Source organism: Hyla sarda, chromosome 2 (assembly GCF_029499605.1).
Source record: "Hyla sarda isolate aHylSar1 chromosome 2, aHylSar1.hap1, whole genome shotgun sequence".
Taxonomy (NCBI): domain Eukaryota; kingdom Metazoa; phylum Chordata; class Amphibia; order Anura; family Hylidae; genus Hyla; species Hyla sarda.
Genome location: NC_079190.1, coordinates 180,497,409 through 180,619,304, shown reverse-complemented (window position 1 = coordinate 180,619,304; position 121,896 = coordinate 180,497,409). Strand labels below are relative to the sequence as shown.

The following is a 121,896-nucleotide window of genomic DNA, read 5'->3' as shown; positions in this document are numbered from 1 at the left end:
AAAAAGACACCCTTCTATCCAAAGGGCAGACAGGATTACCAAGATCAAGAGTCCTCACAGGTCACCGTGTTACCGGTTTACAACTTATTAACAAATATGAGTGTTTACACAATGTAAATATGAATGCGCTCACATTATTGAAATGCAGGACTAACATAGCACAGCAAAATAAATGTGATCAACATTAATAAATATTGTTTTAACAATAAATTAAATGCTTATTAATTGATGGTTGTTGCAGTTATTTTATATTACACATATAAAGTGCTGTCCACAGCAAATGCACACGACAGACCAGCTGCTGGATTCTCTTTTACTATATAGTTTATTCAAAGTCCTCTTCATAGTCATACTCATCAATGTCTACTTCAGAAGCCATATCCAAGAAAGTTCTTTTATCCATGGCAAAGTTTTTGTCATTCACTATATCCGTCTCCAAAGCATTTAATTCTCCATCATACCTGACATAGAAAATAAAGATAAAATAAACCCAACACAAAATGTACCCGACTTAGAAAAATGGAATGCAGCTCTGGGGAGAAAGCACAACCCAGAGTACTTAATATTTTATACTTTCATTTTCTTAAAGGGTACTCCGCCCTTAGACATCTTACCCCTATTCAAAAGGAGAGGAAGCGGGGCCATGGAGTCACGATCCTCTCGCCCCTGAATAGATAGTCATCAGGCAGGGATCAAAGTTCGCTCTGTGCAACAGATGACAGGGGTGCTGAAGGTGAGATCGTGGGGGTTCACAGACTTCTTATCCCCTATACTTTGGATAGGGGATAAGATGTCTGGGGGCAGAGTACCCCCTTTAAGTTTTGTCCTAAAGGTTTATCAAATGGTTCCGCCCCCAGACATCTTATTACTACTTAAAAATGAATGCAAAAAAAAAAAAAAAAAAATATGCTTGTTATAGCAAAAGGAATTATGTACTTGGTTGATATTCCACCTATGTTACAGTAGCATTACTGAGGTTATTTGTGTATCATTAAGAAAATAGTTGTTATCCTAATAAAGAAATAGCTGACAGCATGATGGTACATTTGTCACCATCCATTAACATATTTCTTCCTACCCATCATTCCACTGTTCTGTGGCAGCCTCTTCAGCTACTAAGATGGCATATTCTTCAGCAGCATATTTTTCCCAGTCTGAAAGTTCTTGGCCTTCATTTTCCCCAAACTACAGGAGAATGAGAGTCATTGGTGTCTGTAAATACCATGAAAACCTAAAAATCTACTAGATGCGGATTGATCATCACTTACCCGCAATACAGAAAATGGATCCTTTTGTTCGTGGTCCAAATACTTGTCAAGATTTAGGAAAGTGTCAAAAAACAGATTAGCTTGTTTGCATTTCTTCAGGTCATGGAGTGTAATTTTACCTTTAAAGACGACAAGATGAGAAGTACAATTCAATGTTTTCACACACCCACATCAACATCTTACACAAACTAATGTACAAAATAAACAATGCATACAAGGTATAATAAGTGATGCAAATGTTCCAATGATTGTTTAAGAGAAATTGACACGTACCATCACACTGAGGTTTTACAAGATCCAACATTTGACATAAACAGTCTTCAAATGGCAAGGGCTCAATGGCCATACTCTCCATTTTCTGACATTGTTCCTCATAGAAGTACTCCAGTTCATACATTGACAACACGCCATCTCCATCAAGATCCATACAGCGAAACCAGTACTCAATGCTGAAAGATAATAAAGGCACATACAAAAAATAAATAATTACACTAAGATCACTCTTCTGTGCATGAAAAAACCCAACCCTTATTAGACTCACCTAGTCTGTGTTTTCTTGTCCTCTTCAGATAAGAGAAACCACACAAAGTCTGCATAACTAATTTTTCCCTCTTTTGGTGCTTTTCGACCACTAGGAGGCAAAAGAGAAAACAGTTCCCATTAACCAAGGAGGAAAATCAAACCATATAATAAGGATATTAATAAATCAAGCATTTCAGTAAAAAAAAAAAATAAAAAAAAAAAAATTATATTATATATATATATATATATATATATATATATATATATATATATATATATATATATATATATATATATATATATATATATAGGCATTTGTTAACAGGCACAGTGTCAGATGAAAAATACTGTGACTAGTGTATGTAAAAGAAAAAAAAAAGGAAAATATGGAGAATATATGGAGCAGTTGCCATTTTTCATAGACTTAAAATGCAAACTTATTGGTTGCTATTGGCAACTGCCCCACTTTTCCTCTGCACAGGTCTTGATAAATCTTCCCTAATCTATACAGGCACACCCATGCTTGTAGCTGGAAGGATTAAGCTAATAAAATTGACTTCTATGAACAAAGACTGAACATTACATTCCACCCAATTATATAAAACACAGACAAGGATACAATAACATCTCTAAATAGTTTACACTATAAACTTAGGGGGGATATATGAAGCTCATAAACCAGTGTTCTTGCATGTCATTTTTTGTGCAAGCCATATTTTGGAACTCCCCCCACCCCCCCACCTTTTTACAATGCCTCCTTTAAATTAAACTTTTTCTAGTGTAAATCTAGAAAAGAATCATATACTCACCGCGTTACAGCTCCAGAAAATATTCTTTCAATAATTCTACTTGATATAGCTGTGGGAAAATAAAAGAAATTGAGCAATTTTCCATGACTTCTTTTTTTTTTAAAGGGGTTGTCCAGTATTAGAAAAATACTTCTTTTCTTACAAAAACAGCACCACTCCTGTCTACCGGTTGTGTGAAGTACTACATACGAGACAAGAGCGCTTCTGTTTTTGTAAAAAAAATAAGAAGCAGCAGTTTTCTATAACTGGACACGCTCTTTAAAAAGTATTGCCCTATAGCATATTTTGTACAGCAGAATAAGGGAAGAAACCTTTTACCATGGTCATTGTGCTTAGATAGGTCCTGCTCATCAATGTACAAATCGTGATCAGTGTCAAGCTCCCAAAACTTGCAGTAAATGACATAAAAGTGTTCATATGAAAAATAATCTGTTGACTGGTTGATATCTTCCTCCTCCAGGAATCCCACATGCTGAAAAGGAAAAGAGTATGACTGACTGTGCTATTTGTTGGCTGGAAAATATGGGCTGGTAGATTTCAGATACCTACACCCACTAACGGTTATTACATTAGAAGCATAAGCTTAGGTCCCCATTATTAAGTTGCTGGCAGACCACAATGGGGGAGATTTAGCAAAACCTGTGGAGGGGAAAATTCGACCAGCTCCCCATAGCAACCAGAATGCCTTTTAGTTTTTCAAAGGTACTCTGAAAAATTAAAGAAGCAATCTGATTGGTTGCTTTGGGAAACTGGTCAAATTTTCCCCTCCACAGGTTTTTATAAATCTCCCCCAATAAATTTACCACTCAGCAACAGGTTTGTATTCCTTTAAAAACTCCCATAATTCCATTTAAATCCTGTAAATGTTCATAATTGAAAATAAAAAGATAAAACTGATGTTTAATTTATGGAAATTTAAGGCTTTAAAAGGGAACTAGCATTGCATGACTTGTGTGTGTGTTGTACAGTATATTCTATACACTATTTTCAGAGCTTCTCGTGTTCTCAGCCTGGGTCATAACTACTCTGCCTGTGATGTCTTTGAGGATTACATTTATGTATGTAAAAATGACACCTTTGTTAATCTCTCTAGAGGACTTTTATGATCAATGGTTTTATTATGTATAGCAGAGATCAGTGCGGTACCATAATGCACTGATCTATCTGTACTCCATTGGTAGAGCCTGCTGCAGACAGGCTCCACCAATAGAACCGAGGACAAGGCAAGCACTTCCGGCTGCAGGACAATGGATTGCACCCCATCCTACCCGCAACTGCGCTGCAGAAGGGCGATCTACATCATTTTACCACCAACGACAGCTGTAGCTGTCATTTAGATGTTGCTGTCAAATTTGTCAGCAGCAATCTAAATAGTTAATAGCCAGTAGAGGCAGCCCCAGCTACTGAAATCAGCTAAGGGCCACCAGGTATGGCTAAGGCTTGAGTCAGGAGCCCACACAATATGCCCCTAACAGCCCTGTAATGTGTTTGAGAGAAGCTATTGTAGCTCTCTGCTTGTTAGTACTGCAGGCCATTCTATTTTTGCTGCAAAGCTAAACTTGTGACAGAATCCTGGGTTATTTAAGCCGCACCCTCAGACTGGCCCCCACCACAATGGATTAACTACTTATCTGTAGTGCTCCCAGCTATTGAGCAGAGAGGAGGAGGTGGAGCCAGAGCCAGTTTATATGGAGCAAAGTTCGGATGGGATTGGTGGAAATGTTGGAAGGGGTGCGGTCTAGTTGCTAAGTGACCTGCATCTTTTTTCTTCCATTGTTGGTGTTAGTGCATTGTTCTTTCTGCTATTGGGCTCAATAAAGAAGGAATATGCATTTGATACGAGCCTCCTGTCTATAAAATCCTGGGTTATTTAAGCCGCACCTACAGACTGGCCCCACAGCTTTTTCACTGTCTATAGTTCTTATGTATTCCAGAACTACAGCTCCTAGCATGCACATGGTATGGGTTGTAGTTCTACAACAGCTAAAAGATGCAGTACTCAGGGAAAATAGTTTCATAGTATAAGTGATTTCCAGATAATACAGTGGTTGCTGATACCACATGGTATAAAATTAGGAGGGACCCCACAAGATTTTTTTGTCCTGGGGTCTCCAACTATAACCTGCCCCTGTCTACATGCATACGATTAACAAACTTTACACAATTGCTGTAAGGCAACAGTCCTAACCACAGAGCCACTAAGTAGGAGCATGTGCGAGAGTAGCCAGAGGCGAGGGTCACTAGAGATTTGTCTAGACATATGCTGGATTTTTTTGTTATAAATTCATTAAGGTCCTAGAAAATCCCTCTAAAGAGTGCCTGTCATTTTGCAAATATAAATGGTCATTGTAAAATACTGGATATTTGTTATTAGTACACAACATGCAATTCAGAAAAAAACTGAACAGATAGTTAACTAGGTAACTACACTGTTAGTCACATGGTGCACTCTCCAAAGCAGTGCTTCGAGAACCAGCATAAACAATAACGTATACTTAATATATCTGGAGTTACTCTCAGTCAAGATGTTCAAGTGTTCATGTGTGCACAGATGTCTACATAAATAGGTCATACACACCTGCAAAAAATTGCTTTTCCTGAGCTCAGCACATGTGATCCGACCAGACCATGATCTGTTAACTATGTAAAATATCCTCTGAACTACCTAAAAAAAGGTCACATTTAAAATCATTATGCAGCATAGAACCATTTCATAGCTATTTAACATTAGGCCACAAAAATAAAGGAATAGCAATAGCGGGTAGTGCCAAAACTATTGACAGCGTGTCACGAGGATGGCCAAAACATCTCTGCTGTGTTCCATGTCACTTGTGATTTTCTTTCCCTGACTAAACAATCAGTGACTCTGCAGGGTCAAAATATGTTACTGACAGACAATATTCTGTGGAAGAGAAAAAACATTGGTTGGCTTAGTTTTCTGTTCCCTACATCTCGTCTAGATCGAAGCAAAATGTGGAGAGATTTCGGTAGGATTAGACCTAAAAGGGGTGATCAACAATAAAACTTTACTTTTAATAACCATTCATTATGAAAAGTGAAAGAAAGCAAGTGCTTTACTGTTCCTGACTTTACAGAAGAGGAAGACTAGCAAGAGCCATCATTGTCAATTAAGAACTGTAAAGAACAGGGATTTGGAGCTCCTTGTTCTCTGCTATCGCAAAGGTCACAGATTGGACCTCTTGGAAAACCCTTTTAAACTTTGTTGGTTATGAAATTCTTACTTTTACTCAAAGCAATAGATAGGAAAATACAAAAACCTACCCTGTCATACATGGAAATAATCTTTTAAAAGGGGATTTCAAGGTTAAAAGCTTTTTTAATGTTATCTGCCTTTACAGTAGGAATATTGCAGCAGAGGATTGCAGGAGATGAGTACAGCCTTTTATTTTTACTACCCCAGAAGGCCGATAAAAATCTCTCTTCCTAGAAACCCCTCTTTAAAAGGATATCTGCAGCCTAAATACATTTATCCCATATCCACAGGATAGGGAATAAGTGTCTGATCGTGGGACCCCCCACGATCTCCTGCACGGGGCCACAGCTCTGCTGCGGCTCCCCTGTGCAGGTGGTGTGCCTCCTCCATGTATGGAGACATGCCTCCTTCATGTATCATGCATCCACGCCTCTCCCATAGAGCTGTATGAGGAGGGGGCATACAGTCGACCTCTGAGGTCGACGCTATGCGCATTAGCCGCAGCACAGCGAGGCAATGCCGGGGCCCCATTCGGGAGATCCCAGCTGTCGGACCCCCCGCGATCAAACACTTATCCCCTATCCTGTGGATAGGGGATAATGTATTTAGGCTGCAGAAGTCATTTAGGCCTCAGTGGGGCCTGCATTCAGTAGTAAACTGACAAAGTATAGCCTGATTTGTTTCTTTAACAATTTTTGTAGTTTTGATTACATTGTGCAAGTAAACCTCTAAATCTAAGTTGTTCCTTAAAGAGGTTACCCTTTACACAACAACAACATATATTAGCCATTTGGCACGGATGCCCAACTAGGGTGGTTCTGACTGCTGTGACCATACAATCACTAGCATGCAGTTGCAGAAAACTGGACTCAAATGGTTGGACCATGCAAACTCTAGAAAAACCCAAGCACATTTTCTATTGGCTGTCCACACAGCCTTTAAAAAAACTTAACCTGCCATCAATATCTATATAAATTAATACCTTTTTCCCTGCTGTAGTCCTAGTACCCCAGAAACAGTTACTTACTGTAGTAATGTATCGGGAATGAAATTCTGAGGCTTCTCGCAAAAACGTTAAGTGAGGGTGAGTGTTAACCACATCCTGTAGAAAAGAGAAAACAACATTAAAAAAGGAAGGTCTGCATATCACTTATACGTAGTGGCTTTAGCTAATTTCCCATAATTGGCCCATGTAAAGGGCTAGCGATCAGCAAAGAAACAAGCAAACTCATTTGTCAGCTGATCACGTTTTGTACAGCCAATGAAATCATTATCGGCTCCACATTATGTAAACAGGTGATGCTCAGCAGAAATTATGAATTTAAAGGGTCGGACAAATGATAGACCTTGTTTGTGCAGCCTGGTCGTACAATTACTTGTAAACAAATGCCAATCATAGAGATGGGCACTCAGCTCCACCATCCAGTTGGCTGGTCTGAAAGGGCCTATTCATGCTAAAAGAATCACAGTTGAAAATTGGTGTGAGGGACTTTGCAATACTCATTTTGCATTGCTGCAGATGCTAAAAAGACTGGACTGTGAACTTGCAACCTAGCTTGAAATGTGCAATTGTCACCTGAGAATTAGACACCAGAACTTAATGCATTGTGGAAGCTCAAGTTAGAATTAAATTGGGGTTTACATGATTTTCTCTGTTCTCCATTTCTGTGCAGGTAAAGCAAGTTTACTTACATTTTGCAGTGCAACTGCTGCTCAGAAGGTCAGACAAGACTGCTAATCACTTAAAGAAGCAGTGTGTGTGAGCCAACTACATGAACCTCCCACCCTCCCTCCCATTTTTTTTTAAATATATAATTATAGAAAATAAAATCTTAAAAACTGCCAACTAGGGGTGGTACAGCATCTAGGATGCCAGCCATAAAGCAAGCCAACATCCAATATAGGAGATCTGTCCTGTGCTGGCTCGCTCAGACAGACTGCTCTTCAGTGTGCGATGCGGGAGGCCGCACACACCTCCCTCATCTATATTTACTGCTCCCTAACCATGTGGCCTGTTCAGCTCTCCCAGCAGCTCATGGCAGCAGCTAAAGGAGCATGAAGGCTGAATATCAAAACATAATGGCCCAGATTGATCAAATGGTGTGAGAGAAAAAGTGGAGATTTTCCCACAACAGCCAACCACAGCTCAGCTAACGAACTGTGGTAAAGTGAAAGCTGAGCCGTAATTAGTTGCTTAGGGAAAATTTCTACAACCTTTTCTCTCACACACGGATAGATCTGGGCCAATGTGTGTGACTGCCTATAGCCTAGTATGTGTGTGATACTGCAAGCCCTCAGCTGTGTTTGTAAAACACTGTTAGAACAGCTGCTCTGCCATTCAGGAGTTTGAGAAAGCTGGATGACACACATGGTCAGATAGATGTAGAGTAGTTTTTTTTAATGCAAACATTTTCTATCACTAAACCTTTGCACTAATTCAAAAAGATCTATGTTAATTTTTTACATATTTTACCATGTTTGGTGCTGCCATTTTTTCTGGAATGGGATATGACCAAAAAACAACTTTAGACTTTGGTATTTTTTATGTTCACACCATTCAGAATAATTAATATACCAAATGTTAAATTTTTGTACTTTTTTGCAAAATAGAAAAGGGGTGATTTAATCTTTAGGGGCTTATTTATATTTTTAAATACTTAACTACAGTCATGGCCGTAAATGTTGGCACCCCTGAAATTTTTCATGAAAAGGAAAAGGATTGCGTAACACATGTTTTTGCTATACACATGTTTATTCCATTTGTGTGTGTTGGAACTAAACCAAAGAAGGGAGGGAAAAAAAGCAAATTGGACATAATGTGACCCCAAACTCCAAAAATGGTCTGGACAAAATTAATGGCACCTTCACTTAATATTTGGTTGCACACCTATGGAAAGAATTACTGAAAACTGAAATCCTATAACCATTAATAAGCTTCTTACACCTCTCAGATGGAATGTTGGACCACTCTTCCTTTGCAAACTGCTCCAGATCTCTCTTATTGGAAGGGCGTCTTTTTCCCAACAGCAATTTTAAGATCTCTCCACAGGTGTTCAATGGGATTTAGATCTGGACTCATTGCTGGCCACTTCAGAACTCTCCAGCACTTTGTTGCCATCTATTTCTGGGCGCTTTTTGACATATGTTTTGGGTCATTGTCCTGCTTGAAGACGGAAGATCGTGGACGCAAACCCAGCTTTCTGACACTGGGCTGTACAGCGCGACCCAAAAAACGTTGGTAATCCTCAGATTTCATGATGCCTTGCACACATTCAAGGCACCCAGTGCCAGAGGCAGCAAAACAAATCCAAATCATCATTGAACCTCCACCATATTTCACTGTAGGTACTGTGTTCTTTTCTTTATAGACTTCATTCCGTTTTCGGTAAACAGTAGAATGATGTGCTTTACCAAAAAGCTCTATCTTGGTCTAATCTGTCCACAAGACATTTTCCCAGAAGTATTTTGGCTTACTCAAGTAAATTTTTGCAAAATGTAGTCTTGCTTTTTTGTGTCTGTCAGCAGTAGAGTCCTCCTGGGTCTCCTGCAATAGCATTTCATTTAATTTAAATGTCGAAGGATAGTTCGTGCCGACACTGATGCTCCCTGAGCCTGCAGGACAGCTTGAATATCTTTGGAACTTGTTTGGGGGCTGATTATCCACCAACTGGACTATCCTGCATTGACACCTTTCATCAATTTTTCTCTTCTGTCCATACCCAGGGAGATTAACTACAGTGCCATGGGTTGCCAATGTTGCGCACTGTGGACAAAGGCAAATCTAGAGATTTATGGAGATGGACTTGTAACCTTGAGATGCTTGATATTTTTCCACAATTTTTGTTCTCAAGTCCTCAGACAGTTCTCTTCTCTTTCTGTGGTCCATGCTTAGTGTGGCACACAGACACACAATGCAAAGACTAAGTGAACTTCTCTCCTTTTTATCTGCTTTCAGGTGTGATTTTTCTATTGCCCACACCTGTTACTTGCCCCAGGTTAGTTTAAAGGAGCATCACATGCTTGAAACAATCTTATTTTTCCACAATTTTGAAAGGGTGCCAATAATTTTGTCCAGCGCATTTTTGGAGTTTGGTGTGACATTATGTCCAATTTGCTTGTTCCTGCCTTTTTTGGTTTAGTTCCAATACACACAAAGGGAATAAACATGCATATAGCAAAACATGTGTTACTGCAATCCTTTTCTGTGAGAAATACTTCATTTTCTTGAAAAATGTCAGGGGCGCCAACATTTACGGGCATGACTTTTTTCCACTGTTTTTTTTTTTTAGTACCCACGGGAATACCGTATTTATCGGCGTATAACATGCACTTTTAAAACTTAAATTTAAGGCAAAAGGCCTGCCTGCGTGTTATATGCCGATAAATCTTCTGGTCACTGATTTAAAGCGGCTGCTTGTTAAGTATTAGCAGGACGGCCGCGGCCACATTAAATCAGTGACCAGCGGCGGCTCCTTCCCGCTCTGGTAAACTGTCACTTGTTTTCTCCTGCACTATCCACAGGTACTGGTGGATAGTGCGGGAGACTCTGATTAAAATTAGCCCTACCTTGTCCGGATCTGCCCGGCCTTTTAATCAGCGTCTCCCGCACTATCCACCAGTACCTGTGGATAGTGCGGGAGAAAACAAGTGACCGTTTTACTTTTCATTTTCCCTACCTCCCCCCTCCCTCATCATTCCCCCTTTTCCCTGATTTTTATAGTTTTGTTTATTTTCCTTACCTGGCTGCGCTTTGGCAGGTAAGGTCAGGCGGGGGTCTTGTGGGGTGAAGCAGATGAGTGACGTCCTCTGCCGGCTTCTCTGCGCGGCATTTCATTTCATTTCCTGTAGTCGCTGCCGAAAAGTGACATCTCGGATGCCGCGCAAGGAGACGGGAGAGGACGTCACTGATATGCTTCACTGACTGCAGCCCGCAAGACAGCTGTGTGGGCTGTCCGGGCATGCTGGGAGTTGTAGTTTTGCATCATCTGGAGGTCCGCAGGTTGAAGACCACTCATAGGAGGAACATGATATGGGGGGGGGGGGAGGAGATGATGAGAAAGGGGGAAATGATGAAGGGGGGGAATGATGGGGGACATGATGAGACAGGGTGGGGGGGGGGATTATGAGGTGGGGGGAGGCACTAAATGCTTAATGTCTGTATGGTGGTGTCTGTAGTGGTGGTCTATGACAGGGAAATGATGAGACATGGAGGGTGGCGATGAGAGGGGTAAATGTGGCACAGGGAATGATAAAAGGGAAGGAACGATGTGGCACTGGAGGGGACAGGACCAAACTGAGGTGCAGAAGAAAACGAAGTTGGGGGGGGATGATGTGGCATTTAGTCCAAGTAATTTATTTTACATTTTATTATTTTTACTTAAATTTCCCTGTTAAAATGGGGGTGCGTGTTATACGCCGATAAATACGGTATTCATAGCAATATTCTTTTTGTCTATGCATAGCACTGAACAGTAAAAGCAAAGCATTGAGCAGTAATATTGGTGATCTACTTGTATAGTCTGCCAGAAGCAGACCATATAAGATATTCAGAGCTAGCTGTGGAGCACCGGTCGCCATCTGGACTCATCAGACCCCCGCAATTTTGCTGCGGGTGGTCCGATAAGTCTTAACATTTACTGCAACTGCAGAGGATCTTCTGGGGGACAAATTTGAGTGACCCCCTCTTTGGCCTCCTGTTCACACTCACTATAACCCAGTGTATTGGGATTAGTGTGGGTGAACAGGCTGATAGTTTTCCTTCAAACACTAGAGAAATGCATTTATAGTATGGAATGCCAAATCTGTAAATAAAAGACAATGTCAGTAATCAAAAAAATTAAAAATAAGACACCAAAAGTTTGAATCAATCAGTAGATTTAAAATATGCAACCCTCTCAATCATGTTTCTCCCATCTTGTTTTACTGCCAAACGCTTTTCTTTCCGCTTGTTCTAGTGATCTGGCGGGGTGAGAATACTCAGATGCCGATGATTACAGATGAGTAAGGCTGCATTCACATCTAGTTTTTGCAATACGGTTCCAGTGTCAGGTTTTTTGTTTGTAAAAAAAAAAAAAAAAAAAAAAATGTATGTCTCAAAACCGGACCAAATCGTATACAACCGTATATACCTCTACGGTTTTAAACAGTATACGGTAGTGCTGGGCGGTATGGCCTAAAATGAATATCATGGTATTTTTTTTATTATCGCGGTATCACAGTATTACCACCTGTACCCCCCCCCCCCAATGCATGCGCAGTACTAGGCAAATAGCGTAGTGCTAACTCTAGGCTCCTAGCGCTGCCTACATTAGCCCTACACTATTTGCATCTCTCTCTCTCTCATATAATTATAAAGGCGGGGGTTACATTATAAATGTGCTGGCGGGGGGGGTCACACATACATATACTGCGGGGGTATATATATTTTGGTGCTGGCGGGGGTTATATCTTTATAGATGCGCTGGGGGGCTGGATATATAGCGCTATATATCTTGCCCCCCACATCGCTTTTAATATACATTGTCCATTTTAAAAATCCCCGCAGGGAGCCCTGATTGGCTCCACAGTACCGGCCATTCAGAGCTCCCCGCAGGAAATTTAAAAATGAAAGTAAAATACATCGGTGATCGCAGGGTTGCGGACCATGCCGCCCGCTCCCCTGCTTAATAACTTCTGATCGGATCGGGTGTCAGAAGTGAATCAATCCCTCAGCCCCTGTACTACTACTACCGCCATCATGGAAAAGACTCTGATCCATGATGGGGATAGTAGTACAAACACTTATGTAGTCCCCCCAGCCACCGGCAAACTCAATGTTAAAATTATGATGTCAGTTTTTTTCACGGAAGAAAAAAAATACTGCATGTGCGTTTTTTTTCTTCCATGAAAAAAAACGGACATGAGTGCAAACGCGTGCACACGGATGTAAACGGATTGTAAAAAAAATCCCATTGACATGAATGGGATTTTTTTTAAACCGTCTTTAAGCAGTTTACAATCTGCAAAAACTGAACTGAAATAGGGATAAAAAATGGGGGCAAACAGCCGTGTGAACGGACCCTTAAAGTGATTCAATACGTCACAAACTTCTCGGCTCGGCAGTTTCTGACTTTATCCTGCATAAATGAGTTCAGCTTTCAGGTGCTCCGGTGGGCTGGAGACTCTTTCCTAGGACTGTATCCACCTTTTCCAGCCCACCGGAGCACCTGAAAGCTGAACTCATTTATGCAGGATAAGTCATCAACTGCCGAGCAGAGAAGTTTGTGACGAATCGAATCACTATAAAACTTCGCTCATCTCTACCGATGATCATAACTTCTGACATTTCCTATCCTGCCCTTTGGCCATAAAGTCTTGTTTTGATCTGTGTGCAGCATATAGTAGGGGAGTTGAAACCATCACTCCAGATGTCTCTAGCTTCTTAAGAATATGTCAAACACTTCACTTTAGGAGATATTTGTTTGGTGTACTTAATATTCAGGGTGGAAATAATGTCAGTTGAGAGACCGATAATATAGTTGTAGGCAATCTAAGACTTCCATCGTTCACTCAATGCATAGTAGCTAATTGTACTTCAGCTAAGCATGAAGCATATAACACTACCCAGCATTAAGCAACCAGCATAATAACCAGGAATATCTGTGCTCCAACTCATTTATCACCATACAGAAAACATCAACTGAGCAACTGATGTTTTATTTCAGTTGTGTAGCTGTGAAAGACTACAAGCCATTAGGGATAGGTAAATTGAGCCAAAGAGCAAATATCCATAAAGATGAAATTAACATGCTTACTTGTAAGAAAGGTATTAGATCCTCCTGTTCCAAATAAAGACATCCTGGCTTGGCTAATAGCTGCACAAACTTTGCAGCATCATCGTGGCAAGTCTGCAAAACCCTGAAAATACAATGAAAAGTCAGTGTAAAGGAGTGCCCTTAAGGGTAGAACACACGTTGCAGATACGTTGCAGATACGCTGCAGATTTTCTGCAGAAAAAAAAAAAGTGCCAAAAAGGCAGAAGTGGATTGAGCTGTAAAGGAAAATGATAGCACCACCTTTGATAATTTCCCTTCCGGTTGGAATATTTTCTGCTGCAGAAAATCTACAGCATATCTGCAACATGTGCTCCTACGATAAAAGTTTTTTTTGGAATAAGACATTATGTGTGTTATCTTAAAGGAGAACTGTAGTGCAATAGAACTTATCCTTTATCCGAAGAATAGGGGATAAGTTATAGCTTGCGGGGGGGGGGGGGGGGGGGGGGTGTTAGACTGCCGGGACATGTACTAGATGCAGCACTTTAAGGCGTTCTTATCGTAACCAAAAAATATAAATATAAATAAATTATGAATTAAAACCAAATAGTAAAAAATGTTTCTTCATTTGAATTTTCTGACTTTTTATTCTATTAATTTGTACATGGTTTCAATCATCAGCTGTCTTGTCTGAGCTGCTATTAACCACATTTTGGGAAGTTATTTACAGCCACCAAATGTACCAGGAAAAACCTGTTAATTGGAAGAGAATGAGATTTCATGGCATAGTTTACTTCCCATGCTTTGTGACTTGTACAGTTATTAGGCTTCGTAACAAAGATAGGAGCAGCACATCCAAAAATCTAAAGAGGTGGGTGCACGCATGCATAGGATTGTGGTGAGAAATCCAAACAAATATTCCAGATGAATGCAGTACACGAGACGAAAAATTAGATGAGTGGTGGTTTATTCCATAGTGTATGAAAATATGTTTCAGTAGCCTACGCACTTGAAAAAAGTTAGCATGAGGCTACTGAAAGGTTTTATTTTCATACACTATGGAATACACCATTCCTCTGATTTTCCGCCTGGTGTGCTCCATTTATCCTGAAAATATAGAATTTATTTTCTACTTTTAGGTTTTTTTGGGGGCAATTTTTTGTATTAGTTTTCCATATACGGTATTTAACCCTTCAGGTCACAGGGCATACCTGTATGCCCTGCGGTTTTCCAGTCACCGCTACTCGCCGGGCAGTGATCGGAACAGGATCCTGAGGACACCCAACCCCCCTCCCCGTGTCAGCCATCACTGCGATTCACTGGTCAATTTAGACCGTCAAATCGCAGCGTTTTTGTGTCTCAGGTGACCCGATGAACCGGAAAAGGAGGGTGATCGGTGTGTATGACACCACCCTCCGTACATAGCTGGGAGGTGGCAGTAATGCCACCCCCCAGGACAGCCATGATTAGCCAGTCGCAACGACCGGACCAATCAAGACAGTGAGTGGAAAGAGGGGAGGGTTCACTGCACATTGCCCCACTCTGCCCACCGCACTTAGTTCTGCTCACCAGCTCACTGAGCCCCGTGCTGCCATCTCCCCTCCTGGGATTCAGCGGCATCTGGTGCCATTCTATGCCATCAGGCACTTTAGATTACAGGGGCAGCTTTAGATAAGGCCGGGATAATGTATAGGTGGTAAAAAAAGCTTTTTTTTTCTTTTTTTTTTGCAGTGTGCCCCCCCCATTGTAAGTGTCCGAGGGTCTACAGTACCTTCCGCTGTGTGACCCGGGCGCTAAATGAGCGCTATTGGTCTGCCTCCAGCATTTTTTTTGTTTTTTTGTGAGCCATCTTTGTGGCCAGACCCTCTTCTTGATAAAAGAGCAGCCATCCACTGAGCGAATAGTCTCTCTCACACCACAGTGCTCTCTGCTAACATCTGTGTCAGGAACTGTCAAGAGTACAAGCAAATCCCCACAGTTCCTGATATGGACAGGGGTGTCAGAGAGCACTGTGGTCAGACTGAACTGAACTCCAGAAAGAAAAACAACTTCCTGTGGAGCATACAGAAGCTGATAAGTACCGGAAAGATTAAGATTTTTAAATCAAAATAATTTACAATTTTTTTTTTACTTTCTGGCACCAGTTGATCTGAAAAAAAAAAAAATTCCACCGGAGGACCCCTTTAAAAAGGTTAAAATGGACCTTAAGGTATTCAAAAGAAAAAGCAAAGAACCTTCCTGAATTTTCAAAAGGGAACCAGTCACATGGATTTATGTAATAAACTACTCAGATTGTTATCTGTAATAAAATCAGCATCCCTTCATTTATTCTCTGTTATGCTGCATTCACGCTACGTTTTTTACATACAGGTGCCGGATCCGGCTGGGGGACGGGCAAACCGGGCGCTCCCTTACCCCAGCCGGATGAACCCGTGACTCCATTTACTTTAAATGAGCCGTATCCGGTTTTGGACCGGACCTAAAACCGTAGTATACTATGGTTTTAGGTCCGGTCAGAAAACTGCATACGGGTCAAAACTGACCTGACAGGAGTCACCGTTTGACTCCAGTCGTCTCATTAAAGTAAATGGAGTCACGGGCTGATCCGGCTGGGGGTACGGTAGCGCCCGGTTTGCCCCTCCCTAGCCGGATCCGGCACCCGTATGTAAAAAACGTGGTGTGACTGCACCCTTAGGCTATGTTCACATATGAATTTGTAGCTAATACACTTCAAAAAGGGATTCCGCTGCCCCATTCACACAGGAGAATTTCTCCTGCAGGAATTCTATTGAAGTGAATTGGCTATAAATTATACAGAATTTTCATGCAGAATTCCTTACTCTTAGCCTTACTGTAAAAATTAGTAATACTGTATAACTTATTCACCCACACACCGTATGCTAATTGGCTTCAAGTAGGCATAAGGGAAGGGATATGACCACAACTATTTACAGAGCTTTAGCTGTTTTTATGCCTCTCCATACCAGGAGGCTTCTGCATCACTCCTGTGCCAAGGTTCTGCACATGCCCATAAGCATTTTTTTTTAAGAGGAGGCTGTCTTCCTCTGAAGGGACCCATTTCTCAATTAAAGGGATACAATGGTGGAAAACATTTTTTTCTTCATCAATTGGTGCCAGAGAGTTATACAGATTTGTAAATTAATTCTATTTAAAAATTTTAATTCTTCCATCAGCTGCTGTATACTACAAAGAAAGTTGTATAGTTTTTTTTTCAGTCTGACCACAGTGCTCTCTCCTGATACCTCTGTCCATGTCAGGAACTGTCCAGAGCAGGATAGGTTTGCTATGGGTATTTGTTCCTGCTCTGGATAGTTCCTGACATGGACAGAGGTGTCAGTAGAGAGCACTGTGGTCACACTGAAAAAAAAAAAAAAAACTTTCTCTGGAGCATACCAGCTGATAAGTACTGGAAGGATTAATATTTTTAAATAGAATTTACAAATCTGTATAAGTTTCTGGCAACAGTTGATTTGAAAAAAAATAAATACATTTGTTTTCCACCGGAGTACCCCTTTAAATTGAAGCGGTGGATCAGGCATGAGGGCCACAGATCCATACATTCACTCCCATAGAGTACATCTTAAGCAGTGGCGCACATATGTGATGCTCTATCTTAATGGAAGACACAGGCTCCTAGCATATGATTTTACAGGATGGAAAAAAACCTTAAAATAGGTCATTTTCTGATGAGCAGACAATTTGTGTGTATTACATGCAAACTGAAGTCCTACTTACTTTCTCCACATAGCGACAAACTTGTGAACAGAAACATATCCGGTCCTGTCCCCACCAGCCGCACAAAAGAGTGGTGCTTTCCAGTAAAGCGGACATTCACATGCCTTAAGATATAAAAGAAATAGCGATATACACGTTGTGAAAAGTTCTTTCCTTATGAGTATTTTAGTCAGAGCCATCTAATCCTTTTTTACAATTATTCCCTTAGGCAATGTAATTAAGCTGTAATACAATTCATTCATTTTCTTGTATATTCATAAAAAAGTTGGCAATAGACATGATCTGCATCTGAAGATCACACACAGATGCAGCTATATTAGCGAGATCTGCTAACAATCCGACGCCCGTAGTGGTTGTATACACAAGATACATACTATTAAAATCAAGCAGGCCCTCGCTCTTCAGATCCCCCAAGTACACATGCACGCACAGCTTGGCAGAGCGAGCGCATGTGGTAGCTTATATCCCAAAGAATAAAAGGAGCGGGCAGTAAAACGCGCCGAATACTGAATCTATTCATTTCATGGTTGGCCATTCACACTGAAATCAGCATGTGTGGTCAGCACATATCTGAGGTTTAAGACACATTTAAGCTGGACCCGTCAATGATCTGCAGATAAATCTCATGTTTAAGGCAAGGTTGAAGCTGGCTAAACACAAGGTAGCTGTCAGACACACTATATTGGCCAATAGCTAAATATTCTTATCTTCAGAGAAAAGAGGGGATAAAATGCTGCCGACACAGAATCCTGTGTACCTGAAAACAAAAGCAGAGGAAAGCTTAAATCCAACATGAAATTAGATGGTTGGCCTGGCCAGTGGAAATTGGCGTAATTGGAGTAAAGCGCATACATTTTACCTGCCACACTTCTTTGATTTGTTAGGTCACATTTAAATACTATTTTTGCTAGAAAACAAAAAGGAAGCTGAATCCTGTATATTTATGTCCATAGGAATAGTAAGTCAACTCACAATCTGAGGGGCAGCAAGTTCTCTGTAAACCTTGAGGCTGAAACAAACATTACCAGATGGCCATATATAGCCTTGTGGAAATGACAATGTGTAATACAAGGTAATGATAGAAGACAGGCCAGAGCGAGCTCTTACATTCTATTCATCACAGCAGAGTTTGTCTTCCACACTATCCCAGGAGTATGTCCCAGTAGGGAATTCTGGCACACAGCGCTGAAATGTTAAACAGTATGCAAGAAGATACAAACAAAAAAGATTCTCCATAACTAGAGACTACGCTGAAAACACTACCACGCTGCTTAAAGCAGAGGTAAAAAAAAACATGCGATACAAAAATACCACGGAAAATTTAGAAGGCCTAAAGATATTTACACTTTAAACAGCAGGCACTGCCACTAGACTGCCCAGAGTAACCCCCTTGCTGAAAACCATTGGATCTGCCAGCAAAGTACTGCAGCCAGTAGACTGTCTGCTACCTTCATTTACTACTCTGTATAAAGGGTACGCTTACAAGTTCACTTTAATGGGTCTTCAGTCCTCCTGCAAATCCGACACTCTCAGATTTTCAAATTATCAATGTGTGAACAAATCCTAATACATAATGTGTATGTGGACCCACTTTCACTTGACAGTTTCCAGATAAAAATCCTAATATATAATAATGTATGTGTTGACCCCCTTTGACCTGACCGCTTTCAGACAAGGATCGGGCAGTAGGATTTCAACATGTCCAATCCTTCTGTTTCCAAATGAAACCAGAACATGGCTCAGCCAATCATGCATGTATATGGGCAAGAGTCAGGAGATGCAGCTGTTGGCCAAACAAGTGTTTGGTGACCGCTATCTGGTGTGTGACAACTAGAGATGAGAGAAGTTACAGTAAATTCGATTTGTCACAAACTTCTCGGCTTGGCAGTTTATGACTTATCCTGCATAAATGAGTTCAGCTTTCAGGTGCTCCGGTGGCTGGAAAAGGTGGATACAGTCCTAGGAGAGAGTCTCCAGCCACCGGAGCACCTGAAAGCTGAACTAATTTATGCAGGATAAGTCATCAACTGCTAAGCCGAGAAGTTCGTGATGAATCAAATTTACTGTAAGTTCGCTTATCTCTAGTGACCAGCTTTAAACTGTGGAGGCCAAATCTTTTTCTGATCTGTATGCAACAACTAAAATATTCCAGTTTTTACACTGATCACTAAAGAAATCACAAAAGGCTGATGCACGGAGATAAGGTTTGGGATCTGTGCAATAAGACTGTACTCTTAATTCCTAAAAATAGTACTTCGCTATAAAATTTCTCTGCCTACTGACTACTATTCAACTGCAATAAAAAGTACAAACATACACTGCTATACTGCCTACAGCGAGAATACAAGAAGAACACGTATCTCTAGCATGAGCAATGCCAGTCTTTAAACATAAAACAGCTTCTACATTGGGAGGGGTATTCTAGGGAACTTCACATTCCAAATTCCATATGACGACCTTGGAAGAGTGGTAAGGTGGAGCCGGGGCTTTGTGAGAATGATGGCGGCAGAGGAAAGAGAAAGTATTAGTTTTTTTTTTGTGTTTTTTTAGCACCTAAGCATGAACTTTTAATATATGAAAAAGGTTTCCTGGAATAATTCTTAACCCCCTCAAGGACTCGGCATTTTTCAGTTTTTTGCATTTTAGTTTTTTCCTCATTACCTTTTAAAAATCATAACCCTTTCAATTTTCCACCTAAAAATCCATATGGCGGCTTATTTTTTGCGCCACCAAATCTACTTTGTAATGACATCAGTCATTTTACCCAAAAATCTATGGTGAATTCAAATAAAAAATAGAAAAAAAGTAATTTTGTATTTTTTGGGGTGCCATCCATTTCTACTAAGTACATTTTTGTTAAAAACAACATCTTTATTCTCTAGGTCCATACGATTAAAATGATACCCTACTTTTATAGGTTTGATTTTGTCTTACTTCTGGAAAAGAATAACTACGTGCACAAAAATTAAAGGGGGGTGGGGCGGGGGACTGGGTCATTATCGGCAAGCTAAATGCCGATACCGATAATGTAAAAAATCGTGAATATCGGCCGATAATATCGGCCAAACCGATAATCGGTCGATCCCTAAAACTAAACACATGACATGTTCCCTTATCCCCTAGTAAAGTTATTCTGTTTTAATGAGTAACTACATCCAGCGAATTTCCCAATAGACAACTAATAAAGAGGGGCATTTACTAAGGGATTTAGTCATTTTTTTCTGACTATTTTTGGCGCAAAATTGTCGCAATTGCGCCTACCCTATAAATTGTGCGACTTTCCCTAGCAAGAGCTAGAAAGTCAAAAAAAAAATTCCCGCTTAATTTACGCAAGTTTTCAGTTTTTACTTGCAGTGGTCAGGAATTTATTAACTGAGACAGTCGCAGTTGCGCAATAAACTGTCGCAACGGCCATAAAAATTGACTAAATTTACTCCAGCTCCAACATGGAGCAGGAAAAGCTACTGCCGCCCGGGCTCCGACATACTTTCTCCCCGCTACCCTCACTGCGCTACCGGGACACTGCAGTCACTACAGTGATTTACATCCCCCCCACCCCCCCCTCTCACCTGCCAGCGCTACACAACTCCCATCTGTCTGCTGTTGCAAGACTACATGTCCCAGCATGCCCTTACAGTGAGGACACGCTGGGAGTTGTATTCTTGTAGCAGCGGGAGCTGAGCGGCGCGGGCGGGAGACAAGGGGGGGGGGTAGCGGGGAGGCCGTATGAGGAGCCCGGGCGGGAGACAAGGGAGGGGGGGGGGGGGGCTGTCTAGGCATGCTGGGAGTTGTAGTCTTGCAACATCTGGAGGCACCCTGGTTGGGAAACACTGTTTTAGGCCAGTGTTTCCCAGCCAGGTTGCCTCCAGATGTTGCAAAACTACAACTCCCAGCATGCCTAGACAGCCTTTGACTGTCCAGGCATGCTGGGACTTGTAGTTTTGCAACATCTGGAGGCACCTTGGTTGGGAAACACTGTTTTAGGCCAGTGTTTCCCAGCCAGGTTGCCTCCAGATGTTGCAAAACTACAACTCCCAGCATGCCTAGACAGCCTTTGACTGTCCAGGCATGCTGGGGCTTGTAGTTTTGCAACATCTGGAGGCACCCTGGTTGGGAAACACTGGCCTAAAACAGTGTTTCCCAACCAGGGTGCCTCCAGATGTTGCAAAACTACAAGTCCCAGGTTGGGAAACACTGTGCCCGGCCTCCGCCCCACCTTACTGTAAGGGCATGCTGGGAGTTGTAGTCCTGCAGCTGGGGGCAGGGGACAAGCTTGTCACTTGCCCACACATCTCCTGCACCACACAACTACAACTCCCAGCATGTCCTTACTGTAAGGGCATGCTGGCAGTTGTAGTCGTGCGGGGCGGGAGATGTGTGAGCAGGTGATAATAAATGTACTAACCCTTTTTTTGTTTTCTTCTCATTTCAGATCCGTGTATCCTGTGGACTCCTTCGGATTCAGTGGACTACTTCGATGACCAGCGTTTTTCTTTGTTTGATTTTAATAAAATGGTTAACGAGGGCTTGTGGGGGAGTGTTTTTTGTAATAAAAATGTTTTAAAACCTGTTGTTTTTTTCTTACTTTACTAGACAGGCTTAGTAGTGGAAGCTGTCTTATAGACAGAGTCCATTACTAACCTGGGCTTAGCGCTAGCCACAAAAACAGCTAGCGCTGACCCCCTATTATTACCCCGGTACCCAACGCCACAGGGGTGCCGGGAAGAGCCGGTACCAACAGGCCTGGAGCGTCAAAAATGGCGCTCCTGGGCCTAAGCAGTAACAGGCTGGCGTTATTTAGGCTGGGGAGGGCCAGTAACAATGGTCCTCGCCCACCCTGGGAACGTCAGGCTGTTACTGTTTGGTTGGTATTTGGCTGAGAATGAAAATAGGGGGGACCCTATGCGTTTTTTTTTTTTTTAAACAAATAATTAAATATATAAAAAAAACGCATAGGGTCCCCCTATTTTTATTCTCAACCAAATACCAACCAAACAGTAACAGCCTGACGTTACCAGGGTGGGCGAGGACCATTGTTACTGGCCCTCCCCAACCTAAATAACGCCAGCCTGTTACCGCCTAGGCCCAGGAGCGCCATTTTTGACGCTCCGGGCCTGTTGGTACCGGCTCTTCCCAGCACCCCTGTGGTGTTGGGTACCGGGGTAATAATTGGGGGTTAGCGCTAGCTGTTTTTGTGGCTAACGCTAAGCCCGGCTTAGTAATGGACTCTGTCTATAAGACAGCTTCCACTACTAAGCCTGTCTAGTAAAGTAAGAAAAAATAAAAAACACAACAGGTTTAAAAAAAAATTTATTACAAAAAACACTCCCCCACAAGCCCTCGTTAACCATTTTATTAACATCAAGCAAAGAAAAACGCTGGTCATCGAAGTAGTCCACCGAATCCGAAGGAGTCCACAGGATACACAGATCTGTAGAAGAAGTAACCAAAAAAAAAAAAAAAGTGTAAGTACATTTAGGGAGAAAAAAACTGTTAAAAAAATGTAATAAACACACACACACACTAAACACCGTTTACCACTTCTGAGCCATGACTACAATTTACAGTGATCCCTCAACTTACAATGGCCTCAACATACAATAGTTTCAACATACAATGGTCTTTTCTGGACCATCGTAAGTTGAAACCAGACTCAACATACAATGCTACAGACAGTCCAGATCTGTGAAACGTGTCAATGGCTGGAGGAACCAACCAATCAAAATGGGCATTCACTGGTAAAACCCCTGTATTACTGAAGTGTATGCACTGACTGGTGTCTGGTATTACATGTTCTGTACACTTTACCTGTATCAGGGTTAGCTGCTCTTTTGGACACCAGGTGAGGGCGACTCCATTACTTGTTTGGGACATTGCCTGTACTGTACAGGACCCCTGAAGAAGCTCCTGTCCTCTACATAGACCAGTGTTTCCCAAGCAGGGTGGCCCCATCTTTTGCAAAACTACAACTCCCAGCATGCCCGGACAGCCTTTGGCTGTCCAGGCATGCTGGGAGTTATAGTTTTGCAACAGCTGGAGGCTCCCTGCTTGGGAAACACTGACATAGACAGTGATTTACAGCTCCCAGCAGATCTTTATTACTTTTATATGTAAGGATTTGCTTTATCTATGTCAGTTATCTACTTATTTTTCTTTGTCACTTTTTCCTATTTTGGATGACATTTTGGTGCCTTTAGAACCAATTACCAGGTTTCCATAGAGTTATGGTCTCAACATACAATGGTTTCAACTCACAATGGTTTTCCTGGAACCGATTAATATTGTAACTTGAGGGACCACTGTAGTTATTGAATTATTTAGATGTGGTGAAAAAGCTAAAAAAAAACTCAAAAACAAAAGATCCAGAAGGAAACCAGCAGCCAAACCTATTCAGACAGCAGGAAAAAGGAACAGACTATTTTTTCTACTACATGAAGTAAATTTCCCACCTTTGCCTATGTGTGCCAAATTTATTAACGCCGTGCAACAATTTAGTAAATTTGTCGCACAGTCAAAAATGAAGTAGAAAAAAACAGGGTAAAAACCAGACTACATAGTAAAAGATTAGTAAATGCCCCTCAAAGTGTTTATAAGCTTTGTGGAGTGACATGAGGAAAGATACTAAAGCATGTAGCCATCGACACCACAGGTTCCAAGTATCATTGCCATGCCAACTGTTGAGCGACAGTTGGCTGCCTATACCCCTCAAGTATAAAGAACTCACTTTTAAAAACAAGTATAATATGGCTTTATTTCTGCATCCATATTAGGCACACTGTCAGCCTTCTCATGGGTCTAATTACCCAAACTGAAAGCATCAAAGACATTAAACAATTAAAAGTAGTAATTGAGGTACCTTAGCTACTTTGCTCATGTCTTCAAGACAAGCCCGCTCATTTGGAAGAGTAGAAAAAGTCTTCTCAATCTTTGAAATTATATTATCCACGTTAACGTTGGCTTTTGGACAACCTTTAGGAAAGTAAAATTTTGGAATGTGCTGGCTTATGGTCGGAGTTCTTGGTTCTTCCTTTTTTGGCTGTGCCTAATACGAAAGAAAAAAAATCAGTGTCAAAAATAATACTAATTCATATGAAATATACGTTTCTTTCCAATTCCTCATCATTTTCTAAGATACTTGCAGTCAGTGAAGGCCCATTCCAGACTGGACACAGTTGTATCCACTATGCATCTGTAGGGCCCTAATCATGTGGCATAAATCTGTCACAGGTAAATGTGCGTGATTTTTTCTCTTAGGTGAGGAATCCATAGCAATAATTAACATGATGTGGAATTGAAAATTAGTATCACCATTATGCAAGTATATGAGTGGGATATAAAAAACACCCCATCCTCATGTATTGAATTCATGGAGAGCAAATAAAATATCTTTAAAATTATAAACAAAAGTAAGGCTGGGTTCACATCACGTTTTATTCAATAAGGGACCGCATACGGCTGTGGGGAGCTAAAACCGGGCGCTCCCGTATCCCTGCCGTATGCAGCCCGTATGTAATGTATTTCAATGAGCCGACTGGAGTGAAGCGCTGACTCCGGTCAGCTCATTTTTGTCCCGTATGCGGTGGGAAAACCGCTTACAGAACAAAAATGTGATTTAAAGTATATAAGAAAAATGCATACAATGATTATGCTTTACTAACCTACTGGATCAGATCAACTTGTAAATCATCATTAATCACACAATAGTTGGTTCAGGTGTAGGTGAAACGACTAACACTGTACATACAGGAAAATACTTAAAGTTCTCAGTACATGACCAATTTAAGAGGTTAACCAGGACGAGAAAAACATAGCCGCCAAAAACAGTGCCACACCGGTCCTCAGTTTGGCTGTGGTATTCCATTAACTTCAATGAAACTAAGCTGCAATACCACGCACAAACTGCAGACAAGAACGTTTCTGTTTCTAGAAAGTAGCTGCTATGTTTTTTGTAATCATGGATAACCCCTTTAGCCAGAACTGTACATCCAGAGTAGCAAAATGTTGATAAGTTTACTCCAGATTGCATTTTATGAATTTCTTCTCAAAAGGAGCTCACTGTCCTTATCTAAATTCTAATAAGAGCCCACAATATACCGTACTTACAACACTTCTTCAGGCCCCTTAAACGACAGAACAAAATTGCAAACCAACAAAAAGCTAAAAGTAGGGAAGGTCAGCTTTGCCTAGCAACTAGTTATTACTTACATATCAGTGTAGATCACAAACAAATATATATCATTTTATTGGTTGTCTCTTGCATTTACACTGGTCAATTATTCTTCACATTGTTTCCTAACCAGGGGTTTCCTCAAACAAAAGTAGCCTCATGACCTGTCACTTTTTTACATGGATGGCAAAACTGATGTCAGCCTACTTAAGACGCTTGGCAAAGCTGTCAACACATCTTGGCAAGAATACAGCACTGGGCAATGATCTCAAAATGCTTTAGCTGCCTCGTCACCAAGCTCGTTTGAATGGGAGTAGGGGGTTCCCAGGTAGTGGAATTATAATATCGTATATCATAAATAAAAAAAAAAAAAAAATTATATAATATATATATATAAAATATATATATTATATATATTATATATATATATATATATATATATATATATATATATATATATATATATATATATATAAAATATATATATATATATATAAAATATATATATTATATATATATATATATATATATATATATTTATATATATATATATATATATTATATTATATATATATATTATATTATATATATATATATATATATATATATATATATATATATATATATATATATATATATATATATATATATACACACACACATAATATATATATATATATACACACATTATATATATATATATATATATATATATATATATATATATATATATATATATACATATACATACATACAATTCCTTAACAGCACTATTGCATAGTTTAAGCTGATAAAGTATGAAATTAATATTCACATCTCCTGTGTACCCACATCCCCGCTACATAAATTCACAAGCAGGGGTTTGAGCAGACAGGACATATCAATCACACAGCAATGCGCATTAATCTAACATGGTGAATCCACCAATACCATACTACAGAATAATTTAATTGATTTGCGTATCTGCCAAGTAAATGCAGATTTATACCACTTGTGATGCTAATGATAAACCACTGCGGATAATATCCTTCTGAAAATCCAGTTCACTGTCCAAATTGACCAAGGTTCATGAATCAATACTACATACGAACTCCTGGTTTGTAGATAGAGACTATTGATATCAAGTCCACAGTTCACACTACAGCGCAACCGCACCTCCAAACAAGTACCGTAACTCTCTGCCGACTTAGTACAAATCAATTCTGCTAAAATAGATAGATCCGTAGTTATAGCAGTCCACTAAATCATGCACTTAGAGATGTTGAATTCTATTAACTGTTCAAATGTCCTCACAGAGATCGTTCATTTTTTGTATTATTTTCCAGGAATGGATGAAGTGTACTGGGGGGGGGATAGGGAATTACAATTGCTATTTTAATACTGATATGCCAATTTTCCCAGAATGATGGCCCAGAGTATAGCTAAAAATTAAAAATAATGCACGCCCCAAACCCTATGCTCTGAATCATCATTCTGGGAATGTGATGTGCGTGGTCGTCCCTATTCTGTTACATTAAATATGCACCGTGCTCAGGTGGGGAGAGAGCGCTGCGCATTTGAGGCAACTGGAAACCCCCAATGCTGTTGACTCTGTCCCATGACCAATTTAAAAAAAAAAAAATAATTATATATATATATATTTAAAAATATAACATAATCGGGGGTATTGGGTAAGAGGATTTCTTTTTGGAGGGGGGGGGGGGGTTGGTTTAAAATTTGGAAGACAATGTACTCTGGACTGGTACCTTGGAGTCGAACTCTGGGGAATTAAAATTAGGGAAAAGGATTAAAAATTTAGAACTCCATGGAATTGTAATACTCTCTGAAGCAATTCTCAATGTAGAGGCCCGAATGATCGGGGCGAGAGTCGCATTGAGTGGTTGTGTCTTTCTGTATCCCCCCCTTGCGCGACACACTGCATTTTTCTGGGATCGTCCCTTCTTTCCAATGTGGGGGGACATCACCAGGAAAGTGTGGGCCCGGGACAGTCCGGGGGCCCACAGTTCCAGAGGTGCTCTGACACAATCTTTGGTGGTCACCAAAGATTAGGGCTTTTAGAACTTCCTCTTGGAACTGCAGGTATGTCCCTGTGTTGCCAGCGTACTGGGACAGTACGAAAGAGTTATACATGGCAACCTGTACCACGTAGATCGGAAATTTTATACCATACCAGTGTTTTCCGTGTTGGCATTATATGGCTTGAGGACTTGATCAGAAAGATCAACTCCCCCCATGTACTGATTGTAGTCCAGAATACAAATCGGACTTTAGGACCAGTCCCGCGGTACCTTGCACAGGGACAGGGGTGCTGCAGTTCCCATTAAATGTGGTGAGCATAAGGACATCCCTCGTCCAAAACCTGACCAGCAACAGGTTTTCATGAGTAATCGGGGTACTACTCAAGTGTTCACCCGCAACCGCTGCCCTCCTCGTCCTCCTGTTTGTTGCGGGCCGCCAGCGTTGACACTCCATACTGCACGCAGTTTCCCTATGCCCGGGCTGTAAACAAAATAAACTTTAACTCACCTTCCCCGTCGGTCCGGACCAGCTTTCTAGGGAATGGAACGTCGGACAGCCGTCAGCCCATCACCGGCCGCAGCGATGTTCCACCTTGGCCGGTGATAGGTTGAGCGCGCTGTCATGTAAGAAGCCGGCTTCTTACATGACAGTGGGCTCAGCCTATCACCGGCCGAGGCGGAACATCGCCGCGGCTGGTGATAGGTTGACTGCTCTCCGACATTCACACCCCCAGGGAGAGCGTAATGCAGACGTAGGAACATGCGTTAAAGTTTATTTTGTTTACCTTTTGCAGCCCGGGCATAGGGATACAGCGTACAGTATAGAGTGTCAGCACCGTCGGCCCGCAACAAAAAGGAGGACAAGGAGGGCAGCGCTTGCAGGTGACAGTATTTACACCGATAGGGACAGCGCAGCGCTGGGCTAATCACTAGTATGAGCACCATGGGGACTCAAACACTAGCATGGGGCACAGGGTCAGGAGCAGAGGTGGTTTGCGGTCCCGCATGGCATGGAATATACCTCCTCCGCTGAAAATGCCCTGCGGGCCATTTCCCTACTCTAGTGGGGATGGGGGGGGGGGTGGGGGGGGTATGTCTGTGGGGAAAACTTTGTGTATGTGCTGCATGTGATGTGGTGCTTGACTACCTCCCTAACCCACCCTAACAGAGAAAATATAAACTAAGGTCTGTGCCCAAAAAAAAGAACGCTGGGGCAAACCGCAGCGACCCTGTAGGGCTGGGGTCACGCAGCTAAAGGTGCTACGGACCCGTGGACACCTACAGACTGTACGCTGTCACTATGACCGGCCAATCACAGCTGTGTGGGGGGTGGCACTGCCACCTCGCAGGACAGTACGGAGGATGATTTGTGGTATATATTACACCACTGATCATCCTCCTTACCAGGGTCACATGTGACCCTAATGACCAGGAACCGCCGCAGATTGCCGGTTTGTATTTACCTGAATGATTTCAGCAGGCATCCCGATGCGGTGGGGACTGAAACTCCCACGGGAGTCCTTAAGGACTCAGGATGCAGGGTGTACGTGCTGCATCCTGAAGAGGTTAAAGGGGTACTCCAGTGGAAAACTTTTTTTTCCCCCCAAATCAAATGGTGAAAATTTGTAACTTGCTTTATTTAAAAATCTTAATCTTCCAGTACTTATCAGCTGCTGTATACTACAGAGGAAGTTCTTTTCTTTTTGATTTTTTTTCTGTCTAACCACAGTGCTCTCTGTTGACACCTCTGTCCATGTCAGGAACTTTACAGAGTAGGAGCAAATCCTTACAGCAAACCTCTATTGCTCTAGACAATTCCTTACATGGGCAGAGGTGTCAGCAGACAGCACTGTGGTCAGATTGAAAAGAAAAATACAACTTCTTCTTGAGAATAACTCAACTTCCTCTGGAGCATACAGCAGCTTATAAGTACTGGAAGGATTAAGATTATATTTTTTTATATATAATTTACAAACCTTGTGTAACTTTCTGGCACCAGTTGATTTGAAAAAAAAAAATAAATAAATAATTTTCCACTGTAGTACCCCTTCATGTACTCCAAACAAAAACAAGCTTTTCAAGCACTGAAACTGTTAGGCTATGTTTACACGGCACAATTTCTGCATGTGAACATAGCTTAAGGGTACATTCACACGGGCGGATCCACAGCGTATTTTATGCTGCGGATCCGCAGCTGAAGGTCAGCTACATGCTGCCTTTAGATGTGCCTGCTCAGAGCAGCAATACGCTGCTACGAGCAGACACACTGCGATGTGCGGGTCGCAGCATGAATGTGCAGTGTACTCTCACATCGCGGCCGCTCTTGGCCTAGCTCAGGGATGTGGAAATCCTATCACCCAACGCCCGGGACATGCAGTTCCAGGCGCCGGGCAGGTAAATTTTTTATGCGTCAGAAAGGTGCAAAACAGATGCAGGTTGTGACCTAACACCGGACCTCTAATTTAAAGACCGCGGTGCTCAGGGTGTATAGAGCGGGTTCCTGACTCGAGCCTGCTCCATACCCAGAGCCCCCAGCTTATTGCTGTAGTCACAACTAGCTATTAACCCTTTAGATCGCCGCTGTTAGCTTTGACAGCAGCAATCTAAAGGGATCTTATCACAATCCCTGGTGGGATGGATAGCCCCCCGCCCCCCGCAATGCAATCGGGGGGGGGTGATCCACTATGGAGGTAGCCGGAGGGCTAACCTCTCATCCCATGGCTCCGTGGATCTGTATTTGATCACAGATCACAAAGATCAATGGAGTTCTATGGACATTCATTGATCTGTATAAGGGATCTAACGATTCCTTCTCAAAGTCCGCTAAGGGACAAATAAAATGTATATAAAAAAATAAAAATAAATAAAATTTGAAACAAAAAAGTTTAAAACCCATACATTAACCCTACACAAGACAGCAAACTTAGAATTTCGTTTTTTCATAACAGAAAAAAAAAGTAAAAAAGTGATCAAAAAGTTCCATCAATATCAAAATGGTACCAATACAAACAGCAGATTATGGCGCAAAAAAATGAGCCCTCATACAGCCCAGTATACAGAATAGTTAAACTGTTATAGGCATTAGAAAATGGCAATTAAAAAAAAAAAAAGGTTTTGCATTTTTTTTTAATTCGTAAAACATGATGGAAACCAAACAAATCTGATATTGCTGTAATCAGGCCAACCTAAAGTATCAAATAACATGCAAGTTTGACTACAAGGTAAATGGCATTTTGGCTATTTTGGCTATTATAGGGCGAGGAGGAGAAAACGAAAGTGCAAAGACCTTATTTACATACTATTCGGGTTAAAATTATTTTGTGTACCAGGACAAGTGGATCGTTATGAGGTACAAGTAGATTGTACTCCGTTTTAGTCGGTTGGCCAAGTAGTTTTATTTAAAATTTCCACACCCCGGCCTAGCTCATGAAGCAGGGAGAGCGACCGCAATGTGTGCGAGTACACCACGCAAGCGCGGAAACTCTCCCATCGCTTCAGTGTGCCTGCTCGTAGCGGCGTGTTGCCGCTCCCAGCAGGCACATCTAAAAAGGCAGCATGTAGGATTCTTCAGCGGCGGATCTGCCAGTGGGAATGTACCCTAAAAGTGATCATTAAAGCCACAGCATTAAAAATACAAAACCAGTACAGGGAGGCACAATATCTTGCATGTCTGTACTAGTAGTGTTTTTAATATATTGTGGCTTTAACCCCTTAACGACGCAGGACGTATATTTAACTAATTTACAACCTAATGTGGGGGGAACTGTGCTGCGTACTTAATGGGGTAGTCCACTAATAAGATATATAAGTGTGCATAGGAATTTGTTCATAGTTTTTTTTTTTTTTTTTTTTTTTTTTTAACTATAGTCTGGCCCTCCAATGGTCTGAGGGACAGTGAACTGGCCCCCTGTTTAAAAAGTTTGGGGACCCCTGCTGTAGACTATACTGCTCATTAAAGAGACTATCAAGTCAATTAGCTGCTTTCTTCCAAAACCAGTGCCCCACATGTCCGCAGGTTGTGTGTGTTATTACAACTCTGCTTCATTCACTTAAAGGACATCTGTCATCAGCATCACCTGCCCTACTCTATTTGTATAGCCTTGTAGTGATCCTCCTACCCTGTCAAATCTTTCACGTAAAAACAGATTTGTGCGGGAGAAAATATGTGACAGTTTTCCTTTAAGGTAAAAAAAGGGCTGCGTCCTTAAATCAACAGGTGCCAGAAAGTTAAACAGATTTGTAAATTAGAGAGGTATTGGAAGAAGGGTGGAGCCAGCACTAAATAAAAGTATCCTTTATTTATATCAAAGTTAAAATTCCATGGCAGGCAAAAAATGCAACACAAGGACAAAATTGCAAGACAGCATAGCTTGTAGTCATCAAACGCTGACGCTTTCAGGCCATAAGGCCCTTAGTAACATAGTAACACAGTTCATAAGGTTGAAAAAAGACCAGAGTCCATCTAGTTCAACCTATAACCCTAATAAGTCCCTACTGCGTTGATCTAGAGGAAGGCAAAAAAAACCTCATACTAGAGGTAAAAATTCCTTCCCGACTCCAAATATGGCAGTCAGAATAAATCCCTGGATCAACGTTCTGTCCCTATAAATCTAGCATACATAACCAGCTATTATTCTCCAAAAATGCATCCAGACCCTTTTTGAACTCTTTCACAGAGCTCACCATGACCACCTCCTCTGGGAGAGAATTCCACAGTCTCACTGCTCTTACAGTAAAGAACCCCGTCTGTGCTGGTGTAGAAACCTTCTTTCCTCTAAACGTAGAGGATGTCCCCTTGTAAGGCTGCATTCACACCACGTTTTTGCAATACAGTTCCCGTATCAGGTTTTTGAGGAAAAACGGATTCCTCAAAACCTGACTAAACTGTATCAAAACGTGTGTACAAATTAACCCGTATACAGTTAAAAAACATTTATGGTTTGAAAAAGGACATCGGGTTGCATCCGTTTTTTTAAGAAAAAACATTAGTTTTTAACTTTTCACTCCATTTTGAATAAAGTTTTACTTGTTTGATTGAAATTCCAAGAAAAAAAACTCTGCAAAGTCAAAAACAGTATGGAACTGTATGCACATACAGTTCTGTACGGTTCCCATTGACTCCAATGTTTAACCCCTTAACGACGCAGGACGTATATTTACGTCCTGCGCCGGCTCCCGCGATATGAAGCGGGATCGCGCCGCGATCCCGCATCATATCGCGTGGGTCCCGGCGCTAATCAACGGCCGGGACCCGCGGCTAATACCACACATCGCCGATCGCGGCGATGTGCGGTATTAACCCTTTAGAAGCGGCGGTCAAAGCTGACCGCCGCTTCTAAAGTGAAAGTGAAAGTGACCCGGCTGCTCAGTCGGGCTGTTCGGGACCGCCGCGGTGAAATCGCGGCGTCCCGAACAGCTGATCGGACACCGGGAGGGCTCTTACCTGCCTCCCCGGTGTCCGATCGACGAATGACTGCTCCGTGCCTGAGATCCAGGCAGGAGCAGTCAAGCGCCGATAATGCTGATCACAGGCGTGTTAATGCACGCCAGTGATCAGCATTAGAGATCAGTGTGTGCAGTGTTATAGGTCCCTATGGGACCTATAACACTGCAAAAAAAATGTTAAAAAAAAGTGTTAATAAAGGTCATTTAACCCCTTCCCTAATAAAAGTTTGAATCACCCCCCTTTTCCCATAAAAAAAATAAAACAGTGTAAAAAAAATAAAAAATAAACATATGTGGTATCGCCGCGTGCGTAAATGTCCGAACTATAAAAATATATCATTAATTAAGCCGTACGGTCAATGGCGTACGCGCAAAAAAATTCCAAAGTCCAAAAAAGCGTATTTTGGTCACTTTTTATATAATTAAAAAATGAATAAAAAGTGATCAAAAAGTCCGATCAAAACAAAAATCATACCGATAAAAACTTCAGATCACGGCGCAAAAAATGAGTCCTCATACCACCCCATACATGGAAAAATAAAAAAGTTATAGGGGTCAGAAGATGACATTTTTAAACGTATAAATTTTCCTGCATGTAGTTATGATTTTTTCCAGAAGTGCGACAAAATCAAACCTATATAAGTAGGGTATCATTTTAACCGTATGGACCTACAGAATAATGATAAGGTGTAATTTTTACCGAAATATGCACTGCGTAGAAACGAAAGCCCCCAAAAGTTACAAAATGGCGTTTTTTTTTCGATTTTGTCGCACAATGATTTTTTTTTCCGTTTCGCCGTGCATTTTTGGGTAAAATGACTAATGTCACTGCAAAGTAGAATTGGCGACGCAAAAAATAAGCCATAATATGGATTTTTAGGTGGAAAATTGAAAGGGTTATGATTTTTAAAAGGTAAGGAGGAAAAAACAAAAGTGCAAAAACGGAAAAACCCTGAGTCCTTAAGGGGTTAAAAAAAAAAAAAAACATATATGGTTTAATACAGTTTTTCAACCGGACCTAAAACCGTGGTAGACTACGGTTTTGGGTACAGGAAAAAAAACCTGACAAAACCGTACAGGATGCAAAACGAACACAACCTGATGGATCTTTTAGCATACGGTTTTCAATGGAGAGTCAATGCATATGTTTTCCAATACGGTTCCATAGGGTTTTCACATAGAAAATGTATACGGGAACTGTATTGCAAAAACGTGGTGTGAATGCACCCTTATAGATACAGTCCTGGGTATAAATAGATCATGGGATAGATCTTTGTACGGTCCCCTGATATATTTATACATAGTTATTAGGTCTACCCTAAGCCTTCTTTTTTCTAAACTAAATAACCCTAATTCTGATAATCTTTCTGGGTACTGTAGTCCTCCCATTCCCCATATTACCCTGGTTGCCCATCTTTGAACCCTCTCCAGCTCCACTATATCTTTTTTTGTACACTGGTGCCCAGTGCTGTACACAGTATTCTATGTGTGGTCTGACTAGTGATTTGTACAGCGGTAGAATTATTTCCTTGTCGTGGGCATTTATGCCCCTATTGATGCACCCCATGATTTTATTTGCCTTGGCCGCAGCTGCCCGACACTGGTCACTACAGCTAAATTTACTATTAACTAAGACCCCTAAGTCCTTTTCCATGTCAGTTGTCCCAAGTGTTCTCCCATTTAATATATAACCTCGTCCCGGATTTTTCCTCCCATGTGCATAGTCATGGCATACATGTGAACACTTCAGCACAATCTTTTATACTGACAGTCCAGGTATTCACCGCCCACAAGGGGAGGGAATACCGTAACTGATCAACTAGGACAAGCAACTTTACTGTCCAATGTGAATAAAAACAAACCTATATAAACAGTTGAGAAACATCTGCAAAATAAACAAGAAACAATATCAATACAAATGTTGCATTGCATGCACAAAGAGGTCAGCTGAATATACCTAAAAAGGGCGGGGGGGTTAATAAATAAAAATAGAAAATTTTCAATATGAGCATTTCCTTTTTTTTCCTTTTGTAATGGAATGCAGAAAAAGTTTTCTTGCATAATCCTCAGATTTTAATAGTGAAGAATCAAATTGGTTCTATAATTTAGACCATGGGGATAAATGATATTAAACAAATAGATCCACACGGCTTCTCTATTATGTAAATATCGAATGTTGTCACCCCCTCACTTACTAGGTATATTTTTCAAGAGCACAAAAATGAAAACTAGAAACATCACCATTATGAACCGAAATTTTTTTTTTTATACATTAAACATACCACCATTGAGGGGACCACTAGAATGACGAATATGCTCTTGAATGAGTTTTTTCAGAGGACGTTTAGTACTAGCGATATGAATTAAAGAGCACGTATTACACCTAATTTTGTATACAACCAATTTAGAATTACAATTAATGAAACTATTAATTCTATGTTTTTTATTATCCACTGTGACCTCAATGGTGGTACATCTAACAGCATATCTACAGACTACACATCTAGCCTCTGAACATTTGAAAAAACCTCTTGTTTTAAGCCAAGAATTATGAGTATCGTGATCTGCGATTGTACTAGGAGCCAATGAGTTAGCTAATGTAGGTGCTTTAAGTGTAGAAAGCCTAATGCCTTTTTTTTTATAATCTCACTTAAACCAGAATCCAAATGTAATATGGGAAGATGTTTTGAGATAATGTTCCTAATTTTATTAAATTGAGGACTATAAGTGGTTACAAATGTAATGGGATCACCAACCTGTTTATGATCTTTTACTTTAAAGGAGTACTCCGGTGCGCACTTTTTTCATTTTAATCCCGTCCGGGCTGCAAAATAAAAGAAAACACACTTTCTCTTAGCTGCCAACAAGCCCCCTGAGCTCCGGTACAGGTGTTCGGTCCCCGGGCTGTATTCTTCTTACTTCCCGTTAGCCCGGCACATCACACGGAGCTTAAGCCTATCACCGGCCGCAGCGATGTCCCGCCTCAGCCAGTGATAGGCTGAGGCTCCGTGTGACGCGCCGTGCTAACAGGAAGTAAGAAGAATACAGCCCGGGGACCGAACACCTGTACCGGAGTGTACCGGTGCTCCGGGGGCTCGTTGGCAGGTAAGAGAAAGTTTGTTTTCTTTTATTTTGCAGCCCCGACGGGATTAAATTAAAAAAGTGTGCGCCGGAGTACTCCTTTAACCTCTTCAGGACACAGGGCGTATGGATACGCCCTGCATTCCGAGTCCTTAAGGACACAGGGCATATCCATACGCCCATGGGAAATCCGGTCCCCACCGCTAGCCGGTTGGGGACCGGAGCCGGATGCCTGCTGAAATCATTCAGCAGGCACCCCGGCACATCACCCAGGGCGATCGGCACCCCCCCCATGTCGGCGATCGGAGAAAATCGCATGTCAATTCAGACATGCGAATGGCAGCGCAGGATAGGGGGTTGCGTTCTGCCCGCCCCTGGATGTCGAGGGGATCTGGGAAGAAGATTGAGGCCATACCTGCAGGAGATGCCTGGGGACCCGGGATATTCGCTGTAGCCTGCTGGATACTTGCACAGGTAGGGAATCGACGGGTGGGGGGGGGGGGGAATTGAAAGTGAAAGTAAAACGATCTTTACTGTGGCAACCACTAGGAAGGCCAAACTGCAACTCCCAACATTTTGCAACATCTGGAGGGTCCCAGTTTGGAGACCACTGTTACAGTGGTGCCCAAACGATAGCCCTCCAGATGTTGCCAAACTACAACTCTCAGCATGCCCCGACTTCCCAGGCATGCTGGGAGTTGTAGTTCTGTAACATCTGTCCCTTCAGATTTAGCAATTTTCATGAAATTTCTGAAAATTGCTGCTCTACTTTGAAGCCCTCTAATTTTTTCAAAAAGCAAAAATATGTCCATTTTATGATGCCAACATAAAGTGGACATATGGTATTTGTGAAGAAAAATTTATTGTGAATATCCATTTTTCTTACAAGTAGAGAACTTCAAAGTTAGAAAAATGCAAAATTTTCACGAAATTTTGGGATTTTTCACCAAAAAGGATGCAAGTAATGCCGAAAATTTACCACCAAAATAAAGTAGAATATGTCACGAAAAAAAACAATCTCCGAATCAGAATATTCGGGAAAAGCGTTTGAGTTATTAATTCATAAAAAGACGGTGGTCAGAATTGCGAAAAAGGGCTCAGTCCTTGAGGTGAAAAAGGTCTGCGTCCTTAAGGGGTTAAGGAGGTCCGGCCTTTGTAAGGGATCCATCTCCTACGGGCTTTGTCTAAAATCCAATGAGGATAGCCACGCTGTCTAAAGCGTGTACACATAGATTCAGCTTCCTCTTGGTACACGGACTCTTCAGAACTGTTCCGTTTGACCCTGATCAATTCACCAATAGGAACACCTTTGATTGTGCGCTTAGAATGGCAGGAATCAGATCTTAGTAAAGTATTGCCAAAAATGGCTTTATGGAATGGAAGAACTTCAATGCTGTTGCCATTAGCAATTAAAAGCACATCAAGAAAGGGTGTACAAGTTTTTGACCAGGTATGTGTGAATCGTAAATTACAATGATTGTCATTAAGATAAGACAAATTGTTCCGCCAAATTTTCATTATTATTCCACACTACAATGACATCATCGACGTATCTGCCAAACCATGCGATATTGTCTCGAAAGGGATTGTGATCAGAAAAAGAAAATTAAAATTCTCCCACCAAAACACAAATAAATTAGCGAGGGCAGGTGAGGATTTTGCACTCATTGATGCTCCAGTTTTTTGTAAATAAAAAAACACCATTAAACAAAAAATAATTGTGTTTCAAAATATAAGCAGTCACATCCAAAATAAATTGTTTTAATTCTAAATCAGAATTAGAAAAATTGTCTAAAATATATGTGAGTGCTATAATAGCTTTTTCTGATCACAATCCCTATCGAGACAATATTGCATGGTTTGGCAGATACGTCGATGACGTCATTGTAGTGTGGAATAATAATGAAAATTTGGCGGAACAATTTATGTCTTATCTTAATGACAATCATTGTAATTTGCGATTCACACATACCTGGTCAAAAACTTGTACACCCTTTCTTCATGTGCTTTTAATTGCTAATGGCAACAGCATTGAAGTTCGTCCATTCCGTAAAGCCATTTCTGGCAATAGTTTACTAAGAGCTGATTCCTGCCATTCTAAGCACACCATCAAAGGTGTTCCTATTGGTGAATTGATCTGTGTCAAACAGAACAGTTCTGAAGAGTCCGCGTACCAAGAGGAAGCTGAATTTATGTGCATACGCTTTAGACAGAATGTCTAAAATTCAATGTGGATAGCCAAAGCCCGTAGGAGGGTGGATCCTTTACAAAAACCAGACCTCCTTAAAGTAAAAGATCATAAACAGGTTGGTGATCCCATTACATTTGTAACCACTTATAGTCCTTAATTTAATAAAATTAGGAACATTATCTCAAAGCATCTTCCCATATTACATTTGGATTCTGGTTTAAGTGAGATTATTAAAAAAGGCATTAGGTTTCCACTTGTAAAGCACCTACATTAGCTAACTCATTGGCTCCTAGTACAATCGCAGATCGCGATAATCCTAATACTTGGCTTAAAACAAGAGTTTTTTTCAAATGTTCAGAGGCTAGATGTGTAGTCTGTAGATATGCTGTTAGATGTACCACCATTGAGAGCACAGTGGATAATAAAAAAAACAGAATTAATAGTTTCATTAATTGTAATTCTAAATTGGTTACATACAAAATAAGGTGTCATACGTGCTCTTTAATTCATATCGGTAGTATTAAACGTCCTCTGAAAAAACGCATTCAAGAGCATATTCGTCATTCTAGTGGTCCCCTCAATGATGGTGAGGCTAATGTATAAAAAAAAAAAAATTCGGTTCATAATGGTGATGTTTCTAGTTTACATTTTTGTGCTCTTGAAAAAAAATCATACTTAGTAAGAGAGGGGGTGACAACATTCAATATTTACATAATAGAGAAGCCATGTGGATCTATTTGTTTAATAGCATTTATCCCCATGGTCTTAATAGAACAGATTTGATTCTTCACTATTAAAATCTGAGGATTATGCAAGAAAAATAACTTTCTGCATTCCATTACAAAAGGAAAAAAAGAAGGAAAAACGCATATAAAAAAACTTTCTATTTTTATTTATTAACTTTTCCCCCCTTTTTTGGTAGATTCATCCTTATGGCCTGAAACGTTTCAGCGTTTGAGGACTACAAGCTATGCTGTCTTGCAATTTTGTCCTTATGTTGCATTTTTTGCCTGCCATGGAATTTTAACTTTGATATAAATAAAAGTGGGTCGTTCCCCCCCCCCCCCGTGGGCACTGGTGTCGCGGCGGAGGTGGTCGCCGCCCAGTGCTACACCATTTTATGCTAGGGACGTTAGGGACCGACTCTAAATAGGTGGCCTTGACATGGCGAGTGGGCTTTGTACTTTTTGATCAAAACGTATATACTAACAACGAAAAGAAAAATGCCAATTCTGCCGCATGGCGTTTTTTAGGGCAAAAACGCTGTGGCCAGATGTTAGCTGTAAATCAAAGAGAAATCGCAAAATTCTTATTCCACTTGGCGTATTTTCACTCTTTTTTCACGTTTTTCCACAATCGCAGTATGTTGAGCCACTGGCAATTTTTTTTTGTCAAAATCGTGGCGTATTTCTCCCATAGAAGTCTATGAGAGTGAAAAAACACCAAGAAAAACAATGTGGGTTTTAACTTAGGCGTTTTGTCAGGCGGTTTTTATCCTTTTGACTTTAGCGATCCAAAAAAGTGATGGAGATACGTTTTTTAATAAAATTTCGTAGGGTACCATTAACCCCTTAAGGATGCAGGACGTAAATGTATGTCCTGATGAGCTGCTACTTAACGCACCAGGATGTACATTTACGTCCTAAGCATAACCGCGAGCATCGGAGCGATGCCTAGTTCATGCGCGGCAGGTCCTGGCTGCTGATCGCAGCCAGGGACCCGCCGGGAATGGCGGACATCCGCGATCCCGCGGATGTCCGCCATTAACCCCTCAGATGCCGTGATCAATACAGATCATGGCATCTGCAGCATCGCGGTCACTTAAATAGATGATCGGATCGCCCACAGCGCTGCCGCGGCGATCCGATCATCCAGCACGGCAGATGGAGGTCCCCTCACCTGTCTCCGCTGCCTTCCCGGCATCTTCTGCTCTGATCTGCCTTCCCGCAGACCAGAGCAGAAGATGACCGATGGCACTGAACAGTATTAGCAATCGAATGATTGCTATAAATAGTCCCCTACCCATTCCCCAATAAAAAAGTAAATTGTCCCATTTTCCCTATTTCACCACCAAAAAATGTAAAAAAATATTTTATATACATATTTGGTATCGCCGCGTGCGTAAATATCTGAACTATTAAAATAAAATGTTAATGTTACCGTACGGCGAATGGCGTGAACGTAAAAAAAAATGGATTAAAAGTTTTATATAAGCAAATATGGTATTAAAAAGTACAGATCACGGCGCAAAAAATGAGCCCTCATACTGCTGCTTATATGGAAAAATTAAAAAGTTATAGGTCTTCAAAATGGGGGGGGGGGATTTTAAACTAATTTGGTTAAAAAGTTTGCGTTTTTTTTGTTTTGTGTTTTTTTAAGCGCAACAGTAATAGAAAAGTATGTTATCATGGGTATAATTTTAATCGTATTGACCCTAGGAATAACAAACATGTCATTTTTACCGTAAATTGTACGGCGTGAAAACGAAACCTTCCAAAACTAATTTCAAACACAAATATTTTTTGGTTGCGCCATACATTTTATAGTAAAGTGAGTGAGGGCATTACAACGGACAACTGGTCGCGCAAAAAACAAGCCCTCATACTAGTCTGTGGATGAAAATATAAAAAAGTTATGATTTTTTGAAGGCGAGGAGGAAAAAACGAAAACGTAAAAATAAAATTGAGTCCTGAGGGGTTAAAAAATAAGATACAGTAGTGAAGGCAAAAAATTGTATCTAACGAAATGTATCTTTATAACAAATTTTTATTAATTATTAAAACAGGGATCAATTTATGTGGGGGGGCAGGGACCTAAAAATGTAGCCGACAATAATAAAAATGTAGTGTGCATGTTTTTCACTTTTTTTTCTTACATTTTTAAAAAATTTTCTTAGGTGGTACTACTACTCCCAGCATTGAACACACTGTTCCATGATGGAAATAGTAGTACCTGTACTAAATGACAGAACGCCCGTTGCGATCCCCCTGTATAATGTAGAGATGCAGCCAGCCACTTTATGGTCCCGTCAACTGTTGTATATATACACCTATTCATATTTCCTGCAGAGAGCTGTGATTGGTCAGATGGTTCCAGCCAATCACAGCTCTCTGTGGGAAATATGAGTGTGTGTGTGTGTGTGTGTGTGTGTGTGTGTGTGTATAATATACATACACACACACACACACACACACACACAGTGGGTGTAAGGAGTGACTGATCTTTCCTTAACTGCACTTACTACTACTCCCAACATGGAGCACACTCTGCTTCAAGCTGGGAGCTGTAGTACCTACATTAATAGACAGATCGTAACAGGTGTCAGAAATTACACTCGTTGCGCTCTGTCTACTAATGCAGGTACTACAGCTCCCAGCATGGAGCAGAGTGTGCTCCATGTTGGGAGTAGTAGTACCTGCAGGTAAGAATAGATCACAGCGGGTATCACTACTGACATGCAATGTGATAGTCTTCTCTATTGCAGATGTGGATCGGCTTTCTCCTGCACTCCGCATCTCTGCACTGTACTCCGGCCAGTGATGTGAATAGAACATCACTCATTCATATTTCCCTCTGAAAGCTGTGAATGGCTGCAACCATCTGGCCAATCCCCACTCAGGGCAGAAAATATGTATGAGTGATGTTCTATTAACATCACTGGCCGGAGTACAGAGCAGAGATGTGAGCGCTGTATAGAGCCGCTCCATCTCTGCTATATTATGGACAATCGCATGGGGTGTCACGACTGACACCCGGGGCGATATGTCTTAGTACAGGTACTACTATTACAGTAGTACTACTTAAAAAATTGTAAAAAATAGAGAAAAAAGTGAAACACACTATTACAAATTAATTAAAATTGTTATAAAATATATACATTTTGTTAAACAACATTTTTTTCCATCACTACTGCATCTTTTTTTGGTACCCAATTTCCACACAAATGCAAAAACGGCAAAAAAAAAAAAATTTAAATTAGGAAATTAAACTGCCGTTTTTTCAGGCGTTTTTTCTTGCGTTTTGTTTCAAACCAAAAAACGCAGGACAAAAAAAAAAAACAAGTAGAACCTTAGCCTTAGTTTATTTTCCCTGCAAATTTCTGTCCACTGCTTGTGAAGAAAAATCTGTCTCTAATAGCAGAGAAACCAAGAAAGAACACAAAGTGGCCACTATGACTATGTACAAAAAAAAGCTTAGCCTGTTGCCTCCCCCAGATGATTCACACTGAGCTTGAAAAAGTAAATCAAAGGCTTCCCTTTTATTACTTAAAGGGGTACTCCGGTGGAATATTTTTTTTTTAAAATCAACTGGTGCCAGAAAGTTAAACAGATTTGTAAATTACTTCTAATAAAGAAATCTTAATTCTTCCAATACTTATTAGCTGCTGAATACTACAGAGGAAATTCTTTTGTTATTTGAACACAGTTCTCTCTGCTGACATCATGACCACAGTGCTCTCTGCACTGACATCTCTGTCCATTTTAGGAACTGTCCAGAGCAGCATATGTTTTCTATGGGGATTTTCTCCTACTCTGGACAGTTCTTAAAATGGACAAAGATGTCGGCAGAGAGCACTGTGGTCATGATGTCAGCAGAAAGCTCTGTTCCAAAAAGAAAATAATTTCCTCTGTAGTATTCAGCAGCTAATAAGTTCTGGAAGGATTACGATTTTTTTAGTAGAAGTAATTTACAAATCTGTTTAAGGTTCTGGCAGCAGTTGATAAAAAAAAATATAAAGTTTTCCACCGGAGTACCCCTTTAAACCCTTAAGGGCCCAGCCCATTTATACCTTAACCTGTTGGGGACGAAGGGCGTATGCATACGCCCTTGCGTCCTGGTACTTAAGGACGAAGGGCGTATCCATACGCCCGTGAGAATTTCGGCCCCCGCCGCTCGCCGGGCGGGGACCGGGCCGGGGTGACTGCTGATATCTACCAGCAGGCACCCCGTGCAAATGCCAGATAGCAGATCTGGGGCGGAGGGGTTTACTTTAGTTTTCCCCGTCCTGCCCTCCCACAATAGGCGGGGCAGAACGGGGAAAACGAAGAGGAGCGGCGCCGGAGTCCACTTACCCCTCCGGAGGCAGCGGAGCGACGGGGATCTGCGGCGGCGACGGAGATCTGCGGCGGCGTGCGGCAGAAGAGGACGGCTCCCGGATGCGACAGAAGCCGGTGAGTAGTTGCATAGCAACATCTAGAGGGCTACAGTCAGACCACTATAGTGGTCTCTAGACTGTAGCCCTCCAGATGTTGCAAAACTACAACTCCCAGCATGCCCAGACAGCTGTTTGCTGTGTGGGCATGCTGGAATTTGTAGTTTTGCAACAGCTGGAGGTCTGCAGTTTAGAGACCACTGCACAGTGATCTCTATACTGCCCTCTAGATCTTGCAAAACTACAACTCCTAGCATGCCCACACAGCTGTTTGCTGTCTGGGCATGCTGGGAGTTGTAGTTTTGCAACATCTGGAGGTCCACAGTTTGGAGATCACTGTTCAGTGGTCTCTAAATTGTAGCACTCCAGATGTTGCAAAACTACAAATTCCAGCATGCCCACACAGCAAACAGCTGTCTCGGCATGCTGGGAGTTGTAGTTGCGTACCTCCAGCTGTTGCATAATTACATCTCCCAGCATGCCCTTCTGTGATCAGTCATGCTGGGAATTGTAGTTTTGCAACAGCTGGAGGCACACTGGTTGGAAAATACTGAGTTAGGCTGGGTTCACACTACGTTTTCTCCCATACGGGAGCGCATACGGCAGGGGGGAGCTAAAAGCTCGCGCTCCCGTATGTCACCGTATGCGCTCCCGTATGCCATTCATTTCAATGAGCCGACCGGAGTGAAACGTTCGGTCCGGTGGGCTCATTTTTGCGCCGTATGCGCTTTTACAACCGGACCTAAAACTGTGGTCAACCACGGTTTTAGGTCCGGTTGTAAAAGCGCATACGGCGCAAAAATGAGCCGACTGGACCGAACGTTTCACTCCGGTCGGCTCATTGAAATGAATGGCATAAGGGAGCGCATACGGTGACATACGGGAGCGCGAGATTTTAGCTCCCCCCTGCCGTATGCGCTCCCGTATGGGACAAAACGTAGTGTGAACCCAGCCTTAGGTAACAGAACCCAACTCAGTATTTTCCAACCAGTGTGCCTCCAGCTGTTTCAAAACTACAACTCCCAGCAGGTACTGACAGACCGTGCATGCTGGGAGTTGTAGTTTTGCAACAGCTGGAGGCTCACTGGTTGGAAAATACTGAGTTAGGTAACAGAACCTAACTGAAGGTTTTCCAACCAGTGTGCCTCCAGCTGTTGCAAAACTAAAACTCCCAGCATGTACTGACAGACCGTGCATGCTGGGAGTTGTAGTTTTTAAACAGCTGGAGGTTTGCCCCCCCCCCCCCATGTGAACGTACAGGGTACATTCACATGGGCGTGTTTACAGCAAGTTTCCTGCTTCAAGCATGAGCTGCGGCAAATTTTTCGCGGCAGCGCAAATTCCTAGCGGGAAACTCACCGTAACCCGCCAGTGTGAATGTACCCTAAAAACACTACACTACACTACACTACACTAACACCTAATAAAGAGTAAAACACTACATATACACCCCCTTACACTGTCCCCCCCCAATAAAAATGAAGAACGTATTGTACAGCAGTGTTTCCAAAACGGAGCCTCCAGCTGTTGAAAAACAACAACTCCCAGCATTTCCGGACAGCCAGTGATTGTCCAGGCATGCTGGGAGTTTAGCAACAGCTGGAGGCACCCTGTTTGGGAATCACTGGCGTAGAATACCCTTATGTCCACCCCTATGCAATCCCTAATTTAGTCCTCAAATGTGCATGTGCTCTCTCACTTTGGAGCCCTGTTGTATTTCAAGGAAACAGTTTAGGGCCACATATGGGGTATTTCCGTACTCGGGAGAAATTGCACTACAAATTTTGGGGGGCTTTTTCTCCTTTTACCCCTTATGAAAAGGAAAAGTTGGGGTCTACACCAGCCTGTTAGTGTAAAAAAAAAAAAAAATTTTTACACTAACATGCTGGTGTTGCCCTTTACTTTTTATTTTCACAAGAGGTAAAAGGAAAAAAAGACCACCAAAATTTGTAACGCAATTTCTTCTGAGTACGGAAATACCCCATATGTGGGCGTAAAATGCTCTGCGGGCGCATAACAAGGCTCAGGAGTGAAAGCGCACTATGTACATTTGAGGCCGAAATTGGTGATTTGCACAGGGTTGGCTGATTTTACAGCGGTTCTGACATAAATGCAAAATAATAAATACCGACATGTGACCCCATTTTGGAAACTACACCCCTCATGTAATGTAATAATGGGTACAGTGAGCATTTACGCCCCACAGGGGTCTGACAGATTTTTGGAACAGTGGTCTGTGAAAATGAAAAATTTAATTTTTTTGTTTGCACAGCCCACTGTTCCAAAGATCTGTCAAACGCCAGTGGGGTGTAAATTCTCACTGCACCCCTTATTACATTCCGTGAGGGGTGTAGTTTCCAAAATGGGGTCACATGTGGGGGGGTCCACTGTTCTGGCACCACGGGGGGCTTTGTAAATGCACATGGCCCCCGACTTCCATTCCAAACAAATTATCTCTCTAAAAGCTCAATGGCGCTCCTTCTCATCTGAGCATTGTAGTGCACTTGACGTCCACACATGGGGTATTTCCATACTCAGAAGAAATGGGGTTACAAATTTTGGGGGGCATTTTCTCCTATTACCCTTTGTAAAAAAAGTAAAATTTGGGGAAAAAACTGCATTTTAGTGGAAAAAATGTTTTTTTCATTTACACATCCGATTTAAAAAAAAAATTGTCAAACACCTGTGGGGTGTTAAGGCTCACCGTACCCCTTGTTACGTTCCTTGAGGGGTGTCGTTTCCATAATAGTGTGCGATGTGGTTTTTTTTGCTGTCCTGGCACCATAGGGGCTTCCTAAATGGGACATGCCCCCCAAAAACCATTTCAGAAAAACTCACTCTCCTAAATCCCATTGTTGCTCCTTCGCTTCTGAGCCCTCTAGTGCACCCGCCGAACACTTGACATACACATATGAGGTATTTTCTTACTCGAGAGAAATTGGGTTACAAATTTTGAGAGGATTTTTTTCCTTTTACCCCTTGTAAAAATTCAAAAACTGGGTCTACAAGAACATGCCAGTGTAAAAAATGAAGATTTAGAATTTTCTCCTTCACTTTGCTGCTATTCCTGTGAAACACCTAAAGGGTTAACACACCTACTGAATGTCATTTTGAATACTTTGAGGGGTGCAGTTTTTATAATGGGGTCATTTATCGGGTATTTCTAACCAGAAGCCCCTTCAAATCCACTTCAAACCTAAACCGGTCCCTGAAAAATTCCGATTTTGAAAATTTTGCGAAAAATTGGAAAATTGCTGCTGAACTTTGAAGCCCTCTGATGTCTTCCAAAAGTAAAAACTCGTCAATTTTATGATGCAAACATAAAGTAGATATATTGTATATGTGAATCAATACATAATTTATTTGGAATATCCATATTCCTTATAAGTAGAGAGCTTCAAAGTTAGAAAAATGCTAAATTTTCAAATTTTTCATGAAATTTTAGCATTTTTTACCTAGAAATACCTAGAAGTATCGCCGAAAATTTACCACTATCATGAAGTAGAATATGTCACGAAAAAACAATCTCGGAATCAAATTTATAAGTAAAAGCATTCCAGAGTTATTAATGCTTAAAGTGACAGTGGTCAGATTTGCAAAAAATGCTCCCGTCCTTAGGGTCATAATGGGCTCCGTCCCCAAGGGGTTAAAGACCCGGCCATTTTTTTGAACATCTGACCACTGTCACTTTAACCCCTTAAGGACGCAGGTTTTTTCCGTTTTTTTGCATTTTCATTTTTTCCTCATCCCCTTCTAAAAATCATAACGCTTTAAATTTTGCACATAAAATTCCATATGAGGGCTTATTTTTTGCGCCACCAATTCTACTTTGCAGCGACTGTCATTTTACCCAAAAATCGATGGCAAAAACGGAAAAAAAAATTCATTGTGCGACAAACTTGAAGAAAAAAAAAAGTCATTTTGAAACTTTTGGGGGCTTCTGTTTCTACGCAGTGCATTTTTGGTAACAATAACACCTTATCTTTATTCTGTAGGTCCATACGGTTAAAATGATACCCTACTTATATAGGTTGAATATTGTCGTACTTCGGAAAAAAATCATAACTACATGCAGGAAAATTTGTTAAAAATTCTCATGTTCTAACCCCTATAACTTTTTTATTTTTCCGCGTACGGGCCTGTATGAGGACTCATTTTTTGTGCCGTGTTCTGAAGTTTTTATCGGTACCATTTTGTATTGATCGGACTTTTTGATCGCTTTTTATTCATTTTTTCACGATATAAAGAGTGACCAAAAATACGCTATTTTGGACTTTGGAATTTTTTTTTGCGCGCATGCCATTGACCGTGCGATTTAATTAACTATATATTTTTATAGTTCGGACATTTTCGCATGCAGCGATACCACATATGTTTATTTACACAGTTTTTTTTGTGGGAAAAGGGGGGTGATTCAAACTTTTATTGGGGAAGGGGTTACGTGACCTTTGTTAACTTTTTTTTTGCAGTGCTATAGCTCCCATAGGCGCACAACGATCGATGCCGCACGCTGTTAGCCTAGGGTCCCGGCTATGACCCGACACGGCATGACCCCGTTTTAAACACCGGGACCGGGCTTAGGGCGTACAGGTACGCCCTACATCCTTAATAACTCTGGGATGCTTTTACCTTTCATTCATGATTCAGAGATTGTTTTTTCGTGACATTCTACTTTATGTTAGTGGTAAGTTTTCACCGATACTTGAATGATTCCTTGGTGAAAAATTTCAAAATTTGATGAAAAAAATTGAAAATTTAGAATTTTTCTAACTTTGAAGCTCTCTGCTTGTAAGGAAAACAGACATTCAAAATAAATTATATTTTGATTTACATATACAATATGTCTACTTCATTTTCATCATGAAGTTGACAAGTTTTTACTTTTGGATGACATTAGAGTGCTTTAAAGTTCAGCAGCAATTTTCCAATTTTTCACAAAATTTTTAAAATCGGAATTTTTCAGGGACCAGTTCAGTTTTGAAATTGATTTGAAGGGCTTTCTTATAAAAAAAAATACCCCATTATAACTCCTTGGGGACAGAGCCCATTATAACCCTAGGGACGGGAGCATTTTTTGCAATTCTGACCACTGTCACTTTAAGCATTAATAACTCTGGGATGCTTTTATTTTTCATTCTGATTCCGAGAATGTTTTTTCGTGACATATTCTACTTTATGTAAGTGGTAAATTTCTGTCGATACGTGCATCGTTTCTTGGTGAAAATTCCCAAATTTCATGAAAAAATGTAAAATTTAGCATTTTTCTAACTTTGAAGATCTCTGCTTGTAAGGAAAACAGACATTCAAAATAAATGATATATTGATTCACAAATACAATATGTCTACTTTATGTTTGCATCATAAAGTTAACATGTTTTTACTTTTGAAAGACATCAGACGGCTTCAAAGTTCAGCAGCAATTTTTCACAAAATTTTCAAAATCAGAATTTTTAAGGGACCAGTTCAGTTTTTAAGTGGATTTGAAGGGCCTTCTTATTAGAAATACCCCATAAATGACCCTATTATAAAAACTGTACCCCTCAAAGTATTCAAAATGACATTTAGAAAGTTTGTTAACCCTTTAGGTGTTTCAGAGGAATAGCAGCAAAGTAAAGGAGAAAATTCGAAATCTTCATTTTTTTACACTCGCATGTTCTTGTAGACCCAGTTTTTGAACTTTAACAAGGGGTAATAGGAGAAAAAGCCCCCCAAAATTTGTAACCCAATTTCTCTCGAGTCATTTTTCTGAAATGGTTTTTGGGGGGCATGTCACATTTAGGAAACTCCTATGGTGCTAGAACAGCAAAAAAAAAAAAAAAAACACATGGCATACCATTTTGGAAACTACACCCCTCAAGGCACGTAACAAGGGGTCCAGTGAGCCTTAACACCCCACAGGTGTTTGACGACTTTCCATTAAAGTCTGATGTGTAAATGAAAAAAATAATTTTTTAAATAAAGTGCAGTTTCCCCCCCCCCCAAATTTACCATTTTTACAAAGGGTAATGTGAGAAAATGCCCCCCAAAATTTGTAGTGCAATTTCTCCCGAGTACGGAAATACCCCATATGTGGCCCTAAACTGTTGCCTTGAAACACGACAGGGCTCTGAAGTGAGAGCGCCATGAGCATTTGAGGCCTGAATAAGGAATTTGCAATAGGGGCGGACCCGGTTACCTACAGTAAAACCCTATAGCAGTGATTCCCAAACAGGGTGCCTCCAGTTGTTGCAAGACTCCCAGCCTGCCAGGACAGTCTATGGCTGTCCGGCAACACTGGGAGTTGTCGTTTTGCAACAGCTGGAGGCTCTGTTTAGGAAACACTGCCGTATGAGACGTTTTACATTTTTATGGGCGGGGGGGGGGGGGGGAGACGTTTAAGGGGGGTGTATATGTAGTGTTTTATTTTTATTATTTGTTAGTGTAGCGTTTTTAGGGTACATTAACACAGGCGGGGGTTCACAGTAAGTTTTTCGCTGGGAGTTTGAGCTGTGGCGGAAAATTTGCCGCAGCTCAAACTTTTAGAAGGAAACCCACTGTAAACTCCCGCCCGTGTGAATGTACCCTGTACCCCAAACCTTCAGCTGTGGCAAAATGACAACTCCCAGAATGCACTGACAGACCGTACATGCTGGGAGTTTTAGTTTTACAACAGCTGTAGGCCCACTGGTGGGGAACCACTGAGTTAGAAAACAGACTCTAGCTCAGTGATTCCAACCAATGTGCCTCCAGCTGTTGCAAAACTACAACTCCCAGCATGTTCAGTCTGTCAGTGCATTCTGGGAGTTGTAGTTTTGCAACAGCTTTAGGCACACTGGTTGGGAAACACTGAGCTAGAGTCTGTTTCCTAACTCAGTGTTTTCAACCCATGAGCCTCCAGCTGTTGCAAAACAAACTCCCAGAATGCACTGACAGACCGAACATGCTGGGAGTTTTAGTTTTGCAACAGCTGGAGGCTCATGGGTTGGAAACACTTAGTTAGGAAACAGACTCTAGCTCAGTGTTTCCCAACCAGTGTGCCTAAAGCTGTTGCAAAACTACAATTCCCAGCATGGCCACACAGTCAGGGAAGCTGGGCGTGTAGTTCTGCAATATCTGGCCCTTCATATGTTGCAGAACTACAACTCCCAGCATGCCTGGACAGTCTGGGCATGCTTGGAGTTGTAGTTATGCAACAACTGGGGAAGAACAGTTTGGAGACTGCTAAGTAGTGGTCTCCAAACTGTGGCCCTCCAGATGTTGCAAAACTACAACTCCAAGCATGCCCAGACTGTTCAGGCATGCTGGGAGTTGTAGTTCTGCAACATCTGGAGGGCTACAGTTTGGAGACCACCTTATAGTAGTCTCCAAACTGTGCCACTGCAAAACTACAACTCCCAGGATGCCCAGACAGTCAGTGCATGCTGAAAGTTGTAGTTTTGCAACATCTGAAGGACCACAGTTTAGAGACCACTATACAGTGGTCTCCAAACTGTGACCCTCCGGATGTTGCAAAACTACAACTCCCAGCATGCCCAGGCAGCCTTTGGCTGTGTGGGCATGCTGGGAGTTTTAGTTTTGCAGCTTTTAGAAGGCCACTGAGAAGATCACTTGCTGCGATTTTCACTGCAGCCTTCTGCACGCCGCACTTTCCGGCGGCTCCAACTGCCGCCGCCGCTGGTCCAGGATGCCTCCACCGGTCCGGGTAAGCCGGACCATGCTCCCCCCCTTGCCGCCCGTATTCCCCATGCTCTGCACTGACTTCCGATCGGTGGGCAGATCAGGGTAAATTAACCCCCCGCCCGCCCCCCTCCTGCCATTGGTGGTCAGCCTGACCGACCAATGGCATGGGATAGGAGGGGGTGGCAACACTGCCACCTCCCTCCAATCCTTTAGGATGGTCGGAGCTGTCTGACAGCTCCGATCATGCTTAATTTTCCGGGCGATCTGGTCACCAGTGACCCGATTAGCCCGGATAGCGGGCAAATCGCTGGTCTGAATTGACCAAAGATTGGCCACGATCGCTGACATGGGGGGGGGGGGGGGGGGGGGTCTCAGGACCCCCCTAGGCATTGCCACGGGATGCCTGCTGATAGATATCAGCAGTCATCCCGGTCCGATCACCGCCCGGTGAGCGGCGATGAGCGGAAATGTGGAGGGCGTATGGATACACCCTCCGTCCTTAAGTGACAGGACGCAAGGGCATATGCATACGCCATCCGTCCCCAAGGAGATAAAAACTGCACCCCTCAAAGTATTCAAAATGACATTCAGAAAGTTTGTTAACCCTTTAGGTGTTTCACAGGAATAGAGAGAATTATAAATCTTCATTTTTTACACTCATTTTCTTGTAGACCCAGTTTTTGAATTTTTACAAGGGATAATAGACGAAAAAGCCCTCCCCCCCCCCCCCCCCCAAAATGTGTGACCAAATTTATCTCGAGTAAGGAAATACCTCATGTGTGTATGTCAAGTGTTCGGCGGGCGCAGTAGAGGGCTCAGAAGAGAAGGAGCGACAATGGGATTTTGAAGAGTGAATTTTGCTGAAATGGTTTTTGGAATATCACATTTAGGAAGCCCCTATGGTGCCAGAACAGCAAAAAAAAACCCACATGGCATACCATTTTGGAAACTACACCCCTCAAGGCACGTAACAAGGGGTCCAGTGAGCCTTAACACCTCAAAGGTGTTTGATGACTTTTCGTTGTAATCTGATGTGTAAATGAAAAAAACAAACATTTTTTTCACTTAATTGCAGTTTTTTCCCCAAATGTATAATTTTTAAAAAGGGTAATGGGAGAAAATGCCCCCCAAAATTTGTAACCCGATCTCTTCTGATTATATAAATACCCCATGTTAGGAAGTAAAATGCTCTGCCGGCGAACTACAATGCTCAGAAGGGAAGGAGTCACATTTAGCTTTTGGAAAGCAAATCTTGCTGAAATGGTTTTTGGGGGATATGTCGCATTTAGGAAGCCCCTATGGCGCCAGAACAGCAAAAAATAAAAATAAAAACACATGGCATACTATTTTGGAAACTATACCCCTCAAGGAACGTAACAAGGGGTACAAGTGAGCCTTAACACCCAACAGGTGTTTGACGACTTTTTGTGAAAGTCGGATGTGTAAGTGAAAAAATTTTTTTTCACTAAAATGCAGTTTTTACCACAAATTTTAAATTTTTACAAGGGGTAATAGGAGAAAATGACCCCCAAAATTTGTAACCCCATGGAAATACCCCATGTGTGGAAGTCAAGTGCTACAATGCTCAGAAGAGGAGGAGCGCCATTGAGCTTTTTGAAAGAATTTGTTTGTAATGGAAGTCGGCGGGCCATGTGCGTTTACAAAGCCCCCCGTGGTGCCAGAACAGTGGACTCTCCCACATGTGACCCCATTTTTGAAACTACATCCCTCACATAATTTAATAAGGGGTGCAGTGAGTATTTACACCCCACTGGCATTTGACAGATCTTTGGAACAAAGGGCTGTGCAAATGAAAAATTTTATTTTTCATTTTCACAGATCACTGTTCCAAAAATCTGTCAGACACCTGTGGGGCGTAAATGCTCATTGTACCCCTTATTACATTCTGTGAGGGGTGTAGTTTCCAAAATGGGGTCACATGTGTCCATTGTTCTGGCACTATGGGGGCTTTGTAAACACACGTGGCCTTCAATTCCGGACCAATTTTCGCTTCAAAATCCCCTTCTCTTCTGAGCATTGTAGTTCGCCTGCAGAGCACTTTACATCCACATATGGGGTATTTTCTTTTTTTTTTTTTTTGGGGGGGGGGGGGGGGGAGGCTTTTTCCCCCCTATTTTCCCTTGTGAAAATGAAAAATTTAGGGTAACACCAGCATTTCAGTGACATTTTTTTTTCTCATTTTCCCATCCAAACTTAATGAAAATTTGTGAAACACCTGTGGGGTGTTAAGGCTCACTATACCCCTTGTTACGTTCTATGAGGGGTGTAGTTTCCAAAATGGGGTCACATGTGGGTATTTTTTTGCGTTTATGTCAGAACCGCTGTAAAATCAGCCACCCCTGTGCAAATCGCCAATTTAGGCCGCAAAATATACATAGTGCGCTCTCACTCCTGAGCCTTGTTGTGCGTCCACTGAGCATTTTATGCCCATATATGGGGTATCTCAGGAGAAATTGCGTTCCAAATTTTTTTTGCTTTTACTGCTTGTGAAAATAAAAAGTATGGGGGCAACACCAGCATGTTAGTGTAAAGAAAATTAAATTTTTTACACTAACAGGCTGGTGTAGCCCCCAACTTTTCCTTTTTATAAGGGGTAAAAGGAAAAAAGCCCCACAAAATTTGAAGTGCAATTTCTCCCCAGTACGGAAATACCCCATATGTGGCACTAAACTATTTCCTTGAAATACGATAGGGCTCCGAAGTGAGAGAGCGCCATGCGCATTTGAGGACTAAATTAGGGATTGCATAGGGGTTGACATAGGGGTATTCTACGCCAGTGATTCCCAAACAGGGTGCCTCCAGCTGTTGCTAAACACCCAGCATGCCTGGACAGTCAGTGGCTGTCCGGAAATGGTTGGAGTTGTTGTTTTGCAACAGCTGGAGGCTCTGTTTTGGAAACAACGCCGTACCATACGTTTTTCATTTTTATTGGGGGGGGGGGGGGGTGCACAGTGTAAGGGGGTGTATATGTAGTGTTTTACCCTTTATTATGTGTTAGTGTAGCGTAGTGTTTTTAGGGTACATTCACACTGGTGGGCGTTTACGGTGAGTTTTCTGCTAGGAGTTTGCGCTGCGGAGAACGCCCTTGTGCCCTGGTACTTAAGGACCAAGGGCATACCTGTCGAAAATTCTGTAGTGTGAAGCTTTATACAGTAACTTTCCCTCATGATGTGGTTCACATCCATTTTATTTTATTATTTGGCAACTTCTAAGTAGAATATATAAATAAAAATCTCATATGGACAGTCACTTTAGAGGTACTTTCTAGAATCTTCTTTGACTAAGGGCAACTAGGTTAAATGGAACTAGGCTTTAAATTGCCATTCAATCTACCAGCCTCAAGTCAAAGAGCAAGAGAAGCCGAGCAGATTGATATACTTTTGTGGAAAAGCATTCAATAGAACTTTTCCTTTTACTCCCCAAAACCTCTGCTTATTCCAGTGAGATAGCCAGCAGTCATTCATTAAGACACTTGACTTACTAGACCCCAAATATGCAGAGATTTTAACCTCTTCAGGACATAGGGCGTATGGATACGCCCTGAATCCCGAGTCCTTAAGGACCGAGGGCGTATCCATACGCCCGTGGGAATTCCGGCCCCCACCGCTAGCCGGTTGGGGACCGGAGCCGGATGCCTGCTGAAATCGTTCAGCAGGCATCCCGGCATATCGCCCAGGGGGGTCATTATGCCCCCCCATGTCGGCGATCGTCGCAGATCGCTGGACAATTCAGTCCAGCGATCTGCGGCGATTCCGGGTCAATCGGGTCTCCGGTGACCCGGAATTACTGGCTGTTCGGGGCCGTCTCTGACGGCCCCGAACAGCCAGAGCCTGCAGGGGTGAGGTGGCACTGGTGCCACCTCACGATCGCCCTGATTCGTCGGCCGGATTACCGGCCGACCAATCAGGGCGCCTGCTGCGGGTGTCACTCCCGCACCCGCTCCGCCCCTCTTCTGGAGGACGTGAGCGGGTGCGGGAAGACGACCCCCGGTGCTGGGGACCCCGATCCCCGGCTCCCCTGTTGGGATCGGGGCCCCAGGAGCAGCTGCGGCGGCGGGACTGACCTGCAGCGTCTGGATCGTTGGAGGTGAGTGACAGCCTCCTGCTGTTGCTTAGCAACAGCTCCCAGCATGCAAAAAGGGCATGCTGGGAGCTGTAGTTATGCAACAGCAGGAGGCAGACCACCACAACTCCCAGCATTCCCTTATGGGCATGCTGGGACTTATGGTTTTGCAACAGCTGGAGGCACATTCTTTCTATGGAAAAGTGTACCTTCAGCTGTTGTCTAACTACAACTCCCAGCTTGCACAAACAGCTAAAGTGCATGCTGGGAGTTGTAGTGGTGCATCTGCTGTTTGCATAACTACAACTCCCAGCATGCCCGTTGGCTGTCGGTGACTGCTGAGAGTTGTAGTTTTGCAACAGCTGAAGGCACACTGGTTGTGAAACTCAGTTTTTTTTTTTTACCTAACTCAGTGTTTCACGACCGGTGTGCCTCCAGCTGTTGCAAACTACAACTCTCAGCAGTCACCGTACACCATGCACCGTACATGCTGGGAGTTGTAGTTTTGCAACAGCTGGAGGCACACTGGTTGTGAAACACCGAGTTAGGTCACAAACTCAGTGATACATAACCAGTGTGCCTACAGTTGTTGCAAAACTGCAACTCTCAGCAGTCACCGACAGCCAACGGGCATGCTGGGAGTTGTAGTTATGCAACAGCTGGATGTCCCCCCCCCCCCCCAATGTGAACGTACAGGGTACACTCACATGGGCGGAGGATTACAGTAAGTATCTGGCTGCAAATTTGAGCTGCCGCAAACTTTCTGCTGCAGCTCAAATTGCCAGCGAGAAACTACTGTGAACCCCCCCCCGCCCGTGCGACTGTACCCTAAAAACACTACACTACACTACCACAAAAAATAAAATAAAAAGTAAAAAACACTACATATACACATACCCCTACACAGCCCCCCTCCCCAATAAAAATGAAAAACGTCTGGTACGCCACCGTTTCCAGAACGGAGCCTCCAGCTGTTGCAAAACAACTCCCAGTATTGTCGGACAGCCGTTGACTGTCCAGGCATGCTGGGAGTTTTGCAACAGCTGGAGGCACCCTGTTTGGGAATCACTGGCGTAGAATACCCCTATGTCCACCCCTATGCAATCCCTAATTTAGGCCTCAAATGCGCATGGCGCTCTCACTTTGGAGCCCCGTCGTATTTCAAGGCAACAGTTTAGGGTCACATATGGGGTATCGCCGTACTCGGGAGAAATTGTGTTACAAATTTTGGGGGGTATTTTCTGCTTTTACCCTTTTTAAAAATGTAAAATTTTTGGGAAAACAAGCATTTTAGGTAAAAAAATAAATAAATTTTTACATATGCAAAAGTCGTGAAACACCTGTGGGGTATAAAGGTTCACTTAACCCCTTGTTACATTCCCCGAGGGGTCTAGTTTCCAAAATGGTATGCCATGTGGGTTTTTTTTGCTATCCTGGCACCATAGGGGCTTCCTAAATGCGGCATGCCCCCAGAGCAAAATTTGCGTTCAAAAAGCCAAATGTGACTCCTTCTCTTCCGAGACCTGTAGTGCGCCAGCAGAGCACTTTTCACCCCCATATGGGGTGTTTTCTGAATCGGGAGAAATTGGGCTTCAAATTTTTAGGGGTATTTTCTGCTATTACCCTTTTTAAAAATAAAATTTTTTGGGGAAAACAAGCATTTTAGGTAAAATTTTTTATTTTTTTTTTACATTTGCAAAAGTCGTGAAACACCTGTGGGGTATTAAGGTTCACTTTATCCCATGTTACATTCCCCGAGGGGTCTAGTTTCCAAAATGGTATGCCATGTGGTTTTTTTTTGCTGTTCTGGCACCATAAGGGCTTCCTAAAGGCAACATGCCCCCCAAAAAACATTTCAGAAAAACGTACTCTCCAAAATCCCCTTGTCGCTCCTTCCCTTCTGAGCCCTCTACTGCGCCCGCCGAACACTTTACATAGACATATGAGGTATGTGCTTACTCGAGAGAAATTGGGCTACAAATACAAGTAAAAATTTTGTCCTTTTACCCCTTGTAAAAATTCAAAAATTGGGTCTACAAGAACATGTGAGTGTAAAAAATGAAGATTGTGAACTTTCTCCTTCACTTTGCTGCTATTTGTGTGAAACACCTAAAGGGTTAAAACGCTGACAATGTCATTTTGAATACTTTGGGGGGTGTAGTTTTTATAATGGGGTCATTTATGGGGTATTTCTAATATGAAGACCCTTCAAATCCACTTCAAACCTGAACTGGTCCCTGAAAAATACTGAGTTTGAAAATTTTGTGAAAAATCGGAAAATTGCTGCTGACCGTTGAAGCCCTCTGGTGTCTTCCAAAAGTAAAAACTCATCAATTTTATGATGCAAACATAAAGTAGACATATTGTATATGTGAACCAAAAAAAAAATGTATTCGTAATATCCATTTTCCTTACAAGCAGAAAGCTTCAAAGTTAGAAAAATGCTAAATTTTCTAATTTTTCATCAAATTTACGGATTTTTCACCAAGAAAGGATGCAAGTATCGACAAAAATTTACCACTATGTTAAAGTAGAATATGTCACGAAAAAACAATCTCGGAATCAGAATGATAACTAAAAGCATTCCAGAGTTATTAATGTTTAAAGTGACAGTGGTCAGATGTGCAAAAAAACGCTCCGGTCCTTAAGGCCAAAATGGGCTCCGTCCTGAAGGGGTTAAATACAATAAAAAGTTATACAGATTTTTTTCCACAATACCATCTGCTCAGTTGCTAATGCTCTATAACTTGCTGCCTATAATGTTCAGAACGCCGGATGCCTGCAATGGCCGGACCCCCGCAATCAGCCATCTTATCCCCTATCCTTTTGATAGGAGATAAGATGTCTAGGAGCAAAGTATTCCTTTTAACTTGCAGAGATTGTTGCCCCATGTAGATCGGCCAACAAATGAGCGAATGTGTCTCTTATGTAGCATCAAAAAATGTAAGTGAACCGCCACACAACCAATTCAATGATCATTTGTTCAGCCCTTCACCCACAATAAATGCACTGTGTAAAGACTTTTAACGTGAGCCGATTGACCCAATAAGTGCCTGTGTAAGAGGAGCCTTAAAAAAAGATAAAGAAACCCTGCTCTAATGTATAAACACAATGCTTATTGAACAATGTATAGCTGATAAACTGAAGGTAAGCAGATGAACAAACCTATAAATATATGTAATAATTTATACTAGTTGTCTGGCTAAGACTGATGGGTACTCAGACTAAGAATTATCGCAGAAATATAAGCCACTCACCATTACATGGCCCCAAAATCCTGCAATTACCTAGCATTTGAATTTCAGTGATGGCCCTGCCCCAGACCAGACTCCTTTGTGCAAGCACTATTTCTCCCGTCACTCTCTTCAGTCACAAAATAATGTCCGTTAATAATGGGCTATAACGGGTTAAAACGGCTAGTAGAGAATCCCATTATAGTCTAAGGGATTTTTCTAACAGCCGTATAGGATTTTGTAAATGCCGTTTTTAGCTGATTTTTCAGATGGAACTTCGTACGGATCTTTAAAACTGAGTAATTTTGTAGTGTGAAAGGGGCCTTACACGTAAAAGATCTGCTGCATATCTTGCTACCATTGACTTCAATGGGTAGCAAATCAGCAGCAGAAAATATGCAGCAGATCCTGTATGTGTGAATGTACCTTAAAGGATTTCTCAATTGATGTGACTGACAATAAGACAGCACTAGTCTTGAACATGCCAAAAAATTACACCAAAACAATTTTTACCTTATATATGTATAAGGGTTTACAGCTTTTTTTTTTACCCTTTTATCCAGTCTGTGTTCCCTTTTCCAGCTATACTTCACTCCTTAGGTGGTGTAGAACATGAAGTTTATTGATGCTTGTGCACCTCCAGCACATCCTATTAAAGATCATTGCAATTATGCTGCATGCACAATTTCTTCAATAAGACTCAAACCCCACCAGAAAAGAAGCGCAGAATATTGCAAAAAAATTTCACTTAAGTAACAAATCATCCTCAGAGTATAACCACGTGGCGCAACTTCCACAAACTTTCCATACTGAATCTCCACAGCATTTGCAATGTCAGCATTTCAAATATGGTATATAACAAATTAAGTCTCCTGTGTGGATTTGAAATCCGGAAGATCCCAAGTTATGTTACTAACTTGCTGTGGATTTACTGTGAATCTTCCCTATAGGGAAGTCAAAATTCATTAGTCCATTTTTCCAGGTTTTAAAACAATATGAGGGAAATAAAGTCTGTGCCGTAAATGTTGGCACCTCTGAAATTTTTCAAGAAAATGAAGTATTTCTCACAGAAAAGGATTGCAGTAACACATGTTTTGCTATACACATGTTTATTCCCTTTGTGTGTACTGGAATTAAACCAAAAAAGGAGGAAAAAAAGCAAATTGGACATAATGTCACACCAAACTCCAAAAATGGCCTGGACAAAATTATTGGCACCCTTTCAAAATTGTGGATAAATAAGATTGTTTCAAGCATGTGATGCTCCATCAAACTCACCTGGGGCAAGTAACAGGTGTGGGCAATATAAAAATTATACCTGAAAGCAGATAAAAAGGAGAGAAGTTCACTTAGTCTTTGCATTGTGTGTGTGTGTGTGCCACACTAAGCATGGACAACAGAAAGAGGAGAAGAAAGAGGAGAAGGAGAAGAAACTGAGGACGTGAACTAAAATTGTGGAAAAAAATATCAACAATCTCAAGGTTACAAGTCCATCTCCAGAGATCTAGATTTGCCTTTGTCCACAGTGCGCAACATTATCAAGCTGTTTGCAACCCATGGCACTGTAGCTAATCTCCCTGGGTGTGGACGGAAGAGAAAAATTGATGAAAGGTGTAGGATAGTCCGGATAGTTGATAAGCAGCCCCAAACAAATTCCCAAGATATTCAAGCTGTCCTGCAGGCTCAGGGAGCATGAGTGTCAGCGCAAACTATCCGTCGACATTTAAATGAAACGAAACTCTATGGCAGGAGACCCAGGAGTACCCCACTGCTGACACAGACAAAAAAGCAAGACTACATTTTGCCAAAATGAACTTTAGTAAGCCAAAATCATTCTGGGAAAACATCTTGTGGACAGATGAGACCAAGATAGAGCTTTTTGGTAAAGCACATCATTCTACTGTTTGCCCAAAAAAGCAATGAGGCCTACAAAGAAAAGAACACAGTACCTACAAATATGGTGAAGGTTCAATTATGTTTTGGGATTGTTTTGCTGCCTCTGGCACTGGGTGCCTTGAATGTGTGCAAGGCATCATGAAATCTGAGGATTACCAACGGATTTTGGGTTGCACTGAACAGCCCAGTGTCAGAAAGCTGGGTTTGCGTCCAAGATCTTAGGTCTTCCAGCAAGACAATGACCCCAAACATACGTCAAAAAGCGCCCAGAAATGGATGGCAACAAAGCACTGGAGAGTTCTGAAGTGGCCAGCAATGAGTCCAGATCTAAATCCCGTTGAACACCTGTGGAGAGATCGTAAAATTGCTGTTGGGAAAAGGCGCCCTTCCAATAAGAGACCTGGGAGCAGTTTGCAAAGGAAGAGTGGGCCAACATTCTGGCTGAGAGGTGTAAGAAGCAACTGATTTCAGTTTTTTCCCCCCAAAGGGTATGCAGCCAAATATTAAGTTAAAGGGGTATTCCAGGCGAAATTCTTTTTATATATCAACTGGCTCTGGAAAGTTAAACAGATTTGTAAATTACTTCTATTAAAAAATCTTAAAGGGTACCTCTCATCAAATAAACTTTTGATATATTTTAGATTAATGAATGTTGAATAACTTTCCATTAGCATGTTAATGAAAAATATGCTTCTTTCTATTGTATTTTTCCCGATCAGTCCTGTCAGCAAGCATTTCTGACTCATGCTGGAGTCCTAAACACTCAGAGCTGCCAGCCTGCTTTGTTCACAGCCAAACAGGCTGTGAACAAAGCAGGCTGGCAGCTCTGAGTGTTGTCCTTTGTGAACAAAGCAGAATGGCAGCTCGTAGCATTTAGGACTCCAGCATGAGTCTGAAATGCTTGCTGCCGGACTGGTAAGGAGACCCCTAGTGGTCATTTCTTCAAAGTGGAAAATTAAATAGAAAGAAGCATATTTTTTAATAACATGCAATTGTAAAGTTATTCTGCATACATTAATTTATAATATATCAAAAGTTTTTTTGATGAGAGGTACCCTTTAATCCTTCCAATAGTTATTAGCTTCTGAAGTTGAATTGCTGTTTTCTGTCTAACTGCTTTCTGATGACTCACGTCCCAGGAGCTGTGCAGCTCCTATGGGGATATTTTACCATCATGCACAGCTCTCGGGATGTGACATCATCATTGAGCAGTTAGACAGAAAACGTTGGAAGCTAATAACTATTGGAAGGATTAAGATTTTTTATAGAAGTAATTTACAAATCTGTTTAACTTTCCGGAGCCAGTTGATATATAAAAAAAAGTTTTTGCCTGGAATACCCCTTTAAGGGTGCCAATAATTTTGTCCAGCCCATTTTTGGAGTTTGGTGTGACATTATGTCCAATTTGCTTTTTTCCTCCTCCCTTATTTGGTTTAGTTCCAATACACACAAAGGGAACAAACATGTGTATAGCAAAACATGTGTTACTGCAATCCTTTTCTGTGAGAAATACTTCATTTACTTAAAAATTTTCAGGGGTGCCAACATTTACAGTCATGACTGTATATGACAAAATTTGCTTAGAAAATTTATAATTTTTTCTCTCCTTTTTCATTCTTCTAATTAGCCTATTCCACACCTAAACTGCAGTGGAAGCTTTGTAACCAATCTGCATTTTTTGGCATATATTTTCCTACTGGAAACATTGCAGATTTCTCACGGCAGAAATTCTGGCATTTCTGCTGTTTGTGCCCATACCCATACACCTTTATATGCATTAAAGGGGTACTCCGGTGAAAACCTTTTTTCTTTTAAATCAACTGGTGGCAGAAAGTTAAACATATTTGTAAATTACTTCTATTAAAAAATCTTGATCCTTCCAGTACTTATTAGAAATTCCTCTCTTTTTGGAACACTGATGACATCACGAGCTCAGTGCTCTCTGCTGACATCTCTGTCCACTTTAGCAACCATGCATAGCAGATGTACGCTAAGGGCAGCATGGTGGCTCAGTGGTTAGCACTGCTGCCTTGCAGTGCTGGGGACTTGGGTTCAAATGCCACTAAGGACAACAATAAATAAAGCGTTATAATAATGTCAGCAGCGAGCATTCCAAAAAGAAAAGAATTTCCTCTGTAGTATTCAGCAGCTAATAAGTACAGGAAGGATTAAGATTTTTTAATAGAAGTAATTTACAAATATGTTTAATTTTCTGCCACCAGTTGATTTAAAAGAAAAAAGGTTTTCACCGGAGTACCCCTTTAATGGTGGAAATGCACAGGCTGCAGACAAGGGTGCACATTGCATGTTGTATCACAAAATACCCCACTGGCAGCTGTTCTCTGAACATTGCAGTTATCATTCTTGTCTTCTGCCTTCAGTATAAAGATACCCGTATCCAATTATGGCAATGGAACTTCATCCAAAGTACACAACATACATTCTTGCTTATTAATAAAATCTCTTGGCTGTAAGGATTATTAGTGATGCAAGGACAAGAAGTTAGATTCTCACTCACTGTAAAACTAAAGGTTCAGTGTAACCCCAACTGCTAAGACTGTAAAGAGTACTGCACAATATAAAAGCCTTCGTATTACTGAAAAACACCACTTTTTGGTGTTTTTATGCTCTCCAATTAAATAAAAAAAAAAAAAAAAAAAACACAGCAAGATATTACTTATAGTGAATATTTAAACATTTTGGTTGGTGGCATTTCAGTCTGAGGAGTTTTTTCTCCTCCAAAAACGTGCATGCTTCAAGTAAGGCTTTTTTCTCATAAGCTTTTTAATATACATAATACTAAAAAGCATGCAACCAAAAAGTTGTTCATATAAAGCTACAACGCAACAATATGCACTAGTATAAGTAGGTTTTGCAGCAGTTCTTACTAGCTAAACATGCCATAAACATTCTAATCATGCTACACATTCTCCTGCCTCTTCGAGAGAAAAAAAGAAACACTGTAGAACATAAATAGTAAAGTGCAGTCAATGGTGTCACAGTGTGAGCAGCTGTCTGTGACCTAAAATCAAGTATTTTCTCATAACTCACACTTCAAAACCAACCTGAATCTGCTGAAAAGCCTTCAGCCTCTTCTTAAACCTTGATGGCAAAACAAAGTCACATCCACGAGCCAATAATGCCAGCTCCTTCCTAAGATCTGGGTCTTGTCTCAAAGAGATCTCCTTTATCCTCATGCTTCCAGATTTCATATAAAATACTTTATATCAGTAAAAACTTCCACAAAAAAAAAATATATAAAAAATAAATAAATACAATTCCCTTTTCTCCCCAAAAAGGCAACTTGAAGAATCGATGATCTACGTAGCAGCAGTAAGCACCGTCTAGGTCCATACATTGACAGAGACTAGCAGATAGCAAGGGAAAGACACTGCTTGTACAGACACCATGGGAAGGGGGCTGCCCTTTACAAAAGGCATTCCAGACACTTTGCTCTCCAACAGGTTCTTTTGATAGAGTAGAGGAGTACACAATCACAAACGGGGGCAGGGAATAGGAAGCGTCACACAGAAAGAGGTGCAATGTGTGCCTGGCTCTTCAGTTTGTCAGTCACCAGCAGCAGTACTCTGAATCAAGTGCCCTGGACTGTCCACAGGCATTCACCAGTGCTTTTACATTCCAGCTCCCTTCAATGTGGCCTCTATCACATCAGCAAATATGTAGCTACTGATAACAGTGCAGTCATTCAATCAGCAGGATCTAGCTCTGCACAGCACACTGCTTCCCATTGATTTCACTGGGACCTTGTTTAGGTAGGAAAACGTTACCCAGCCTAAAAGCAAGCAATCCCCGGGTCTGCATGGGAAAGCCAGACACCATTTTACACAAGCAGCTTCATTTCTTTTTGGCACAGCACAGTTATCACCTACTGTTTTACTATTAAAATCTTAAAATAATCATAACTGAAAAAAGTGAAATAACCAAGTTTATTCCAATGTATTTTGTCACGCTGCTGCTCTAAGACTGCTTTCTTGTTGAAAATCTTAACCATCTTCAGTAAATATAAAAAACATTCAACAACTAAAAAGGAACTTTTTCCGGGAGCCCATCCACCGTATACTTTTTTTCACTCTATAAAGTGAGCACCACAGAGCCTGTCATTCCACATACCTGGTCAGTAATAAACTCAATAAAAAATAACTTCACGGCTTTTGTCTCCTTAGGTCCAGAAAGAAACATTTTCCCAATCCAATATGTTGACCGTATATAGTGCAGCCAAAGTGCAAAGAAAACTTATTGAAATACTACACTAGTAAATTCCTCACCAAGCAGCAATTTCTGTTTAACCATAAACTATTCTGATAACTCTGCGCTTCATTTTTTACTGCAGGCGAGGACACAGGTTTTGATGGGGTTAGTGTCAGCTCCTACCTAACAAACTGAAAACACTGTCAAACATATCCCAACCATGAGGTGGAACCAGGAGGATGCATTGTTATAGGTCCCTATGGGAGCTATAACACTGCAAAAAAAAAAAAAAAAAGTGGAAAAAAAAGTTAATATCATTTAACCCCTCCCCTATTAAAAGTTTGAATCACCACCCTTTTGCCATAAAAAAAAATAAAAAAAAATAAAAACAAACAGTGTAAATAAAAATAAACATATATGTCTGAATTATAAAAATATATCGTTAATTAAACCGCCCGGTTAATGGCGTGCGCGCAAAAAAATTCAATCGATCAAGATCAATAAGTCCTATCAATGCAAAAATTGTATCGTTAAAAACTTAAGATCACGGCGCAAAAAATGAGCCCTCATACCGTCCCATACATTGAAAAATAAAAAAGTTATAGGGGGTCAGAAATGACAATTTTAAACGTATTAATTTTCCTGCATGAAGTTATGATTTTTTCCAGAAGTGCAACAAAATCAAACCTATATAAGTAGGGTATCATTTTAAACGTATGGACCTACAGAATAAATATCAGGTGTCATTTTTACCGAAAAAAAGTAAAACGTAGAAACGGAAGCCCCCAAAAGTTACAAAACTTAGGTTTTTTCTTCATTTTTGTCTCACAATGATTTTTCCGTTTCACGGTAGATTTTGGGGCAAAATGACTGACGTAGACGTAGAATTGGTGTCGCAAAAAATAAGCCATCATATGAATTTTTAGGTGCAAAATTGAAAGGGTTATGATTTTTTAAAGACAAGGAGCAAAAAATGAAAACTGAAAAACCCCCGGTCCTTAACCCCTTAAGGACCAAGGACGTACAGGTACGTCCTTGGTCCTGCTCCCGTGATATAACGCGAGGTTACACGGTAACCCCGCATCATATCACGGTGGGCCCGGCGTCATAGTGAAGCCGGGACCCGCCGCTAATAGCGCGCAGCGCCGCTCGCTATTAACCCTTTAGCCGTGCGCTCAGAGCTGAGCCGCGCGGCTAAAAGTGAAAGTAAAAGCTGTCGGTTAACTCAGTGGGCTGTTCGGGATAGCCGCGGCGAAATCGCGGCATCCCGAACAGCTTACAGGACAGCGGGAGGGCCCCTACCTGCCTCCTCGCTGTCCGATCGCCAAATGACTGCTCAGTGCCTGAGATCCAGGCATGAGCAGTCAAGCGGCAGAATCATCGATCACTGGTTTCCTATGAGAAACCATTGATCAATGTGAAAGATCAATATGTGCAGTGTTATAGGTCCGTATGGGAGCTATAACACTGCAAAAAAAAAGTGAGAAAAAAAAAAAGTGAAGATCATTTAACCCCTTCCCTATTAAAAGTTTGAATCACCCCCCTTTTCCCATAAAAAAAAAAAAAAGTGTAAATAAAAATAAACATATATGGTATCACCGCGTGCGGAAATGTCCGAATTATAAAAATATATCGTTAATTAAACCGCACGGTCAATGGCGTACGCGCAAAAAAATTCCAAAGTCCAAAATAGTGCATTTTTGGTCACTTTTTATATAATTTAAAAATTTATAAAAAGCGATCAATAAGTCCTATCAATGCAAAAATGGTACCGTTAAAAACTTCAGATCACGGCGCAAAAAAATGAGCCCTCATACTGCCCCATACACGGAAAAATAAAAAAAGTTATAGGGGTCAGACGATGACAATTTTAAACGTATTAATTTTCCTGCATGTAGTTATGATTTTTTCCAGAAGTACGACAAAATCAAACCTATATAAGTAGGGTATCATTTTAATCGTATGGACCTACAGAATAAAGATAAGGTGTCATTTTTACCGAAAAATGTACTGCGTAGAAACGGAAGCCCCCAAAAGTTACAAAACAGCGTTTTTTCTTCTTCAATTTTGTCGCACAATGATTTTTTTTTTCCGTTTCACCGTAGATTTTTGGGCAAAATGACTGACGTCATTACAGAGTAGAATTGATGACGCAAAAAATAAATCATATGGATTTGTAGGTGCAAAATTGAAAGTTTTGATTTTTTAAAGGCAAGGAACAAAAAACGAAAATGCAAAAACAGAAAAAACCCCGGTCCTTAAGGGCACTGTCATGAAGTAAAAAAATTTATATGTTGTAGTACTTAAGTACTACAACATATCTCTAATATACTTAAATTTAAAAAAAAAAGTGATTTTAAACAAGTTTAAAATCCCTTTTAAATTCGGCCACTAGGGGTCGCCCTCCTAGTGGCCGAATGCATTCAGCAGTGACGTCACCACTGAATTTAGACTCATTTCAGCCTGGCAATGAGTGGAAATTCAGGCACTGCTGTGCTCGCTCCCACCTGTCAATCAAACAGGCAAGAGCGAGCACGCTGATAGCTGGGGCTGCGCACACTGGCCGTGCGTGCGGGCCCGCCACCGTTACCCTGTCCGGAGGCAGCGCTCGCACTCATTGCTGCGATGATCCTCCGGATGGGTAAGTCTGATCTGAGGTCTTATATTTCTTTACAAACTATAATAATTATGGCAGCAACATGTTCTGGTTGGGATCCGGCAACTACAACTCCCAGCATGCCAACTACAACTCCCGGCTGTAATATCGTGCACGGCAGGCCGGCGATTCTCCTCTACTCCTCCTCCCTGGATAGCACATGCACAGGTAAACAGGGAGGAGGAGACCCCGAAGCTGCCTGCCGTGCTATTGGCAGATCATCTATGCGAGCTCCCGACAGGAGCGCTGCATAGACGATCTGAGGGCGGAAGCAAGGAGTCAGTGACGTCGTGCCTGTTGGGAAGCGCTGCTTCCTGCCCTGCTTTATAGAGCAGATTTAGAAGCACTAAATCTGCTCTATTAAAGCGATTTAAAAGTGTTTTAAAGCCAGGTAGGGGGTTAGGGCTAGATTACTAATAGGTAGGGACATATTAGATTATATATTACTTGGTGGGAGCTACACTTTAAGGGGTTAAAGAAAGAAACATTGTATTTCTTTTTGTAACTTTTTAAATTTGACTTATGGTTCAACTCATACGGCCTATCTGGCCAGCTATTGGGACAGAGGCTGCCTTAGTTATAGCCAGTGATTGTGTCTGCCATTAAGGGAAATTACCAGCATTGTGGCCCATGTTTGTATATAGATTGTGTTGTCTGTGTTTTTAGAGTATTTTTGATAAGCAGAGTGTTCACATTGACCATATTGTTGGAATATTAGAATTGTGTTTGGTTGTGTTTAGTCACATTGTGCTGTGCTGGAGGGAAGGTGATTTGAGCAAAGTGTTTGCACAAACCCATTGAAGTGGTGTATTCTCTTTGCTCAAAAAGTGTAATTTTCCCGCCATTTTTTAATTACTTTTTGTTTACATTTTTTTAACTGTTTTTCCCGCACTCTATTGTCTTCGTTTAACCCCTTAAGGACCCAGCCATTTTACACCTCAGGACCCGGCCATTTTTTGCACATCTGACCACTGTCACTTTAAACATTAATAACTGGAATGCTTTTAGTTATCATTCTGATTCCGAGATTGTTTTTTCGTGACATATTCTACTTTAACATAGTGGTAAAATTTTGTGGTATCTTGCATCCTTTCTTGGTGAAAAATCCCAAAATTTTATGAAAAATTTGAAAATTTAGCATTTTTCTAACTTTGAAGCTCTCTGCTTGTAAGGAAAATGGATATTCCAAATAATTTTTTTTTATTCACATATACAATAGGTCTATTTTATGTTTGCATCATAAAATTGATGAGTTTTTACTTTTGGAAGACACCAGAGGGCTTCAAAGTTCAGCAGCAATTTTCCAATTTTTCACAAAATTTCCAAACTCACAATTTTTCATGGACCAGTTCAGGTTTGAAGTGGATTTGAAGGGTCTTCATATTAGAAATACCCCACAAATGACCCCATTATAAAAACTGCACCCCCCAAAGTATTCAAAATGACCGCGTTTTAACCCTTTAGGTGTTTCACAGGAATAACAGAAAAGTGAAGGAGAAAATTCACAATCTCCATTTTTTACACTTGCATGTTCTTGTAGACCCAATTTTTGAATTTTTACAAGGGGAAAAAAGGAGAAAATGTATACTTGTATTTGTAGCCCAATTTCTCTCGAGTAAGCACATACCTCATGTCTATGTAAAGTGTTCGGCGGGCGCAGTAGAGGGCTCAGAAGCGAAGGAGCGACAAGGGGATTTTGGAGAGTACGTTTTTTTTAAATGGTTTTTGGGGGGCATGTTGCATTTAGGAAGCCCCTATGGTGCCAGAACAGCAAAAATCCCCCACATGGCATACCATTTTGGAAACTAGACCCCTTGAGGTACGTAACAAGGAATAAAGTGAGCCTTAATACCCCACAGGAGTTTCACAACTTTTGCATATGTAAAAAAATAAAAATAAAATTTCACTAAAATGTGTGTTTCCCCCCAAATTTCACATTTTTGCAAGGGTTAATAGCAGAAAATACCCCCCAAACATTGTAACCCCATCTCTTCTGAGTATGAAGGTACCCCATAAGTTGACCTGAGGTGTACTATGGGTGAACTACAATGCTCAGAAGAGAAGGAGTCATATTTGGCTTTTTGAGAGCAAATTTTGCTCGGGGGCATGTCGCATTTAGGAAGCCCCTATGGTGCCAGGATAGCAAAAAAAAAAAAAAAAAAACACATGGCATACCATTTTGGAAACTAGACCCCTTGTGGAACGTAACAAGAAATAAAGTGAGCCTTAATACCCCACAGGGGTTTCACGACTTTTGCATACGTAAAAAAAATTAAATTAAATAAAAAAAAATCACTAAAAGGTGTGTTTCCCCCCCCAAATTTCACATTTTTGCAGGGGTTAATAGCAAAAAATACCCCCCAGAATTTGTAACCCCATCTCTTCTGAGTATGGAGGTACCCCATAAGTTGACCTGAAGTGTACTACGGGCGAACTACAATGCTCAGAAGAGAAGGAGTCATATTTGGCTTTTTGAGAGCAAATTTTGCTCGGGGGGCATGTCGCATTTAGGAAGCCCATATGGTGCCAGTACAGCAAAATAACCCCCACATGGCATACCATTTTGGAAACTAGACCCCTTGAGGAACGTAAGAAGGCGTAAAGTGAGCATTTACCCCCCACTGGTGTCTGTCATATCTTTGGAACAGTGGGCTGTACAACATTTTTAATTTGCACAGCCCACTCTTCCAAAGATCTGTCAGACACCAGTGGGGTGTAAATTCTCACTGCACCCCTCATTACATTCCGTGAGGGGTGTAGTTTCCGAAATGGGCTCACATGTGGGGTTTTGTTTTTTTTGCGTTTGTCAAAACCGCTGTAACAATCAGCCACCCCTGTGCAAATCACCTCAAATGTACATGGTGCGCTCTCCCTTCTGGGCCTTGTTGTGCGCCCCCAGAGCACTTTACGCCCACATATGGGGTATCTCCGTACTCGGGAGAAATTGCGTTACAAATTTATTTTTATTTTTTTCCCCTTTACCTCTTGTCAAAATGAAAAGTATAGGGCAACACCAGCATGTTAGTGTAAAAAGTTTATTTTTTTACACTAACATGCTGGTGTAGACCCCAACTTCACCTTTTCATAAGGGGTGAAAGGAGAAAAAGACCCCCAAGATTTGTTAGTCAATTTCTCCCGAGTACGGCGATACCCCATATGTGACCCTAAACTGTTGCCTTGAAATACGACAGGGCTCCAAAGTGAGAGCGCCATGTGCATTTGAGGCCTGAATTAGGGATTTGCATAGTGGTGGACATAGGGGTATTCTACGCCAGTGATTCCCAAACAGGGTGTCTCCAGCTGTTGCAAAACTCCCAGCATGCCTGGACAGTCAACGGCTGTCCGGCAATACTGGGAGTTGTTGTTTTGCAACAGCTGGAGGCTCCATTTTGGAAAGAGTGGCGTACCAGGCGCTTTTCATTTTTATTGGGGAGGGAGGGGGCTGTGTAGGGGTATGTGTATATGTAGTGTTTTTTTACTTTTTATTTTATTTTGTGTAAGTGTAGTGTAGTGTAGTGTTTTTAGGGTACAGTCACACGGGCGGGGATTACAGCGAGTTTGAGCTGCCACGCAAAATTTGCTGCATTGCAAACTTGCAGCCCGATACTCACTGTAAGCCCCCTGCCCATGTGAATGTACCCTGTACATTCACAGGGGGGGACCTCCAGCTGTTGCAAAACTACTACTCCCAGCATGCCTGAGAATGTTTGGGAGTTGTGGTTTTGCAACAGCTGGAGGCACACGGGTTGGGAAACTGAGTTAGGAAACAATGTTTCCCAACCAGTGTGCCTCCAGCTGTTGCAAAACAACAACTCCCAAACATTCTCAGGCATGCTGGGAGTAGTAGTTCGGCAACATCTTTAGAGCCAGATGTTGCCGAACTACAACTCCCAGCATGCTGGAAGTTGTAGTTTTGCAACATCTGGAGGACTACAGTTTGCAGACCACTAATACAGTGGTTCTCAATCTGTGCCCTTCCAGATGTTGCAAAACTACAACCCCCAGTATGCCAAAACTGTCCAGGCATGCTGGGAGTTGTAGTTCTGCAACATCTGAAGGGCCAGATGTTACAGCACTACAACTCCCAGCATGCTTGGACAGTAAGGGCATGCTGAGGATGTGTAGTTTTGCAACATCTGGAAGAGCACAGTGGTCCAAAAACTGTGGACCTCCAGATGTTGCAAAACTGCAACTCCCAGCATGCCCAGACGCCAAGGGCTGTCTGGGCATGCTGGGAGTTGTAGTTTACAGGGTCCTATTACAGCAATGCATGTCGCTTTACGGCGACGTGCATTGCTGTAAAGGGCCCGACCGCGGCTGAAGATCTACTCACCTGTCGCCGCAGCCATCTTCCTCGCCGGGATCCGGGTCTTCGGGTAAGTACCGGGGCCGGTTCCCAGCACTCCCCCGTCCCCTGCCGTGTCCTCCGGTCTTCCTCCCGTCCTCTCCGGACTTCAAGGGGCCGGGCAGGACGGGAGGAAGTAACCGCCCCCCTCCTGCGATTGGTCGGTTAACTAACCGACAGATCGCAGGGTATAGGAGGAGGTGGCTCCTATACGTTAGCATGGTCCTGGCTGTCTGTGACAGCCGGGATCATGCAAAATTACCGGGCGGTCGGGTCCCAGAGACTCGATCAGCCCGGTATCGCTGCAGATCGCAAGGGCGATTTCCCTTGCGATTTGCGGCGATTGCCGACATGGGGGGCCTACATGGCCCCCCTCGGCGTTTGCCCTGGATGCCTGCTGCAGGCGAGCGGCAGAGACCGGAAAACGCCAGGACGTACGGGGACGTCCTGGGTCCTTAAGGCCCAGGGTGCGGGGACGTCCCGGTACGTCCTGGGTCCTTAAGAGGTTAAAATAATTTTCCCGCCATTTTAGTAACCTCTTTGCTAAAAACTTTTTTAAACAGTCTTTCCCGCTCTAACCTCTTAAAAAAAAATTTTTAACTGCTTTTCCCCCACTTTTTCTAAACTCTCTATTTACATTTTTTAACTGCTTGTAGTTTCCCGCCCTCCTCTCTGTCTCTTTTGTTTGTGCTCATGTGACTGGCGGCCATTTTAAGTCTCCAAACAATTTCTGTAGCTGAATAATTATCACATTTGAGCTCACTACTTTGAGCCCTCTCCCTATGTTGATAAGTTTTAACTTAATAGCATTCCATTAACAAACTCCCATGAACAGAAAAGCGAATGGGTAAGAGTTTTGCTTCCATGTTCACAAAAGTCAGTCATTTTTTTTTTTCCCCTCCGTGGGATAGTTTTTCCCTGTGTGGGCTAGTTAATATGGGGGAGATTTATCAAAACCTGTGCAAAGGAAATGTTGCTCAGTTGCCCATAGCAACCAATCAGATCCCTTCTTTCATTTTGCAGAGGCCTTGTTAAACAAGAAGCAATCTGGTTGCTATGGGCAACTGGGCAATTCTTCCTCTGCACAGGTTTTGATAAATCTGCGTGGGTAATTTCATGTCCCTGCGTGGGTAATTTCATGTCCCTGCGTGGGTAATTTCATGTCCCTGCGTGGGTAATTTCATGTCCCTGCGTGGGTAATTTCATGTCCCTGCGTGGGTAATTTCATGTCCCTGCGTGGGTAATTTCATGTCCCTGCGTGGGTAATTTCATGTCCCTGCGTGGGTAATTTCATGTCCCTGCGTGGGTATTTCATGTCCCTGCGTGGGTATTTCATGTCCCTGCGTGGGTATTTCATGTCCCTGCGTGGGTATTTCATGTCCCTGCGTGGGTATTTCATGTCCCTGCGTGGGTATTTCATGTCCCTGCGTGGGTATTTCATGTCCCTGCGTGGGTAATTTCATGTCCCTGCGTGGGTAATTTCATGTCCCTGCGTGGGTAATTTCATGTCCCTGCGTGGGTAATTTCATGTCCCTGCGTGGGTAATTTCATGTCCCTGCGTGGGTAATTTCATGTCCCTGCGTGGGTAATTTCATGTCCCTGCGTGGGTAATTTCATGTCCCTGCGTGGGTAATTTCATGTCCCTGCGTGGGTAATTTCATGTCCCTGCGTGGGTAATTTCATGTCCCTGCGTGGGTAATTTCATGTCCCTGCGTGGGTAATTTCATGTCCCTGCGTGGGTATTTCATGTCCCTGCGTGGGTATTTCATGTCCCTGCGTGGGTATTTCATGTCCCTGCGTGGGTATTTCATGTCCCTGCGTGGGTATTTCATGCCCCTGCGTGGGTATTTCATGTCCCTGCGTGGGTATTTCATGTCCCTGCGTGGGTATTTCATGTCCCTGCGTGGGTATTTCATGTCCCTGTGTGGGTATTTCAATTACATAAGGAACAATTTATTAAAAGTTTCGTTTGGTGACAGGTACTCAGAGGAAAAAAAAAAGGGTAAAACATGGCTGAGCATGTCTGCTGAATATAGCTCTAAACCTATGATGAATGCTGTAACTTATTTTATGTTTTGTATTCAAAATGATAAGCATAAATGATGGAATTTGTTGGGACAATGACAGTGTCTTGCCCCTTTAGTTTGTGTGCTGTAGTTTGTTTTGTCTCTTTTTTTTAGCTAAGACTCAGACTCAGTAAAGCTTATGGTTATTTATAGTGGAGACATGCAAGTTATTTATCACTCCCCATGTGATAAACCGCATCACACATTCCCGTTACATCTAATATCCATGCATGACCATAGGGGGAAAAAATAAATAAAAAAACTGTTAAAAAGGTTTTCAAATCAACTGGTGCAAGAAAGTTAAACAGATTTTTAAATCATTTCAAATACCGTAGATCAATATAAAAATCTTAACCATTCTAGTATTACTTGTCAGCCGCTATATACTACAGAGAAATTTGTGAAGTTCTTTCCAGCCTGACAACAGTGCTCTCTGCTGACTGCTCTGTCCGTGTCAGGAACTGTCCAGAGCAAGAAAGGTTTTCTATGGGGATATACTTCTGTATAGTTCCTGACATGGACAGAGGTGTCAGCAGAGAACACTTGTCAGACAGAAGAAATTCACAAATTTCGCTGCTTTATAAAGCAGCTAATAAGTACTGGAAGGATCAAAAATTTTTAATAGAAGAAATTTACAAATCTGTTTAACTTTCAGGCACCACCTGATTTGAAAACATTTGTTTTCTACGTGTTTCCACCAGAGTTCCCCTTTATCGTTCTTAGATAATATTGTAAGACTGCTTCAAAAAAACAAAATAAAAATAATAATAGATGCTAAAGTCTAGGCATCTGCTAGTCAGCCAAGTGCTCTACTTTTAGAGAACAGATGCCAAAGTCTCTTGTAGTGATAACTAGAGATGAGTGAAGTCATAGTGATTCGATACGTCATGAACTTCTCGGCTCGGCAGTTGCTGACTTTATCCTGCATATATTAGTTTGGCTTTCAGGTAGGCTGGAAAAGGTTGCTACAGTACTAGGAGACTCTCTCCTAAGACTGTATCCACCTTTTCCAGGCCACCGGAGCACTTGAAAGCTGAACTAATTTATGCAGGTTTACCATGTCTGAACACAGACTTATTCTACAAATCTGTTGATTTGAAAGCTCTCCTACTCCAAATTGCCCTTTATACTTTATTTAGCACCAACATATTCTACAGCAGAGTACAAAGCTTTACATTAATACTGGGGACAGGGAACAATTTGTGTGCTTACCTGTGCACTGATCCCCTGATCTGCCTTCCAGTCTGTGCTTCAGCGCCCTCAATGGTCATGCTCCAACAGCAGCATAAGCCTGGTGACAGGGACCAGAGAACGGGACACAGACATTGGAGAAACGGGGGAACATAGGCAGGCGAGTTACAGTTTGTTTTGTTTCATTTTGGAGCCCGGGCATGGAGGGTTAATAGAAAAAAAAAAAAAAAAAAAAAAAAAGTGCCATAGTACTCCTTTAAAAAACGGAATCTGTCATCAGTATCACCCACACTAATCTATTGGTACAGGTTTGTACTTGTCGTAATGCCAATTATGAGGTTTTCTTAAGCCCCAAGATCTGAAGTCATGCTCACTTCATCCTCCATCCAGCCCACCTTATTAATATTGTTGACTACTGTGCATGGGCAGCTTCAAGCTAAATTTCTAGGCAAGAGTCACATGCGTCGAATTTTGCTGTTTATCTTTCTACCCATTGAAGTCAATGGCTAGCAAAATATGCAGATTATTTTGTTACCCATTAGCTTCAATGGGTAGGAAAATATACAGCAAAGTACGGCGTGTGACCCTACCCTAAATGAGAAATCCGGCAAAAATGAACTTACCCTGTGGATTTGGGGGGGGGGGGGGGGGGTCTAAGCGCTGGGACACCCTGCGATCACGGGACGGGACCTGGCGCTAAGTGAGGAGTGCATGCTGCATTTCAATGGGAGCACCGAAAAGACCCACATACAGCACTCAGCAGTTTCGTGGAAATGAATGGATAGGGCATACGTTTACTTTTGCCGGAGTTGTGCTTAAGTCGGATTCCATTCAAATTATACGGTATGAATGGGCGGGTGGGGTGTACACAGAGATATAGAAAAGCAAGATCAAGCTATATAACGGCCAGAAACAGTGTTACATATCATGTACACACACAACAACTTACACAGAAAAGGTCTCAAACAGCTATGCTTTGAATGCTTCAATTCTGGAAATTCTGTAGAATTTTACAACACATTTCATACTTTGCAAGATATGCACATGTTAAAGATTTAGTAGTCGTCTGCAGAAGGCTTAGCTACATCTTGACTCTTAGCTCAAGCCCCACCCCCAGAGAAAGGTAATTACCCCTGAGCAGCGCCTAAAGCCTACATCACCATCTCCCTGGAATATACATTTATTGGCATATTTAGGCAAGAACAAAGTGTTTTCAGCATGTAACCCACAGGCACAGGAGCAGAATAAATTAAGGAGGTGCAACATTTTGCAATAGCTCTGGATAAAAAACATGAGTGCTGTGATAAAGAGCTGTGGTAAAGCAATGCATTCTGGGTATTGTAGAACTTGATAACTGATAACCAGGAAGAAGAGTGAAGAGGAACAAAAACAAAACTGATTCTGAGACCTGGGGCAGACAGGTAAGCAATGCTATGTGTGTCTGCATTTCAGTTTAACCACATTGGAATACGCCCTTAAAGGGGTACTCCGCCCCTGGCATCTTACCCCCTATCCAAAAGGATAGGGGATAAGAGGTTAGATCGCCGTAGTCCCGCTGCTGGGGACCCCGGGGATCACCGCTGCGGCACCCCGCCATCATTACTGCACAGAGCGAGTTTGCTCTGTGCGTAATGACGGGCGATACAGGGGCCGAAGCAGCGTGATGTCATGGCTCCGCCCCTCATGACTTCACGGCCCGTCCCCTTAATGCAAGTCTATGGCAGGGGGGCGTAGCGACCGCCACGCCCCCTCCCATACACTTGTATTGACGGGGGCGGGCAATGACATGACGAGGGGCGGAGCCGTGACATAACGATGCTCCAGCCCCTGTATTGCACGTCATTACATGCAGAGCGATCTCGCTCTGCACAGTAATGATAGTGGGGGTGCAGCAGCAGCGGGACCCCGGCGATCTGACATCTTATCCCCTATCCTTTGGATAGGGGATAAGATGTCTAGGGGTGGAGTACCCCTTAGGACACCATGACCTTTATTTTTACTGTTTCGTGTTTTAATAGCCATAAGGGCCTGTCCAAATGAAACGGAGGGTTTTATTTCAACGCAGTGCACCATTTTTACAATAATTTTTTTTTAATGTTTTATGATGTTGTAGGTCAATACGATTACAATGAATACCCAATTTACCGTACATAGGTTTTGTTTCATTTTACTACTTTAACCACTAAAGGACACTGCCGATTTTGGCCTCGAGGACACAGCTAGATTTTTTTCTAATAGATTTCTCTTTTTTTTCTCCTCACCCTTTAAGAGGCTTAACACTTCTTTTCTTTACCCAGAACTACATAAAGGCTTGTTTTTTGTGTGACCAATTTAGGATTTTCCTAGTGGTGTGATGGAAAATATAGATTTTATGAAGACAGGAGGCGAGTATCAAAATGCATATTCCTTCTATATTAAACTCACTAGCAGAAAGAAATGCAAAGTAACTTTAACATTGAAAGAAAAAACCTGGATGCAGGTCACCTAGCAACCTGACCACACCCTAATCACCATTCCAACCAATCCCATCCAACTTGCTCCTTATAAAACTGGCTCCGGCTCCACCCTCATCCTCTTTCTTGAAGCGAACAGTCCATAGCATACCACGGTGCAAGATGAACCACTGAACGGAACTAACATCTTCGGCCAACAGCATCATGACACTGCCAGCTCCAGCCGAAGCAACGAAACTTCCCATTCCAGAGAAAACGGAACTTCTCGCCTCCAACCATAGAACAGACGAGCAAACGAAAGGACTAGATCAGCAACCCCGATTCGTCCTGGCATAACGGTCAATAACCTGAAAGAGAAGAAAACACACACCATGACAGGGTTGGGTAAACAGGGAGGGATGATACTCGCCTCCTGTCTTCATAAAATCTATATTTTCCGTCACACCACTAGGAAAATCCAAAATTTTATTTCAGACAGGAGGCTCGTATCAAAATGCAAGTTCAAAGTACAATAAAACCAATCTCACAAAAACAGACATTGAAACATGATGTTCAGGTCGAAAATAGTCTGAAAAGTAACCTCCGACGACCAATCCGCAGCCTTTAAAAGTTCAGACAACGAACCTCCTGTCTGCCACTTTAGTGGCCATGGCGCCACGAGAAGAATGCGCACGAAAAAGCGAAATATCAACTCCAGCCAGTTCCATAACACACCTCACCCACCGAGATAACATTTGAGAAGATACTGGTAGATGAGGTGAACGAAACGAAATCAACAACTGCGAAAAACTCGGAGAACGTACCTCCTTCGTCATTGCTTCATACGCCTTAAGGCAACGTACCACACAAAGCTTGGGATGTGCCAGAAAACTCGGATAAAAAACAACGCGTAAGTCAGTTTTCGTACGTCTAGATACGGAAAACTGAACCCCATGAGGAGTAAATTGTCTCCTGGAAATGTCCAGAGCCCGAACATCCGAGACACGTTTAACCGACACCAGGCACAATAACATAGTAAGCTTATAAGACAACATCTGGAGAGACAAAGCCTCATTGTCTTCCCAACTGGAGAACATACTCAACACTAACGACACATCCCACGTGGATTGATATCGGACACCCGGCGGTCGTTTAAACCTGATTCCTCTCAATAATCGACACACTAACGGATGTTGACCAACTAACACCCCATCAATTGCCACATGTTGGGCTGAAATCGCCGACCTATACACGTTAATGGTCCGATAAGCTTTACCCTCATCAAAAGCTTGGGATAAAAAATTTATCACTCCTGACACAGGGGCAAGAATGGGATCCATTTGTTGCTGTGCGCACCAATGAACCCAAAATCCCCAGGCTGATCGGTAAGCCGACCTGGTACCTGGAGCCCAGGCTTCCTGAATGAGGTCCCTAGCTGACTGCGATAAACCTCTATTAGAGAGGGAACCACCGAGATCTTCCAAGCCACCAGAGGCAACTGGTCTGTCAGCACCAGTGGGTGCAACTCCCCCGCCGGACCCGTCAGAATCGATGGAAACTGCGGGCAAATCCTCGGGTGATCTATGGTCATTCCCAATACCTGTGGGAACCACGGCTGGGTCGGCCACCATGGAGTAATCAGAACCAGCTTTGACTTCTGTGACTCTGTTTGCCATAAGACTCTGGGAATCATGGCGAATGGGGGAAACGCATACAGCGTCCCCCGAGGCCAAAACTGCAGGAAAGCATCTGTCGCCAATGCTTCCGGATCCGGCCTCCAACTGAAAAACTTGGGCAGTCGGCGATTGAGCCGTGATGCGAACAGATCCAGCACAAGTGGACCCCACAAAAGGTCTGGATAGCCTTGAAAAACTACCGGATGCAATGTCCAGTCGCTTCCGTCCACCAGGTGTCTGGAATTCCAATCCGCAACTGAATTGGAAACGCCCGGTAAATATTCCGCCTGAAGAACAATGTTCCTCTCCAGGCAGAAAAACACAGCTCCTTCGCCAGATCCGACAGTTGTCTCGACCTGGTGCCCCCCAAACGGTTGACATATTGTACAGCGGAGATATTGTCCATGCGTATGAGCACACAACAATCTCTCCGTCGGGGCACAAAACTGCGCAGTGCGAACGTACCCGCTGGTAACTCCAGGCAATTGATGTGTAACTGCGCCTCGATCGGGGACCATTTGCGCCCCCCCCCCCCCACCCGTGGTGGACGACCCGCACCGGGCGCCCCACCCTTCGAGACTGGCATCCGACTCTATAATCAAGTCCGGTTTGGAATTGAAGATTGACCTCCCATTCCAATCCTGGACATGCTGAAGCCACCACCGTAATTCCTCTCGCGCTTCTTGCGACAGAGGGACCAGAGTCTCGTACGTCAGGCCGCCTGACAGATGAACATTCTTCAACCTCTGCAGCGCTCTGTATTGAAGCGGTGCCGGAAAAATCGCTTGCACCGAGGCTGCCAACAGGCCCACAATGCGAGCCACCGCTCGCAAAGTCACCATCTCCTTGCGCAACAAATTCCTTATTTCTTTGCGGAGCACCGCAAGCTTCTTGTTGGGCAGACTCAAAGTCGCCAACTTCGTATTCACCACAAAACCTAAGAACTCCATCACCTGGGCCGGAACCAGGACAGATTTTTTTCTCGTTGATGAGAAACCCCAAATCCTCCAGCAGGGACATGGTCCAGCCCACATGTATCCGAGCCTGATCGTACGATCGAGACATGATCAAGATATCGTCTAGATAAATGATCAATCTCACTCCTCGACTTCGTAGACACGCCACCACCGGTTTCAAAAGTTTGGTGAAACACCATGGGGCTGACGACAGACCGAACGGGAGACAAGAAAACTCCCAGGTCTGTCCCTCCCACATGAACTGTAGGAAAGGTTGGGAGGACAGATAATCGGTACCGTGAGATACGCGTCTTTCAGGTCGATTTTTGCCAACCAATCTCCTGGGAGCAATAAGTCCCTGAGAAGATGAACGCCCTCCATCTTGAAGTGGCGATATAGCACGTACTCGTTCAGATCTCTTAGATTTATGACCGGTCGATGACCGCCATCCTTCTTCTTTACCAAGAAGATACTGCTGAGAATACTCGTCTACCGGATGTATGGCTCGTTTGAGTTAGAGATCTTCGATCTCAACCTGAACCAGTAACCGGTCTGCTTTCGAAAAATGGAGAGGACCCAGCACCCGCCGTTGAATCGGCGTGGACAAACTCTATGGTGTAACCCGACACCACCTGAAGGACCCACGGATCTACCGTAATCCGGGACCAAGCGTGGATAAAAAAACGAATCCTGCCCCCCACAGGCATATTGTGTCACGACTGGGACAGTTAGACCCACCTGTGCTCCTGCCTCTCGGGAATCCGTGGGCACCTCTAGCCCTCCAGGGCCTCCCTCTCGCTGGAAAGAACTGTGTGGGGGCAACTGCTGCAGCAACCATCGGGGTCTGAGATCGATCCTGGACATACTGCCCCGTGCCTCTATGATAGGGTCTAAAGTAGGTACCACGGCCGGAAGGGCGACCCCTACCCCTTCCTGCCTTTCCGAAAACCTTGTTTCCCAGATTCTTTTTTAGGGAATTTTGGGCTTTGTCAAGGCCAGAAAACAAGCCCGCAAATTTGTTTATATTTTTTAACAGGGAATCCCCGAACAACAGCCCCTCAGAGGAAGGGCCCGGTTCATCCGTAGCTAAATGTGAAAGTTGCGGGTCCAAGCGCATGAGAATGGACCGTCGACGTTCAGTCGATGCGGCAGAGTTAGCATTACCCAAAAGGCAAGCAGCTCGGACTGCCCACCCTTTCAGGGTCGCTGCGTCTACCTGTTCGCCAGAGGCGACAGCCCGCTCCGCCATATTAAGGATCTTGGTTATGGGGCCGAGGAGGTCCAACAACTTATCCTGGACCGACCGAAAAGAGCGGTCAATCCTCTTTTTGGATTTTTTCCCGATTTCACCAGATATTTGACCAATATAGGATCTAATTCGGGAGTAACCGCCACCTGATTGGCCAGAGAAGGCCGAGGACACTCCGCACGGAGTTTATTACGATTACTTTTGCCCAATGGTTTACGGAGCCAGGCCTCCAAGTATTTCGCCACTTCCGGAATGGGGGTCCACTCCCCAGACCGTGGGTGCTTAATGTCCTCAGGGTCAAAGAATGGCATGCCCTGGGAATCGAGGATAGCATTTGGAGAGACTATGCCCTCATTAACGGGGTCGCCTAGGGCCGCTCCCTCTTCCTTGTAATCAGCGTCCACCTCATCACCCGAGTCAACCGACTGGGACAGCACCGACTCGTCCTCCGATTCCACCTCAGAGTCGTCCACAAAAGTGTTGGGTTTTACCCGTTTAGCCGCCCTAGCGGCCTTGTGCACTAGGCCATCTTCCTTGTGCAAGGGACGTTTCCCCCGCGATTGGTCATCGCCCCCAGATATGGGGTTGGCTTGATTATTTATGCAATCTCCCGCCACAGGAGAGGTCTGAAAGTCCGATGTGTGGTTTTTCTTCCGGTCAGACTTGCCGGGTTTTTTTGAGCTAGAAGCTCCTGCATCAACTACCTCCAAATTAGACACGGTAGGTGGAGGGGCATACGCATCGCGACGAGTACTCAGCATCGCCATCGACACAGAATTAGTAATGACATCATTAAGGGATGACATGGCCGATGTCAAGGCCAATTGCACCGACTTATTGACCAGCGCGATAATTTGATCCGCAGACATAGATTCCGTCTGCTGCGTGTTATTGGGGCCCTCCCCCAGGGTCATGGTACCATTATCAACAGACATAATTAGAAAATCTGACGTGGGGAGAAAAATGGATACCCAAGGATCTGTGGAGAAGAGAAAAAACAGTAAAGTTTAATTCAAATAGAAAAAGAGAGGGGGGGGGGGTGAGAGGGTGTGGAGAGGGAAAGATGATCCCCACACACCCCAGAATTAGACTGCCGTGTATTAATGTACACAAGAATAAATATATATGAAACACAGTCAAAGACCTGCAGAGAGAGCAATAAATCACCACTCTCTCTGCAGGTACCTGCCGCCGACAGTGCTGCAGAGCGCTCTCGCCGGCGCTGCTGTCAAAACGAGGCTCGTAACGCAGCTATACAGGCAGAGGGGAGGGGGCGTGGCTAGCTCCCGCCCCCAGGCCCGGCTAGACACACGGCCAGCGCACAAAGATTCGCTCGCACAGGCCGAGAAGAAGGGCGGGCCCAGACAACAGCACCCTGACGTCACCAGCAATGGCGGTGAGTACAGGGGACACCAGGGACAACGGGGAAACCAAAGAACGCCGACAGGTGAGGCGCGGAACCGGTTTTTAGAACCGGAGCGCGCCCCGACCCGGCGGAATGGAAACACTAACAGGATAAAAAAACACCTACCAGCCCCGGCGTATACCGTATCTACGCCGGGGACAAAAGTAAAAACGAAAAAACCCCAGGCAGAATAGATAAAGTCCGGAACCAGAGTTCCAAGTGTGCCAAGGGGTAAAAAGAAAAAAGAAAATCAAACTTGTCACATGAAAAACACTAACAAGAAATCTAAGCACTCAGGGTACTTATCTGGTAAGCAGCTAGTGAGCAGAAAGAAAGAGGATGAGGGTGGAGCCGGAGCCAGTTTTATAAGGAGCAAGTTGGATGGGATTGGTGGGAATGGTGATTAGGGTGCGGTCAGGTTGCTAGGTGACCTGCATCCAGGTTTTTTCTTTCAATGTTAAAGTTACTTTGCATTTCTTTCTGCTAGTGAGTTTAATAAAGAAGGAATATGCATTTTGATACAAGCCTCCTGTCTGATATAAAATTGTACTTTGTAATGGTACTTTACCATAATATATAATGAAAAAAAAACCTTGGGGGGGGGGAGAGAAGGTTTTTTTTACATAGTGAACTGTAGGGTAAACAATGACACGTTATCTTTTATTCACTATACGCAGCAATAGTCCAACTGCTTTGATGGTCAAAGTCATAGCATAGAATTTGATCAGTGTAAGCTGAAGCCCTCTGCTTTCAAGTATTTTTATTGGGTTTTAAAGAATAAACCAAGTATTTACATGCTATTACATCATAGACATGTTTAGAAACAAGTAAAACAATCAAAGAGAAAAAAATATAACAGAGTAAGAGGATAAAACATTATCCTTGTGATATCTAGTTACACATCAGTTATATATCTAGTGAAGTAGTAACTATTAGTGAGCATATACAAGATAAGCTGAAGCCCTCTGGCCGCCATTTTCACCCATCATGGTGTGTGGCGGATGCCTCTGCTAGCTTATTTTCTTCCCATAGTGCATGGAAGAGCCATATATTCACCTAGGTAAGGCTAGGTTCACACCACGTTTTGTACTTGCACAGTTCCCGTATACGGCTGGGGGGAGAAGAGGCGGGGGAGGGGGGGGGAGGAATCGCGGCGCCCGCACTCAGCCGTTTTCGGGAACCGCATTTAATGCATGTCTATGAGCCGACCGGAGTGAACCGTAGCCGCCGGTCGGCTGCGTTTTCGGTCGTATGCGGTTTCCCGGCCATAGGCAAAAATGCGTCACCAATTCTACTTTGCAGCGACAGTCATTTTACCCAAAAATCCACGGCAAAATGGTAAAAAAAAAATCATGGTGCGACAAAATCGAAGAAAAAAAACGCAATTTTGTAACTTTTGGGGGCTTCTGCTTCTACGCAGTTCATTTTTCGGTAAAAATAACACCACATTATTCTGTAGGTCAATATGGTTAAAAGGATACCCTACTTATACAGGTTTAATTTCGTCGTACTTCTGGAATAAATCATAAACTACATGCAGGAAAATTTATACGTTTAAAAATATCACGGGAGCCGGCGGAGGACGTAAATACACATCTTTTGTCGTCAAGCACAGACCCATTTTTTACTTTAATGACCAGGCTTTTTTTTTTTTTGACATGTGTCTCTTTAAATGGTAATAACTTTAGAACACTTTCTGAGCAGAGCGATTCTGAGATTGCTTTTTCGTGACATTGTACGTTATTCTAAGTGGTGCATTTTTGTTGACATATGCAGCATTTTAAGTGAAGAACCCCAAATTATTGTGAAAAACTGAAAAATTTCTGACTTATATATTTTATGGTGTACACTGCGTTTAAAGGGATGTTACATTTATTCTGTGGTCAGTATGATTATGGCGATACCCATTTTATATAGCTTTCTATGTTCTCTTTCCTTTTCTGAGCAAAATACTTTTTCTGCCATTTTCCAACAGCCGTAACTTTTTTATTTTACGTCCGACACCATTGAGTAAGGGCTTATTTTTTGCGGGATGAGCTGTACTTTTTATTGTTATTTTTGTAATACGTGCCACCATTTGATCTTTTTTATTCCGCTATTTGTACCAAAATTGTTGAATTTTGCGCTTTTTTACGGCGTTCACTGTGCAGGATAATTTACATTATAGTTTTATAGTAAACATCATTACGCATGTGGCAATTGCTATAGGAAAAGTTGCTGAGTTGCCCATAGCAACTAATCAGATTGCTTCTTTCATTTTTGAAAAGGCCTCTGAAAATTGAAAGAAGCGATCTGTGGTTGCTATGGGCAACTCAGCAACTTTTCCTCTGGACAGGTTTTGATAAATCTCCCCTATTATGTATATGATTTGTGTTTTTGATCTTTTTTGGTGATAATACAGGGCTTTTATTGGAAAGAGGCATTTATTTTATTTTTTACACTTCATACTTTTATTGAAGAATTTTTTTTTATTTTATTCTTTACAGGTTATACTATGGTGCAAAAACTTTGGACTGCAGCACAGTATGACCCGATACAGCCTGTGCGATCTAGCCTATGATCTGACCTCCTGCTGCCATAGCGATCGTACCGTGGCGCCGCCGTTGGTGAACGCGCTCCCCTTCAACACCATAGATGCGTGATCAGGATTGATCACGGCATCTATATAGTTAACACCTTCCCGCTATAGGACGTATGCATACATCCCAACACGTTCGCGCGCTGGGATGTATGCATATGTCCTAGCGATCTCATGCACAGCCGCGGGCACCACAGGAGATCGGCAGCGGCACCCGGCTGTCAATCACAGCCGGAGTACTGACGCAGCTGCCGGGGCCACGATCGCGCCGATCCCGGCAGCATTAACCCCATAGATGCCGTGATCAATCCTGATCATGCATCTATGGTGTTGAAAGTGTGTGCGCTCCCCTGTTCACCAACGGCTGGTTGGTTGCTATGGCAGGAGGTCAGATCATGACCTCCTGTCTGCTTGCTACGGAAGCCTGTGAGATCCTGCCACAGGCTGGATCGCACATGCTGTACTGTGTTCAGCTAATCGGGTCATGCTGTGCCGCAGTACAAATGTATTGCAAAATAGTATAACCTGTGTAAAAAATAAAAAGTTCTCCAATAAAAGTATGAAATAAAAAATGCCCCTTTCCCAATAAAAGCCCTCACTAAAAAAAAAGATCAAAAACACAAATCAAATACATAATAGGTATTGCCATGTCCGTAATGACGTGTTCTATCAAACTATAATGTAAATGATCCCACATGGTAAACTGTAAAAAATTAAATAAAATTCACCAATTTTAGTACAAATATCGAAAAAAAAAAAAAGATTAAAAAAAAAAAAAAAAGGTAGCACAAAAATTATACCAATAAAAAGTACAGCTCATCCCGCAAAAAATAAGCCCTCACTCAATGATATTGGACAAAAAAATACATAAATAAAAAAATAAAAAAAATAAAAAGTTACCACTGTTGGAAAACGAATGGCAGAAAAATAATTTTGCTCAGAAAAGAACATAAAAAGATATATAAAATGGGTATCACCATAATCGCACCTACCCACAGAATATATAGAACACTTACCGCACAGTGTACACCATTAAAAAAAAAAAAAAAGCCAGAAATTTTGAAGTTTTTCACAAAAAAATGCTGCATGACAAGAGGTCATGAAAAAACAAAGAATCACTCCGCTTAGAAAAAGCGTTCTAAAGTTATTACCATTTAAAGAGACATGTCAATTAAAAAAATAAAATAAAATAAAAAAGCCTGGTCATTAAGGTAAAAAAGATGGGTCCGTCCTTAAGGGGGTTAATGCTGCCCGGATCAACGCAATAGCGGCAATAGTGATTGACCGCTGGGTCCCGCCGCCGATCTCCTGTGCAGCCCGCGGCGGTGCAGGAGATCGCTAGGACGTTTGCATACGTCCCAGCGCGTGAAAGTGTCAGGGTGCTGGGAGGTATGCATACGTCCTATAGTGGAAAGTGGTTAAAAAGGGGTTGTGCCATTAAGATATATAGGTCTAAATGGATGCTAAACGTGAAATTTACTATATTTCAAATAAACAAGCATTTCTGATAATGTCATGTTTGAGAAATATAGACTTACCAAGTCCTAATAGCATTGGCCGCTAGTCTACACTGTTCAGGGTCCCAGTTCAGACTCCATGAGTGAAGAACTGTACAGGGGTAGAGGGTAGAGATAGAGATAGACGGGGGTCAGTACTTTCCTCAGGGAGAGGACACCTCTTCAGGTGTAACGGAGATTCAGGTTAGGCCATTTAGCACTCCACAGGCATTCTGGGTAGGGGAATATGCAAAGCAGCTCATTACACAACCTTTTCAGGTAGTGTTCCCTGGTATCAGCTTAGCTCCTGTTAAGGAATATAAAAAGCTCAACGGGAAATATGCAAAGCCAGACTACTCCCCAAAAGGGAAGTATCGACCCATCTGCAGACATATTTCGGGGTTTTTGCCCCTTGTCAGTACAGAGCAGGGTGATCTGGCTTGCCTGAGGAGGGTAGAGAGATAGAGACATAATATAAATATATATATATAATATATATAATATATAATATATAAATATATAATATATATATATATATATATATATATATATATATATATATATATATATATATAATATATATATACACACACACACATATATATATAATATATTTATAACTTTGTTGCCAGCTTTACGAGGGCTTGTTTTTTTTGTCATAAGCTATAGTTTTCATTTGTACCATTATTTGCATACAAACATTTTGAACCAATGCATGTTCTAGGGTTTTTTCCCCAAAATTTGGGAAAAAAATAAATAGGGAGACCACCGTTGACCCCCCCTTCCCCACATATGACAGAAAACATTTTAGGCAGATCTTAGTTATCAATACTTAAAACAGAATTGTATATTTCAGCAGACATTTATCATCTACCATCGATGCCCAGTTTCAGGCTAAACGTATTTATCTACGTCTAACATATGTCCCATCACCGGAGATTAAAGCAGAACATAAACACTATCCCAAGCATGAAGCAGCATAATAGGGATACAGTGGAGAAAAAAAAAAAAAAGTATTTAGTCAGCCACCAATTGTGCAAGTTCTCCCACTTTAAAAGATGAGAGGCACCTGTAATTTTCATCATTGGTATACCTCAAGTATGAGAGACATAATGAGAAAAAAAAAATCCATAAAATCACATTGTCTGATTCTTTAAGAATTTATTTGCAAATTATAGTGGAAAATAAGTATTTGGTCACCTACAAACAGGCAAGATTTCTGGCTCTCAAAGACCTGTAACTTCTTTAAGAGTCTCCTCTGTCCTCCACTCGTTACCTGTATTAATGGCACCAGTTTGATGCTGTGGACAGGAGTCTTTTATACTGATAAGTTCAAACAGTCACACTACAAACTCTACTATGGTCAAGCCCAAAGAGCTGTCGAAGGACACCAGAAACAAAATTGTAGACATGCACCAGGCTGGCAAGACTGAATCTGCAATAGGCAAGCAGCTTGGTGTGAAGAAATCAGCAATTTGAAAATGGAAGACATACAAGACCACTGATAAATCTCCCTTGATATGGTAATCCACGAAAGATCTCACCCCGTGGTGTCAAAATGATCACAAGAACGGTGGGCAAAAATTCCAGAACCACACAGGGGACCTAGTGAACGACCTGTAAAGAGCTGGGACCAAAGTAACAAAGGCTACCATCCGTAACACACTACACCACCTGGGACTCAAATCATGCAGTGCCAGACGTGTCCCCCTGCAGGGGCTCTCCACCATAAGGTGAATTTAGTACGTACCTGGCAGACAGTAATGGACATGCTTAGAAAGGGTCTGCGCTTGTCTTGGGGCTAAATGGCTATGTTGTGAGATTACCATAACACTGTGGCTAGCTTTTTGTGAACTAGTATTTCCTGTTTGTTTGACTTTTTTTTTTTACTACAAATCCCACAATTCCATCTTCCTTGCTCCCACACATCAGCCACCCCACCCATTGAAATATAAATGAGCTGCATCCATTCATATCAGTGTGGTTTTCAATCAGGGTGCTTACAGCTTTTTCATTAGTTGCAGATTGATCCCTTCACCCATTGAAGCAGACAGGCTCCCTGTCATCAGCTGACTAGTGAGTCAGGACTCAGCCGCATTGCAAGCTGGGAAAAATCTGAGACAAGTTATTTTGTATGCTGGTAAAAATAAATATTAGAGTGAAAATCACAGAAGAATTGTGAGAATTGTTTAACTTCACAGCCCCTGTAGCATAGTCAAATAAAAAAAAAATCCTGGAATACCCCTTTAAGCCAGTACATGTCCGGGCCTGTCTGAAGTTTGTTAGAGAGCATTTGGATGATCCACAAGGGGATTGGGAGAATGTCCTATGGTCAGATGAAACCAAAGTAGAACTTTTTGGTAAAAACTCAACTCGTCGTGTTTGGAGGAGAAAGAATGCTGAGCTGCCTTCAAAGAACAAGAACACCATATCTACTGTGAAGCATGGGGGTGGAAACATCATGCTTTGGGGCTGATTTTCAGCAAAAGGACCAGGACGACTGATCCTTGTAAAGGAAAGAGTGAATGGGGCCATTTTTAGTGAGATTTTGAGTGAAAACCTCCTTCCATGAGCAAGGGCATTGAAGATGAAACGTGTCTGGGTCTTTCAGCATGACAATGATCCCAAACCCATTGCCCGGGCAACGAAGGAGTGGCTTCGTAAGAAGCATTTCTAGGTCCTGGAGTGGCCTAGCTAGTCTCCCGATCTCAACCCCATAGAAAACCTTTGGAGGGAGTTGAATGTCTGTGCTGCCCAGCGACAGCCCCAAAACATCATGCAGATCTCTAGAGCAGGGGAGGATGGGTCAAAATACCAGCAACAGTGTGTGAAAACCTTGTGAATACTTACAGAAAACGTTTGACCTCTGTCATTGTCAACAAAGGGTCTATAACAAAGTAATGAGATGAACTTTTGCTATTGACCAAATACTTATTCTCCACCATAATTTGCAAATAAATTCTTTAAAAATCAGACAGTGTTATTTTATGGTTTTTTGCTTCATTATGTCTCATATTTGAGGTATATTTATGGTAAAAATTACAGGCCTCATCTTTTTAACTGCAAGAACTTGAACAATTGGTGGCTGACTAAATACTTTTTTGCCCCACTGTATGCATGTCCTAAAATGAACTTTACTGCCATATCTTGTTTGTATTTTTATATTCAGAATGACAAAAGATTTATTGCATCTAATTTTAGTTTATATTAAACTATATACATCCTCCTGCGGTATCGATACTGTTAGTAATGTGGAATGCTATTACAGAGCCTGGCTTCATATGTTCTTTGCAGTGGGTGGATATTTCAGAAAGAAAAAAAAATGAATGATGCTATATTTAGTGCCTGGTGCCAGTACCAGCTGTCAAACACATAGGCCCATGAATGACGCGAACTGAAATTTTAGCTAATCCTTTCAAGAATGCCAACGTATCCTGGAAATTTCACTGGTGTTCCTAAAATAGACTATTACTATGCAGGGGAGTAGCCTCAACAATGGTTCTAGAAGGACACAGCAATAGCAAATGCAGCCTTAAAGCCATTACAGGGCACTGGACAGACCTGGTATTACCCACTTTTTAAAGTATTTTCCACCTCTAGTCTACGGACAATGATATGAACTATCGACAAGACCAAACCCCCTCCCCCTCATTAATAATCACAACAATAGAGTATAGAACTTTATTTCAGTAGGGAAAGGAACCCAGGCAGCTGAAAAAACACCATTACCATGGCCATCTCCGGAGAAACAAACAGATTTAGAGGTAAACTAACAGCTGGTTCACCCACAATAAACCCAATACAAAGGGATATAGTGTGGGTGAACCTGAATATAATGAGGCTCCCATATGTCCTCCCACATCATAAATATTCATGGTCCCTTCACCATGTGAGCACATTGTGGGCAGGCATATGGGATGAGGTTATATATCTGAGGTGTCCCGGTACAGGACATGTCCTGTCCTTTTTGTCTGGAGTCCCCTCAGCCAGAGTCCCTCCATGATAATGGGCTCTCCTGAAGGGCTAATCCCTAGTCGCCTCTTAATATGCTAATATCTAATGTATATATTTATATATTTAATTCGTATAGGATACCTATGTATAGGACCTTAGAGGACGTGCCTTTAATTTATGTTATGCTATGGTTTAAGGACCTTTGGGTCATGTGATATACCCAGAGTTCCAGAGGTCAGGACTGACAGGTTTGTCTGACCAATGAGCTTTGTCCCACCCCCTTAATATATAAGGGGCTGCTGCCACTAAATTCTCTCTCTTCCTGCCGGATTATGAGAGAAAGCACATCTCAGCACAAATCATCAATCCAAGCTAGGCCTGAAGCCTAATCTTCCGCAGCCACTAAACTGAGTCATCCAACTCAAAAATACTAAAATCCTGAGTGACTGCTGCAACTCAATTGTCTTCAAACCAGTAGCACTGTGGCTAGTAAACCAAAGCTCATTGTATTCAGAAGTCCCAGCAAACCTGTGAGGAACCTGGACTACGGTCCTCTATACAAAGACTGTTCTGTTAACTGCAGTTGCATAAAATAAGCAGTAAAGTTTATTCCGGTTTCATCAAATATCTGCTGTGGACATTCCATTATTTCTCCCTACCGTTTCAGGGACGGTTGGCGGTAGGATCATTAATCTAAGGAAAACCTCATTCTGGCGTCACGACAACATAGGGTTAATACCAACATACCCTACACTATTACCTGCACCACCTAGTCACCACATTAGAATGAATCTGTTATTTAACTGTGACTTGGTTTTACTGGGCAGGAGTTGGGTTTACATAGAACTGCATACAAGTTTATTGGGGACAGTTGCACACACAGTATTGGGATTAGAGCGCCCTGGGGGTGGGATGTATGGCCCCCCACCCCACGTGGAGTTTTTCACCTTTCATGGGCATGTTTTCGTTAATTTTAGAGAGTTTCCGTGTATCATGTGTAATTAATAAAGCATCGTATTTTTCATTTGGTGTGCGTGTTTTTTTTTTTTTTTATTGTGGACCTTTTTAATCCCTTAAGGACTGGGGTTTTTTCCGTTTTTTGCATTTTCGTTTTTTGCTCCTTGCCTTTAAAAAATCATAACTTTCAATTTTGCACCTAAAAATCCATACGATTGCTTATTTTTTGCGCCACCAATTCTACTTTGTAATGACGTCAGTCATTTTGCCCAAAAATCTACGGTGAAATGGGAAAAAAAATCATTGTGCGACAAAATTGAAAAAAAAAACGCAGTTTTGTAACTTTTGGGGGCTTCCGTTTCTGCTCTGCGTAGTACATTTTTAGGTAAAAATGACACCTTATCTTTATTCTGTAGGTCCATACGATTAAAATGATACCCTACTTATATAGGTTTGATTTTGTCGTACTTCTGGAAAAAATCATAACTACATGCAGGAAAATTTATACGTTTAAAATTGTCATCTTCTGACGCCTATAACTTATTTTTCCCGTGTATGGGGCGGTATGAGGGCTCATTTTTTGCGCCGTGATCTGAAGTTTTTAACTGTACCATTTTTGCATTGATAGGACTTATTGATATTAAATTATATAAAAAGTGACCAAAAATGCACTATTTTGGACTTTGGAATTTTTTTGCGCGCACGCCATTGACCGAGCGGTTTAATTAATGATATTTTTATAATTCGGACATTTCCGCACGCGGTGATGCCATACATGTTTATTTACACTGTTTTTTTTTTTTTTTTTATGGGAAAAGGGGGGTGATTCAAACTTTTAATAGGGAAGGGGTTATATGATATTCATTCACTTTTTTCCCCCACTTTTTTTTGCAGTGTTATAGCTCCCATAGGGACCTATAACACTGCACACACTGATCTTTATCATTGATCACTGGTTTCTCATAGGAAACCAGTGATCGACGATTCTGCCGCATGATTGCTCATGCCTGGATCTCAGGCACTGAGCAGGCATTCGGCGATCGGACAGTGAGGAGGCAGGTAGGGGCCCTCCCGCTGTTCTGTAAGCTGTTCGGGATGCCGCAATTTCGCCGCGGCTATCCCGAACAGCCCACTGAGTTAACCGGCATGGTTTCACTTTCGCTTTTAGCCGCGCGGCTGAAGTGTTAAAAGCGCCCGGCGCCGCGATTGGCGCTGCGCGCTATTAGCGGCGGGTCCAGGCTTCACTATAACGCCGGGCCTGCCGTCATATGATGCGGGGTTACCGTGTAACCCCGCGTTATATCACGGGAGCAGGACCAAGGACGTACCAGTACATCCTTGGTCCTTAAGGGGTTAAACACTAGAGCTGCACCTATGTTTTTATTTGGTTGAGCCCCCCCAAATCTTTTCTAGTTTGTACTCTATTAACAACATCATAATCTGTTCATAATTTCCAAGACAGATTTGACATCAGGTTTTTGTCAGAACCCTGCTACTGTTTGTGTCAAAAAGCTATTAAACCACAAAAAAACATTTATAAAGACCACCACCAGAGCAAGGGATGTGGAAATCCTATAGCCCGACGCCCGGGACAAGTAGTTTTGGGTGCCGGGCAGGTGAATTGTTTATAGATTTAGCCCTGTATCGGGCGAGCAGGGACAGACAGACTTCCCCCTTATTTTTCTTTAATGTCGGTGTGAGGCGCAGGAGCCGATGGAAGTCTCCACCTCCCACCATCACTCAGAGTGTATGGGGGGGTGGCGGCCTCCAGCTGACTGCAGAGCCCCCTTATCTCCCCTCTCGGAGGATGGACGGAGCTCAGAAGACACAGCAGGGTGAGAGAAAGGATATAGACAGCTCCGTGCACAGCTCCATCCCCCGCACTCAGCTCCCCCTCCCTCTCCCCGTCTCTGTCTAGACAGGACCTAATCCACCACGGGGCAGTTGCTAGTTTGCACGGGGAAAACACAGAGCAGGGGGAGGACGGAAATCTCACCTCACACCGGCCGGGACTACAGCTCTGATGTCCACTCATGGCGGCTCAGGTGAGGAGGCCGAGAATGCAGGCGGCGGCAGGAAGGGTGGTTGTATATGTATGGTCTGAGTGTATGTGTGATGTGTGTATGTAATGTATGATGGGGGGGCAGCGGCAGGTGTATGTATGATGTGTGCATATGTATGGTGTATATCAGTGTTTCCCAACCAGGGTGCCTCCAGCTGTTGCAAAACTACAACTCCCAGCATGCCCTGGGCATGCTGGGAGTTGTAGTTTTGCAACAGCTGGAGGCACCCTGGTTGGGAAACACTGGTGGATATGTATGGTGTGAGTGTATGTGTGTATGATGTCTATGTGTGATGTGTATAATGTCTATGTGTGATGTGTATGTAATGTATGATGTGTGTATAATGTCTAAGTGTGATGTGTATGTATGTAATGTATGATGTGTGTATAATGTCTATGTGTGATGTGTATGTAATGTATAATGTGTGTATAATGTCTAAGTGTGATGTGTATGTAATGTATGATGTGGGGGGGGGGGGCAGCGGCAGGTGTATGTATGATGTGTGCATATGTATGGTGTATATGTATGGTGTGAGTGTATGTGTGTATGTAATGTATGATGTGGTGGGGGTGTGTGTGTGTGTGTATGTATATGGGGGCAGTGGCTAGTGTATGTATGATGTGTATGCATGAATGTTTTGTATAGGAGCGGACTGTCACGTCGGGCATTAGGGCAGTTGTGCCATCTAATTTTATTTATTTTTAGTGGCCCCCGCACTAAATTACACCCCCAGAATCCCGCCCCCTTCATACTCACCCGCCAACCAAGAGCCCCACGGATGCACACAAACACTCCTGAACCAAAACTACAACTCCCAGCATGTTGGACCATAACCTAAACTGTAGAACTATAAAGTGTAACATGCTGGGAGTTGTAGTTTTGGTTCGGGTCAGCTGCAGAGCTATAGGCTGCATCAGGGCATGCTGGGTGTTGTAGTTACTAACTGCAATTCCCAGTATTCCTTGACACAGACCAAAACTACAACTCCCAGCATGTTACACAATAACCTTAACTGTACTACTATACAGTGCAACATGCTGCAACACCCACACAACCATAGGCTGTATCAGGGCATGCTGGGTGTTGTAGTTATCTAGTAACTAAATGCAACTTCCAGCATTTTCTGACACAAAATGCACCATATAAACTGGAGAAGCAGACCCCCCCCCCCCCCCCAGTAACATAATTCCCTATTGAGACTGAAAAAAAGTGATTAAAATATTTTAAAAAGTGCTTATACATGTGAATAAGCCCCTTTCCTAATAAAAGTTTCCAATTTTCTTTAAAAATAATGTACAAAAATAAACATAAGTGGTATCGCTACATGTGGAAATGTCCAGACTATTAAAATTTGATGTTAATTAAACCGTACGGTGAACGGTGTAAATGTAAAAAAATAGTCCAGAATTGCTCATTTTTGGTCACTTCATATGAGAAATTTTTTATAAGGTGATCAAAAAGTTATATCTAGACTTTTCTGGGCTTGGCTCAGGCGTAAGAGGAGCTACAGCTCTCCCGCCGCTAATAGCCTGGCATACTGCGATCGCCTATTAACCATTAGATCACCGCTGTCAGCAGTGTCTAAAGGATCTTATATCCATCCCTGGTGGTCTAGTGGGGGGGGGGATCGTACTATTTTGGTGGAAATTATTTTATCTGCCAGGACAAGTGGATTTTCTTGAGGGACAAGTAGGTTGTGTTCTGCTTTAGTCCCTTGGACAAGTAGTTTTTTTTTTTAAATTTCCACACCCCTGAGAGTGTTGAATTTTTATTGTTTCTTTCAAGCAGTGGTTCCCTGGGGAAAAGAGGAAGGACATGTTGGAGACTGACTTATGGGTAGGCAGACACAGGTTAAAAATTATTTTGTGTAAGTTAGCACAGCTATCTGAGCAATGGGCAGCAAGAAAGTGTGTGAGTAGGGGCAACATAGGCAGTAACAACATGCTGTTTTGGACACAGAAATCATTGCATTTTCCACATAAAAAATATAGGGTCACACGTGCAGTATTTTGCTGCTGAATATTTTCCCACCTATTGAAGTCAATGGGTAGAAAAACATGCAGTTGATTTAGCTACCCATTGACTTCACTGGGTAGGAAAATACACAGCAGCAAATACTGCATATGTGACCTTACCCTCTAGGTGTTTTGTGCTCATGAGAACGTATCCTTAGACTGATTCTAAAGAATATTTCTCAAATAGGTCAAACCTCAAAATTATACAACTTATAATACATCTACAGTTTCCTGTTTCATAAGAAACAGTTTTATTAGATACAGATCACAACATATACACTTACCAGTCTTGACCCACTGGATCTGTGTGTTCTTGGAGTGTGCCCACTTCTTGGGCTGCCAAAGGCTCCAATGGGCAAAGCAGAAGGAGAGCGAGATGGAGGACTAGAAGTCACTGGTGATAAGGAAAGGTTATCTAGCATTTTATTAGCAGGCTGCATTCTAGAAGAGTCTCCACTGTCCTCAAAGTTTTCAGGCATAACATTTTCTCCATTTTTAATTCTTCTCAAATAGTCCTTCAGTAGTAGCTGTGTTGGTGTCTCACTCAGCCAATATAGAAATAGTTCATCCACTTTCATTTTTAATACAGGCAGTAAAACCTTGTTGGCAGGCATGATAAGGCTTATCAGTAGTGCAGAGATACTGCTACTCAGCAATTCCACTCTAGTTTACTCTAGAACACAAGAAGATAACAAAAAAAGCAGTCAACTAAATGTACGAGGTATTCTCTACAAATCCATTTCCAGAAGTACCAGGTTAGTCAGGTCACCACTACTGCAACCTATGTCTTTGCTACATCACTATACAAGTGGCTTTAATGTAACCCAACCATCAAGAACTATACATTGCAGTACTGCGGGACTGTGCTTAGATTTTAATGTTTGGGTCCTAACATGTTAAAATGGGTAGACCATCAGGGTTTGTGGTTGTTTATTAGGAAGACTAGAGCAGCAAATCACACAGTTCTGTCTGTCAAAGATCATTGGAAACCTGTCTAAGGGTATGTTCGCAAAAGCATATTTTGCTGCCGCTTTTGGTACCTACCCATTGAAGTCAATGGGTAGCAAAATCAGCTATTGCAAAATGTAGTAAACTATGCATCAAATGTACCCTAAAAAGGCTTTTAGCATTTCATTAATTTATTCTCTACAGACTTAAAAGGGGTATTCCAGGAAAAACTTTTATTTATATATCAACTGGCTCCAGATTTGTAAATTACTTGTATTAAAAAATCTTTCACTCTCTATGGGACTTCTAATTTGAAGAATCCTGTTAAAGGTCTGAGGTTATTAATGCAAAGTTTAACCTTTGAACTTAAAACCCTTGAGAGATTAGAAAAAAAAGATTAAAAAACAACTAGCAGATCATAAAATGTACACCCCCCAGCCCCATTGATCAGCTGTTATCTGGTAGTAAGCATTCTGTTTGTCTGCATCGCCACCACAGGAAAACTTGAATAGGCACCGTCATTTGCAAAACATTATGTAAAGTAGTAATTAACATTATATATATCTATATCTGTAATAGGCTTTTGAGGAAAAAAGGTGTATATTTTTGGTTGAAAAAAATGCTGTATTGTCCCTGCAGCTTTTGCCTGTGTGCGTTTGTGCACTGAGGACAAGCAGGGCTCTGTACAAGGAGGCTCTGTGACATGTCCCTGGCTCACACAGCAGGCTGATCGACAAGCTGGGAGCCTGCACAAAGTCCTGCTTGTCCCACTCACTTCCTGTATTTTGTCTCTGTACAAACACACAGGCAAGAGCTGCAGGGACAAGACAGCATTTTTCCACCCAAAAAAAAAAATTGTATAAAAAGTTTGTGCAAGTGACAGTGCAGTGTAAAATTACACAGTGGCCATTCATATCCAGGACTGGGTTCAAACAGCTTTATTGCTGTATGTCCCAGCTTACTGCAGGTCTACTCACTTTTATGGCCTTAACCCCTTAAGGACCAAGCCCATTTTCACCTTAAGGACCAGAGCGTTTTTTGCACATCTGACCACTGTCACTTTAAGCACTAATAACTCTGGGGTGCTTTTACTTATGAATTTGATTCAGAGATTGTTTTTTCGTGACATATTTCTACTTTAACATAGCAGTAAAATTTCGACGATACTTGCATCATTTCTTGGTGAAAAATTCCAAAATTTCATAAAAATTTTTAAAACTTTGCAATTTTCGAACTTTGAAACTCTCTGCTTGTAAGGAACATAGATATCCCAAATAAATTATATACTGATTCACATATACAACATGTCTACTTTATATTTGCATCATAAAGTTGACATGTTTTTACTTTTGGAAGACCTCAGAGGGCTTCAAAGTTCAGCAGCAATTTTCTAATTTTTCACAAAATTTTCTAAATCAGAATTTTTCAGGGACCAGTTCAGGTTTGAAGTGGATTTGAGGGGCCTTATTAGAAATCCCCCATAAATTACCCAATTATAAAAACTGCCCCTCTCAATGTATTCAAAATGACATTCAGTAAGTGTGTTAACCCTTTAGGTGTTTCACAGGAATAGCAGCAAAGTGAAGGAGAAAATTCAAAATCTGCATTTTTTACACTCGCATGTTCTTGTAGACCCAGTTTTTGTATTTTTATAAGGGGTAAAAGGAGAGAAATCCCCCCAAAATTTGTAACCCAATTTCTCTCGAGTAAGGAAATACCTCATATGTGTATGTCAAGTGTTCGGCAGATGCAGTAGAGGGCTCAGAAGGGAAGGAGCGACAATGGGATTTTGGAGAGTGAATTTTTCTGAAATGTTTTTTTGGGGGGCATGTCACATTTAGAAAGCCCCTATGGTGCCAGAACAGCAAAAAAAAAATCCACGTGGCATAATGTTATGGAAACTACACCCCTCAAGGAAGGTAACAAGGGGTACAGTGAGCCTTAACACCACACAGGTTTTGGACGACTTTTCGTTAAAGTCGGATGTGTAAATGATTTTTTTTCCTTCACTAAAATGCTGATTTCCCCCCAAATTTTACAAGGGGTAATAGGAGAAAAAGCCCCCCAAAATTTGTTAGGCAATTTCTCCTGAGTACGAAAATACCCCATATGTGGCCCTAAACTGTTGCCTTGAAATACAACAGGGCTCTGAAGTGAGAGAGCGCCATGCGCATTTGAAGACTAAATAAGGGATTTGCATAAGGACGGAAACGGATGAAAGAATGGCACTTGCCTCCGATACCAAAAGTACCCTATGGCAGTGTTTCCCAAACAGGGTGCCTCCCGCTGTTGCAAAACTTCCAGCATGCCTGGAAAGTCAATCGCTGTCCGGCAACACTGGGAGTTGTCTTGCAACAGCTGGAGGCTCCGTTTTGAAAACAGTGTCATATGAGAAATGTTTTATTTGGGGGGGGGGGGGGTCTGTGTAGGGGTATGTGTATGTAGCGTTTTACTTTCTATTTTGTGTAATGTAGTATAGTGTGGCGTTTTTAGGGTACATTCACACGGCCGGGGTCTACGGCGAGCTTCCCGCTGGGAGTTTAAGCTGCGGCGGAAAACTTGCTGCATCTCAAACTTGTAGCAAGAAGCTCGCTGCAGACCCCGGCCATGTGAATGTACACTGTACATTGACATTGGGGGGGGGGGGGGCGCAAACCTCCAGCTGTTGCAAAACTACCACAACCAGCATGCCCTTTGGCTGTCCGTGCATGCTGGGGTTTGAAGTTATGCAACAGCTGGAGGCACACTGGTTGCAAAACACAGAGTTTGTTACTTAACTCAGTGTTTCGCAACCAGTGTGCCTCCAGCTGTTGCAAAACTACAACTCCCTGCATGTATGGTCTATCAGTGCATGCTGGAAGTTGTAGTTTGCAACAGCTGGAGGCCCACTGGTTGAGAAACACTGTTAGGTAACAAACTTCACAACCAGTGTGCCTTCAGCCGTTGCAACAACTACAACTCAGCATGCAGTGACAACTGAGGGCATGCTGGGACTTGTAGTTATGCAACAGCTGGAGGCATACTGCTAACAGTGCATGCTGGGGGTTGTAGTTATGCAACAGCTGGAGGCACACTGGTTGCAAAACACTGAGTTTGTTACTTAACTTAGTGTTTCCCAAAAAGGGTGCCTCCAGCTGTTGAAAAACTACAACTCCCTGCATGCCCAGACCGCCGAAAGACATGTTGGGAGTTAGTTTTGCAATATCTGGAGGGTCACAGTTTGGTGGCCACTGTGCAGTGGTGTCCAAGCTGTAGCCCTCCAGATGTTGCAAAACTTCAACTCCAAGCATGCCCAGACATGCTTGGAGTGTGTAGTTCTGCAACATCTGAAGGGCCACATGTTACAGAACTACAACTCCCAGCATGCCTGGACTGTCTGGGCATGCTGGGAGTTGTAGTTTTGCAACATCTGTAAGAGCACAGTTTGGAGACCACTGCGCAGTGGTCTCCAAACTGCGGGCCTCCAAATGTTGCAAAACTACAACTCCCAGCATGGCCAGAAAGCCTTTGGCAATCTGGGCTTGCTGGGAGTTGTAGTTTGGCAACTCCTGGAACACAGCCGTGAAGATCACTTACCGCTGATCTTCACTGCTGCTTCCGCCGTTCCCGCGCTGTCGGTCCAGATACCGCCGCGGGTCCCGACACGATTGCCGGTCCCGGGACCATCCGCCATCTTCCCCCCACTCTGCCCCGACATCCGGGGGAGGGGCAAAGCAGGGATTTAACCTCTAACCTCCCGCCCCCCTCCTGCCATTGATTACTAGTCCTAACGACCAATGGCAGGGGTTTAGGAGCGAGGTGGCAGCTGCCACCTCGCTCCCATCACTCAGGATGGATTGGAGCGGTCTCTGACTGCTCCGTTCATCCCTATTTTCCGGGCGATCGGGTCACCAGAGACCCGATCAGCCCGGAACCCCGCAAGTCACTGTCATTAGTCAGTGACTAACTGACTGACTAATGACAACGATCTGCAGCAGGGGACCAGTCTGATTGGTCCCCTGCTGCATAGTGTCATCGGTCAGCTGTCCAGGACAGCTGAGATGACGTTTCTATCACCATGCCAACAGACATTGTGATAAAAAATTTATTGGAAGTGTATACACGTCCATTTGCGGGAAGGGGTCAATATAGTCAGCTGGTGACTATGTTCGAGCCATTTGTTGCACATATGCATTCATGGAGTCAACTGTATTAAGTATGGCAAAATAAACATAGGCACCAGAAGTGGCCACAACGTAGTGACCAGCAGACTACGATCAGGCCTTTAAAGCAAATGGACACACTGCTGAGCACTGCAAAACAAATGGCTTTCCTCTTTTGCAGGGATCCCAACATATAGCTGGAACATCAAGCAATAATGCTGGGTAAAGCCAGCCTATAGGCCGTCACTGTAAAGCAGGACAGATCCTCCACAGCAAGAGATGATTAAGAACTGATCACAACCTTGGCCAAGAAATAAAGATCTATTAAAAGGGGTTTTCTGGCCTTAGACATTGTATCCCCTATCCAAATGATATAGTATAAGATGTCTGTGTGTGCATCCCCCAGCATTCTGTGACGGCCACACTCCCTCATGACATCACGCCATGCCCCCTCCATTCATGCCTATCCTTTGGATTGGGGATACGATGTCCAATACCTCTTTAAAGGAGTAGAGCAGTGAAAAATAACTTTCCAAAGGATAGGGGGTAAGTTAAAGATTGCTGGGGGTCCGACCGCTGAGACCTCCAGCGATCTCCTGAATAAGGGAACTCACAGTCTGCTGGAAACTGCCGTTCCGACCCCCACACCCTCTGCATGTATCTCCATGGGATACCTGGAGGGGGCGTGTCGGCCGCCGCTCCGTGCGGGGGTCAGCACGCTCCCTTCCTGCAGACTGCCGGGGCCCCATTCAGAAGATTGCAGGTGTTCCAGTGGTCGGACCGCCCGCAATCTATAACTTATCCCCTATCCTTTGGATATTATTTTTGGATTGTTATTTTTCACTGCACTTCTTCTTGAAGTACCACTGGAATTTTTTTTTTTATGAACTGATGCCAGAAAGTTAAAACAGATTTGTAAATTACCGTACTTCTATTAAAAAAAAAAAAAAAAAAAATCAATCCTTAAAGTACTTATGAGCTGCTGTATGCTCCACAGGAAGTCATTTTCTTTTTGAATTTCTTTCAGTCTGACCACAGTGCTCTCTGCTGACACATCTGTCCATGTCAGGAACTGTCCAGAGCAGGAGAGGTTTGCTATGGGAATTTGCTCCTACTCTGGATAGTCCCTAAAATGGACAGAGATGTCAGCAGAGAGCACTGTGGTCTGACAAAGAAAATTCTAAAAGAAAAGAACTTCTTCTGGAACATACAGCAGCTGATAGGTCCAGGAAGGATTAAGATTTTTATATAGAAGTAATTTACAAGTCTGTTTAACGTTCTAGAAAAAAAATTCAGTGGAGTACCCCTTTAAAGGAGTGGTCCAGTGAAAAACAACTTATGCCCTATTCGCAGGATAGGGAATAAGTGTCTGGTCGCTGGGGCCAACCATGATTTCCAGAACAGGACCTGGCTCGCTGAGAAGATTGTGTGTTGCAGACAGAATGCGCTCCATGTATGTTCTATGGGAGCACCAGAGATGCCCGACTACAGCACTCAGATCTCTTCAGCGCTCCTATAGAGAATGAATGGGAACCGGATCTGAGAGGTGCGCGCTGCAGACGGCACACACTCCTCTCACAGAGCTGTTTTCCATTCAGGAGATCGTGGTGGGTCCCAACAGACTGATTGCCATGTAAATTCTGCAACTGTACATTTTACAAATAGAGATCCTTAGTGTGTGAACACATAGGGTGCATGCACGCCACGTTTTTGCTATACAGTATTAGGGTGCATGCACGCCACATTTTTGCTATACAGTATTAGGGTGCATGCACGCCACGTTTTTGCTATACAGTATTAGGGTGCATGCACGCCACGTTTTTGCTATACAGTATTAGGGTGCATGCACGCCACGTTTTTGCTATACAGTATTAGGGTGCATGCACGCCACGTTTTTGCTATACAGTATTAGGGTGCATGCACGCCATGTTTTTGCTATACAGTATTAGGGTGCATGCACGCCACGTTTTTGCTATACAGAATTAGGGTGCATGCACGCCACGTTTTTGCTATACAGTTCCCGTATACGGTTTCAAGTTAAAAACCATATGGAACTGTATAGAAAACCATATGCATTGACTTAACATTGTAAACTGTATAGCAAATGCATCATCCGGTTTAGTCCGTTTTGCATCTTATACAGTTTTGTCCGTATAAGACGCAACCGTAGTCTACCATGTTTTTTGTTCCGGGTGAAAAACTGTATTAGGCTGCATTCACATCTCGTTTTTGCAATACGGGTCCAGTATCCCATTTCTGTACAAAAAACGTATGTCTCCAAACCGGACCGAAACTTATGCAACCGTATATGCCTCCTCCTCCCGTTTTAAACCGTATATGGTTTGAAAACGGATTTCCGTTTGCATACTTATTAATACGTTTTCCTTGAAAAAAAACGGATACGGTTTTATGTTTGTCACCATTTATATAAAGGTTTTTTTTATTGAATTTCCAAGAAAAAATAAATAAAATGAAAAAAAACAGTATTGTGCAAACCGGATATAACTGTACGCAAAATAACCGTATACAGGTTGGATACGTTTTTTTAACCGGACCTCAAACCGTAGTAGACTACGGTTTTGTGTGCGGAAAAAAACCCGCATACAACCGTAAATGAAGCAAAACTTGCGCAACTGGATGCTATGGTTGTCAATGGAATGTCTATGCATACGGTTCAATACGTGTTTTTGTTGTTGTTGCTGAAACCGGATACGGCAACCGTATTGCAAAAACGAGATGCGAATGCAGCCTTAAACTGTATAAGTTTAACATGGGAGTCAATGGGAACCGTACAGAACTGTATGTGCATAGGGTTCCATCCGGTTTTCACCAGTTTTTGACTTTGCAATTTTTTTCTTGGAATTTCAAACAAGTGAAACTTTATTCTAAATGGAGTGAAAAGTTAAAAACTTACAAGTTTTTTTCTTAAAAAAACAGATGCAACCGGACGTCATTTTTCAACCGTATATGGGTTAAAATTTGTACACACGTTTTGATACAGTTTAGGGTGGGTTCACACCACGTTTTTGCAATACAGTTCCCGTATACGGTTTGAGCGTCAAAATCATATGGAACCGTACTCATTGACTTTGTATTGCAAACCGTATGTTAACCGTATCATGCGGTTGCATACGTTTTGTATCCGTTACGGTTAAAAGCGTTTAATTTCCCGTACTTCAAACCGTAGGCTACTACGGTTTGAAGTCAGTTTGAAAAACCGTATCCATTTTTTATATAATGGTGGTCTATGAGAACCGTATTCAACCGGATACACTCACGGTTACATGCGGTTTACGAATCTGCACATGCGCAGTTGGTTCTGAAAGTTCCACCAGCTTCTAGAATCTTCTATCTGGGAGTGTTTCTAGTGTAAAACCGTATGCAACCATATATAAGTTTTTTTTATTAGAATGCAGTTTTTAACCGGAATCCGGCATATACGGTTGCATACGGTTTAGTACGGTTTTTAGCGATACGTTTCCTTAAAAAAAACGTGACACGGGAACTGGATTGCAAAAACGTGGTGTGAACCCACCCTTAGTCAGGTTTTGAGGAATCAGTTTTTCATCAAAAACCTGATACGGGAACTGTATTGCAAAAACGTGGTGTGAATGCACCCCCTAGAAATATTTTTGACAGCAGAAGACAAAAGTGGATAAACTTTCTACACTAAGGCTGGGTTCACACCATGTTTTTGCAATACAGTTCCCGTGCACGTTTTCAATTTAAAAACCGTACAGAACTGTATTGAAAACCGTATGCATTGACTCTCCATTGAAAACCGTATGCCAAAAGATGCATCAGGTTGTGTCCGTTTTGCATCTTGTACGGTTTTGTGTCAGTTTTTTTCCCGTACCCAAAACCGTAGCCTACCATGCTTTTCGGTCCAGGTAAAAAACCGTATACATTTTTTTTTTTTTTTTTTTTTTAACATGAGAGTCAATAGGAACCGTACAGAACCATATGTGCGTACGGTTGCAACCAGACATCATTTTTCAAACCGTATACAGTTTTAACCGTATATGGATTCAAATTTGAACTCATGTTTTAATACAGTTCAGTCAGGTTTTGAGGAATCCGTTTTTTTTAATCAAAAACCTGACACAGGAACTGCATTGCAGGAACCCAGCCTAACCAATCATCTTTCCTACCAAGTCACATGGTCCAGCAGTATATACCAGTGGTGTCCAAACCGTGGACCTCCAGATGCTGCAAAACTACAACTCCCAGAATGCCCGGACTGCCTTTGTAGTTTTGCAGCATCTGGAGGTCCACGGTTTGGACACCACTGTTATATACATACCCTCTAAAGCAGTTTACAATACCCGTGACTGAGAGGCCACTATTGGTGTTACCTTGGCTATACTACATAACATTATGTCACCATTTCCAGCAATGAACAGCTGAGCACGTATACGCCCCCATTCACACATACATACATACATGGTCCCATACCACCACCACCACCCGCTGCTGCCCAGGCACCTCTGCCCCCGCACACACTGACCTATGACTGCCCCTGACATGCATGGGATAACTGGCAGCATTCACACTTCCGCTCTGCAGACCGCTCTTTTACACCTGACAAGAAGCGTCGGCGGAAGCCAACATAACTATGTGCCGAGAGCTGTACGCGAGGTCACGTGGCCGGCCAGGAAGGGGAGGGGCCTGCTGTCAATGTTGCTTTGTGACGGAGATAACGGTTCCTTAGTAAAGCGGTGACGGCTTCTACAGAGGGAGGAACGGGTAGAACGCACTGGTGTGAATGGGGGTCGACATGTGGGTTGTGTTCTGTGCTATGGGGAGCGCCTAAAGCTGAGGGGGCATGATGCTCTGACAAGAGACTTCCCCTGAGGCTGGAGACTATGGGAATTATTTATTCCTCTTCCTTATTTTTGCTACATCATGTATATATTTTTTTCTCATTGCTTAATGGGTAGCAAAATCTGCTGCAGCAAATATAAAATGACCCTAAGGGTGCGTTCCCACCTGGCGTATACACAGCGTATTTCATGCTGCGCAAAATTTACGGCAGCAGCGGGAAATACGCTGCGTATTCCTCGCTCACTATAAACACAGGGCTTTCCGGCGGCAGCCTTATGCGTGTAGTGAGTTTTAGAGGCGGGGCCGCGTGCCGGCGTGACTGTGACGTGTGGCTCCGCCTCCAAAACTCACTGCACACATCGGGCTGCCGCCGGAAAGCCCTGTGTTTATAGTGAGCAAGGAATACACAGCGTATTTCCCGCTGCTGCCGTAAATTTTGCGCAGCGTGAAATACGCTGCGTATATGTCCTGTGGGAACGCACCCTAAAACGTACAGGATTTGCTGCATATTTTGTGTGTCTGGTTTTGCTACCCGTTGAAGTTACTGGGTATCAAAATCAGCTGCTCAAAATATGCAGCAGATCCTGTATATGTGAACGCACCCTAAGGGTGTATTCCGAGTTAAAGGGGTACTTTGGTGAAAAACTTTTTTTTTTTTTCCAACTGGCGCCAGAAAGTTAAACAGATTTGTAAATTACTTCTAGTAAAAAATCTTAAAGGTAAACTGTTAGATATTTTCTCCTGCACTATAGTGCGGGAGACGCTGATTCCAATGAGCCTTGCCCGGATCCGCCAGGCCGTTCGCCTGCAATTGTAGTTTTATTCTATGTGTATATCTTGCTATAACTGGCACGGGCGGGGCTTCTGTAGGTTAACTGGCACTGACGTCCGCGCCGCTTATGAATATTCATCCCCCCTCCCTCCAGCTCTCCATCTCTTTGCCGCTCCTAACTGGAGGGGGATGAATATTCATAAGCGGCGCTGACGTCAGTGCAGAAGCCCCGCCCATGCCAGTTACAGCAAGATATACACATAGAATTAAACCACAATTGCGGGCAAACGGCCGGGCGGATCTGGGCAAGGTAGGGCTCGTTTTAATCAACGTCTCCCGCACTATTCATCAGTACTGTGGATAGTGCAGGAGAAAATATCTGACAGTTTTCCTTTAATCCTTCCAGTACTTATTAGCTGCTGAATACTACAGAGGAAATTCTTAGGCTGCTTTTACACTATAAAAATACTCCCGTTATAAACGTCCGTGATAAAAATCTTGAAAAATCATCCGTTAAACAGCCGTTACAAAATCCCATTATAGTCTATGGGATATTTCTAATAGCCGTTTTAACCCGTTATCGCCCGTTATTAATAACAGCCGTTATTTTGTGACGGGCAATAGTAACGGGAGAAATAGTGCATGCACTATTTCTCCCGTTCATTCGCCCATCACAAAATAACGGCCAGTATTAAAAACTGGTTAAAACGGCTATTAGGAAAATCCCATTGACTATAATGGGATCTTCTAACGGCCGATTTTCAAGATTTTTATGACGGAGGTTTATAACGGAAGTATTTTTATAGTGTTGAAGCAGCCTTATATTTTTGGAACACAGAGCTCTCTGCTGAATCACGAGCATAGTTCTCCCTGCTGACATCTCGGAAATGGGGGAGAAAGAAGTGAAGGGTTTTTCAGCCACTTCTGTGCAAATTCCGTGCGAAAACGATGTCAGGCGGAATTTTTTTTTACCATTGACTTCTATTGATTTCTGCTAGGGGATTCCGCTTGAAGAATGAACATGTTCTTTCTTCAAGCGGAACGGAATTCAGCGTCGGAATTCCGCTAGCAGAATTTTCGCAATGTGAACAGGACAGCGGAAAAAACATTAAAGTCAATGGGCAGAGGAGATGTGAATTAATTTGGAGCAGAGAATTCAAGAGGAATCACTTGAGTAAATTCCTCTTGAATTACTCTGTGTGAACCCTAAAATGGACAGAGATGTCAGCAGAGAGCACTGTGCTCGTGATGTTAGCAGAGAGCTCTGTGTTCCAAAAGATAAGAAATTTCTCTGTAGTATTCAGCAGCTAATAAGTACTGGAAGGATTAACATTTTTTATCCCCTTAATGACCCATGACATACCGGTATGTCATGAGTCCGCTCCCGTTCTATAACGCGGAGCCACGGCGTGGCCCCGCGTCATTGCGGGACCCGTGGCTAATAGCACGCGGCACTGATCGCGGTGCCGCGTGCTATTAACCCTTTAGACGCGGCGTTCAAAGTTGAACGCCGTGTCTAAAGTGAAAGTAAATCATTGCAGGTTAGCTCAGGGGGCTGTTCGGGATGTCTGCGGCCAAATCGCGGCGTCCCGAACAGCTGTGACACAGCAGGAGGGTCCCTTACCTTGCCTCCTCGCTGTCCGATCGCCGAATGACTGCTCAGGGCCTGAGATCCAGGCATGAGCAGTCAAGCAGCAGAATCATTGATCAATGGTTTCCTATGAGAAACCATTGATCAATGTAAAAGATCAGTGTGTGCAGTGTTATAGGTCCCTATGAGAGCTATAACATTGCAAAAAAAAGTGAATAAAGATCATTTAACCCCTTCCCTAATAAAAGTTTGAATCACCCCCCTTTTCCCATAAAAAAAAAAACTGTGGATAAAAATAAACATATGTGTTATCACCACGTGTGTAAATGTCCGAACTATAAAAATATAGTACACGTAAAAAAAAATCAAAAGTCCAAAATAGCGTATTTTTGGTCACATTTTATACTATAAAAAAATTAATAAAAAGCTATAAAAAGAAAGTCTGCTCAATACAAAAATGGTACCAATATAACTTCAGATCACGGCGCAAAAAATGAGCCCTCAAACCCCCTGTACGCGGAAAAATAAAAAAGTTATAGGGGTCAGAAGATGACAATTTTAAACCGATACATTTTCCTGCATGTAGTTATGATTTTTTCCAGAAGTGCGACAAAATCAAACCTATATAAGTAGGGTATCATTTTAACTGTATGGACCTACAGAATAAAGAGAGGGAAGTGTTTGGGAAGCCCCCAAAAGTTACAACATGGAGTTTTTTCTTCAATTTTGTCGCACAAAGATTTCTTTCCCCATTTTGCCGTGGATTTTTGGGTAAAATGACTAATGTCACTGCAAAGTAGAATTGGTGGCACAAGAAATAAGCCATAATATGGATTTTGCAAAAACTGAAAAACGCTGAATCCTTAAGGCAGGGGTCCTCAAACTACGGCCCGCGGGCCACATGCGGCCCGCGAAGCGCATTTACCCGGCCCGCCGGGTGTTTTTGACTCAGGACATCCATGTGTTCCAAAAGATGCTTTCGGAACACAAGTATGCCTCTGTTAACCCCTTAAGGACTCAGGGTTTTTGCGTTTTTGCACTTTCGTTTTTTCCTCCTTACCTTTTAAAAAATCATAACCCTTTCAATTTTCCACCTAAAAATCCATATTATGGCTTATTTTTTGCGTCGCCAATTCTACTTTGCAGTGACATTAGTCATTTTACCCAAAAATGCACGGCGAAACGGAAAAAAAAATCATTGTGCGACAAAATCGAAAAAAAAACGCCATTTTGTAACTTTTGGGGGCTTTCGTTTCTACGCAGTGCATATTTCGGTAAAAATTACACCTTATCATTATTCTGTAGGTCCATACGGTTAAAATGATACCCTACTTATATAGGTTTGATTTTGTCGCACTTCTGGAAAAAATCATAACTACATGCAGGAAAATGTATACGTTTAAAAATGTCATCTTCTGACCCCTATAACTTTTTTATTTTTCCACGTATGGGGTGGTATGAGGACTCATTTTTTGCGCCGTGATCTGAAGTTTTTATCGGTATGATTTTTGTTTTGATCGGACTTTTTGATCACTTTTTATTCATTTTTTAATGATATAAAAAGTGACCAAAATACGCTTTTTTGGACTTTGGAATTTTTTTGCGCGTACGCCATTGACCGTACGGCTTAATTAATGATATATTTTTATAGTTCGGACATTTACGCACGCGGCGATACCACATATGTTTATTTTTTATTTTTTTTACACTGTTTTATTTTTTTTATGGGAAAAGGGGGGTGATTCAAACTTTTATTAGGGAAGGGGTTAAATGACCTTTATTAACACTTTTTTTTTACATTTTTTTTGCAGTGTTATAGGTCCCATAGGGACCTATAACACTGCACACACTGATCTCTAATGCTGATCACTGGCGTGCATTAACACGCCTGTGATCAGCATTATCGGCGCTTGACTGCTCCTGCCTGGATCTCAGGCACGGAGCAGTCATTCGTCGATCGGACACCGGGGAGGCAGGTAAGAGCCCTCCCGGTGTCCGATCAGCTGTTCGGGACGCCGCGATTTCACCGCGGCGGTCCCGAACAGCCCGACTGAGCAGCCGGGTCACTTTCACTTTCACTTTAGAAGCGGCGGTCAGCTTTGACCGCCGCTTCTAAAGGGTTAATACCGCACATCGCCACGATCGGCGATGTGTGGTATTAGCCGCGGGTCCCGGCCGTTGATTACCGCCGGGACCGACGCGATATGATGCGGGATCGCGGCGCGATCCCGCTTCATATCGCGGGAGCCGGCGCAGGACGTAAATATACGGCCTGCGTCGTTAAGGGGTTAAGTCCCTGCGGCCCGCGTTTACTTTAAAAACGCGGGGACCGCCGGGAACTGCCCCATTTCAGTGTTCCGACCACCGCTCCGTCCATAGCAGAATCGGAGGATCGGTGGTCAGAACACCGAAGGGACGCACCGCTGGTAAACACTTACCTCCAGCGCGCGTCCTTGCTTCTTCTCTGCTTCTCCGCTCCTCTGCTCGGTTGCCATCGGCGCACGCATGGGACGTCAGTGACATCGCTGCGAGGGGGGGTGAGGTCTATATTATAGCCAATGAGAAGTTGTGTGGGGTATGAGAGTAATAAAAAAAACTGTATTTTTGGAAGAAAGAGTATATTGCTTATTTTAATAACTATTTGTAACCGTTACATTGGGCAGCATTATTCCTTTGAGACAGAGATTTCCGCACCCTTACACAGCAACTTCTGTAGCGCAAGACCCACTGTAATGGGCTGCATGATAAATATTTGTCTAAGGGTGCATGCACACCACGTTTTTGCTATACAGTTCCCGCATACAGTTTCAAGTTAAAAACTGTACGGAACCATATAGAAAACCGTATGCATTGACTTAAAGGGATACTCCGGTGAAAACCTTTTTTCTTTTAAATCAACTGGTGGCAGGAAGTTAAACATATTTGTAAATTACTTATATTAAAAAAAAATCTTAATCCTTCCAGTACTTATTAGCTGCTGAATGCTACAGAGGAAATTTCTTTCTTTTTGGAACACTAAGCACAGGAAGGATTAAGATTTTTTAATAGAAGTCATTTACAAATATGTTTAACTTTCTGCCACCAGTTGATTTAAAAGAAAAAAGGTTTTCACCGGAGTACCCCTTTAACATTGTAAACCGTATGTCAAACGCATCATCCGGTTTAGTCCGAAACTGTAGTCTACCATGTTTTTTGGTCTGGGTGAAAAACCGTATTAAACCGTATATGTATTTTTTTTACCATGGGAGTCAATAGGAACCGTACAGAACTGTAAGTGCATAGGGTTCCATCCGGTTTTCACCATACGATTTTTGACTTTGCACAGTTTATTTTCTTGGAATTTCAATCAAATAAGTAAAACTTTATTCAAAATGGAGTGAAAAGATAAAAATGTATACACTTTTTTCTTAAAAAACGGATGCAACCGGACTTCATTTTTTAAACCGTATATGGTTTTTAACCGTATACTAGTTAAAATTTGTACACACATTTTGATACAGTTTAGTCAGGTTTTGAGGAATCTGTTTTTCATCAAACACCTGATTTGGGAACTGTATTGCAAAAACGTGGTGTGAATGCACCCTAAGAAGCATCAATACACGTTACTTTTTTTTTTTAAAGTCAGACAAAACAAAAGTTATTTAAATTGGGTATCACTGTTTGATCACATGGTGAGTGTCATAACATTTTTTCGCAGTATAACTTGTGGTAAAATGAAAGGTTTCATCACAAAGCACAATGGATACTGCAAAAAACAAGCCCTAAAATGTCACTGGAAATTAAAAAATAAATGCTATGTGACATGTCATAATAAACCTATTCACAAACAACAGCAAAACCTGATCTTAGGGAAATTTAAAGGGGTTATCTAGGAAAAAACTTTTTTTATATATCAACTGGCTCCAGAAAGTTAAACAGATTTGTAAATTACTTCTATTAAAAAATCTTAATCCTTTCAGTACTTATGAGCTTCTGAATTTAAGGTTGTTCTTTTCTGTCTAAATCCTCTCTGATGACACCTGTCTCGGGAAAAGCCCAGTTTAGAAGCAAATCCCCATAGCACACCTCTTCTAAACTGGGCGTTTCCCGAGACAGGTGTCATCAGAGAGCACTTAGACAGAAAAGAACAACCTTAACTTCAGAAGCTCATAAGTACTGAAAGGATTAAGATTTTTTAATAGAAGAAATTTACAAATCTGTTTAACTTTCTGGAGCCGGTTGATATATATAAAAAAGTTTTTTCCTGGAATACCCCTTTAACTGACATAGCACCAGTTCCTGAGCTCTACCACACTCCTACACATATAAAACAGCAAAGCGACACCTTAAAGGGCAATATTCAATGTAATCTAGTACTCACAACGCAGACTTGCATATGGTCAGTAGCTGATTTGCTTCTTTTAGTCACAATGACATAAAGAAAATAACAGTAGTAATCCACACGCAACCTTATATGTGACCTCCAAAACATACAAGTCTGTATTGTACTAGATTATACTGAGATGCTACTCTGAATGGCTTTATTTTTTATATTTTTTGATAGTAAGAATTTATCCAGAATAAATCAAGGGCTCTTAATGTGGGAGATTTATTAATATTGGTGTGACTGAACCCCCTTTTTTTATACACCATTATTTTTGGTTATCTAAAAGTTTACTGCCACTTTAACATGGGGTCGCACTGCTTTGTTAAAGGGGTATTCGAGGAAAAAACTTTTTTTCTTATATCAACTGGCTCCAGAAAGTTAAACAGATTTGTAAATTACTTCTATTAAAAAATCTTAATCCTTTCAATAATTATCAGCTGCTGAAGTTGAGTTGTTGTTTTCTGTCTGGCAACAGTGCTCTCTGCTGACATCTCTGCTTGTCTCGGGAACTAGACAGAGTAGAAGAGGTTTGCTATGAGTTTGCTTCTAAACTGGGCGGTTCCCGAGACACGTGTCATCAGAGAGCACTTGAATAGAAATGAACAACTCAACTTCAGCAGCTCATAAGTACTGAAAGGATTCCGATTTTTTAATAGAAGTAATATACAAATATTTTTAACTTTCTGGAGCCAGTTGATATATAAACAGTTTTTTCCTGGATAACCCCTTTAAGTGGTGTTTCTGTAGACTTTTTTGTTGAACTGCTATCTTACAACAGTTTTGGTTGATTGTTTTTGCATGCGTGTTTTTTTTTTTGTTTTGTCAGTTTTTAGTAATTAGAGATCTTTTTCCTCACTTTATTTTTAGAGACTTTTCAGTAGATAATGACACTTTACAGACATTTTTTAATGGATGTCCAGTCAGTATAGACTTTTAAAGTATAGACTACAGTATAGACTATTTTAAATGAACTGTGATGGGATTTTGTAAGCGACTTTGCACGGTCTGTGACTTTTGTGCATAGAGGTATACCTAGTTCCCCTTGCGCCCCTGGCAAGGTGCTGTATTGCCACCCTGCCCCTCCTTTCCATACAGTTAAAGGAGTACTATGGCGCTTTTTTTAAATTAACCTTCCGTGCCCGGGCTGCAAAATGAAACAAAACAAACTTTAACTCACCTGCCTGTGTTCCTCCGTTGCTCCAATGTCGGTGTCCCGTTCTCCAGTCCCTGTCTTCTTCCACTTCCAGCGGGTCGGGGAGTCACACTGCTCTCAGTGTATCACCGGCCGCAGCAATGTCCTGCTGCGTCTGGTGATGCGCTGAGAGCAGCGTGACTCACTGACCCACAGGAAGCGGAAGAAGACAGGGACCGGAGAACGGGACAACAGAGCAACAGGGGAACGTAGGAAGGTGAGCTAAAGTTTGTTTCATTTTGCAGCCTGGGCACGGAGGGTTAATAAAAAAAAGCGCCATATTACTCCTTTAAATTAAGTGACTCCAAATTTATGTCCTTTCTCATCGATGTCATCCTCTTTTCTTATCTTCTCCATCCAGCTCAGACCACCAAAACTTCATCTCTTCAGTATCTACAGGGTAAACATGTTAGATTACACATTTTCCAGTGCCATCCCTTCCTCTACACAATCTCCCCATCTATAGCCCCCCAAAGTATTAGAATGCCTCCCTTGGTATCCTGCACAATAAACATGGGTAGAATAGTAGGTCCCCTTTTAGGTATTTTTCCCCAATAGGCAGGTAGGCATCTCCCACAGCAGTCATTTCCTCTTTTTAGATAGTCTACTCCATAGGAAGATATATAGGTAGGTAGGTAAATACATCCTTAGGTAGGTAGCTTGACCCTCCCCCCAAATAGGTAAATATTTTGTTAAGTGTAACAATGTAGATAGTTATGTTGGTTAGGCATAGGTAGCCAGGTAGGTGAATAAGTAGGTAAGCACATAGATAAATAAGTAGGTAGTTAGCTATGTAGTTAGGTTGGTAGCTTGGTAAGTAGCCAGGTAGCTAGGTAAGTAGCTGTGTAGGTAGATAGCTAGGTAGATAGGTAAGTAAACATGTGGGTATAGGTAGCAAGGTAGGTAGCTGTGTAGTTATGCAGCCAGGTAGGTAGCTATGTTGGTTATGTAGTCAAGTAAATAGCATGTTGGTTAGTTAACTAGGTAGATGGTAATGTTGGTTAGGTAGCCAGATAGGTAGTAATGTTTGTTAAGTATTTGTAGCCAGGTAATTAGTAATGTTTGTTAGGTATAGGTTGCCGGGTAGGTAGTAATGTTGGTTGGGTATAGGTAGCCATGGAAGTAGTAATGTTGGTTAGGTATAGGAAGCCAGTTAAAATAGTTCATCAAGTTCAACCTATACCCCTAATAAGTCCCTACTGAGTTGAGTTGATCCAGCGGAAGGCAAAAAACCCTCATACTAGAGGTAACAATTCCTTCCTGACTCCAAATATGGCAGTCAGAATAAATCCCTGGATCAATGTTTTGTCCCTATAAATCTAGCATACATAACCAGCTATTATTCTCCAAAAATGCATCCAGACTCTTTTTGAACTCTGTTACAGAGTTCACCATGACCACCTCCTCTGGCAGAGACTTCCATAGTCTCACTGCTCTTACAGTAAAGAACCCCCTTCTTGGTTGGTGTAGAAACCTTCTTTCCTCGACATGTAGAGGATGCCCCCTTGTTATAGATACAGTCCTGGGTATAAATATATCATGGGAGAGATCTCTATACGGTCCCCTGATATATTTATACATAGTTATTAGGTCACCCCTAAGCCTTCTTTTTCTAAACTAAATAACCCAAATTCTGATAATCTTTCTGGGTACTGTAGACCTCCCATTCCCCGTATTACCCTGGTTGCCCGTCTTTGAACCCTCTCCAGATCCACTATATCTTTCTTGTACACTGGTTCCCAGTACTGTACACAGTATTCCAAGTGTGGTCTGACTAGTGATTTGTACAGCAGTAGAATTATTTCCTTGTCGTGGGCATCTATGCCCCTATTGATGCACCCCATATTTTATTTGCCTTGGTAGCAGCTGCCCGGCACTGGTCTCTACAGCTAAATTTACTATTAACTAAGACTCCCAAGTCCTTTTCCACATCAGTCGTCCCAAGTGTTCTCCCATTTAATACATAATCCCAGCCCGGATTTTTCCTCCCCATGTGCATTACCTTACATTTATCAGTGTTGAACTTCATCTGCCACTTCCCAGCCCAAACTTCCAACCTATCCAGATCCATTTGTAACAGTGCACTGTCCTCTTTAGTGTTTACCGCTTTACAGAGTTTAGTATCATCTGCAAAGACTGCTACTTTACTATTCAACCCCTCTAATATGAATATATTAAATAGAACAGGACCCAAGACTGACCCCTGCGATACCCCACTAGTAACAGTCACCCAATCAGAAGTACCATTAATTACTACCCTCTGTTTCCTATCAATGAGCCAGTTACTTACCCAATTACACATATTCTCCCCCAGCCCAATCCCTCTCATTTTATGCACCAACCTTTTATGTGGAACTGTATCAAATGCTTTGATAAGTAGTAATGTTGTTTAGGTAGCCAGGTAACCAGAAAAACACAGTTTTGCTACTTTTTTGGTATTATGCAGTGTACTTTACGGTAAAACTGACATGTTATCGCTATTCTGTAGTTCAATTCATTTACAATACACACTTTTCCATGCTTTTCTATCACGGCACCGCTTTTAAAAAAAGTCAAACTTTTAAAATAAAATTAATATGTTTAAAATTGCCCTATTCTGACCCCCTATAACCTTCTAATTTTTTCGTATTCGCTGTGGTATGTGGCTAATTTTCTTTTTATGTTATCTGTAGTTTTTATCAGTTTATCTTTTGCATATATGTGATCACTTTTTTTTTTCTTGGATTTGATGTAACCAAAAATCGGCAAATTTGGACGTTGGCATTTTTTTACATTTACGACGTTCACTGTACAGGATCACTAACATTATATTTTAATAGTTATTTTTGCCCTTTTATTGCTGTGTTCAACTATTTATCTGTATTGAGTTTGTGAGTTAATATAAGTTAATACTCCCCCCCCCCCCCAAATCCGGAAGAGTGACAGAGTTTTTGGTAGTTTAGAGAGGTAAAACTTGTACCAGGTCCAGCATGAGAACAGCAGACTTTGTGAGCGACCATTACTGTTGCTCCAATGTATGAGGATTTTGGTGTTGTGCTCTGTGTAGTGGGGATTTCAGAATTGTTTTAAGATATAATAGTAAATGTTACGTTGCTTGTGTGCACTCTCTGTGATTTGTACTCATTGATCAGCAAGAAATCAGCAGCAAATCTGCAGCGCATGCGGTACGTGTGAATTTACTCTTATGCAGTACCTAAATAAAGGGATTATCAATCCAATTGTAAACTAATACAAATAAACAATAGATGGCGGTGTTGCCTAATGCAATTTACACAATAAAAGTATAAAGTGTTCTAGCAGAAATAGCTCAACTATAACAACATTATTGATTTAACTGCTTACTTGATCCAGCAATAGTTTTGGTACAAATAAAAGGCTTACTATTACAACTTGAATAGATGTAAACAGGTGATGCCAACTGCAGGAGATAAGTATATGCTGTGCCAATGTTATGCTGTTCGACATTCTTAAAGTATCACTACGTCTGCATGAAACCAGATGCATCTGCTGTATAACTGAGAGTGCTGTGTAATGAATAGATATTCGCAATGAAAACCTAATACAGAGTGTTCTGGACCTAAGACTGGTACAACAGTTCTCCTTCCAGCAAAACAATAGGGGAGATATGTCAAAACTTCTGCAGAAGAAAAGTGATACCTGCTCATCGCAACCAATCAGATTGTTTTCATTTTTAAAAAGGCCTCTGAAAGCAACCGCGCCACTTTTCCTCTGCACAGGTTTTGATAAATCTCCCTGAATGTCCCTAAGCGCACAGCAAACACAGTACAGGGGTGACTTAGGGACAACTCTGAATGTCCTTGCGTGGCCCCACCAGAGCCCTCACTTGAACCCGATTCAACATCTCTGGAGAGACCAACCTAACAGAACTTAAGAGGACCCAGGTGTGCAAACCTTGTGGCACCATACCCAAGAAGACTGGAGGGTGAAGGACAACACTGGAGCAAAGACCGAAACTATGACAGCTGCAGCTCAGAGGGAGTGGGTAAGGTAATTATGCAAGCTTTCATTGATTTATTTCAGGGGAGGGGGACATAGCGTTAATCAGTGGGTTTCCATAGAAAACCTTTTTTAAGTGTGTGTGTATGCTCACTGGCCACTTTATTAGGTACAGCTTGCTAGTACCAGGTTGGACCCTTTATTGCTTTCATAGCTGTCTTATTTCTTTGTTGCATACTTTCTACATGGTGCTACCAACATTCTTGAGAGATTATGGTCTATGTGGACATGATGGCATCACACAGTTGCTGCAGATTTTTAGGCCGCACATCCATAATGTGAATCTCCTGTTCCACCACATCCCACAGGTGCTGTTGATATCTGAAGTAAAGGCCATTGGAGTACAGTGAACCAATTGTCATGTTAAAATAAGCAGTCTGAGATTATGTGAACTTTGTGACATGGTGCATTATCCTGCTGGAAGTAGCCATCAGATGATGGATACACTGTGATCATTAAAGGAGAACTCCAGACCATAAAAATTGTCCCCCATAGTGCCGGCAGTAAAAAAATAAAGATGTACATACCTTCCTCCACTCCCCCCGGGGCCTCCGGTAACCGGCTCCGTTCTCTGCCGCAATCCACTTCCTGGTTGTCGGTGGTCGGATGAATCAGCCAATCACCAGCCGCAGCGCAGTCCGACTCAGCCGGCGATAGGCTGAGCGCCAGTGTGACGTTTTCGGCCCCGGCCGCATGTGCCGGTGTAGTGAAGAATTTTGTGTCCTGAAGTGTTTTCACACTGCCGCTCAGCCTATCGCCTGCCGAGTCGGACTGCGCTGCGGCTGGTGATTGGCTGATTCATCCGACCACCGGCAAGCAGGAAGTGGATTGCGGCGGAGACCGGAGCTGGTTACCGGAGGCCCCGGGGGAGTGGAGGAAGGTATGTACATCTTTATTTTTTTTTACTGCCGGCACTATGGGGGACAATTTTTATGGTCTGGAGTTCTCCTTTAAGCGATGGACATGGTCAGCAGCAATACTTAGATAGGCTGTTGCGTTTAAACGATGCTCAATAAGTAGTAAGGGGCCCAGTGTGCCAAGAAAATGTCCCCCACACTATTACACCATCAGCCTTAACTGCTTATACAAAGTAGCATGGATCCATGCTTTCATATTTTTTATGCTATGGTAAAATTTGGTAATGTCTTTACAAAGTACAATTAGTGGCCCAAAAACAAGCCGATAGACTGCAATGTTTGCGGCGGGGAATTTAACAGCATGTAAATAACAAAGTGTCTTATAATTATATAAGGAACAATATCTTAAAAGTTTAGTTTGGTGACAGGTACTCTTTAATGTTATATTTTAATAGTTCAGACATTTAGGCACACAGCGATACCATATATTTTTGTTTTTATTATTTTATTTCAAAATGCAAAAAGGGGGGTGATTTAAACTTTTGTTAGGAGAGGGGCTTATTCTCATTTATTTTCTTTTTACAAATATGTATATTTTTTTAAAGTTCCCATAGGGCAGTTTTTTCCAAACGTTGTGTCTCCAATTTGCTGCCAAAGGCTGTCTGGTCATGCTGGGAGTTGTAGTTTTGCAACAGCTGGAGACAAACCATTAGGAAAAAACTGCCATTGGAACTAACTTTTGATTGCAGACACTGAACAATGCTGTGCCATAGGCATAGGATTCATCAGTGTTATCAGCGCTCTATTACTACAGGCTGCTGAGGCTGCCTGCATTTTAGGATCACCGATTGGATTGGATGGAAGGAGACAGGTAGGGAACCTCTGGCCGTCCTCTCAGCTGATCGGGACCTTGTGGAATTTTTCAGCAAGTGTCCCGATCAGCTCCACTGAGCTACCAACACTTGCTTCAGCATTTTAGACACCGGAATCAACTTTGGGTTAATGCTGGACATCACCCTGATTGGGAGTATGAAGCAAGCTCAGCTCCTGCGCATGCCTCATAGACTCATTGCGCAGCTGCGCCTTTTATATATAATGCCTAGCTGGGAGGAGAAACAGTGAGCTACACAATGGAGGGGTTGTACCGCGCTGCACGAAAACTGAGCCTACAGCCCCCTTCGGAGCCCAACCCGGCACCTGTGTTTCACCTGATTGTCGGCTCCCATCAGTGCGGCCAACTCTTTCGCCTCCTAGTAGTGCCTAGATAATTGCAAAATTTTGTTAAGGGCTAAATACCTACATTTCAATCCGCAATTATCGCTACGCGATTGCGATTGTGTAGCCCTAATATATGTGTATGTGTATATTGCTAACATAGTATACAGAAAGAGATAGAGAGAGAGGAAGTTAAATAAGGCAAAAAAAAAAACGGCACTGAAATCTCCCAAGACCAAAGCTTGTCATCTCAAAAACTGGACTGATCTTAGGCTTGTGTTTTATTTTATTATATCAGTGCTGTTTGCTATAGGATATAAGCCGTCCTTGATGCGAAGATAATTAGGCTTTTTCCTTACATTTCGCTTTTTTGAAATCATTATTCAAGACATAGGAAAGGTTTATAATCAATTATATAATATCACCAGATTGATTAAAGGGAAAAACAAATAACACTCTGCAGTCAGAGTTATGAAATATATATATGGTTTTCTCCATAGAAAAGCTCTATCATCTTCTACTCATTACTTGAGCATATGACATGATTTTTAATTATTCAGCTTTTTGGCTACATAGGAATAATGAGATGGTTGAACAATGTCAAAGATTTCATTTCTATCAGCTTCTGGGAAGTGTTTATTTTAAGCCACTTGCTGGAGCTTCAATAGAGAGAAGAGCATTATTTGTAATTACATACTTAGCTGCAGCGATGACTGTGTGAGCTCCATTTGCCCTCCAGGCTGCTTCAATTACTAATATGAGGGTTGATTAAATGGGTCATTATACATGATTGGCAAAATGTACTATAATACAACAATGTAGGGATTAAGTTCTAATTGGATTTTTACTTGTGATTTGGGAGGACTCCTTCCATGTAGCAAATAAAACTGCCCATAAAACTGGTAGATATCTCTGTAGTTTTGCCTTTAACTTTGCTGAATTTGCCTTGAACTTTCCCTGAACATCGCTAGAATTTTAAGGTAGGTAATGTGTTTAATAGAATTGTTGAACCCTAGTAAAGAAAATATGTTGTAGATGCAGGATAACTTGTTAAAGGAAATGTGTCATCAGGTTTATTTTACCCTATCTAAAACAATGGACAAAAACCTGATACCAGGTATTTGATAAAACCAGGGTTTACCTACTGGTCCCCCTGCTGATTAAGTGAATTTGCTTGGTAGTCCTTGATGTTTATGCTCCCCGACCCAAAGGTACTGATTTACAGCTCTCTGGGCAACGGTCACTACATTGGACTAAGTGCATGGGGGGTAAAGGATAGTCAGACAGGCAAGGTCTGCATAACACAGGCAGATAAAGTAAAAAATCAGTAGACAAGAGGTTTACCAGAGACAAGCCAGAAAGTGAACAGAAACAGGGAGCAGTACAGTACACAAAACAGAGTCAGAAGCAACATTAGGACAAGCAAGTGTCATGACCGATAGGGAGAGTGAGCCCTAAGCTGTCCCTAGTGACACTCTCCCTGCTTACTTGCTCATATACCCTAAGTGGTGAATCGACAACTTGGAGCCGGTCCCACCCTGCGCTACAGTGCTGTGGCGTAAAAACAAATAATACACTTAGTCGGTCATAGGCCAGAAACGGAAAACTACCAGACACGATACAAATACTATCAGGGCAGAATATAGTACATATACAAACAGTTCACAAACCGGAATGCAGACAAACGGCAGAGATGGATAAATGAACAAGACTAGGCATGGCACGAGTATACAGTCGAAACCAGGAATTGCAGGGGATGAGCAGAACTGAAAGCTAGAACCCTAAACTGATCAGGCAATATAGGACACTGTTCACACTGGGACACAGAACAAACAAACAGGACACCCCACTCCACAAAAGGAGTAGCCATTCTAATAAAGCCAAACAGACTACTGTCCAGCGGGCACACTACACCATGTGATCAGGATGCTGACCCAGTAGGAAACAGAAATATAATACATGAAACTTTAGACCAGAACCAGATGAGTCTAAATAGACTCCAGGATACCAAACAGGAATAATTACATACAGAGCACATGTAAAACTAGACTAGACTCAGACAGTGTGAACACAGACTAAGCAGAAAGGACATACAATCCTAAAAACTCAAAGATGTAACAGACTAACATCTACAATAAACAAGACTATTTAATATGGCGAAAACTCACATACATTTAAAAGATAAATACAAGGTAAATGCTCCAGCAGACATAGAGTATTGCACAAACAGACCTCATAGTAGCATTATTGCACAAAAACAAATAAACGGACATTACAGCAAGGGTCAAACCTAGATAATCATGTGGTACCAAATCAGCTTGTAAAAGACAAGGTCACAACCAGGGGTCAGGTCACAGGGTACAGAACGTAAGGGAAGGGAACAATCTACAATCACGGACAACTCTGCTAGTAAGCTGCCTGTTTAAATCTTCTGCCGCGGCAGGTAATCGCCGCATTCTCGATTTGCTGAATCGGC

The 121,896-nt window shown here is 42.2% G+C and overlaps 1 protein-coding gene across 3 annotated transcripts; it reads right to left on the bottom strand.

The window, feature by feature from the left end:
• Positions 1-306: 306 nt before the first annotated feature.
• PPP2R3B (protein phosphatase 2 regulatory subunit B''beta) lies at positions 307-105,247 on the bottom strand. 3 transcript variants are annotated; one of them, XM_056555839.1, is made up of 14 exons: positions 105,094-105,247; positions 95,781-96,169; positions 24,180-24,365; positions 17,324-17,427; positions 13,607-13,709; positions 6,841-6,915; positions 5,178-5,264; positions 2,918-3,071; positions 2,600-2,648; positions 1,810-1,899; positions 1,542-1,717; positions 1,269-1,387; positions 1,079-1,185; positions 307-461 (listed from the first exon to the last, which is right to left on the bottom strand). In XM_056555839.1, exons 2-14 carry the CDS (start codon positions 96,108-96,110, stop codon positions 326-328), a joined length of 1,716 nt encoding a protein of 571 aa, XP_056411814.1. In that variant the 5' UTR covers positions 96,111-96,169; positions 105,094-105,247; the 3' UTR covers positions 307-325. The 3 variants fall into 3 exon arrangements, with proteins under 3 accessions (XP_056411814.1, XP_056411816.1, XP_056411815.1); XM_056555841.1 differs by lacking the exon at positions 105,094-105,247 and adding an exon at positions 77,320-77,515 and having other exon boundaries at positions 95,781-95,919; XM_056555840.1 differs by lacking the exons at positions 95,781-96,169; positions 105,094-105,247 and adding an exon at positions 63,314-63,883.
• Between the last annotated feature and the right edge of the window lie 16,649 nt (positions 105,248-121,896).

What these genes read in the sequence shown, in the direction of transcription:
- PPP2R3B (XM_056555839.1), bottom strand. Translation starts at nt 96,110, where the DNA reads ATGCCTGCCAACAAGGTTTTACTGCCTGTATTAAAAATGAAAGTGGAT. An exon ending in GATCCAGTGGGTCAAGACTG is followed by an intron (nt 24,366 to 95,780) that starts GTAAGTGTATAT and finishes CTTTCGTATTAG; the next exon opens with GCACAGCCAAAAAAGGAAGA. An exon ending in GGAAAAGCAATTTTTTGCAG is followed by an intron (nt 3,072 to 5,177) that starts GTGTGTATGACC and finishes TTTCCTTTTCAG; the next exon opens with CATGTGGGATTCCTGGAGGA.